This window comes from Coturnix japonica, chromosome 1 (genome assembly GCF_054131305.1).
Source record: "Coturnix japonica strain WE chromosome 1, WE-NBRP24, whole genome shotgun sequence".
Lineage (NCBI taxonomy): Eukaryota > Metazoa > Chordata > Aves > Galliformes > Phasianidae > Coturnix > Coturnix japonica.
The window spans coordinates 32,663,684-32,807,862 of NC_140663.1; the positions used below are offsets into that span (position 1 = coordinate 32,663,684).

General features: G+C 40.1%; 3 protein-coding genes across 5 annotated transcripts; all 3 read left to right on the forward strand.

The window, feature by feature from the left end:
- Positions 1-11,573: 11,573 nt before the first annotated feature.
- RAB21 (RAB21, member RAS oncogene family) lies at positions 11,574-25,033 on the forward strand. Its single transcript, XM_015855810.3, has 7 exons — positions 11,574-11,953; positions 19,614-19,673; positions 19,866-19,973; positions 21,091-21,154; positions 21,955-22,009; positions 22,418-22,506; positions 23,328-25,033. Exons 1-7 carry the CDS (start codon positions 11,804-11,806, stop codon positions 23,465-23,467), a joined length of 666 nt encoding a protein of 221 aa, XP_015711296.1. The 5' UTR covers positions 11,574-11,803; the 3' UTR covers positions 23,468-25,033.
- Positions 25,034-34,341: 9,308 nt separating this feature from the next.
- Positions 34,342-61,679, forward strand: TBC1D15 (TBC1 domain family member 15). Of its 3 annotated transcripts, XM_015855801.2 has the most exons (17): positions 34,342-34,395; positions 41,974-42,072; positions 42,299-42,373; positions 43,058-43,196; positions 45,163-45,373; positions 48,807-48,909; positions 49,813-50,010; positions 51,312-51,440; positions 53,082-53,185; positions 53,463-53,557; positions 55,017-55,133; positions 56,751-56,851; positions 57,551-57,650; positions 58,009-58,106; positions 58,961-59,077; positions 59,618-59,704; positions 60,337-61,679. In XM_015855801.2, exons 1-17 carry the CDS (start codon positions 34,372-34,374, stop codon positions 60,541-60,543), a joined length of 2,004 nt encoding a protein of 667 aa, XP_015711287.2. In that variant the 5' UTR covers positions 34,342-34,371; the 3' UTR covers positions 60,544-61,679. The 3 variants fall into 3 exon arrangements, 2 of the variants coding, with proteins under 2 accessions (XP_015711287.2, XP_085393038.1); XR_014942388.1 differs by lacking the exon at positions 57,551-57,650; XM_085536912.1 differs by lacking the exons at positions 34,342-34,395; positions 41,974-42,072; positions 42,299-42,373; ... (3 more) ...; positions 49,813-50,010; positions 51,312-51,440 and adding an exon at positions 52,546-52,687.
- A 6,557-nt stretch (positions 61,680-68,236) lies between these two features.
- TPH2 (tryptophan hydroxylase 2) lies at positions 68,237-115,398 on the forward strand. Its single transcript, XM_015855789.3, has 11 exons — positions 68,237-68,572; positions 71,584-71,736; positions 73,297-73,480; positions 73,584-73,684; positions 77,758-77,825; positions 82,857-83,053; positions 84,673-84,808; positions 90,280-90,406; positions 107,965-108,060; positions 114,193-114,326; positions 114,415-115,398. The coding sequence occupies exons 1-11, from the start codon at positions 68,474-68,476 to the stop codon at positions 114,587-114,589; spliced, it is 1,470 nt and encodes a 489-aa protein (XP_015711275.1). The 5' UTR covers positions 68,237-68,473; the 3' UTR covers positions 114,590-115,398.
- The last annotated feature ends 28,781 nt before the right edge of the window (positions 115,399-144,179 follow it).

Consider the following 144,179-nt stretch of genomic DNA (forward strand, 5'->3'; position numbering starts at 1 on the left):
GTCCAGGAGATGAGAACTCACAGCACTGGCAGCCCTGCTATACAGCATTGTAAAATTCTTATGCTTTCACCACCTGAAAGGCTAAGAAGATAACTGAACCAAGATGGATGCTCATCTCCCCATGGAGACTCACAGCATTCACCTTGCAGTTGTCCTCATGTGGTAAGGACAGCAGGTTAACTAAGTAAGTAGTGGATGCCCCATCCCTGGAGGCATTCAAGGCCAACTTGGCCCTGGGAAGCAGCCCTGAGCTATTGGGGGGGCAGCCCTGCCCATGGCAGGGAGTTGGAACTGGGTGGGCTTTAAGTTTCCTTCCAACTCAAGAACCATTCTATGATTCTGTGACAAAGTAGACAAGGAAGTCTTACTATTTAAACTCTCGAGAATAAAAGGTGACACAAGACTGGGCTGCATAGCACTGTGTGCACTCAGGAGCTGAAAGTGAGCAGTGTGGTCTGTCATTCTGTCCCTCCCTACTCACCTGGTGAATTCATCTTGGGCAGCTGCGCAAAACATTTCTGGATCAGATGGGTCAAAGCCCTACCAGAAAATGACACTGTGGACTTCTCTCTGCCATGGTCATCTGAAAACGAAAGCAAAAGTAGTGCAAGCAGAATTATCGCTCTAGATGACTTGGTTAAGCCTGAGGAGGTGAGGACAGAGGAGATTATCCATCATTAAGGAGCAGTTTGGCAAAGATTAAAGAAAAGGAAAGGACAGTTAGTGTGGACAGAGGCTATTTCCATTCAGTCTGAGCAGCACATCAAAGGTGCTAGGAAACATCTGAAGTATTGGGCTAGATGTAGTGGCATAAAGATAGTTATAGATCTATATTTAAATTAACATTGCCAGTTTCAGGATACAGAGCCTTTTTTTCCCCAATTCAATCATCACCTTTTGGCATATCTAAATCAGGAAATGTCTTCATTGAGTTACACTGTCCCTGTGGCAGTTACAATGTAGAGCTAAAGCAGTGTACTGTATTGGCACAATTACTCTGATGTATTATTTCCTAGCACAAAAGCTGGCATGGAGACAGATACAGAGGTGTCAAGTAGGGGAAGCACAGGGATCTTCTGAGTGAATTTATCCGGGGAAACCCGGATATCAGAGAGAGGTGAAAGATGAAATAACTCAGCGCTGCACCCTGGAAGCAACCCTGTCCAAGCTGACACTCTGAAAGTACAGGGTTCTTTGAGGGGGGCTGGAAGGGAGGAGACAGCAATGACCTCTGCAGAGGAGTAGGACAGCGTGAAGCCTTGGAACAGAGCAGGTGACTTTCACAGGTCAGTGCTCAATGCACCAAGTGCTCATGGGTTGTTTAGGGTTTATTGGAGCATGTACTGTTTAATAACCAGTGCATCCTGAACGTGCTCCACCCCTGTACCCGTGGAAAAAATGTATTGACCAAGAATGCAGTGATATTTCAAATCAAAGTGCTTGTAAGGACTGCTTGGAAAAATGGATTTCCCCCAGAGCTGTTTTTGGTTATTTGGTGTTTTTATTTTTTTGCTGGATCTTGGCTCTTCTAGTTGGCAAATGCTTTTGTTTGATAGAAATCTGTTAATACATCTGCTGTTTTTGTTTGTTGCTTTTAATGAATGCAACAATATGTCTTACAGCCACCAGTGTCTCCACAAGAGGAGAAAGGTTATGAAGAAAGGTTGAGGGAACTGGGCTTGTTTAGCTTGGAGAAGAGAAGGCTCTGGGGACACCTCATTGTGGCCTTCCAATGCTTGAAGGGAGTGCTTAAACAGGAGGGTGAATGGCTGTTTATGAGGGTGGATAGTGATAGGACAAGGGAGAATGGTTTTAAACTGAGACAGGAGGTTTATATTAGATATTAGGAGGAAGTTTTTCAGTCAGAAGGTGGTGACACGCTGGAACAGGTTGCCCAAGGAGGTTGTGGATGCCCCATCCCTGAAGGCATTCAAGGCCAGGCTGGATGTGGCTCTGGGCAGCCTGGTCATAGCACGGGGGTTGAAACTGCATGATCATTGTGGTCCTTTTCAACACCAGGCCATTCAATGATTCTGTGAGAAAAAGCCTACAATAACCGTGGATTCACTCATTAAGAAATGCAGTTCACAGGAGAACTGCTATCCTTGTAGCTTTCTCTGAAGTACCTACAATTAATGTCTCACATAAAGTAATTCACTCCACCATATAGATTCAGATAGGGCTTCAGAATATGTCACTGTGAGTGACATCTCCTGCACTAAGAAGTGCTGTCTGTGGCACCAGAGCTGTTCTCCGTGGTTTTAGTTCAGGCCTGAGCAGTCTGTTAAATCTCTCTCCAGTAGAGATGCCGTCCCAGGATACAAAGTCAAACTGTAATACACGCACCTGTATCTGCACACCACATGTGTACACGGCTGCGCTTGCTCTGCAGGGCTGTTTATCCCAGGCAACAGGCACTGCTGCAGTGCTTTTGCTCACGGACAGGCGGAGGATCTGTGCCAGAAGCGCAGTGCCTCTGCTGGCTCTGAGCAGCACTTGGTACAAGGCGGGCGTCAGAATCTTGTCATCCTGGTTTCTTGTTTCCCACAGAACTGAGGTGATGCAAACCCCCTTATCAGCTGCTTCAGGCCTGGGGAGAGGAGCCAGACCTGGGCACATTTTTAGGCAGAAACACAGAACCATGATTTCTATTGCTTCAGCTCTCCATTTCTAACCATGAGAGGGTTTGAGTTTTAAAAGGGACTACGGAACCAGTCAAAGCAGAAAGATGTGTGTTGGTCTTTTTTTTCGTTAATGGGATGTGTTCTTCTGACAGTAATTGTGTAATTGCCCTTTACAAATTACGCTCTTTTCTTCCTTATGTGCCCATGTGACTTTCTCTAAACCGGGTTAGGGAGTGTCATTGAAATATAAAGAGCTGGCTTTAAAATGGAAATTTCTAAAGAAATAAATAATAAGGGGAAGGAAAAGGCTGACTGATTCAGCTTTATTTGATTGGTTGGTAGAAATGAAAGCACTTTTTTTAAGGGTTTATATGACAGTAATCCCAATGCCCAGCCACTTGCCCTTTATAGAACACTTTAAATTGCAGGACCGAACAGGAGTCTTAGTGGAGCTCATGAGGAAGAACAGAGTATGACCTGTTCACTTCTTCATTACCAGTACCCGTACTGAAAAGCATTTTAAGGACCACTTAGCAAAGGGAAGGAGATGTAAAATTAAATGTATTTCAGAGTACAGCAATAAGTTTTGCATCGGTGGTAGTGAATGAATGATGCTATTAAACTGCTTTGTTGTTTTTTTCTTGTTTTGAAGTCTGCTTTAGGATGAACTGCTTCAATTTAAGCCATATAACGTAGTCCCGGGATTTCTCCAGTTATTCACATAAAGAATATGTTTAGAAAGCAATTTTTTTTCTCCAAATTGTAGAAGTCTTAGTTGAATGCACAACATTTTACTAAGATGTTATGCTCATTCAGGCCATCAATAATTCTGATTTTCTTTATTTCAGAAATAAATATGCCGAGTACAATACTGAAAAAATAATTTATATGTTTCATAGCTGGATGAGACCATTGGCATCCTGTGAGCTGTGGTGGCAGCCTGAAATGCAATCTGTATCTGGGCAGAGTTGTGCCAGCAAGCTCTCAGAGAGCTCGTGCAAAGCTGTCTGGAAATAAGGAATCACTTGCTAGTTTCTTACTGGTTTAAAAAGCTCATTTTGCACCTGTATTTGTCAGGTCTGGGTTCCCTCTCTGACTTCTTTCCTTGTGTTTGCTCCTGCTATATTATTGATCTCTGTCCTGTTCTCTGCCTTATTTTTAAGCTACGTGCCAAATTCCAGCATCATTCTTAGCAATTACATATACAGAGATAATTTTTCCTCCTGTATTTGTATCAAGGAATTGCCATCATCCTTTTACTGCAGGAATACACAGAGATGCCTGTCAGGCTTTGACACTCATACTCTATCTGTTGCCTAAGAGTTATCACTCTTACATTCCTTAGATCCTCATGCTTGTCATGCAGCTGACAGCCCAGTTCTTACCACTGCATGTACATCACACTGACAGCACATTACTTCACTCTTGATTAGGAACAATTTTATGCGTGCTTTCTAGACATTTTAGGAACCCCAAGGAACCCCCAAAGGAGACATCCATTTTCAAAGACAACTGCCCCACTGACAGCTGCTTTGAGTCACTTGGTCTGTTCTTGATGCACTGCATCTGTGCTTGTCACTTTATGAAGTAATTATTTTTCTGATCATTAACACATGGTGCTAAGTCAAGCAGCTTAAAAATTAGCACAACCATGTCATTATCTTCTCACAGCTGAATCTGTAACCTCACCACAGCTTTGTTTGACCAGACCTATTTTTATATTAGACATTGTTGACTGGCACAGATAACATCCCAATGCCTCATTTAATTGTTAGCCACTCTTTTACATCATTACTTCTCTCCTCATGGTCATCTGCTTCTGCCACAGCAGAAGATATGAATGCCATGCTGAGAAGGCATGAGACAAGGTCTGTGTGTACAAAGGCAGTGCAAGCCCATCCAATTTAGGCACTTGTCAGTACCTAGGAGCTGGTCTCCAAATGGGCTGGTCACTGTGATGCTGATGATGATTTGGATGAAGCAGTGTAGTTGATTTAGGGAGCTTCCAGCAGGCTGGTTTTCTCAGAGGAGTTCATTTATTTTCTCCCTGTGCAATTAGCACTGCCTGGCTGCAGCTGAGTAGTTCTGGAACAAGTGGGCTTTATAGGCTGTCCACAGGGAGTTCCATTAGCATCCGCCCTTCCTTGCCATGTTCCTGTTTCCTGGGTAGGATCCTTTGGAGGATGTACAAGCTGATCATCCATCCAGAAAACAGAAAACCTCTAGTTTATTGCAACCATTCTGCAGGCCTCACCATGGACCTTCTGCCACATCCCTTTTACTGGGAGCAGAGCACAAGGGAAGCTGAACTGCCCCTGACTTCCCCCATCTCTGCCACACATTGTGTCAGCCTGTGACTCTGCTGGAAGGTTCCATCCTTTATACACACCGAGAGGTAAATGTGGGCCTGCCAGCTGCTACACTGGCCTTCTGCATTTGCAAACATGGGCATGGTTGTTTCAGCAAGGCATGGTCTTTCCAGCAAGGTTTGCTAAGGACTGGCAGTGTTCTAGGTTGCTTATAATTACATGGGTCACATTTTCACCTTTTAAAAAGAATTACATTGACATAATCTTGCTTCTGCCTTCTTCTGGAATTTCCCTGGTCTAACAGTGTTTAGAATAAGCACTTCTGCTTTTTTTCTTTTCTTTTTTTCATTCTTAATGCTGTCATAGCCCATATCTTGTGAATGGACTTTTGGGGAAGGAGACATTTCCTTTTGTTCCTATGACATTTTTAAACCTACTGACTTTATAAACAGTGGGTTTCCTTTCTGCTTTGTCTGACCAGACCTGCTTTTCCATTAGACATTGTTGACTGGCACAGATAACATCCCAATGCCTCGGTTAATTGTTGGCCATCCTTTTACACCATTACTTCTCTCCTTGTGGTCATCTGCTCCTGCCACAGCTGAAGATATGAATGCTCTGTTCATGTTCTGCCTGTCATTATGACTATTAATTGCTTTCTACTTCTGCTGCCTTTCATGTCTTTTATAATAATAATAGTTATTATTATTATTATTTGTTTAATTTCTGCTCCAGCTCATCCATGTGGTGCATTTCGTATGTTACCTCTCTATCCTTCTCTTTTAAATCACGTAGTTTTGTTTTTTTTTTATAGCCGCTTATGCTCTTCTTAGAGCAGTTACAGTTATGATGTCCACTTTTCCAAGATTCATAAAATCATTAATGTTGGAAAAGACCACTAAGATCATATTGTCCAACTATCAACCCATCATCCCCATGCCCACTGACCATGTCCCCCAGTGCCACACCTACATATTTATATTTCTTGGCCATTTCCATGGATGGTGACTGTGGAGTCACCATTCCCTCAGCAGCCCATTCCAATGCCAGGCAGAAGACAGACATGTTTCTATGAAGAAATTTAATCTTATTTTCTAGTTTGTTTGGTGGCCTTTTATTGATTTCCAGCAATATCCCTTTATTGAGTTTTTCTGGTTGAAATGGTACATTAAAGGCTCTCTGTAGCTGAGTCGTTAATAATACTGACACATTATCGCATCTTCAAAACAAGTTATAGCGTCCCATGAGTAATTTTTCACTATCATTATGACTGTTAAATAGATTATAGCAGATTATTTTTATATTTCAGCCATTCAAAATGTCCACACAATCTTCAGAAACACTATTCACATCACGTTTTGTTAGTAATTTTTTTCCTCTTGCACATTTCCCAGGCTGCTAATATAAACATAATGCAATGTAGATGGACTTGTAACGTATTTATCCTCTCATTGCCCTCTTCTGACTCCCTCTTGGTTGCCAACCAGAAGGACCAACCCTCAAATGAAACCTCCAGACCACCTGCTGGTCTGAATACAAATTCCACACAGCCAAGAACTTGCATTTGCAGCAGCTGAGGATCCAACCATTTGGACGGAATATTTTCTGGTCTTTTGGAGTGCAACCTCCCCATAGAGCTGCCTGGAGACATCTCCCCAGAAGAAAGGGGCTGTCACCAGCTCCATACTGTTCCTGTACCCAACAGGGCTAAAGACTGGGGATGTGAGTTAACACTAAAAGAGATTATCAAATGATACCATCGGTCTGGTCTTCAGTTCTTTCAGAGTCTGTCTAGTTTCCATGGGATGCCAATCTGTTTGTTCCGTGAAATGTCCATATCCTACAGTCTTGATGAATCTTAGAAACAAAGAATCATTTAAACTGGAAGGGACCCTTAAAGGTCTTCTAGTCCAGATCTTCCTATTATATGCTGCTTTTCTGCCCTCTGCTCTAAAAGATTCTGTTTTTGTGTTCTTTGCTGCAAGTTCTGGATAATTAAAGCTTATGGGAAACAAAATGGTGTGTGAAAATAGTTACAGCCACATAACCTTGGGAATATCTGGGTTGAAGTTAAGCTTGTCTGACAACAAACATTCTTGTGGATGATAGTGCTTCTCTCATGTACAGGTTAGACCTTATATATTTAATTTCCCATAATAAACATAGTACATCCACACATCATTTTGAATATGTTTTATCCAGACTTCCAGCATCTCTTTTTCTCTGAGCTTGTTCTCAGCATCCTGATGCCCTCAGCTTTGCTCTTTCTGTCACCCAGATCATAGAATCATAGAATCACCAACGTTGGAAAAGACCTAAAAGATCATCCAGGCCAACCATCCACCTATTACCAATAGCCCCAAGATGTTCCTTTACTGCAGGATTTGAGGAGAGCCCACTCCAGGAACAGCAGGAGGAAAAGAAACCTTAGACAGAACACTTACAGCTTGAAAAGCGCCTTCATTCCTGCAAGTGAAGATGCCTGGAGGAGGTGATTAATGAGCAGTGGAGCAGCCTGCTGCTTGCTGTTCTCAGCATGTGCTTGTCAATGAGGAGTTCTAACAACCACATGGGGATGGAATTTGGCACAGCCTTGCATATCCCAGTATATGTGTGAAAAAGACAACACAAGTAAGCTTCAGAACTGCTTATCCTGGAAGGAATTGCACTTACAGACAATTACTCTTCAGTACTGAGAATTGAACTTTCAAAAAATAATCATCTTTTTCTCTATAAGAATGAAAAAAAGCTAACAGCCAAACAGCAGTCTCCTGTTGGAATTGTTTCTTAGCTAGAAATCAGTTTCCATGTTTCACTTGTTTCTACAAATTGGAAACAAATTTCATGCTGTGCAAAGTCTCCAAGCGCATTACTGAACCTGTCAAGCACATCACCATGGGTACACCGAGGCTATCAGTGCTGAGTGAGTGGGTGAGATATTGGTAAAGAAAGTTCCCCTGGGTCAAGGTTCTTCCTGATTTATTTGTTCTTTTCTGTTTATATTCACATGGTTTACATTTCTCCTTTATCTTTACTCTTAGATGCCTGAATAGTCTTTCTTTATGGAGCAGAATGCACCATTTTAACACGTGGATATTTCTTTCAATATGCTTACTGAATTATCATGATTTCAGCAACCAAAAGTATTTCTCTCACCCTAGATTAACACATCTACTATATTCTTGATAGACGCGTTGATATTACTCTTAATTGCCATTTGGTCAAACAGTGTTTCCTGTCTCTCTTCTATGCTGGATATGCTCATGTCAGTTATAATGGAAACACAAACACACAAATTTCACTCTGAACAACTCTCATCTCGATACTATTTTATTAACTTCATGATAAGCTGGGCTTTTTTAACCTGTTCTTATATCTTGATTTTATGGACATCTACACAGTTTCAAGGAGCCATTTGATTCTATAAAACTACATATTAATTGGGTAAGATTTCATGCTACTTTTATCTTCCAAGTAAATCACATAAAATATGAACATTTTAGCGCAACTATGACAAATTATGCTCATAAATGTTCCTCAAAGGAATAAAATGCCAATATAAGATTCACATCATCACATCATCTGCACAATAACTTCCACCTTTGTAATTTATGAGGGACTGATAATTGCCCAGAAACCATAGAATCACAGAATATAATCACAGAATCACCGGGGTTGAAAAAGACAAGGTTCAGTGCTGGGCACTGCACTTGGGTCATAACAACTCCATGCCCTGGTATGGGATTGGGGAAGAGCAGCTGGAAAGCCACTTCGCAGAGAAGGACCTGATGGTGCTAGTCAACAGCCACCTGAACATGAGCTAGAAGTGTGCCTAGGTGGCCAAGACAACCAACAGCATCCTGGCCTGCATCAGAAATAGTGCAGCCAGCGGGGCTGGAAAGTCATTCCCCCCCTTGTACACAGCACAGTTGAGAACTCATCTTGAGTACTACGCTCAGTTTTGGGCCCCTCACTACATGATGGACACTTAGTTGCCTGAATGCATGTGTAAACAGCAATAAATAAATAAATGGTGAGGTGAGTGGAAAACAAATCATTTGAGGAATGGCTGAGTGAATTGGAGGAGTCGTTTAGACTGGAGGAGGATGATGGGAGACCTCTCAGGAAGTTGCAGTGAGGAAGGTGCTGGTCTCTTTTCTAAACTGACGTGTGATAAGACATGAGGAAGTGGCTAGGGAGGTTTTCAGATTTTTCACAGAAAATGTTTTGTGTCAGGTTTTGGAACAGGGTGCCATGGGGAGGTGGTGGATTCCCTGTCCATGGAGATCTTTTAGAAATGTGGATACGGTGCTTAGGAACATGGCTTAATGGTGGACTTACAGGTCTAAGGGAATGATTGGACTCGATGATCTCAAATCTATTTCCCAACCTCAGTGATTCTATGATTCTATTGTGATTTCTTTACACAATAGAAAATACATTTTAAGTGACATTTTTCTTGCTGATGAAATCAGCAATACAGTTGACTTTTCCACTTTCCTTTCTGTCACAACTGTCATTGCACAGGTAAAACAGCTGTTCCACTGAAGCTGCAGGGAAAAACACATGCTGCCAAGTCAGCCGAGAATCCCTCTTCAAACAGATTGAAGAGAATTAACCTGACTCCATGCAGGTGTCCACAAGTTAGATGAAAAGAACTCCAACCCAAGGGGCTATCAGCTACACACTCACTGTGCAGGGCATTTGTACTCCTGGAGCTTGCACTACAAAAGCACTACTTTGTGTCAGACTCTGCTTCACTACAAAACCGCTATCACAGTGCTATCGCCTCAGGGCCAGTGAGCTACAAGCTCCACTTTCAAACTGACTGCCAGCCCTGTCTGCAGCAGCAGATATCCTGAATCTCAAGGGCAATGATGAAGAAACACGGGGCTGTAAGTTATCTACAAAATAGATTGCCTTGTAAAAATAGTGTTTGTTTTTTTTTTTCAAGAGTTTTGAAAAACGGTATGAAAACATCAATACGAAAGAAGAATTAAAGCAGAAGTGTTTTTAGGAAGCTAGGTAAAAAGGGGAAGCACACCCTATTCAGTCAAAAAAAGGCATTCTCAAATAGTCTGAAATAAATCCAGATTTAATTACCACTACTCAAATAAATCGATAACTATCACAGATATTTCAATTTGCAGATTTCAGTGTCACACACATCAGATTACAGTCAAATGTGATGCTTTTTATAGCTCATACAGAATTTTCTTTCTCAACCATATCAGCCTTTTAATTTCATTTAGTGCAGGTGGCTGAAGTTCTGGGTATTATAACTTTTGCCACACAAACACATCTGTAACCACAGGGTTCAGGTAAGACAGAGGAAAACAGGAATGATGGAACTGAGTAGTAACTTGAAAGTGCTTATTGTCAGTGGGAAGATGCATCTTCTGGCTGTGCACCGTGGCAGAGGACTGCTGGAGAAATGAACTCAGCCAGGACTGAGCTCCAGACAGTGTCTTATGCTTGGCTGTGCTCTGTTAGAAGAGCAGTGCTCATAGTTGTGGTCAGGAAAATCAGCTTGTGGACTTTGCAGTGACTCTCCCTGATGACTCTTCTGTACCTGTGCCAGCAGCTTGTGTTCTTGAGCATCGACTTCCACTGTCTCTGCAATCTTCATCCGTGCAGATCTCACTTCTTCATCCATTTGGCCTAGAAGACTTACTAAAGTTTTACTTTAGTAGTTTACTGCTCAGGCATGGAGGGCAGGATTGACAGCAGCCAGTATCACTTTCCAGCAAGACAGTATTTTTATCCTAACTTGCTGAAATAATTCACTTGCTGATGAAACTAGGAACGCATTTAAAGGAAGGATACCCTTGAAGAGTTTGACTGCATTGATTTTTCACCTTGTCCTGTTTCCTCTGCTTACATCTAGGGGGAAATAAAAACAAATCCATTTTCTATGTGAATGTAATGCTGCTCATTAATGAGGCTTCTTGCTCCAGGAAAGCTGATCTTTGTTCTCCTGGAAGCATTCTCTGTTCTTTCCTCCGTTCGTTCTCACACGACAGAGCATTAGTCTTATCTGACAAAGGAAATTGCACTGTGATGCCTTTTCATAAGCATTACTTTTATTACCGCTAAATGATCACTAGAGAGGAGTTACATTGCAGCAGTTCGGATTGCTACGTGCAGAATGCTTTTAATTTGGGAAGGATATTCAATTTGACAAGACAGTTACCCGGTTCTTGGATGGAGAAATACAGGGGTTGGAAGTGGATGAGCTTTAAGGTCCCTTCCAACACAAAGCATTCTCTGACTCCAGGAAGGAGCCCAGCCATCAAGGAGTTCTACAGAACAAGAAGTGAAGCGTGTTTTAAGTTGAAGGTGGGAAGATTTAGATTGGATATCAGGGGGAAGTTCTTTACTATGAGAGTGGTGAGGTGCTGCCACAGGCTGCCCAGAGAGGCTGTGGATGCCCCATCCCTGGAGGTGCTCAAGGCCAGGTTGGATGGGGCCATGGGCAGCCTGGTCTTGGGTAAATTAATCTGTTGGTAAACCTCGTGTGCTTCACTGCTCTTATTCACGAGGAACACCGAGCACACCCTCCCTCCATCACACCCTCACAGAACCCCACCAACAGATGGCGCCCAAACTCTCAATGCTCCCCGCCCCTCCCATTGCCGGCGCGTGACCGGGCGGTGCGTGACGTAGGAGGAAGAAGACGCCATTAGGGGCAGCGGGGCCGCTGGCTGTGTGGAGGTGTTTGCGGCTGTGTCTGCTTGTTGTCCCTCCAGCACTCCTTCCTCTATTCCTTCCTCCCGCCCCTTGCGCTCTTCATCCCTGCGTGCGGCGGCGTTCCGCGGCCGCAGAGCGGGGCGGTGGATGTGAGGCGGCCCGGCGGGCGGCGGGGCGCGGATGGCGGCGGGGGCCGGAGCGGCGGCGGCCGGAGGTCGCAGCTTCTCGTTCAAGGTGGTGCTTCTCGGGGAGGGCTGCGTAGGGAAAACCTCCCTGGTGCTGCGCTACTGCGAGAACAAGTTCAACGACAAGCACATCACCACGCTGCAGGTGCGGGCCGGCCGGGAGCGCGGGGGGGCGGCTGTGGTTCCCCTTTAGGGGTACAGCTGAGGGCTGATTTGGGCTTCAGTTCGCCCGAATGGTGCTTCGGGGTCTCACTCGGTTCTTGTTTGATCGATTTATTCCTTCGAGTCTTGGGATGCGGAAGCGCGGCTTGAAAGTAATGTGGCTGTTGTTGTAATGGTTGGTGGTGGGCTGATGACTAAGTGCTTCGAGTGCGTTGCGTCTCTGTTAATGACAGCCTGCATCTGGTTGGCAGACCCGGTGCCTGAGTTACCTCAGTGCAAGCAGTTAGAAAGAACAGCTTTCACAAGCTTAAGGCTTATGATTTAATTACTCACAAGATCCGTGAGGCCATCGTGTAGTCTCCCTGAATTTTAGCCTGAGTTGTCACCGAACTTATAAACATCTGAGCAGTGAAATTCCACTGGTGAAATTGTGATGGGTGTCTACTGGAAAGTGATATTTGTTGCTGCCTCCCGGTGCTGAGCGGTCTGCGTCCCACGCAGCAAAACGCACGTGTGTTCTATGTGGCCTTGGAAAATGTGTTTTGAGTTCCATGTTGTGGGTTGTACAATCAGCACGTGTCTTTTGAGCTCTCTCTGCATGTTTAGCTTCTTTACTTGCAGCTGCGCAGCATCTCTTCTGCCTATTGAGGGCATGTACGCGGAAACATGGTTTTAGCACTGCAATCTATGCTGTGTTCTTTGTGTTTTCTTGTAAATGAAGAAACAAACCCTGTCGCCATGTGGGTTCTGAACTGCTTTTGAAGGTTTGTTCAGCCTTTTGGGCTTGTTCAGCCTGGAGAAGAGAAGGTTGCGGGGTGACCTCATTGCAGCCTTTCAATACCTGAAGGGAACCTACACCCAGGAGGGGAGTGAACTCTTCTAAAGGGCTGATAATAGCAGGACACGGAGAAATTATTTTAAGTTAAAAGAGGGAAGATTTAGGTTGGATGTTAGGGGGAAGTTCTTCACTAGGAGAGTGGTTAGGCCCTGGAACAGGCTGCCCAGGGAGGTTGTGGATGCCCCGTCCTTGGAGGTGTTCAAGACCAGGTTGGACGGTGCCCTGGGCAACCTGATCTAGTAAAGGTGTATGTTTGGTGGCCCTGCCAGGCAGGGGGGTTGGAACTACGTGATCCTTGAGGTCCCTTCCAACCTGGGTCATTCTGTGATTCTGTCTGTGAAATACAGTATAAATGGTGGTGCCTCAGGGTAGCTGTGTGCTATTCATGCACACCAGGGGGAGAGATTCCAACTTTCCCTTAAAAGAAAGGAAACACTAGAGATGCATTGGAAACAGCACACTTAATATTTCATCAACAGGTATTGTTGCTCCGTATTTGTTTCAGGTAGCTAAAAATAATTTGAACTTCATCTGTCTGTGCTCATACTGGGCTGTTAGATGTACCTATTTGTTGGTTTACTGAGGGTGATGCTGGAGGCACGGCAAGCTAATGATAGATCTGATTGCCACAGAGGTAACCTGTTCTTGACATGCTATAGAAGCAATCAGTCGTTGGTAGGTATCAGAGCTGCAGTTGTAACTTCTGTTGCTACACAACCTGAAGGGTGGTGTTGAGCAAGCAGTCGTGTTTAGAAGTGCACTGCAGTGACTGCGTATAGCTGAATTCTGATATCCTGTGTAAAGAGAATAGCTTGTCACGTGGCGTAGCTCTGGTTTTGTTGTCTCTTAAATTCTACAGCGGAAAGTCTAAAATTAGAAGCCAAAAGGGAGCTGGGTCACAGACATCAGAAAATGGAAATTTAAATGGCCCCAAAACGTTGACAGTCAAATGTCTCTCTAGGTGCTACAGCCTGAGAGCTTTTGCTTGAGGCTGCCTATGGGGAATGGAAGCTGCTTGTGAAGGAAGGGGAGCACATGCTCACATGTGATGTTGAAGCTCTGCTTCTCTGCTGTGATTATAAATACCTGAGGTGTGGGAGCCATAGTGGCGAGGCTGGTCTCTTTTCAGTAATGTGTGGGGACAGGACTAGGGGTAATGGGATGAAAGTACAGCATAGGAAGTTCCGCACAAATGTGCGGAAGAACTTCTTTACAGTGAGGGTGACGGAGCACTGGAACAGGCTGCCCAGGGAGGTGGTGGAGTCTCCTTCTCTGGAGATATTCAAGACCCGACTGGACGCCTAACTGTGTGACATGGTGTAGGGAGCCTGCTTTGGCAGGGGGTTGGACTCGATCTCTAGAGGTCCCTTCCAACCCCTACGATTCTGTGATTCTGTGATTAGGTTTCTAGTTGCTCCCTGTATATTTTAACCAGTTGCAGTGTATCTTAACTCACCCCTCTTTGTTTTGTCTGAACCTCCTTAGTGCCGCGCATCTTATTGATTGTTGAATCTCACTGTGTGTGATGTTTGCTTGTGAATCGTCATTCTTGCTTTTCTATGCCTTGCAGTTGTGGAAGGAATTACCAAACCTAATGAAAACATTCATTTAAAAGAATAGATGGAGTGGCTAACAAAACAGTGACATTTTCATAAGATTTTATTTTCTTTTTTCTTATTAAAGGCTTAATTTGATAAAGTGACTTTGCCTTGTGGCATCAGTTCAAAGTATTGCAGTAAATAGGTTTCTGTTCCAACAAAGCCAAAATTAGATAAATATTGGATTCCTGTTTCAGCAAAGGAGCCACAGTGATGAGCCATGTGGAAAAGAATCGCTGGTCAGTGGGATGAGGGCCTCTCAGTGCACAGTAATCTGATTGAGCAGGGGGTGCTGTGGTGGAGTTGCTGCTGTACTTCATGCCAACCTTTTTGCAGCAAAAACATGGTGAGACTCTACAGCCTTCTGAAGTGCTGTAGGTGTTGGTTGGGGTCTCCTGCATCGTGGCCATATTGATGGGAGAGAGCACAGGAGGACCTTCAGCTGGTCAGTGTGTATGTTCTAGCACTGTGCAAGTCTGTACTTTCCAGTGTCACAGGATTGTAGGGGTTGGAAGGGACCTCTAGAGATCATCGAGTCCAACCCCCCTGCCAAAGCAGGCTCCCTACACCACGTCACACAGGTAGGCGTCCAGGCGGGTCTTGAGTATCTCCAGAGAAGGAGACTCCGCCACCTCCCTGGGCAGCCTGTCCTATGTGTGCAGGTTGGCTGTGCACTAACAGAGAGAGAAGTCACCTATTTGTAAGTAACAGAATGTTTTATTGAAAGGGAGCTCTCTCTCTCCCCTTCTCTATTTTTTCAGGTGCTGGTTAGAAGGTAATATTAAACTGGGGCTTGCTTATATTGAGACTGGGAGGCTGCAGGGCATGTTGTTCTGTTCGCTTGAAGTCATTTACATCAGATATCAGTGATATGCAAATTGAAATCAAGGCAGCTGTTGATCTGCTGAAGAAAAACATAGGGAAGGTAGCCTTGTTTTTGTTGTGGATTTCTTTCTTGACAATCCATAACCTCCTGATAGACCCGGTGGGATGATCAGAATTGGTTCCCATGGATCAAAATATGGAGGTCAGTATTTCCACCTTAAAAGGATTCTAAGCTGTAAAATGAAACCAAATGAAATATGCTGGAAATATTCTGGTAGGAAAACCTGTTTTGTTGTTTTTAAATGTGGATGGGTCCTATCTGTTAATTACTCAGGATAAATACAACACAGAATCACAGAATGATCCAGGTTGGAAGGGACCTCAAGGATCACGTAGTTCCAACCCCCCTGCCTGGCAGGGCCACCAAACATACACCTTTACTAGATCAGGTTGCCCAGGGCCCTGTCCAACCTGGTCTTGAACACCTCCAAGGACGGGGCATCCACAACCTCCCTGGGCAGCCTGTTCCAGAGCCTAACCACTCTCCTAGTGAAGAACTTCCCCCTAACATCCAACCTAAATCTTCCCTCTTTTAACTTAAAACCATTTCCTTTGTGCACTGAGCCACTGATGTGCTGCTAGTGATATATACTGATCCTCACTGCTTTGGTGGACTCGTGTAACCAGGAAAAGTCGTCTTGGATGTATAAAACAGCTTAGAAAAGGTAGTACATGGAAATCCAGTGCTGCATGTAGTGTTTTATGCCTGTTACAAAGCAGTGAAGGGGCAGATGCTGTAAACCTGCTATATTCTAATGACTTTCGAGTGTGTCTTTTTCCAGCTTCCTTGTGTTCTTGTCAGGTCCTTCTGTCAGCTCTCAACAGAGCCTTGTGCACGTGTGGAACTGAGCTCTTAAAAGACAATTAAAAGAACAAAAAGATTTTCTCCAGGCGCATAAAGGGGCTGGTATTCTAGTGCTTATAATTGCATTATCCTTTCCTTTTAAGTATGTGAGTGTTCTTCACACTAGTCATAAGGCACTGAAGTCAAAACACCAAGGTCAGTAGTTTACTTCAAAGAGCTGCTTGAGATTACTTATCTTGGAATAAGCTGTGGTCCTGTACGCTTGTTTTTTGGAAGTCAGTACTAAAGTGGACTGCCATAATAATGAAAGTAATGTGGAAAGGAGTTGCTGATTATAAATTAAGTCATGACTGACACTGAACTCCCTAGTACTCAGTTGTATAAATTCTCAGGAGATGAGAACACATGTTGATCCCCATCAGTGTGCGATCATCTAATGCTGTGTGGATGGCATTGCTTCCAAAGGCCTTCACACACTTGGCAGCTGGCCTCAGTGCTGTGTTGGGTAGGGAACTCACAACCAATGATGAAGACTTTAATTACTCATTAGACTCCTCAAGTTTCTAAAAACTAAGTCCTGCTGCTCCTTTGATTTTTAGCTTTTTGATTTCTAATTTCAGAGTGAATGGAGTGTAGTAACCTTGCTCTTCTTAAGACAAATGGAAGCGGGTGTGGGTATAACTTTCATATGTTAGGTATTAGCTGTTTTGTCTTTGGAGTGTATGGCACTCTTAACATTAAAATGCATTTAACTGATGGTAATTATGCAGACTTACCTGTACCTTTTAATTTTAGAGCAGGACCTGTGAACAGTATTCATATATATATACACACACACACACAATATTTACATATATATATACACCATATTTACACAATAGTACAATATATATTCACATATATAAATACATTAGAGGAATGAAATGTTTAAAGTGTAATATACTATTGAAAGTTTCTCACAGTACACTCTTAAAGCTTTCCGCTCGTTATTAACTATGACTACCTCATACAGTGTAACAGACATGTTAACAAGCAAATTTATGTATAAACTTCATTGTAATCAGGATATCTGATATAGGGTATCATCATTTGGGTTAAGAATCTAGGACTCTTTTGGACTATTACCTGAAACAGTACAAGTTCATCAAGTTTTGATGCAGTCTGCAAATGCAATGGTCAGTCCTAAATGCTTTTGCTCCTGTCTTATGTCACTTTTCTCAGTAGATACTAGAAGAGTTGCCTGACCATATATTGGCCTTCTAATATCTGCATGTATAGAAAAGGAAATGTTCTACTTTCAGTGTTAAAAGATAACGTTGGATCAAAAGCTATAGCGACTTGTGGGATGTGTTACTATAAAACTAAACAGGAAAAAGAAACCACAGCGCCTCGTCTGTGATGTGAAAACCTATTTTAATATTCGATATGTCAGACAACTAAATAGCCAGTATCCAAAGCCATGATGTCTTAACCTCATGAATATTGTTTTGTGGTCTTTAATGCAGATCCTCTTTTCAGAGCATTTTTTCTTCCCAAAGGTCCAGAAATGTAGTTTTAGAATGCTTTTTTTTTTTGCCAGTTTTGCATCAGCTGGGCAGATTTGAGCATTATTATAGTGACAAGCAAACAGTGCTTTGAACAGCTTTTCCCCTGAGATGTACAGTAGAGCATCAAATGTGTTAGTGCAGTAGATCAATAAGATGTTGGCAGGTAAGCTTGACTCACTATGGCTAAGCCATAACTTTTCTTAATATGATCCAGGTGTTGGTATATTAAAATGTCGGAGATTACAGCTTTTAAACTGATGCCGTGGAACAAATTATGAGACTAGACACTGCTTTTATGATCCTTTGGAACAGATGAGTGAAAGCTATAAAAGAACTAATGCAGAACGTATGATTTACTTGAAAATCCATTGGTGTTTCCTGGCATTTAAGACTTGCAGCTCTGCTGTTAAGCTGTTTGTTACAAGTTGATCAGTGTTTTAAATACTTCAATCTCGCTGTCTGGAACTCTTCCCAAAGTTGATTTCCACCAGCTTACAATAGACTGAAGGGCTATTAAACTTTAGGTGCATTCAACACAGTGGTCAAGATTAGTTCCTTTCTGCCTGCGCTTGGAAAGTCTCAGGGTGTTTTTCTTTCCTGTTGTCTGTCTTTCTGGATCTGCTCCATTTGTTGTCAGACTTTGCAGGGAGGGTACAACTTCTTTTAAAGCAGAGAGGGAAATTATTAACTCATCTTCAGTCATACACATGCCAGAATTGATGTAGATTAGTTTAGCATGGGAGGGACTCAAGGAAGACTTTTTTACCAGCAGTTTATGCTGGTGTAAATTGAACTAGTGTGGTCTGTGCCTGTATTAGTTGTTAAGCAGCTGACCTGGCTGATGATGTTTTCCCATTCTACATACACATGATTTTTAGTCAGCTCAGTGTCTGATTCATGCTCTCATACAGAGGGATTGAGAAGCTACAGGCCAGCCTAGAATGATCGGAGATGATTGTTTATTCACTGAGTACTTGAAATCCAAATGTGTGCTGAGGTGAAACTGAATGGGAACCAGCTAAACTTGGGAAACAGACTGAAGTTAATCTTGGAGACTGAGTTGTCTGATGTTAACTTGTTACTGCTGATCTTCAGAGTGGAGGTGCAGGTTCTTAATGTATTGACTACTTCAAAGCCTGTTTTAGTCTATTGAAGTAATATCAATTTTTAATACTTATTTTTGGCTGGTGAATTATCTAATGGGTAGCAGAAGGATAGCATTTGAAAACTGCATCATGCAAGCTCAAAGAACAGACATCTTCTTGAGTTACAGAAATCAGGCTAAGCTTACAATACACATTGGTCACATCAAGTGTTTTCAGAAAACAATGTAATAGAATACATAGAGCAGCATGTATGATTCTTCTGAAACTTTTCACCCTACCGCTTGCTTTCTTTTTGTGTGTGTGTACTGCTTCTCCTGCTTCCTCTGGTCCTGTTACCTGAGAAACATCAATACTAGGCTTTCAGGAATGGTATCTGAAATATTGGGGGAAGGAATAAAATGAGGAGAGCTGTGAGCTCATTTCTGTAGGGGAGAAAAATGCAGATGAAGGAAATTCTCGCAATTTTAGCTCTAAACTTGAATTATTTGTACTGTTTTGCTGGTGTTGAACTACTGTGCTAATACCTGCAGCCTTAAAATCCCCATAGCTTTGTGTACTCTTGTGTTTAAATTTCATCTTAGGCTTATCCTTATTCAGAATTCAACCTTATTTCTCCTAAGTCATTCAGAACAACAGCAAAAGGATGTAGGAGATGATTAGCTTAAGGCAGATTTATTTAGGACAGGCTTCTGGCAAACTGTAGTGAAATGACTAACTAGCTTAATATTGACCCAGCCTTCTGGCTCAGGGAGTATTTTGACTGAGAAATCTGTCTTCTGTTGATTCACATGTTTTTATTAGTAAATAAATCTGAAGTCAGACAGACATATTTGTTTGAAAACTGAACTCTGTTTTGCTTTCCAGGCATCTTTTCTAACGAAGAAGCTGAATATTGGTGGGAAAAGAGTTAACCTTGCAATATGGGTATGTTTACTTTCCTAAACTGTCCTCCCCACTATGCCTTCCCTCCCTACTTAAATAGGTTATTTTTCAGGAAAATGTTCCATTTGATAGAAATCAAATGTTAAGTTCTTTGTAATTAAGTTTGAAGTTATTGGAATCTCTCAAAGTACTGTTGCAGTCTTAGATACTAACAAGTGTGTTTTTTAAATGCAGGATACAGCTGGTCAAGAAAGATTTCATGCACTGGGGCCGATCTACTACAGAGACTCTAATGGTGCTATTCTAGTATATGATATAACAGACGAGGACTCTTTCCAGAAGGTATTGGACAGATTTTTACCTCTGTGCAAAGTCTATTCTGATTGAAAGGGAATCCATTATATGAGTGTGCTCATGGGGAATCTTATGCTTCAGGGATAGCACCTATGCTTAATTAGCCTGAATTATAAGATGAATACTTTATCATGTCACTTGCAGATAAAATTACATTTGCAGAATCAGGCCATGTAATGAAAGTGTACACCTTATTTTTTTTTGAAGCTTACTCTTAATAAAGATCTAGTGGAGTTATTCAAAGAACACTAGAGAATTTATATGTGACAAACTAATGAATATGAAATAAAAGTACTTTTGTGGTAATATAAGAGTACTGTTCTCTACTGTGTAAGTCAAATTGCTCAAATACATTAAGTGATACTAAGCTTCAGGTATGAACAATCTGCAATCACAATACACAGGAGTGTGAACATTGTATTCTTGGAGGTAATAGATATTTGAACTTCTGAGTCTTTGTTTAACCTGAAATTTGATCATTAGCTACTTTACAGCATTAGTTGATCAGGTTGAGACAGGTGGATGTTTTCCCAGTCATGTGTCATACTGGTGCTGTTGCAGCTAAAAACTGACGTGCTTTCCTGAGGAGTCTTGACCTGATGAGCTTGTGACAAAGAACAGTAGGGCTTCCTCTAGCAGAGTAGAAAATGGCATTGTGGGTCAGGCTTGAGTTAGTAATGGAGGCAGTATCAGGATATGGTTCTACAGTGGAATAAGCATTTTAAAGAAATAATCTTATGTCAGTAAAGTGCTTTGTGCGTTTCCACACACTTGTTACATTGACTCATCTGTTGATTCATCTTGTGCCTTTCCATGCACCTAAAGTGTCCAATATAGTGAACTTGCTCTTTGTAGAGGGGCTAATATGAATGTGAAGAGTTTGGTTTTGGAAGTAATTTAACATTTATACAAAGCACTTTGCTGTAGATTTCAACTACAAACAAGAGCCATGTGTAGCTGTGTAAAGAATATTTTCTAGGTCTCAGTTGCTCTAAACACATTTGTTTTAGACTTAAACAGTTAATGAAGGATATGGGCCAGTTCCACAATGCCTAAACTGGCAGTGTATCACGAGAAATGAAACTTACTTCTGTTCTTTATGCAGGTAAAAAACTGGGTTAAGGAATTAAGAAAAATGCTGGGCAATGAAATCTGTTTATGTATAGTAGGTAAGTACACTTTAACACGTGATTCTAGTGACTGAATTAGAAATGTTTCTTTTGATATTGCCTTCCAAACACTGCTGTAACAGCTTGTGCATATGAAGGGATAAATCTTAAGTGAATCTGGCAATTAAAAATGCATTTGGAGCTAGAAGTTTCAATGGATTACAATTAGGGAAAATGAGAGTTAACTTGGAAAGAGTTTAATGGTGTACTATGGCTGAAGTGTGTGGTTAAGACAAGTTGCAAAATTCATAGTTAAATGAAGAAATGTAAATCACAGATGTGTTAGATCCTTCTTGTTTTTTCTTTATCAACTATTTACAGTGTCATGAACTCAGTTCTTGTCTATTTTCAAAGTTAAGTGCTTGGGTGTAGAGAGTGGGGGAAATGAATTTAAAACTTGGACATTTCAATGAATTTTTACAAATAAATGTAAGTACTAGTTTAAAGTTGTAATCATTAGGTCAGATTTTAACACTTTCAGGAGGATAGGTATGTGAATATTCTATGAAAACTGCATTCTGAAGCACAGATTTTGCCTAATAAAAGTCACTACTTTTATAACTTACAAGGTATTCAGCTGTCCTGGTCTGGCTACAAAAGCTCATGGCTTCTAAACATTTGACTAAAAGGGGGCTTTTAAATGATGTTGTTGTGGTCTGAGTAGACTTGTGCGAGAATCTGTTTTTATTGAAGCAGCTTGTAGTGGGGGGGCGGGGGGGGAAAAGAGATGAGGTACAGTGATTATGTGACTTGTTAATTTTGGAGTACCAAGGCATGAAATACTAACTTGTTCTCTACAGGTAACAAAATAGACTTGGAAAAAGAGAGACATGTTTCAGTGCAAGAAGCAGAAATGTAAGTCGCACTAATTATAAATAGAAGCAATCATTGCAGAATTATGCTGGAGTAATAAATTTGTGACGCTGCTAACAACTGACAGGCATAACTAGCTGTGCCTGGCTAGCTTCTACTAAGTGTTCTGTTAGTTTCTTAATTTTGGAGCATCCTTAATGATCAAAGTGTAACTTGAGTTTTATATCATTTCTGGCAGAAGTCATCAATTGTAGCTCATGTTGTGTCTAGAAATGTAATTAAGCTAATATATTTTATATAAATCTTGATTTTAACCACAGTTCCCTTTGTTAAGTCAGCATGTATGAGTTAAGAATTAAGAATAGAAACCTCTTTCCACTTCATATAAAGTGGCTTAGAAAGACTGAGTTCTTCAGTGCAACTTACTTGTCTGTATCTGCATTCTAACAGGTATGCAGAGTCTGTTGGAGCAAAACATTATCATACGTCAGCTAAGCAGAATAAAGGAATTGAAGAACTGTTTCTTGACCTTTGTAAAAGTAGGTACCGTCTGGTTTTCTCATGAAGAGCATAGACACAACGGTTTTGAGAATGTTTCAAACCCTATTAATAACACCTTAATTTAAGTAATTGAAGAGAACTGTTTTCCTCTGAGTGTACTTCAGTCCACTTTTGTATTGGAGCAGCTATGTAAACTTGATGTGTGGATGGAAGTTCATCCTGTAGCTCAAGAATGTCTTTCTCGCTCTGTTGGAGTCCTGAGCATTTTGTTTCACTCAAACCTAAATAAGTAACTTCAGTTCAAGCTTAGTGTGATTGCTGTCACCGCTGTCTACTTCGTACTGTGTTTCAACATATTTCAAATACACTGTCAAGTTATGTCAATTACAGTTCATAAACTTGAAACTGTAATGAGCGGATGAAGCAGTTGATAAAGAATGCTGTATACAGGATAAAATGCCACACAGGGAAGTTATCCTATTTGTATTATTCTTGTTCTACAAGAAACTAGGCAGAACTTAACTTGCATGGTTGTGGGTTTTTTTTGGGGGGGGAAGGAGGGATGGCTTTAGTTCATCAAGTGTTTCCACTATGAGTGGGTCAGTCTAGTTTTTGAAGGTCACTAACAGCAGAACATTGGAGCATTGCAGTCAACAGGAAATTCTGAATGTTTTATGCTTTAGGAAAAAGGTTTAAGTATTTTCTTTTGATTATTCCTTGAGAGATTACTTGTGCTTAATCAAGTGAATTGGTCTTGCTGAACTTGGTGTACGTAACTCAAATAGATTAAGATCTTAAGCTCTTGTGTCATAATACACTGGAATGCTAATACATTTCATCTGATACACTATGTTTGCAGGAATGATAGAAACTGCTCAAGTGGATGAAAGAGCAAGAGGCAATGGATCCAGTCAGTCAGGAACAGCAAGGCGAGGTGTACAGATCATTGATGACGAACCACAAGTACAGAGCAGTGGAGGGTGCTGTTCTTCTGGATAGTGACAAAACTGTGCATCACTGCCCTCTCAATATGAAGACTGCCATATTCCAAGTCACGCGTTCTTTACCAATGGAGTAATAGAGTTAACAGTATTTAAAAATAATCACATATAACACTGCAGAGACCTTAAGTGCTAAACTAGTGGCGTCTGTGACCAGAGAATTGGCATTTTCTACAGTGGTTAACAAAGCAATTACCAATGGCCTTTTTACATATTTTTCTTTAATGAGGAATAATATGCATGTAGAAAAGACCTACTTAAAGGCTTCATTTATATTCTTTTAAATCAGATCATTATTTAATAACTTATATACGTTGTTGTTGGAATGGTATACATTTTTGCAGCTCTTTGTATTTTGTGCTAGATTGAATTGTATCACATCTAAAATGCACATTGATTTTTTTTTTTTTTTTAAATTAGCAGATATATGAAGTAATATTTTTGCAGGGCCTACACAAGCCTATAACAGTCAACTACTTTGATATATTCTGTTCATCCTGTATGCCAAGCTGGTAAAATACATTGTAAATTACCTATTAAATATTTTATCTGCTTTTACAAGTGCAGGTGCAGAAATATGTACATCAGTCTTGTCAGTGATTGTGAAGTGAATAAGTCAGTGAAAAGATGCGAGCTTTTCATGTGTACTGTTGAACTGTTCATTCTGTTTCCCATTCCTGGAAATTGAAAACAGCTTTTTGTTGTTGTTGTTGTAAACTCATAGCTACAGTATTTTTCTCTTATTTCAAGCTTTTCTCTGGCAAGCAGCAGTATTTAGAGTACCCCCTTAGTAGGAAGGGAATGCTTCCTTAGGCTGCTGTTAAACACTGAGGCGTTTGACTCCCAGTTGAAACAGCTGGAGTGTGCATTTATCTTGCCTCTCAGAATATCTCTGGAAAACTGGAGCAAATTTAGCCCTTGTCTATCTGGTAGCCACCTAAACCAGATGCATGGGGAAACTCTTAATCTGCATTAATACACGTGCACCAAGACAGCTTTATTAAAAAAAAGAAAAATTTAGCATAAGTTTTTCTTGTGTTGCAAGGCTTGTGTGGGGAAAAATGAATTGGCATTAATTAGAACTGCTTCTGACTTGGAATCATTATGTGGAAGGTAAGAAACTTGCCAGACACGATTGTAAATTTGGGAATAGTAGACAAAACTGAACTTACTCTTGACTTACTCTTTTACTTGTCATGCTTTTTGAAGCCCACTTAAGGTTCTGGGAGGAGGGATTTCAGAATTAGTGTATAAATTACTATCACAGAAGGAACACAAATGGTGGTAGTTAAAACTTCAAAGTGTTTTGTGCTTTTTTTTTTTTTTTTTACTTAAGTTGTCATGCTTGGAAAAACAGTAAAGGTGATGTCTATGACAAAATAGAGTATTTCTTGGCCTTCCTTTTTCTGAAGGGTAGTAGTATTAGTATTGCATATAAATGCAGTGAATGGTGTGAGTATGTTAAAGTGCACAACAGGAGTAGTACTAACTAATCAGTCTGACATGTGAGGAATGTCTTCATCTGATATCTATTTTCTCTGAAATAATAGATGACTTTGCTACACATTGGTCCTGATGCTTTTATTTCCCTTTTTTCTGCTTAAACTGGTTTATGAACTCTCTAAAGTTAACATCTGTGTGCTCTGCCCATCGTGCATTCAACCATGTCAGGAAATATGGGTGTCTTCTTTGCTAGTGAAGACAATACTGCATGAGTGCACAGAGCCTTGATCTGATCGTAAAATTCACAACTGTGTCAGTATAGCAACACTCAAGTAAACATTCTGACATGATATCCAACTTCAGTGAGCCTTGTCAAAGTCAAAAACAGGTCAGTTTTTTTAAATTTACCTTTAAATACATTCACAAGACAAGTAAGTCGTGTAGGTGATACAGTATTGATATGAGGAGTAAAATTGGACCCTCTTGTTCATGATAGGAATCTCACTGTAAGAGAAGTGAAGCTCCAGTTTTGTTTTTTATTCCAATTTCAGTCTTTACCAAGTGTCAAATAAAACCTTGACTAGACTTGGTAAGTTCTCCTGAGCTGTGCGCTTCCTTATCTATCCCAGAGTAGGTTTTCTCTTCAGAGCAGAGCATTCTCTGCTTTGTTGAAGTGGATGGCTGCACTAACACGGACTTGGATAAACACTGCATGAATTTGACCACTGTGAAGCAGTCTGCAGACATGCATTGCTGAGCTGCATGTGGAAAAGTGTTCTGTAGTAGGGATTTTGTGCGACTTCTGTTAAATACATAACTAAGCTATGCTGATGCCAACTCTTAATTCACTTGCAAAACTATTAGCCACTAAAGACTTTTGAGAGGGTAAGGAAGCTGGTTTCTTATACTTAAAATATTCAGCTGCTATTAGCAAAATACTTCTTTAAAAGAAATTCTCAGAAGTTAGTGTTCTTAGGTCCAATGAAGCTTCAACATGACAAAGCATGACTGGGAGCTTTGCTGTTTAAACTGCAGCTTGGCTGGACTTGAGTTGGAGAACAAGCCTGTTTAGCAAGATGATATATCTGATAATGAGTATGAACCTCAGTGTAGTTCTTAAAAGTGTTATTTCTGACATGCACATTACAACACATCTAACAACCTAATGTCTCAGGGGACTGTTATAAAATGTTAGAGACTGCAGTACAGATTTATATGGCAGTTGTTTATGAACACTCCTGCACTAAGACTGATACTTCCTTGAGAGGAAGGAAAGGATTGTCTCCAGTCACTGACTTTTCTTAGGAGCAGCAGTTTAATTGCATGAATAGTAAAACAGAAGTCACTTGAAAGCTTGTTTCCTTAATATTACCTACTGACCTGCAGTGTTATGTAGAATACTCGTGGTTTCTTGAAGTTTGAAAACACTTGATTGGACTATGCATCTAAAATAAAAGGCTGGAATGGTAGAAATTGAGAGTACATGTTCAGGTGGAGAATGAATTTATGGAAGCCAGCTTCCTAGATGAGTAAAGATAGTGAGATTGATTTACGTAAGACTTGAAGTATTCATTCTTGCCAGGCGAAGTACAACTGTTATGGAAGAATCACTTTTACTACTTACAGGTGATACCTGGACTTTACATGGTTTAAATGTGAGAGAATAACTTGTTCTTTCTACACTTGAGCAGGATCTTACTTGAGTGACTTAGTACTAATTCTGTGTGTCCTGAGCTTTTTAGAAGTTAAAAAATTGCCTTTGAAGTTTATCTAGATTGACTAGTTTGTATGTTCGTTGCGTGTATGAAGAGGGTTCAAGAGAGCAAGTAGACAAAGTACATCTGTTAATGAATAGTTAATACCAACCAGACTCCCAGTATGTATGTCAACTTTAAGAATGTTTGCAACCTTGAACATGCCTACTCAGTATAAATTTTGATAAGGATAGCACGTGGGACTTCTACTGTACAAATACTTTACTAAAGCTGCTCACAGTTTTGCTGTTACTATGAATACTTGAGATACCTGTGAAGTTTTATAATTCGCTTAAATAGCATCTAAGAAACCTAAGTCCAAAGACAGTGCAGTGATATGTATGTGTGTTAAGAATTGGGTTTTGGATGCTGTCTTATTGTATTACAGTTATGAACTATAAGCTATAGGTCAGAAGTTCTATGTGAGCAGGCAGGCAAGGAAACTATTAAATTATTTCTGGTGCTTAGAACTTGAAATTATATGTAAAGCTGTAAAGACTTGGGAGTGGTTCCTGGCTTTCAGTGGACTTGCAGAGAATTTGAAGACCTAATGACCAGATGAATTGCACTGACTAGACTCTTGAGACAGGTAAGTAACTGAGTATCACCTTGACTTAACACACAGTTCTCTGATAAGATTTACATACATACAGGCATACTTTTTGGTGTGGTAGTAAGCAGGAGTCCCCGAGCCTTTCTGTTCTTTTACTTCTATTTGTTCTAGCTATTTAACTTATCTATTTGACAGCTCTTGAAACCTCTAAAATTCCATTTCTGTTCTAGATTCAAAGCCAAATGAAAAAGTCCTGCAAAACGTTAGGCAGTCATAGAAGGTGGTTGGTGCCTCAGTGAAGTTCACAGAAAATGTTGGTGTCAGTTTACAGAAGGTAAGAGGAGAGTGGGAGACCTGCTGGAAAAGAAAATCTCCAGAAGCTGAAAGCAGATAAGTGGGATGAATGGTGAAGTAGGGCAACAAGGAAAGTGGAGCAAACTGCCTCCATTTTCTCTTGTGCTTTTTTTTTCTGTTGTGGAGGAAAAAGGAGAAGTAGGAAAAACTGAAGGTGCCTGTGCTAAGTTAGCCAGTTCTTGGTGGGGCTGTTAGCGTGCAAAGATTTCCAGCAATGCTACTCACTTAATCCAGAGCTCTTCTCAGGTGACTGACTTCCTAGGTTGATTTTGTTTCTTCTGTGAAATACAGTTTTTTACCTTGTTAAAGAGGTGAGTACAACTAACTTTGGGTTTTCAGGCACAGTGCTAGCCCATTTAAATCTTGAGCAAAATATATTCCTTTTAAAGGAGGTAGTTTTAGTTCTGTTAATCATCACACCAGAGGCTGGGATTTTCTTCCTGACTTGTCAGAATGCATCTTTCAATGAAGGTAATTGCTGTTGTGTCGAGGACCAACAGTGAAGACTAAGATCTTTGGCACCAGTTGTTGCACAATCTCAGCAGAGACAACCCCCAGAACAGCTCCCCATTAATTTAATGTGTTGCTCTTCCTTTTGTTTGAGGGGATTTTTATCAGCTCTGGCATTTTTGCTTTGTTCAGGATCAACCTGTTCCATCTCACTGTTGTAGCTATCTACTGAATTTAGGCTGTTTCTATGAGATATAATGCATGTTCTTTACATTCTTGTGTTCTTGGTGCTGTCATCAGCCACTGTGTGTAGAACAGAGTGAGACAATTCTGAGAACTCTGGAGAATCTGAAATGTTTCTTCTATCGAGCTGGATTTAAAAGAGAGAATGGAATTGTCGCCATTACTACAAAGAGGTGGAAAATATTTTGGCTTAGAAAAAAAACACACTGTAATCTGTTTCAAAATCTCTCTCTCTTTTTTTTTTTTTCCCAAACTATTTCTGCAATGAGAATTGATTTCAAGCTGATATATTTTGATTCATTTTTGTGAGACTACCAAGCTTACTAAACTTGACTAAAAATCCATCGATTGGCATGTTCTACAGCCATGTCTGAAATATCTGACTGCAGGGGGTAGCTGTGCACTCTCTTCTGTTGGACAGCTTGGAGGTTTGATTATTTAACCAATATGAGGATGCTGAAAGGTAGATGAGAAAAATAGCTTCTACTTTCCTCTGCTTTGTGCTTCCAGGTGTGCATCATGGCCTGATGCAGATGTAGAGTGGTCAGTAAGGGGGATTATGTTTCTTTCTGCTTGTTGGATACAGTTGTTTCATTAAGGAACAAATACACAGGAAACCTTCCTTGCCTGAGATCTCCTTGTACAGGAAAAGAGACACATACCCAGTGCTGTTTCATTGTACAGGCATTTTACTGGTTGTCTGACTGAATTTTTCTCATCCGATAAGCTCACTGAGTTTACCTGCTTTGATCAAATAGAATTACTTATTCTGAACCCAAAGAAAACTGTAGTAAGGCAGGAGCCAACCCTGAAAAAGACACAGCAGTTTAAACATCAGGTAACTTGACATTCCATTGTAGGAATGCTTTGTTTGGAATCTGCAGTTATGTGACTCTATGAAAAGGTATTAAGAAATAGAACACCAGTTGTGAATCTTCATTTTTCCCAGTGCGTTGCTGCAGCTGAAGTTTCCAAATAGGTGTCAGAATGCATTTTAAGGGAGATAGTTATGTAGTAAATTAATTCCGAGGGTCAAATAAGAACAGAAGAACTTTTTAGGCAGTGATAAAACACTCATGCTAAAAATGAGAAATCGAAGTGTGTGTTAGCAGGAACGGATCAACAGAAGACAAATGTGTGCTGAAAATCACTATAAGAAATCAGCTGGGAAGTATAAAAACCCTAAAAGTTAAAACTTCTTACTACTATATCTGAAAATTATTCTTCTGTATAATAAATCACATAATTTGAAACTTGATCAATCTGAAATAAAGGGCCCCTTGAAATTACTGGGGGGTGGGTGAGGAGTAGCCTGATTGTAAAGATTGAGGTTATATTTTTCTTCATATTACAACTTTTTGAACCCATCTGAGCATGATCTGCTGAAAGATGGCTTGAAGGTGCAAAGTCAGGTCCAGAAAGTCTGCTCTAAATTATGCCAAGATACACCCTGCAGTATGAGCGGGGGGACCCATGAAAATGCAGCTTTGGTTCTCCAACCTTGTCTTTTAGCAGCCTGCAATAACTGAGAAAGGAGAAGCAGCTGCTGTTGAACTGCAGTTGCCAGTTCTGTGAACACGGAACCAAGGCCCAAGAATGGGAGTTTACCAACAGCATTGTGTTCATATAATACTGATGTCCCTTCTCTATAATGAATGTTTGGTCTCGCTCCCTAGTGAAAGTTACTGTTCAGCTGATGTTAAGGATTCAGACTGGATGGATATTGTGAATGAAAATAACAAGCAAGAGGAAAGGAGGGTTTGCTCAGCTGCTGCCTTAGTTGTACTTAACTTCTTGATTTGCGCTTTCCAGAAGTCAATACTTACATCCTACTATCTCTGTGTCAGAGTGTATTTTCCATTTGAGATATTAATTGATCAAAGAAGTAAAATCTTAAGAGCTTTTAGGAGTAAATGTAGTTCTCCCATTGATTTATTCTTCCCATGCACAGTCAGTGCCTTACTAAAGGGGCTATGTTAAATGGTGATGAGCGGATGTGCTGCTTCTTGTAATGCCCTGTAGTGGGAGTCCTGTGGTAAATGTTTCAGAGATCAAGGAGCCAGTGCACTTCTCATGGCCAGCCTGCTCTCTTGGGGGATGTGTGACATTGCTTAGAGTAACCAGAAAACAATCCTTCAATATAAAATGTGCCCATTAGAAATACTGAAGTTTAAAATGCCATTAGATGATACTTTGCCTGGTACGTTATAATAATTCTGGCTGTCCTTCTAGTCTGTGAATGCCGCAGTGCTTGGCACTGTGAGACATTCATGTGTTTTCAGGACTCAGGAATTTCAGCTTGTATAGAAAACAGTGATCTCCAGAATGGGTTACAATGGCAAATTAGAAAAGGAAGGAAGCCTCGTGTTAATAACAGGCCCATCCCTAGCACTGCATTCTCAACAGTTAAGATGAAATACCCTCGTTTTAAAACCATTGTTCCATTAGTTTACTTCTCTTTCTGGGAGGTGTTGCTCTTTGATCATGTTATAATGCATGCCTAGAAGTGGGTTACTACTACTTGTTTTTGCCTTCTGGATTCCTAGCTTTGGCAATACTTGTCCGTGCCAACCAGCAAACAACAGATCAGTTTCTGTTTAGTCATCACTCTCGGATAGTTTCCAGCTACTCTCTCTGGAGGCTGATGCAATCACAAATCTCTCCTTGTATGGCAAATACAGAGCATATTTCATGTTGGTATGTTCTGCTTGTTTTATATTTGAAAGGTAAATTTTCTTGTCCCACGGAGCGAACAAAGTCATTGTAAGCTTGCCACAAGTCGTGTATGTTTTGGGTTGTATCATATTCTGGAATTCTGTTCATATTTGATATGCCTAGGTTAAAAACCATATCAGGTTCTCACACAGATTCACAGCTGTGGTCGTGTACAGGTAAAACATGACATGCTACAATTGCTTGAATAAAGCTCATGTAGTGTACTGCCTTCACGTTTTACATCTCCATGCCTTCACATCTGAATGCCAATAAATGTTAGCAGGGAAAGGGATTTCCTTCCTTGTGATTTCAGTGTGTGTCTTCCTAATTCCTTTGTCCTTGTCTGTCCTGGCAGCAAAAGGAAGCCAAGCATATCACATCACTGTACCTGCTTACTCTACTTGTACAGGTTAGGCACTGTATGTTTTCTTAGAGGAACAGGTGGGAAAGGTGGTTATCTCTTTGTTTCAGCACTCAGAGAAAGACTGAGTTAAGAGCTCCCAAAGGCTACATTTTATTGTTACTATATAAATTAGACCCAGGCACCAGCACTTCTGTCCTCAAGGGGAAATGGTCCAACTCTCATCCGCGTGCCTGGGCTGCATCTGTCAAAGCAGAGTCTGAAACATCCATTTTTCTATAAGCAAAAGCCAGAGGGAAAGACTTTTTTGGCTTTTTTCCCTGCTGCTGTAAGGTTTTTGCTTGTACAAATTCAGCTTGTACGATGGAAGGACTTGACAGAATGTGTACTTGTCCTGTGCAAGCCAGGATTTTGTGTAGTTGAGCACGTGGGCAGCTGACACTTCTGAATATGGGAACGGAGCCTGGAGCTCTGCTAAAATAGCAGTGTGAGCAACAATAGCAACTGCTGCAGCTCTTGGCATGGCTATAGTAGCTACAATTGCAGCTGTGACAGCTAGAACACACAGGAAAGCCAGGAATGCTTTATGCTCACTGACTACCTTTGTGCAACTCCTTATTAGAGCAGATGGCTAGTTAGAAGCATGGGCAACCACGGTGAGGATACCCTCCTCATCTGTTTCCCAACTGTGTGGTGTGTGAAGGGTTGGGCTCTAGCACAGATAGAAGTATGCCTTGGGCTTAATGGGCTTGCAGAGAGGAATCTCCCAACACTAGCAGCTCATGGGACTTGGTATTGTGTACAGTTCATGTTTGTAAATTAAAGTAGCGCAGCAACAGTCTGGAAAGCACCTTTGCAGATAGGAGTCGAATGTCCTGGTATATGACGGTAACTGTAAACTAGCAGTGTCCTCCTAGACTGTGTTCAGGGGACTTCTGAAGCATTGGGCTGCCCAGTACAAGGGAGAAATGGACATAGTGGAACAAGTTCTACTGAGGGTTGCCAAAGGCAATTAAAGGACCAGAGTTAGAGCTCTTCAGTTGTAATGAGAAGCTGAGAGCTGGGACTGCTCAGTCTTGAGAACGCTGCAGGGGATCTTACCAGTGTTGAAAAGCACCTTCTGAGAGGGAGCAAAGAGTACGGAACCAGACTCTTCTTGGGACGAAAAGAAACAGGTACAGATTGAAACACAAGCAGCATTTAAACACAAGAAGAATCTTAGTCACTGCAAGGGAGGTCAAACACTGGAACAGATTGATCAGGAAGGCTGTGGTGTCTCTATTATTGGAGATAACTCAGAACTCAACTGGATAAGGTGCTGAGCAGTCTGCTGTGAGCAGGAGGGTTTAGGTGGTCTCTAAAAGTCCCTGCCCACCTCCGCTGTTAAGTGATCCTGTAATACTGCAACCTAGTAGCAAAGAGTCATTTTGCTCTCCATCTTGACTAAGGACATGCTCCACGTTATGCAATGGTAGTTTGCAAAAGAACAAGGTACAAGGGCCCAAGGGGAATTTCCCAAACGTTGGTTCTTGGGTCAAATAAGAAAATGACTGCATTAAATTGGAGTGTTTTAGACAGAGAGTTAGAGAGTAGTCTTGTAACCTGCATGATTGTTCTTCATCCGATGATTTTACACACACACCCTGATAGGGTATATTCCTGTAATGTTTTCCAACAAAATGATATTAACTCTGGAAGTACAACTATTAGCTGATGTCCAGCAGTAATGCAAATGGGTTTTAATTCTTTACTTGACAGCTCCTTCAGGTTGTGCGGTGCTGTTCCCTGTCCTGGCTTTGTAACAGAAATAAAAGCTTAGAATTTCAGACTTGTTTCATGGCCCTTGAAGGCGGCCTTTTCCCTCTATTCTGGTGCTTCTTGGGGAATTCCCAAGGATCAAAGGTTTAAAATATTAAATAAGGACAAATATGGTTCTAGGATTCTCCTATCGGTATATGTTTCCCTATAAAGCTTTATTTTCAGAATTACTTAAATGTTGCTTTTGCAGTTTACATGTACATTGGCAAAATGTTGGCCCCATCCACATACAGTCTATTTGAAGATCGCAGAAGTTCCTTTTCATTCTAAGCTCTTCTTTCCTTTTGAATTGCATTCTCTAAGTAGGGCTGGGCACAGCACTGGATCCAAAGCTCAGGAGGGCTCTAAGGGTAGTGTTTTAGGTATGTCACTTTCTTCTCATGTGTTTTGTTCAAGAAATTGTAAGCAGAACACTGTGTTGGTACAGGCATTCAGGCTCTATTGAGCTTCAGGGATATCAACTGCTGGACAATGAGTTTTTTAAGACTGTATCTTTCTTGTAACCTTTGTCCTCCTCAAGTCTAGTTCCCCAAACCCCAGCTGTTGTCTTTCATAGGGAATAATGGCACACAGAATTGTCTTTTAATCAAGTTCTGAGTGGGCTGGATTGCTAACCACCACATCAGGTTGCCCAAGGCCACATCCAATCTGAATGCCTCCAAGGATAAAACATTCATAACTTCCCTGGGCAGCCTGTTCCAGTGCCTCTGAGTAAAACATTTCTTCCTAACATCTAGCCTAGTCTATCATCCTCTAGGTTAAAGCCAATATCCCATGTTTTTTCACTATCAGACCATGTAAAAATCAAACCCCCTCCTACTTGTAAGCTTCCTACAAATGGAAGGCTGCAATGGGATCACCCCAAAGACTCCTCCAAGCTAAACAAGCCCAACTTTCTTCACCAGAGCGGCGCTCCAGCCCTTTGATCATCTTCGTGATCCTCTGTACCTGCTCCAACAGCTCTGCATCCTTACTGTACTGGGGGCCAGGACCCCATACTCTGGATGGAGCCTCACCAGGGCAGGGTAGAGAGGTCTTTGGTCTCCATTAACATTCTATAAACCACCATCCCCCTCACACGCATGCGGGAAGGGCTGGGGCGTCTCCCCCCTTTTGCGCATGCACCGCCCGCCTTGGGGCCGCCGGGTGTTGTTGTGGGTCAGCGTGGAAGCACGTGAAGAGCGCAACGTCATCATAAACACTCCGACAACATGGCGGCGCCTCCGAGCGGCAAGGTAATGAGCGCTGCCGAGGGAATAAAGCCCCCTCCTCTATCAGAGGCCGAGGGGTGGTGGAGCTACAGGGTCTCTGTGTAGCTCCGGGGGCTTTTTGTCTCTGTGAGGCGTATTGGGTTCCTGTCACGGCCGCCTGGGCCTGGTGGTGCCGGGAGGCCGCGGGCTCTGCTCCGGGCGGGCCGCTGTGTGGCACTCGGGTTCTCCCGGCCTGTGTGTGCCCGCCCGCTTTGCTCACAGCGCCGTTCCGAAATGCAGAGAGGTTTGGGGATGAAGCCGAGGGCTGGGATGAGCTCGGGTGTCCTCTCTGCCCTTAAGTCCTCAGGGGAAGGCTTTGCCAGGGAAATGGGTGTCTTCCCCCTGCGGAAAGGTTGTTTGGTCGGGCAGCTTTACCGTATCCTCTCTTACAGCTCAGAAATCACCTTTACTGCTGTTAGGCATTCAAGTTCTAGTGTAGCTGATCTGGGATGACCTCCTGGCTGTTTCCTGATACACCAGTTTAGTGGGTTATGTGAAAGAATATGTACTGCTGTATTTCTTATCCACTCAATCCTGGAAGTGAAGTAGATAGTTTTCATTCATGGCTTTAATGCTGGGATCCTCATCTTATTTAAGAGCATCTTCCCCAAAAGTCTGAAAATTAAATCTTGAGATCATCCTAGTTGTTAAAATCCAGATTAAATGGTAGTTTATCTGATGCCTGCTGTCGTTTTGCATTGTTTTTCACATCAGTTTTTATCAAGAACTTAGCAAAGTTTGTTTCTAAAGGCAGCTCTATTATCACAGTTATCAGTAATATTGCTGGGGGGTTTGCTTGTGAATGTAGTGTGTATTTGTTGTTCATTTAACTCAAAGTCAGTTTGCCCAAATTTGTGCAGGTCTCTGTGTTGTTGCAGTTACTCCGTGCTTGTGGTTATATAGAATTACCTGGATGGGAAAAGACCTTGAAGATCATCAAGTCCAACCACAGCCTAACCATAGTACCCTAGCTCTAACAACCCTCTGCTAAATCATATCCCTGAGCACCACATGCAAACGGCTCCTAAACACAGCCAGGGATGGCGATTCAACCACCTCCCTGGGGAGCCTATTCCAGTACTTTAATACCCTTTCTGTAAAGAAGTGCTTCCTAATATCCAACCTAAACTTACCTTGGTGCAACTTGAGGCCATTTCCCCTCCTCCTGTCACCAGTGAGACCTGCCCCACTCTCACTGTAAGCACCTTTCAGGTACTGGAAGAGAGCAATAAGGTCTCCCCTCAGCCTCCTTTTCCCCAGACTAAACAGCCCCAGCTCCCTCAGCCTCTCCTCATAGGGTTGATTCTCCAAGCCCTTCACAAGCCTCGTTGCCCTTCTCTGGACCTGCTCCAGTACCTCCATGTCTTTCCTGTGCTGAGGTGCCCAAAAATGTTAACACCGCTTCTGATTCAGCTTTCTGCCTGTTCTTCATGCTGTTTAATTATGGTATCTCGCTAAAGTAAGAGCTCTTGAAACAGAGAACAAAATGACAGTTGTGTTTTCTAAAGCATCACAAAATAGTTGACATGTGCAGATTCATCCTTCTGGAGGCCTCGCCACCTGCGTGTTACACTTCTGCTTGCTTGGATGCTGTACTCCTTTGATCACTAAGTGATTTGGTTTAGAAAGATGGAAGAAAACACAAAGAAAGGTGCTGGGTTACTATTTCATTAGTTTATGGAAGGCACTGGGTCACAAGTTCCTTCTGCAGGTGGCAGCAGGATTCTAAATGGCCTCACAAACTCATTAAACTTCACTGCAGGTGGAATAAACGCTGTGTAACTTGGTATTCTCATGTAGGGCTTTCTGCATTTTGGTGTTTTTCTAAATGATGAGGGTCCTAAATTACTTCTGCTTTTCCTTCTGGCTGGGCAGTGTTTTAATGATGATACCTCAGGTGAGAGATGTTTGGGAGAGTAGCGGGTATGATCTTGTGGAGTGCTTTAGGTTCATTTGGCAGAGCTCCTTGCTCACTAACACAAAAGTAATGCATTTTATTGTGTAAATAATTTTATACACAGTGTATATTGTGATATACTAAAGAGCTGTGATAGCCTTGGCTCAGATTTCATGAATCACAGAATCACAGAATGGCCTGGGTTGAAAAGGACCACAGTGATCATTGAGTTTCAACCCCTGCTGTGTGCAGGGCTGCCAACCACCAGACCAGGCTGCCCAGAGCCACATCCAGCCTGGCCTTGAATGCCTCCAGGGATGGGGCATCCACAGCCTCCTTGGACAACCTGTTCCAATGTGTTACCACCCTCTGAGTGAAAAAACTCCTCCTAAAAGATATGAAATCTTCCCTCAGCAAATCATATCAGAATGAGGCTTTTATTTTTACCCCGTGTTCTTTCCCCTTCTGTCATGGCTTTTTCTTTTCTGTTAAATTTTGTATCCCAGATATTACTAATAGCAGTGGATTCACAACTTTATTTCATACTATCTCCTGTTTTTTGTTTGGTTGGTTTTTTGCAGTTCTCTGGTTTCTATTTCATACATGAATGTGGTATGATGTGTAGTTACCTCATGCAACTGTATGTACTGCTTTCCTTTAGATTCCTTTTTGCTCCTTCTTTTTTACCGTGGAGACTTTTTTAGTGTTTTTCTCAGTACAGTTAACACAGTTCCAGGAAACTTAATGCTGTTGAGTGTCAGTAAGGTCTTTCATTTTCTGAGCTTTTGGCTTTATTCATGAAAGCAGGTGCATCATCTCCTTTTGTTGCTTATTTTCCTGACTTAAGAGAGCTTTCTGGACCAACTCTCACCCCTATAATGGAAAATGGCTTCAGAAAATGAGGTAGAAAGTTGTTTGTGGGGAGAAGTACAAATGTAGCCTGTCAGCATATAGGCTATTATTTCAGCTGTTCTAAAGACAGTAATGATTTTTGGTTTATGTTCTAGGAGTTGAGTCTATCTTCAGCATATGGGCTGTTAGATCTTTCTCAAATTACCAGCTGACGCATGGGCTGTCAGAGAAGTTATTTGTCATTTGCTTGTGTCCTTGCTCTTCAAGTTAAAGCTTGATCTAAGCTCCGATATTTGCCCATGTTTTAGAAGTGTTAGAGTAGCAATGTAGGTATTACCAAACAGCAATGTAAATGCTGTACGGTGTGTATCTGATGTCATTGAGATCTTTTCATAGCAAGGATCAACAGAGATCTACTGCCCTGTCATGCTGTAAAGCAGGGTGCTTCTCTTATGATATATGGTTCCCATTGTTGCAAGCTTTCTCACATGAATATTTGTATTTTGCTTTCATTTCCCTGTTTGGAAACTGGTTGTAAGAGTTTTTTATATATCTAAGACTGGCAGGGTGAGAAATTTTACTGTCTTAGGAAACAGGTTGAGCCATAGACTTAGCAAACAAGATGTACAAGGAAAACTTTATCCACCTGGTAAACTCAGATATCTTCTTAGATATCTTCTTTGGAGCAAAAGATGATGTTGGTCAACTGACATGAGCTTAATGCTTTGCAGAGTACTCGGAGATGGTGGTGTCTGGTGACTGGCAGTGGACTGATGTTGCAGTGCCCAGCGATGTGCCTGTTGATGGCTGAGCAATATTAATAAGCCCTGGAGAAGGCTCAGCTGTTAAAAAGAGGGAGGTGGAAATTAAAGCAGTATGATGCAAATTTGTAAATTGAGATCTATTTTTTTCTAACTTAAAGACCAGCTCTGAACTATGGCATTAGATTTTATTGATAGAAGTTAGAACAGCTGCTGACTACATTGTATTTATTTTATTGGCTTGTGGTGACTTCCTTTCTGTGTTGCATCTTTTATTATTTCCCTTCTGTAAAAAGGTACCTTCTATAATAGCATCTGTAGAATAAGATGCTGATCAGCTGCTCTGTCTGTTGTTAATGCTTGCGGGCAGACCCATTTTTCCTTAATTTGTAGCCTGTAGAGCATTCAGACTTCTACTCAATGGCTTTCTTGTGAGCATGTTTGCTTGCTGCTTCAGCTGTTGAATCCATGATGAGATCTTTTACCTGATGTTATGAGGCAAAAAATAGAGAAAAGTTGTGGATTTGTGCAGTGCCACAATATCAGTGATCCGAGGTGGCTGGTTCACTCTGTAAGTGCCGTGTCTCTAATGAGCTGGATGATGCCTTGGAAGAGTGATTAAGGCCCTGCTTTGGAATTTCTGGCAGGAAAGGAAATTGTGTGTAAGGATATGGGAACAAAGTGTGAAGTACATAAAAGACAGAGCTAACAAGGTTGTGGCACAGCCTCTCCACTTTCTCAAACATCCTGTGTTGGACAAGTTGCTGGTGTATGACAGAGAGGTGAAAGAGGGAGTGTAAGGTGTCAGCAGCGAGTGCATGGTAGCATAGAGTCACAGAGTAGTTTGTGTTGGAAGGTGCCTTAAAAGACTATCCAGTTCCAACCTTGCCTGCCATGGGCAGGGCTGCCACCCACTGGATCAGGCTGCCCAGTTCCCCATCCAGCCTGGCCTTGAACACCTCCAGGGATGATGGGGCATCCACAGCTTCTCTGGGTAACCTGTGCCGATGGCTCACCACCTTCTGAGTGGTGAAAAGTTTTTGTGTACTTTGTGTACACACAAAGTAAAAACTTTTTCCTATATCTAACTTAAAAATATCCTCTTCTTGGTTAAAGCCAATATCCCTTGTCTTATCACTGCACTCCTTGCTAAAGTGTACCCCTTCGTCTTTCCTGTAAACCACCTTTAGGTGCTGGAGGGCTGCAATGAGGTCTCCCTTGAGATGTCTTCAAGCTGAACAAGCCATAGATGAGATGCTCCAGCCTTCTCATCATCTCTCATGGCTTCCTTCAGACTCACTGAGCAACTGTCTTTTTTGTTAAGGGAAACAATTCTTTCCCTCACCCTGCTGTTTGCCCCTCTTTTGATGCAGCCCAGAGTATGATCGGCTTCTGATCTGCAAATGCACACTGCTGGCTCATATCAATTAGTGTTGTCCAGCACAGACAGGATGGGTATTAATGGTTAAGACAGGCAGGACCACCTGTTCTGTTTAGCACTTCTGTTGCCTACACCTCTTTGGGTGCAGTGTTGTAAGTCTCTCACCAGCTGGTTGCACAGAACCATAAATTGTCATCAAATGAGCAGAGTTTAATCTAAAACATTTGTTTGTGGTCTAGCATGTATTGTAATTGTTGATATGTTATGGTGAAGGCCTTCTTATGTATATCTTTGACAGCAAAATGCAACAAGCATTACCTATTGACTCCTTCTGTTTTATAGGGCTGGTGGAAAACAGCCATTGTGCAGCTTGCCTGAGTTTTGTGCTGTGGTTGCCTTGTTTTTACAGCCCCTCTGTTAGTTTAGTTGGTAGAATGGCCACTGTCTCGGCATGGCACGGAGTTGATAATGACTGACTGGAATGAATGGTGAATGCCATATCTTTCTTCAAATTAGATACCTTGTTGTGTCTTCTGTGCTACCATATGTGCGAGACTCAAGCTTGTTTCTTCAGTGTTTTGTTGGATTATAAAAAAACAGCTTCTTAAGCTGGGATGTGTTCAGTATTTGATAACAGAAGTAGTAAATACAAGATTAGATTTGTCAGAATAAAGCCTGACAACTCAGCCTCAAGGTGTGGTGTTTTTTGATGGGGGGGGGTAATGGTAGGAATCAAGCAAACTGCACTGTGGGAAGGGCTCTGTTTTACAGACATCCTCTGAACTTCTGGGCAGGTTCCAAGTTCTTCGATTTCACTGTGTGTTATGCAGAGCAATGTAGAATCTTCCAGGTGTGTGATTACTGTCACGTCAGATGGTGTTAATGGATGAAAAAGAATGTGAACGTTAATAATTAAACTGGTAGCTGTAGGGTTGTTGTGATAGCATGGAATAACTAGTAAAATATGGAGGTGTCATTTATTATACTTAGTGAAATTACACAGAAATGCACATCTACCAGAATAACTCCAGAGCAGAGTTTTGTATGGAACAGCTGTCCCAGTGATTGATCTCTTTGGTTCATACTTCTAATTGCGGTGTCAGATCAGGTCCAAATACTGGAAGGTACAATTTAAATATCATCTAAAGTTCATAGAATCACAGAATGGCTTAGGTTGAAAAGGACCACAATGATCATCAAGTTTTAACCCCCCTGCTATGTGCAGGGTCACCAACCACCAGACCAGGCTGCCCAGAGCCACATCCAGCCTGGCCTTGAATGCCTCCAGGGATGGGGCATCCACAACCTCCTTGGGCAACCTGTGCCAGTGCTCTGTGTGAATAACTTCCTCCTAATATCTAACCTAAACCTCCCCTGTCTCAGTAGTGGTGTTTAAACAGAGACTGAATTTCAGAGCAGGTGTTTGTTAGAAATAGGAGGATCTTATTTGATTATTATTATTTAGTAGAAAAAAGGAAAACCTATAATAGAGGAAAGAAAAGAAGATTTCTAGTCTTTGGAAGTGAACTCAATAGTATTGCCATTAGTCCTTCAAGGAGTTTAGACTAAGTGACCTCATCAGCTCCTACGAGCAACATTTCTGTGATTAAATCTGACACTATCATTTTTCCTTCTGTAAAGTGAGGAGAAACTTGAGAAATAAGTATACAATGGAAAGAGCAAGTAAACAGAATTTTATTGCTATTTTTAAGCTCTGTATTTTGTAGCCAGCAAGTTTGCACACCTGAACTTTTGGCTTACTGGCCTGGCTGCAAATGTGATGGTTTTAAAACTCTGATGAATTAGTGTGTTCAGAAACAGATATCGATATTGTAGCACTAAAGAAACATACGTTCTCTCACTGAGTAGTTAAGAAATTATTTTATTTTGCCTTAAGGAATATGCATTTCTTAGGGCAGCATTTGCTGCTTAGTTTGAAAAAACAAATATAATCACAGGAAATTACTGCACAATCTTATCTTGGTGTATTAGGGACTTTTAGCTCTGGAAGACCTGTTTAAAAAGGGCTTGTTTACATTCTTTATAGAGCTCTGGTATGCAGTGTAGCTTAGAAGAACCTGCTGGATTTTGGTAGAGAAGAACTGTTGGTTTTTTATTTTTATTTTTTAAAAAGCATCATCAGAATTGTATGAGGGTTGTTGCCTGCGGATGTGAAGTTAGGTGGGCATTGCATCATCCTGTGCACCTCTCTTATCTGACCTGCGTATTCCAGCACTGAAATGGAACCTTTGCTACTCACCCTGAGTGTAGGGCTGTTTTTGGTTTAAGTTTAGGTTATCAGTTCAATGTGGCTAAATAGCAAATGGGGGAAAGGTGAGCCATGTAAGAAAGTCTTCTAATATTTTAAATGCTGTTTAGTGCTTTTATATGAACCTCTGTCTGCTAGTTTAAGAAATAAAAACAACTGGCTATTGAATGCATTCTTGTGACTTTCTGACAAAGTAATAATAGCTGCTCTATTGGTTAGAGAATAAATCTAATCAGTTCTAGTTTCTGTTGTTTCTTGATATATGTGAGAATCTTAGAAGGGGAGGAAAAAAAAAAAGATGAAAATGTAAGAAGCTTCAGGCGTTCACTTCAATTTCTGTAGGTGGATCAAAATGATAATGGATAATGATCTGTCTCCTATTCCATTCTATTCTTTGTTTTAGGTTTTATATGAGCAAGATGGAGTGTTCATTCATCCGTCCTGTGGAAAAAATGATGATCAGGATAACTACATATCAGGAGTACTACGTGTTATAGAGAAGGTATTTGTACAGTACAGCTGTAGAAGCCTCTTACATTGATTGGCCAAGCTATTGTGTTTGAGAAGTCTTAAATATTTTCTTCAGTATTGGATTTCATTAATGAATGAGCACTGCATTTTTTTGACATCTGCATCATTTATATGTAGTATAAGTTGTCCCTGAATCATACTTTGTGTAAATAGGGGGATGTGTAATTTGTTATACAGATTTATTGTTTGTATTGCAGGAAAATGAAGTTATTGTAGACTGGAGGCCACAGGATGATACTTTGGATACTTCTAATATCCTCTGTGCAGGAAAGGTATGTTTGTTAGTTACGAATGCTCTTCATTCTGTTTTTCTAGAGATTTGATTTTTGTGGGAACTTATGGGTTGGTGACCTCATAACTGGAGGTAAAATCTGTGTACATGACTGTCGTTGGTGTTAATAGCTATATGTTGGAATATCTGTGCAGACTATGGCCTGGTCTGGGTTGTGGGGGTGTGTGTTTTATGTGTATACATAAAATAAAGGCAGAACTGTCTGAGTAACAAAGACCAAATGAGCATAAGCAAATCACAGTCACCAATCTCCCTGCATCTATTTTGTTGGATGGTGGTGATTCATTCTCATAATTAGACTCTAAACAGAGAGACGCTGTTCTAATGTGAAATATTTGAAGTCTGTTGAAGTTCTAAGATCCAGTGGTTAAGCTGTGTTGAAAGGATGTGATAAAACAGGAAGATGAAAGTTTTATGTTTAAATCAAGTTTTGTGTTGGTGTAGTCTGTGAAAGAGGCTTGAATATTTTAGCACCATGTTGAATTTAAGTAAAACCTTTTTTCTTCTTAGTTCTTGTCATAAATAGAAATTTCCTGCGTTGTGTGTTACAAACTTAACACCAAAAATTCTTTTTATCTGTGAAAATGAAGTTTCTCTTTCTTCTGCTTGTTGAATCTGGGAATCTTCTCTTTTGCTTTTATTGATGGCTGCTCTCTTTGCTTAGGATTCCAGTTCTGTGGTAGAGTGGACTCCAGCTCCCAAAGAAAAGTCCTCCCGAGGAGCAGACCGTCCAAACAATTATGAAGCAGAATGGGACATGGTCACCACTGTCTCTTTTAAAAAGAAGCCCCATTCAAATGGAGGTACTTCAAAAATAAGTGAACTTTTTCTTTCTTCTGACTTGTAATTGAAGAATTGTCTTCATAATCCATTATAATGGATTTCAGTCGGAATTGAAAAGATGGGCTCATTTGTGGCAAGAGGTGAATTGAATGAGTGTGGAAATGCAATTCAGCAAGTAATACCTGCTTTCTGCTTCCAATCCAATTTCTTCTCTGAATTAGTAGAGAAGTATATAGAAAATAATTGGTAAATCTAACAGTGTGTGGTTAGGAAGTTTAAATGGTCTGACAGTTTTGTCTGCGTTGAACTCCTAGAATCACAGAATCATAGAACTGATGACCTTTAAGGTCTTTTTCAACCTGAGCAAGTCCAACCACATCCCAGTCATACAACCCTCTGCTAAATCATGTCCCTGAGCACCACATCTAAATGGTTTTTAAACGTATCTAGGGATGGTGACTCAACCACCTCCCTGGGGAGCCTATTCCAGTGCTTGACAACCCTTTCTGTAAAGAAGTTTTTCCTGATATCCAGCGTAAACGTACTTTGGCACAATTTGAGGCCATTTCCTCTCATCCTGTCACCATTGAGAAGAGACCAGCCCCGCTCTCACTGTAAGCACCTTTCAGGTACTGGAAGAGAGCAATAAGGTCTCCCCTCAGCCTCCTTTTACCCCAGACTAAGCAGCCCTTTTTCCTTCAGTCGCTCCTATGGGATTTGAACAAAATGTATTATTAGAGAGGAAAAAAAAAAAAAAAGTAGTTTACTATTCAAATGTTCTTCAGTGTTGGAACAGCAGGGGGGCATGGAACGGATAGTTATGTTGATACTTGAAAATGTTATGTTCATACTTAGAAAACCTATTTTGTCTAATGAATGTACTTTGGGAAAATAATTTCGTAGCTACATTATTGTTATCTCAGTAGGTATGTCATTTAAAAAAAAAATCATAGCTTTTTCCTCTGATTCATCACCATATTTTTCTTTATAATTCTTATTTCTTTGTGTTTATCGGCCTGGAACTGCAGACCTTTGTGGTTGTTTTTCCATTACTGTGGTAGTTTTAAATAGTGCTGGCTGTCATATGTATCATTTATGAGTATAGGGTTTGGACTTCAAACTGTGAACGTTTTGGGGTAAAGTGCAATCCTAGCTTATACAACTCTGTTTGAAAAGAGCTTCCAAGGTGATACAGGGCTAAATCTGTCAGGCATAGAATGTTTTATTATGCTGTTGGTTTGTATTGGTTTTTTTTTTCTTAATTTTTAAGAGGCAGAGTCCATCTTGATGCAAAGTAAGTGTCAGTGAGTCCTGTTGACTTAGATTATATATTTGTTATTACTTCTTTATTTCTGATGGCTGTTATTTGATGGTAGTGGGATGGAGTATGTGCCAGTGTCTCTATAGGCAGGCTGGCTCTTTCCAGTTTCCTAGTGGAATAACACTGAATCCCTTTGTTTTGAATGTGTTACCCTCTTGCACAGATTCATACAGTAAGGGAGGAAACAGCTTTTCAATTCCATCTCCCTTTTATTGGTTGCAGCCTGACATGGCATGTGCATAGTGTGCAGCATATGCTATGCAGTATATACAGTATTATACAGGATTATACGGTATTATTATGTATATTACATCTAGTTTGAATGAGCAGTGTTACCATATGAAGGTGCTGGTGGGATTTACAATGTTGCTTCAGTTTTGTATTACAGTTGTACATTACTCCTGGATCATTTTAATACACTGTTGGCAGATCTTAAAGGAAGCGGTCTGATGGAACTGGTTACTTCAGAAGTCTGTACAAGATGAGAAAACACTATGAGAAATGGCTGTAGTAGTTATAATACATGTATATTAATCAGAACTAATGCTGGGTTTTTGTTTACTGTGGGTTATTTGGCTTGTTTAGAGGAACAGGGACAGATAATAGATTTGTAGTTGCTAATACTGAAAGCCAAACTAAAATCACATGATAATTTTGTTTTTAAGGTGCTACAAATCACACTAATGGAGAAAGCACGTGGTCGTTCCTGTTCAGTTTGACAGATCTGAAATCAATCAAGCAAAACAAAGAAGGAATGGGATGGTCTTATTTGGTCTTTTGTCTGAAGGATGACGTGAAGCTTCCAGCTCTACACTTTCATCATGGAGACAGCAAGCTTTTTATTAAATGCCTTGAAAATCATGTGGTGCTGAGAGAGTAAGTATCAGACCATCTTATCCTGATTTAAAATTTGGATTGTTGGTTTACTTATTTGATTCTTCAGTGAGTTTCAGATTAATGCTTTTGGATGTATTTTATGATCCCTTTTTTTTGTTAGTACAATCAATTTGCAAGGTGTCTACAACTGTGATTTTATGTACTGAATATATGGGCTGAAGTTTTAAATTGCGAATTGTTTAATAAACCGCTTCAGAATTTGCTGAGGCTTCATCATGCCTCAGTAGCTCCCTCTAGTGGATTCAGAGGCTTCTCCTGAACATTCAGATGATGTAAAGTCTTTCGTGAGCAGCTACTTGGGATAACTTGTGTTTAAAATTTGAGACCTACTTCTACAAGGAAAATATCTGAATATTGCCATTGGTATGGGATCCAGTGAGCATATAAGATACAGTACTTTAAATCACTTGATATGTAAATATTTTGCCACAGAACTCAATTCTGTAATTTCTTTCTATGTGGGATATATATTACATTTGGTCTTTATTCTTCAAACTGGTTTTTGGAGTGTAAATGTAGTTAGACTTTATCATGATGTTAAATACTTGAGTTTTGTGCTATATTTATATAGTTTTATCTATAGGCTTTTTACCCAAATATAAGTCTTTCTGTTGGGCATGGCATAGATGTATAATAAAATGTTTTACTATCATCGTTTAATCACAAAGATAATATAAAAAGACAACAGGGTAAGTGAGACTAGGCAGAGCATTAAGAAACAAGACATTTCATCTATGTAATATACACTGTGTTTTATTAGCATTACTCACAACACGTTCTGATGAAAGACATGAAGGCAGATAATGAAATGGCTTTGAGAATCGTTATAGAGGGCCCTTCTCATGATGGGAACGTTGAGAATGTCAGAGTTGCATTCAGTGAGTCGGTAAAGCTGGGGCCTAAGTATTATTGTTATGCTAAGTGCAAGCCAATAGGAGATGAGTGTTGTATAGTCATTGAACTGATCTGCAAAAGGATGTGTGAGGATGTGGTGGCCAAGTTTGTGATAAGTAGTCAACTGCTTAGAGAAGGTAATATGGTCAGTGTTGGTAGCATTGTCTGCAAGCCTTTAAAGAAAGATATCTGTGAAGACCGAAGCAGGAGGGTGGTAGGGAGCCAAGGTGAAGAGATAGTTTAGAATATTCTTCATACACTTGGAAGCTAGGAAACCATGAGTGACAGCTTCAGTTAGTTCCAATTCTGTAGAGTCATGTGCAACAAATAATTGTAAGCCACATTGCTACATAAAATTGATGTATTGGTGAGTAATTGAATGGAGGTGAAACAGGTAAGGATTTTGGTTCCTATTTCAAACACTGTCTCTTTCAGATAGTCAGTGGTGAATAGTTGGCCACTTAACCGTTCTTGCTTTATTTCACCCAGTAGATGCTTAGTTCTTGTCCTTTGTAGCCTCTTGTCAGGTGGTGTGGATGTTCCTGCAGCAAGAGTACAAAACGTTTCCTCTCAGATTGGAGAGGAAACTGTGTGTATAGAGGCTTCCATGTCCTCAGATCTGTTCTTAAAAGGCTTGTGCAGTCTGATCCAGCAGCTGAATGCACAGGAGAGTTCAGGAGTGCTTAATAGATAGCGTTTCCTGGTATGGGAAGGTAGGGAAGCTTGAGGTGATATCTGAGCATTTGGAATGTGCAGAGCTGCACACTATTTCTGTGTGAGACTGTACTGTGTGATGCAGGCTGGAAAAGCAGATACTTTAGGAAATTAGTATGTAGTTTGAGAATTGTGATGAAGCTATGAAAATTAAATTTGCATGAAGTCAAGCATTGAGCTGAACAGGAACTTCCAGTTTTAGTTAGAATACTTCTATTTTCCTCTTCCTTTTAAGGTCTATTTTTGGCACCGAAGTCTTCTCTGTGGTCTATTCATGTATGACTTTTTTCTTTCTTTTGTAATAAAATAATACATTAAGTAACTTGTGGAGATGACAAACCATTCTTTGTACATATGTCAATCCAGCTACTTATGCTGGATAAATACATAGAGTATCTAAGCACACAGCCCCCCTCATAGGGAAAGATGTTTTCTGGATTGCTTAAGGAAGTAAGCAGCAACACAATTACTTGTTATTCCAACTTTTCTATCTATGTAGGTATCAGGTACGGAAGTGAAGACAGAATTAAGCTTTTTCCTAAAGTACTTTCCTGTCTTAATTGTTTTCTTCCTCTGCTTATGCTACCTCAAAGGTTTTTGCCTTTCATTGCCACTGTGCCTTTTAGAATGTTGTGACGTTGCTGAAATTGGAATGCGTGCGGGAGCTAAACCTGAACAAAATACCTGTAATCTGTCACTTTAAAGAGTTTTCTTTTAGTTTTTTTGCACCAGGCTAATACTGAGAAAATAGCACGCTGATGACACTTTCTAACTTTCAGTATTGTGAACAAATGTTTAATCAAGTTTCTAATTCATAAGTGTGTTTTAAGCATTAGCCAAGTAGCCGCCCATACTGAACAGGCTGTCCAGAGCAAATGTTTAATTACAATGGAAGCATCGTACAAAGATATTTGTTCTTTTAGTTAAGAAAAACATGGTATGTCACTCAGCCTTTGCCCCATGCAGCTTTTTTAGTAAAAGCCAGTTGAGCGTCATTAACTTTTTCTGCCTCAGATCTTTGGCTGTGGTGTCTGGTTGTTTCAAAATGAGATCTCTTGTTGGATTTCATATCCGACAGCGTTCTGTCATGTTGGAATTGAAGATAGATAAGGCTTATTAGAAAGTTCTTATCTTTGATTTTAATAACATGGTAGATGATGCAGGTATTAATAAAAATAAAAGTAATTTCTTTTTGAAAACTAGAAATAGTGAATTTAAACTTCGGGAAAGAGTGATATAGTAAGGTGTTTTATAAATGCAGGTCTGTGCAGTGGGTTAGGATTAGGCTGCAAAGAGCTTAGCATTCTCCAGCCTGGCTACTAACTCCAAGGCTTGAACATCGGGTTGGCTTCTGAACTGTTGTCGCTGCTTTAGTACATTGAGCTGTAAGTGACGTGAGTTCTTTTCACACACAGTTATGTTAAAGGTGTTGCAGTGTATGTGTTGAGTTTGACTATCTTCAAGGATTTCCTTTCCTGTCATCTTTTTTGGTCCACTCTCAAATATAGAAAATATTTACTCTGAAAGTTGGCATCCTCATGTAATTTCTCATTACAGCATAGTAATCTTTTGTAAAGGTACAGAATATAACTCGGGATGCATGATGTAATCTCATTTAAAAAAAAGAAAGTCCTGTTTTCTAAAGTGTTAGCATATGGAGTCTTGCCAATAGTGATCTTTCATCGTACTTGTTTTCCTTGCACAAAACCTGAAATGTGACTTTTAAAACCTGTAAATGTTCTAAAATGTTTTCAAGAAAAACAGGTGGTGCTCACAGAAACCCCGTGCTTTAATTTTATTGTAGATCTCCACAGGATAAACTCATTCTTCTTGTGAACTCTCAGAACAAGTCTCTGTCTCAATCATTTGAAAATCTCCTAGATGAACCATCATATGGCTTACTGCAGGTATGTATTGTTTGTTTGTTTGTATTTGGAAGGAGTTTATTAAAAGAAAAATGCCAGCCTTTCTACATCACAAAAATCTCCTTAGTCATTGCCATTCTAAGACCATTAATTGTATCCTAAAACACATGCTTACAGGTAAGCTGTTTAGTATGCTACTTGTTTCTTAATCTCCCTGTTTAAAACCTAAACCTATTCAAGTTACTTTTTCATGCAACCGTGTACATCTGGGTACAGATAGTTTTAGAAGTGGACAAGAAATTTCTGAACTTTCCTTGACCAAATATTCTCTTGTTTTCTGGTGGTTTCAAAGAGAGGCTGTAAATACAGCACAAAGAGTGCAGTATTGCTTAAAAGTTTTCCTTTTTTTCCTTAAAACTGTTTATCACTTGGTGGAGTTTATGGCCTTGTAAGGATCAGCAGCAAAATTTCTGGTGATTGAATGAGGCCAGAGTTCTGACCTACTGACTCATTTAATTTATGGAATCTTCAGAAGTGCATTAGTTTCTGGACTTAGTTGTCATATAAAAGTTTTCTATGAGATTGCTAGCAGAGTACTTGAACTTTCAAGGTACAATATGATGTAAAGGTAGACAAGCTTAGGCAGAAAAATGATATTTTGTGGCATTAATCACAGGAAAGTAAGCACCAAGTCTGATCTGATTGTATACGTAGGTCAGATTTACTCAGCATACTGCTATCTAATCTTTCAGTTCAATCAGTAGTATTATTTTAATACTTAGGTTCTCAATGTGTGATGAATGTACTGTGTGTAATTATACATGAAACTTCAATAACTTTGTGTCTTACTATGTTCTACTTGCTGTTTTTATCTCCTTTAAGCACGAGAATTCTAAATAAGGTGAGGCTTTTCATAATTTGCTTGTTTTCCTTGTTATAACACAGAAATGGAAGAAAGATCCATACACGGTAACAATGGGAAGGTTTTCCAAAGTCACAAACTATATTTTTGATAGCTTCCGATTAAGTGACCCTTCAACTCAAAGGCGACCACCCTCAGAAATGGCAGACTTCCTCAATGATGCTATTCCAGGGTTGAAGATAAATCAGCAGGAGGAACCAGGATTTGAAGTCATTACACGAGTGAGTGTAATTATGACACAGATGTATTGATTTATTTTTTTTTATGCATGTATTTAAGGGAATTGTAGGACTTGAAGTTTGGTGAGTTGTGCTGTTTACCCTTGGCAGCTGTGATGTGATATGTCTTGTCATTCATTGATGAGAGTAAAATCATCATGAGCCTCTTCTGGAATATGTCATGATTATGCCTGCAAATACAGATTTTTTCTCTTAAAACAAAAATGATCGTGATTGTTGAAGTGGGAATTATTTTTTTCATATGGAATATTGAAATTCCCTTCAAACTGAACTCTCATCTCATGCTTAATGTTTCCTCTATGGCTAGTTATTAAGTAAAATAGAGGTATGCGGACTAATAAATAACTTCTGTGGCTAATAACTGTTACGTTCCAGTTTGTTTTAAGAGGTTTAAGGAGATAGATTGTGAAGATTTAAAAAATATATATAAATTAAATTGGATAATCAGTGTTCACTGTCTGTAAGTGTATGGATTTATGTATCACTTGAACCAAAACTAGAATGAAGTTGTAGTTGAATCAGGATTCACTTTAGGCTTCTTTTGTCATCTTTTAGAGATGAGTGGAAAATACATCTTTGTAAATGCTTCTGATTACTATTAAAGGAGCTCATATGTTTTTAAACTATTCTGAATACTGTTTTTCCTTGAGGTAAGAATGTTCTTAATAGCTTAACAGTAGCTGTATGAACTATGCGGTTCTGAAGACTTATTGCCTAGCACTTAATTTATTAGTAGAAACAGCTACAATGATTTTTTTTTTAAGGGGTAGCTTACTTTAATTGATCTACTGCCATGCTGTTCAGTCTGGATTCAGATAACATCCTTGAACCTGAGTTTATTCTTCAATTCTCTCTTTAGATGCGCTAGTGCATGTCAAGAGTGAAGTGAAACTCCTTGTTGTCTTTGTTGGGTGCGCTTGCACCTACCTCAATAGTTGTTTAGAGGATTCGGTCCATGGGACTAACCTGAAAGTAGTTTGCAGGTGTTGGTAGAGATGGAAGGCTATGTCAAACACATCCTCTTCCAAAATCTGAAATACCAGCTTGGATAGTCAGGTCCTCAGCACGTTGCGTCTTGCCCTTTCTGCCTGTATCGCTCCATACGGCTCCCTAATGTAGACATACTAACTCTGAGGATCTAAGGCTAACGCAAATATGAGCATGAGAAAATATAGTTGGACTCAATATGAGGATCTAACAAGCTTAGTAGTATTTGTGTGATTGTTCAAAAAATGTTGAAGCATTTAATTGGGATTTGTATAACACCTTTATGTTTGTTACAGCTCGATCTAGGAGAACAGCCTGAAGTTAGTAGAAGAGAACCTGTGTCAGTTGAAGAATGGGCAAAAAATATGGATTCTGAAGGAAGAATTTTGAATGTAGACTACATAAAGCAGTCAATATTCAAAGGGGTAATCTGTTTTTCTAAAGTGCTTTTTCCCCCTTTCCAAACTATAGTTATGCTGGTTTTGTTATCCTTGTAATGCTTCATGCAGGACTTTGGGCGTGAGCTATTCAGTATTGTTGGAGTGCTAGACTATCAGGTTTATTCTTTTCTTCTTAAGGATGTTTTCTCATCCATCAAAAGCTTCCTTCTTTGCTGGGCATTTTACCTGGATTTGTCCCTTAGTACTAAACACTGGCCGATATTTATTATTTAGTTGCAAAATTGAGACCACTGAATGTGATTTCAGTCGCATCGATGCAAGTTTTATAAATTTTTATTATATGCTGTAACTATTCTACCTGATATTACTTCAGCATTGGATTGTTTTCCTTTTATTTTGTGGGAATCCTACTGCCTTAATTCTTTCTTTCTAAACTTGTTGATGCATGTTGATAAAAATGCAGTCTTCTGGGGGTTTAAGCGTGGGTAGAGAATGATAACATTGATATTACAGTTATTAAAAATACATACTGAAGAAGGTGGAGCAAGAATGAAAGATTTTTCAGTTTGTGTGCCTGTTCTTTAATATACTTGTGCCTGAGGTGTCCAGGTAAAGGACCCTTGTGCAGTCATGACAATTCCTATAAGCCTTTTTTCCCAGCCACTAATATTTCAATGTCACTTGTGTTTTCCATTGCCAGAGGAGCAAGCGTTCAATGTTATTTGTCTCAATAACAAATACTGGAGATCCATTAAATGGATTAATGGAGATCCGCTTTAAAGACAATGCTGCCCTTAAGTTGTTACATACTGGAAGAGTTCCAGTTACTGCTTGGCTGGAGCACCAAATTTCACTGGTTGATGTTAGTTACTGCATTATCTTCCTTGCCTTAATTCAATAGTAAATTAAATGGAAAAAATACAGCAAGGCATCAAGCAGTGAGACAGGAGTACGGCCTTGGACTGGTAAACTGTGGATTGGAGTCTTAGGAGTTGGAAAAGTCTCTTTTGATGTATGAGCTAGGATTCAGTTAGTACATTCTTCTCATATAGAAGTGATTACTTAGAAAGATGTCTGACAAATAGTGCCCTTCAGTGAACAGTGGTATTTTTGGTTGCTTAAAAGGCTCATCTGCATGTTGGCAGTGTCTTGTTAGATGAAACCATTTGTTTAGAAATGAAAGAAAATGGGAGGTTAGAACTCAAGATGAGTGTGTGGAGACAAAACTTGGCCAGTTGAATAGTATCATGTTCAAATGGAGAGATTTAAAGGTACTGTTTTTGTTTGTTTCTTAGTATCTGTTGTGCCCTTAAGGTGTTTAATTCAAGCAATGATGTAAAAATATTGCAAGAAATGTCATTTGAAAAGCTTTCTGTATTCTTAGGGAGGTATCCAATAGTGCTGCAGCTTAGAGCATATGTTTTTATTTCAGTCTTTTGATGAATCTAAGCAGTATTGCTGCTTAATCATGCTTAATCTCTGCCTCCTTTACCTTCAAATGTGTTACTTAGCAAATAAAGTTTGGCTGCAGTATAACAAAAAGGAGCTTATGAGTAAGTTTTGTTTGTCTTAAGCTGTTACCTTCAGAAACATTGTATTGCTGTAGGAGTGTTTCCTCACAAAACCCAGTTAATATTTTTGTTAACGTTTCCAATTTTTCCTCAGGGGCTTTGCCATACTCTAAGAAAAGAGGCGTGGAAATTTCTTTTGGGATATTTTCCTTGGAACAGCACTAAAGAAGAGAGAGCAAACTTGCAAAAGAGGAAAACGTGAGTCCAGTTTCAAGTTGCAAACCACATGAACTTGTTTGGTGGTTATTTTTAAGGTGTAACTTGAAAGGTAGCTGTTAAAGATAGTTCAGTGCAGTGAAGCGTTTGACAGATCTTCTTATAAAGATTATTACATTGAAGAGAAAACATTATATTGGCAGGTTGCTGTTACCCAATTCATTCCAGAGAACAAATAGAATACTTAAAATAAAATAAAAAGAAATGGAAATGCAGTGGTGGAAGTTGTTCTGGTTTCATAATGGTTTTTCTTCTTCAGGGATGAATATTTCAGGATGAAACTGCAGTGGAAGTCTGTCAGTGAGGAGCAGGAAAAACGAAATTCAAGATTAAGGGACTACAGGAGTCTCATAGGTAAATTTGATTTCAGAAACATGCAACTGTATGAACTGAAATCTTTGCAATTCAGCGTGAAATTGAAGAAATGTAAGCTTTTGAGTAGCCTACATGGGATGAGGCTCTAAATAACTAACATGTAGCTACTCTCAGAGATGCCTAAATTTTCTTATACACCTAAAACTTTTTCTGAATCAGAGTAAATTGGAGCTTTTACACCACAGTGCTGCAGAAGAGCTGGATTTTTTTTTGCTTCCCTTACTAAATGGAAATTCTTTTACTTTTTCCTTTGTATTTGAAAATGTCTTAAAATAATGGTAATACAGTAAGAATTTTATACTTGTGCTAAGGGTTAAGAAAGGTCTTGAGCTTTGTATAATGAGTGTGTACTTGTATACATCTTATTAACTGAAAATAACATTCAGTGTTCAAAAATGGCTGAAGTTCTGTTCTATGTATTTGAAACATAAGTGAGAATATTAAGCTTTTGTAAACTAGATCATAGAATCACAGAATGGCCAGGGTTGAAAAGGACCACAGTGATCATCCAGTTTCAACTCCCCTACTATGTGCAGGGCCACCAGACCAGGCTGCCCAGAGCCACATCCAGTCTGGCCTTGAATGCCTCCAGGGATGGGGAATCCATGACCTCCCTGGGCAACCTGTGCCAGTGCGTCACCACCCTGTGGATGAAAAACTTCCTCCTAATATCTAACCTAAACCTCCCCTGTATCAGTTTAAAACCATTTCCCCTTGTCCTAGCACTATCCACCCTCATAAACAGCCATTCCCCTTACTGTTTGTATGCTCCCTTCAAGTACTGGAGGGCCACAGTGAGATCTCCCTGGAGCCTTCTTTTCTCCACTAAAAGCTACGAAATGTCTATTTTAAGTGTTCTTTAAGTGTGCTTTAAGGATAAGAAAAAACAAAACAGACTTAAGATTTTTCATATTCTACTTTATTTAAGAACATGCTACATATTTGGTGTATTTGAGGCATCACCATTGTCTAGTGAGAGCAGTGGTTTCTGCTCAACATGAGCTATAAGAAATTGTTACAAAGAAGTTCTAATATAGTGAACTATGAGTGTCTTTTTGCTGATGGTGTGGTAACCTTCCTGCTGTGGTTTATGCTGCATCTCTTAAGTATTCGTGAATGATATTGCATAGCTAGCTTACATAGCATTGTTCTTAATCCCTGCAAGTGAAGAAAATTTCCACTGAATTATGATCAGGATTTTTTCCATTTAAAACAAACAAAAGCTTTCAAACTTTTTTTCTAATAAATAATCCTCTTATTTGAGAGATTTTCGTACTACTCAAGTATTCTTTGAGTCACACAACTGTTGTCTTCAAGACTTCAAAGCTTTGCAACATTGTTTGAGGGAATAAACTGCAGTTTAAAAAAAAATGCCTTATTAGATGCTGACTTTGTATAAAATGTTCTGAAAATGTTCTGAAATCTGGACTGTTTTTAGAGAAAGATGTAAACAGAACAGATAGAACAAATAAGTTCTATGAAGGTGAAGATAATCCAGGATTGATTTTACTCCATGATATTCTGATGACCTATTGCATGTATGACTTCGACTTAGGTAAGTTGTGCTCCTCTGAACCTAATGGCTGTTTTAGTTTTGATGTAAAGCTTTGCTTATGTTAAGATCTGCTAATACTGTTGATTTCATATTGCTTACAGTGCTTCCTTGAAATTCAAGGTTTGTATTTTAGTAATATAGGTAACTTTGCTTTTTCATTCTACTTCTCGCTTTCTCTTACCTTATCTCATATGTGTCTGAATTCATCAGCTGAGGTGGGATTGGGAATTAAGTGTCAGTTTACCTTCACTTTACCTTTACGGTTGTTTTCCTACAGTTGAGGCAGGTTTGCTTTTCAGAGTTTTTACTGGATTTAATAAAAAGGGATAAACCAGCAGCCACTGCCATAATTAAAACCTAACATGCTTAACCAGCTGTTTGTAAACATGACTGTATTTCTGAGTCCTTTAAAAGCTGGTTCTCAGGGTTTTTCCAAAACCATACTTGAGTGTATGCATCTTGCATAGATGGAAAAACACACAGTGCTGTTCTTAAGTCTCAGTATAGGTGAGATATTCCTATTGGGAGTGAATAGGTCTTTCCCGCTGTTTGTCACTTCTTCATCCCTAGCATGACATCTGGCTCTTCTGTGCTTATGGGTTACTGGTTCTTCTAAAGAAGAGTGTTGCGATTCTAAAATGTCTGTTTTGTGATGGATTCTGAAGGAAAAAATCAGAACAAATCTTTAATTGCTAATATGTTTGCTACAGAGATGTAGATCTTGTCAACTTTGTGCCTTCTGTCAAGTCTGTAAAAAGACTTAATCTTTGGCTTGAAAGAGAAAAGGAAAATTAAAACCAGAAAGTCTTCCTGAACCTGTTGTTGTTGTATGTCTTTCCATACTTCTACCTGCATTAACCTGCAGTAACAAGCATGAAATAAAAGCATGTTTACCACCTGGTCTATTAAAAACAGTTTTGGTGGCTTAGATTTGTACAGGGAAGGCGGCTTTTGTTTTACAAACAAGTAAGAATAGTGGAAATGCATCATGTGACATCATATGTCCAAGGGTTCTAAGCCACTTAAGTACTGATATAATTCTCATTTTAATATTTCAACAACAGCTACAGAGTCTGGTTAATGCCACAGATCCCCATATGGATAAAGGGGACAGATCAACTGTTCATATAACGTTTTATCAATGTATTTCTCAAGATAAATGATAATGAAACTAGTATTGATCTTTGAAAGACTTTTAAACTGTCTTGTACAGCAGCATTTTCTCTAGACTTATTTTTGCCTATAGTATTAAATGTGCAGTGGATAGATTTTTCTAACCTTTTTGAATTATTTACCTGTTTTCTGTTCTTTGTTCTATTTCACTTCTTGCACCTGCTCCCTATTTTCATGCTCACTAATTCCACTTCTTGTCAGTTGCTCGATTGTAATTACATTATTAAAAAATGTAACTGGCCACGCTTGAGTCTAAGTGAGAAATATATTAGACCAACTGCTGATGATAGACATGCACATAATTTAGGTTCCCCTTAGAGATGTTAGCAGTAGCAGTGAGACAACAGGTAAGTTGACTTGAACATCAATTGGTAACACTTGAAAAATGACTGCTTTACTGTTGAGTTTAACTAAATTCCTGCTCGTCTTTCTTTTTCTGTCAAGGTTATGTCCAAGGAATGAGTGACTTGCTTTCACCTGTCTTGTATGTTATGGAGAATGAAGTAGATGCCTTTTGGTGCTTTGTGTCATATATGGATCAAATGGTAAAAATAATTTGCTTTTTCTTGCCTACTTGTATTTAAAAAACAAAAGCTGTGGGTAGCATTTGGAGTTAAGTTTGTGAACTTGTTTGTTTAAAATACTTTTAAAGCAAGGATCCTCTGCTATATTTGAAGTCGATGTGTTTTGTCTCTGAAAGAAATTACAGTGGGTTGATAGTAATCTTTCTGTGTAATATGGATTGATTTGACTATTCAGAAATTCAGAGCTAGAATGCTCAGTTTTACATCTGTCAGGAGTTCTCTAGAAAGATTTTGTCCAGGAGTCTGGAGTTTAGATATCCCATAAACAGAAGCTTCTCTGATTTATGCATGTGGTGAAACAATGCATGACCATTACAACAGCAACAAAAGAAAAGCTGTCTTTTGTTTTGAGTACTGTGTTTCTGCTTGGCAGCACAGAGTGTAGGCTCATTTAAATTAAAATTATCATTTGTTACATAACAAAGTAAATGAGGGTGATGTTGGATAAGCATGGTTCACTGCTTAACTTCAACCTTTCTGTAAGAAGCAGACGATTCATTAATTACAGGTACTGTCCTTTAACTGCTCCACACGCTAAATACCTCAGTGATAAAAATCACTCGCTAGGATAAAACTTTGTTGTAATTAATCATATATGTAAATCTAAGTTGCCATTATGAGTTGATATAAATGACAGTGTGAATATTTTATTTCATCCAGCATCAGAATTTTGAAGAACAGATGCAGGGTATGAAGACACAACTAATTCAGCTGAGTACTTTGCTTCGTTTACTAGACAGTGGATTTTGCAGTTACTTAGGTAGGTGTGTTACTCATGCACAGTAACTAAAACAATTTACTATGTTCTGTATGCGCTGATATCCTGACCAGTCTTCAGACAAATTTCTAAGAGTAATATGATACAGCTACAGGACTTATTTAGAAGATTTCTAAATTAGAAACACCTTTAAGATTTCAGTAATGGCTTTGCATGTGTTGAAAAAGTGGCAGCTTGTTACTGACTTATGCCATTGTCCACCAAGTGTCATTGATTTTTGAAGAGGAGCTTCAGTTTTATCAATTGTATGGTTTTGTATTTTTAAAGTCTATTTTTCCCTATTTTTCTATTTGTCTTAACCAAATATGGTATTTATGCAATGTAATGCTCATATTCCTAGAATCTCAAGACTCAGGCTACCTTTATTTTTGCTTCCGATGGCTTCTCATCAGATTTAAAAGGGAATTTAGCTTTCAAGATATTCTTCGACTCTGGGAGGTAAGCAAGGATTTCATCACACCAAATCCAATGGTCTTTTTGGAGCCCTATGAAGTGTCCGTCCTTCTGTATGACAGCATAGATCATTCCACAAAGTGATCAATACTCTAATGGGCTAACTTAAAAATCTCTATTGGTGAAAGAGAAGACATATTAGCATATGTTATGTGTTTCTAGCCGTATCTTGAGATGTTAGGATGGGTTGAGTTGGCTTATTTTCATAAGGCTTGGACGGGACCTCTCAGATGAGACTCTGAAGTGAGAGTAGTAACTGGAGAGTATCAGTTTACCTTTTTGTTTGTGAAATACATCTTGTGCTGGGAGAAGTGGTATTGGTGTAACACTCATAAATATGGGACCCAGCATGTGCAAAACCAAAAGAATTCTCTTATTCTAAGGTATAAATATTCCATCTAACACACAGCAACAGCATGGAATGGGATATTGGTAGGAACATTCAACCTCTACTGCTGTACCAACACCATTGGCCTTTGAAGTTGTGGGTTGATGTCATAAAACAGGGTGCATTAATTTTAGAGCAACCCTTGTGTGTTTACTACAAGTATTCAGTGTCTTTGCTAGGAGATAGGGAATGGAGGTATATCTTGTTTTCCTTTTTTTTTTTCTGAAGGCTTTATGTTACCTTATAGTTGCCACTAACTTGAAGAGAAATTTCAAATGACTGTAGAAATAAGTAGTTTCCTCCAAAACCAGCTTGTTTTTTGTTAAACCTTTGTTAAAGGCTTTGTTAAGCCTTTTGTATTGAAGGTTTATTAAAACATTATTAACTAACATTTGCCTGTCTTTTCAGAGGAAGAGTGTAAACATTTCACAAGTTTCTCCTATTCTAACAGGTCATGTGGACAGGATTGCCGTGCCAGAATTTTCACCTTCTCCTCTGTTGTGCTATCTTAGAATCTGAAAAACAGCAAATCATGGAAAAGCAGTATGGCTTCAATGAAATATTAAAGGTACTGAGTTCTTGTGCGTTATTTAACTCCCTGGTGCTAATGCAGTGTCTGTTGTATTTCACGTGGGAGGGGGATGGGGAAGGTAAATACCGTCCTCTGAAGCATTACATTTGAACTGACTGTTTGCCATGCTTTCAGAATGATTTATTGGATGTCTGTGGTTAGTAAGATCATGAGCGTGGAAAATGATTCTCCCTGTTAAGCTGTTGCTTAGTATGTTTAATCTTAATTTTTGCTGTGTTTTTTATAATCTTATTTGATATCCCATAGACAGTATGATCTGGGGAGTAACCTGGGAGGGCTGGGTAGTTTGCCAGATATAGAAATATAATGGATTCCTCATACAGGTCTCAGTGATGGAAGCCAGGTATTGCATACATCTTTTAGTGTCCTTTGGTCAGTGCAAATAGGCAGTATGTTTAGCACTTCACATCTTAAGGGGCAGGCCCGTCAGATGATATTTATTCATGCAGTATATTTAACAGTGCAGCACTTTTTATGCAATTTGTTACATTTACTATTTGTGAATGTATTTTTTAGCATATCAATGAACTGTCCATGAAAATTGATGTGGAATATATACTCTGCAAAGCAGAAGCAATTTCTATGCAGATGATGGATTGCAAGGTAATGATATTTTGGACATATCTACTGTGAATAGTTGTGTTAAAACTAAGCAGTTGGCTCTGATTGTACAAGTTGTGAAATAACTTAATGTCTGGCTATGACAAAAGACATGTTGTGCCTGTATAGGCACCTGTATTCCAGAAGTCTTGTAAGCAAGGTTAGTTTTATAGGGAAATACAGTCCACTAATGGAAGGGTGAATCATGCCCTTTGAGTGTGATTTCTTAACTCACAGAATCACGGAATGGGTTGGGTTGGAAGGGACCTTTAAGATCATCTAGTTGCATAACCTCAGTACGAGTAAATTGATGAGCTTAAGGCAGATGAGGTGTAAGTTCCATTGAACTGAAGGAATACCAGATGAGCACCACAATTCACTAGGTAAAAATAATTTCAATAAGATGAAGTGTAATTTTAATAGTTGTATGGACTTTTATTTTGGGGATGAAGATGAATATCATTAATTGGTTACTAAGGCTTTCTTTTGGTGTCTGCTTGAGAAACAGATGCAGAAAATGGTACCATCGCTAAGAGATGTTTGTAATACAGCCAAATTCAGTTGATTGATTGCTTTGGGGAGGGGGAGCTTAAGAATAAAAAAAATAAAATCACTTTTCCCCTTTGCTCTTATAGGAATTGCCTCAAGCAGTCAGTGAGATCCTGGGGATAGAAAGCAGTTCTGTAACACCAGATTCAGATGCTGGTGAGGATGAAAGCGGAACTGTGCTGAGCTGTCCTACGTCATTGTATCAGAGTATCTCAACACCTGTAATTGCTGCCAATGGAACAAGAGACAGCACTCAGCAGATGTCTGAGATGCAGAGCTTGGCACCTGTGTAATTGCAGCTGATTAAGTTGAAGAAAGACTATACTGAGCACATTGTCTCCGAGCACTTGAGAGATGGATATTTAAAATTGGTGTCGATTAAGCTTTAAGGTTGGAAAGAAAATCTGTACTGTAATGCTCTTGCATTAAAGCTTTACAACATGACTCAACTTAACTATTTTTGTAGTTTCTTCTACCAAAATAGCCTTTTGTTTTCAATAACATTCCTTAATATTTTTGTAGCCAAGTGCATTTTCTTTTTTTCTGGTGAACTGGAAACGGATGGTGAGCAAAGAGGAATTGGGAAATGATGCTGAGCTTTCGCACGCATTGATCTGAGACGGTGCGAGCTCTTTGATTGGAGCAGATCCGCAGTTGTGCAGCTGAAACTGCGGTACAAAATTGACACGCTGAAGAGATGCCGATATGTTAAAGAGAATTTTGTAAATGAATGGGTTTTCCCTATTTCAAATGTTTACAAAAATACTTCGAAGTATTTGTTGCTGGTTGAATGTAGATTTGAAATGGACATTTTTACTTAGGCAGTTTAATGTCCAAATACTGAATTTTGTGTAACTGGGAGTGGATGAACGGTATATTTTTGCATTAACATATCTTCACTTTATATATGCATATATATATATATTTACACACATACACTATATACACAGATGTTTGTGAATACTAGAAGAGTAGTCATATTTTCAATATCTGAATAAACCCGACTGTTCATTCATATGAATTGGTCTGACCAAATTAATGCACAGCTCCAACTCGGGCTCTTTTTCAGAACTCTTTTCTAACTGAAGGTAACTCCTGTGAATACATTCAGTCTTACATTTGAGGTAATTTTGCGATGGTTTCTTGCAGACTTTACTAATGTTTTATCTTTGCTAATATATTAACTGATCAATTAACTACTTACACTGTTTTTATGCCAAGATTATTTGGAGAATTAATAAACAGGTTATTAAAAAGTAATCACAATTAACATTAATGCTTTTCTTTTTTGTATATGCAAAAGGCATTGTGAGTTTATTTCAGGCCGTGCTGATGTCTTTGACGTTATGTGAAATTTAACATAACTGATACAGTGTATTCATTTATTTGGTAACTACTGTACATATTATAAAATAAAAATCAAAGCTAATTTAGTGTTTTTAATTAAATCTTATTTAGAGAAAAATCTAGTTGTCTCTTTGATGGAAGAATGTGAGATAGAGGGGACAGCTCGCAACTCTTAGTCTATTCGCATTGTGCATTCTGTGTAGCTAAATGCAGTGGGAATATCTGCTTCTTACAGTGGTGCTTCCCTTTCATCTGGAGCCTCTTGATGGTGGGCATGAAGGAGCTTTCTTCTCTGCAGCGTTATTTGTACCATCTAAAGCAAATACAAGCAGTACAAAAGGGCTTTAATGGGTGAATAAAGTTGTTACAACTATCAGAGACCTGATTAAACTTCCCACACTGTTGTGAACAAGCACTGAAGAGCTGAATTGGTACAAGCTTTGTTTTTAATATTGCCCGCGTGCTATCTCTCATCAGTTAATAAGAGAACCTGGTGCGTTAAAAGTCAAGGATTCACAGCTCGGCGTATCCACGGCCTTTCATTTCCTGCTCAGGAAATTACTTGAAGCATCAGGCCTTTGTTCCTTGTGGAGCACTGTGCCTCTTGGCAGTTAATCTAAGGTAGCACAGAATGCATAGAGGCGTTAAAATTTATGTCATTGATACCATGGCTCACATACGCTGAGTTTCAGTATTTTTGGTGCACGGAATTCACTTTGAAGTGTATTTGTTAAAGATTGTTGTGAAAAATAGTTAAAATGGAACTAGGGAAGGGAAGGCTGAAACTGAGATGTCAATTAACTACGCACGCATCTTAGTTATTGAGGGTATGCAGTCATAACATGCAATGTATTAAAATCCTGAAGAAAATCATAATGGAATATTTAAGTGTTTAGGGAAAGAATGTTTCATCATAGAACAGTTGGGTTGGAAGGGGCCTCAAGGATCATGTTGCTCCCTGGTTTGCATAACTGGGCAACTTTATTGGTGTTAAAAGTAATTTGTTGCGGGTTTTTGCTTCTGTTTGACAGCAAGAAGTTATAACATAAAGGAGCATTTGCTGAAGTTTCACAGGAGTTTGGACTAATGTGAGCACTTTCAGATTTGATATTGGGAGGTCTGAAATTGTTATAGAAGGATGATGTATTTAGTTAGCCATTGTTATCATTCACACTTCAGTTATACTGCACTTGTTCATGCAGGAGGAATTCTCTGAGCTGCTCTATGGACGGTGTGCCTAAGGCAGGCATCACAACCCTTAGTTCTGCTCATGCGCTTACGCACCTGAACCTGATGCACGTACTGCACGTGAGCATCAATGAGACGCACGCCTAACCCAGCAGACAGAGTTCATATGCATGTGCAATTACATTTGATTTGAAGCTGCTTTCAGATGCTTTGTTCTAGTGGTGTTAGAAAACAAAATGAATTGTGCTTCGTGTTTAGTAGAACCTGATAATGTCTGCTATTCAATTAAGCGTTACAATGTTATGTCATAATGCATCGCAGGCCTCCTATAGATCCAGCTTTACTTTCATTTTTCATTTAAGTGGGGGTTTTAACCACAAGCATTTTGCAGAGATGTGTGCTATACTTTCATGTTAAACAGCTGTAACTTTGCACAAATTGAATTTCCTGAGGCATTCTAAAGAAACTAAATAAATAAATGAAGTGTAGGATGTCGCTTCTTACCTCATCCCAAATAAATGTCAAAATTGAGTCAGTATATATCTCACACTGCATGTAATTCAAATGAATTAAGTCTTCTAGATGGGTTATGTTTTGAATTGGATTACAGTGTAAGTAAGTGTTGATTATATAGGATTCATGCAGCCTACTGTAATGCTCATTCTTATGCCTTTCAGATATATTCCTCCTTCCTAACGAACTGTAGGGCCCCACTGTGTAGAAGCAAACTGTTTGCCCAGGTCAGGAGACCGCTGGCCTCTCTGTTCCTTTGTACGTGTGGCTGACCCCAGCAGAGTGCCCATCCAGCCGCTCTCTCAAGATGGGCATGGAGGAAGGTGGGAATACTCATGGATGGAGATGATGGCAGTTTAATAGGGAAAGCAAAAGGAGCTCCTGCAAGCCAAGCATTAAGAGGATTTCATTAGCTACATCCATAGGCAGTCAAATGTCCAGCTGCTGCATGGGAAGCAGGGCTTCAGCACATCTGGACAGATGACACCATGACTGCACGTGTCCCTGCTTCCTTCTTTCCTTGAGCTTCTCTGGCTGAGCACAGCGTTACATAGCAAGGGATGTCCCTTAGGTTGGATTGAGCCAGCTCCTGGCTGTGCATGCTCTTAACCTTGTGCCTGCCCCTTGGCTAAGAGGAGACAAAGCCTCAGTGCTGCGCACACCCCGCTCAGCCGGAGCCAGAACAGCAGTGTTATCAGCAGTGCACAGCTGCAACTCTATGACTACTGCTAGAGAAAGTGGCAGTCCCAATTCCTTCTTCTCTCCTTTGTACTGCTGGATTGCTTGTGCTGGCAGGATCCATTTGTGCAGGTGTGCAGTGGATCACGTAGAGGACCTGATACATTTCAGAGCTAAATACCTCTTGTCTCCAGATCAATCATACCGCACATTTTTTCACTGTGTGCATATACCTGAGTACGTGCATACATATATTTATTGAAATCGCAGATTTGCAATATTGGAAAGCACTTCTAAAAGCTCATGAACAATATGCTAGTGAGTATCTCCTGTTGGAAGGCGTATCTTACATCTGCGAGCTGCTTGTCTAATCTCTTCAAGTTAAGGGTGGTCACTACGTGGTCTGCTGCACAGTATAGGATTGGGGACAGGTACTTCAGGTACTTGTGCCAGTCCTGTTCCTCACACCCTGCCATTTAACAGCAAAGCTGCCCTGTTGTCTAATCTATTCGTTTCATCTGGACTTTTCCTTATCTGTCTTGTGAGAATGTTATGAGACTATGCCGAATGCTTCACTACCGCCAAGATTGATGACGTGAATTGTTTTGCCTCGATCCACAGGACTGTCATAGGAGGAAATGAGATTAGCTTGACTCAGTCTGTTCTCGGCAAATCCATCTTGACTGTTTAATCATCTGTTATCTTTTAGGCGCTTACAAATAATTTTGCTGTTTAATAATTTTTACTGTTTTTCTGAAAGAAAAAAGAGACCGATTTCTACGTCTCCAGCCCTTCCTCCTCCACGGATCTTTGGGAACATTTATGTCATTTTGGTCTTTTCTGTGTCTTGTGCCACCTCTCCATCCTCTAAGTTCTCAAAACAGTTATTGATGGCAGAGATGTAACAAGCCTCCTCTGTTAGTGTGGTATCTGTGCCGAGCCATTCATTATCATCACTTACCCAACCATTCTCCAATGTTGTTTTATCCTGTAAGAAGCAGAGCTTATCTCTCTGTCCTTGCTACTAAATATGATAGACCACCGGTCACAGTGGATCCTTTTAGCAAAGAATAATTAAAAAGACAAAAACCAACATACATTAAATGCTTAGGCCATTTTAGATTCTTTTCTGTCCTCATTTTCTTGTGTTCAGTTGATATTTCTTTTCTGACTGCTACTGTATTTATAGAAAACATCAAAGTCTTTTGAGGTCCTGCGATAATTACCGTGATTTTTGTACCACAGTTTTTATCTTACACATTAACGTGTTAAGCTGTTTATAGTTAGAAGCTCAGCCCTCATTTTCATCTCCTGTATCTGACCTTTTAGAATAGACAGCAATGAAACTAATGATTGACGATACTAGTAGCACAATAGTAGCAGTAGTACTAAAAATCTCATAGAAGACTGCACTTCCTCTTCAGTGAAAGAGTTTCCCAGTAGAACTTCTACATGTTTCCTTTAGTGAGTGCTGTAGGTTAGTCTGAGTGGGGAGCAAAGCCCCTCTGGAATGGGGAAGAGGGAAAAGTAAGAAAACTTATGGGTCGAGATAAAGTTTATTAGGTAAAGCAATAGGTGTGTACACAAATAAAGCAAACAAGGAATTCCTTCACTGCTTTGCACTGGCAGGCTCAGCTGTTTCCAGGAGAAGGGCCACAAAGATGATCAGAGGGCTGGAGTACCTCCATTACAACTACAGGCTGAGAGAGCTGGGGCTCTTCATCCTGGAGAAGAGAAGGCTCCAGGGGGACCATACAATGGCCTTCCAGTTCCTGAAGGGGTCTGCAGGAAATCCGGGAAGGGACTTTTTGAAGGGCATATAATGATGGGACAAGGTGAAAAGGCTTTAAACTGGAAGAGGGTAGATTCAGACTAGATACTGGGAAGAAATTCTTTACTGAGAGGGTGGTGAGACACTGAACAGGTTGCCCAGAGAGGTGGATGCCCCCTCCCTGGAAGCATTCAAGGAAAGGCTGGATGGGGCTGTGAGGAACCTGGTCTAGAGGGAGATGTCCCTGCCTATAGCAGGGGTTTGAAACCAAGTGATCTTAAAGGTCCCTTCCAACCCAAACCATTCTATGGTTCTACTGTGCACTGTGAATTTTATCCTCTCGCTAAAATCACATGGGAGGATTTAACATTGCCAGTGTATGTCATCAAACTATTGCAAAGTATTTTACAAGGAGGTTTAAGAAAAGCTATGCTGAAATGGACAGTCAGTATCTCTAAGAAGAAGAAAATGACTGAAACTTGAAAACAGCCCACAGATCTACTTCAATTTTAAAGCTAATTTTCCACTTGAATTCTGTATTTCTTACAAAGTATCCATCTTAGGAGTTCAGTCAACCGTGACTCTGTTCTCCCATAGCAGGAAGGAAAATGTGTGTAAACTAGAGATCTTAGAGTTACTTGACTTCCTATTATAGGGAATAAGGAGCCTTTTAGAAATGAAACCAAGCTTATCCCTCTGTGCTAGAAAGGTACCTTTATTTCTTACTATAAGCATTAAGTGCATCTTCTGAAGTAGGACTGCCATGTGGCACTCTGAAATAGGTTAAAGAAAAGGTATGTTAGAATAGCTACTTCAGTGAACCTCCAAAGTAAAGCGAGACTGTCATGTGGCACTCTGACATTTGTTGTATAGTAGATATTTTTGAATAGCTACTTCAATGAACTTCAAATATATATATATGTATATGTATATATATATATTCTCTGTCTCCATATATATTGTTTTGACCACCAATTTTAAGTTTTTACTTGGTTTATGTATATGGAACTGTGAACTACAGAGAAATGGACTGATCTCTAAGCCAACCCAATATCTTAGTGCTATTCCCAGAGCCATATATCAGCCCTGTTTAACTGTGACGTAGAACAAAGAAACAAACATTTTCAGTCTATAAACGTGTGCCCTCCAATCTAGCATTTGTATGGAAAAGTCCACCTACAAAATGAGTCACAAAATAATACTTTCTTGTCAATCTCTTTGTGGCAGTTTTGGGGAGTCAGTGTGGCTAAAACAGTAATTGAACCACGTGTCTTGTCCCTACCTGTTGCACAATTCATGCCAACACAACACACTGTTGTTTGCTTTGCATTCGCAAGTCATCCTGAGGAGGTTACAAGAGACAGAAAATCTTTGCCAGGATCCAGCCACCAGACAGAGCTGCGATCATTAGCAAGGCTGAGGGCAGCAGGGTCATCTCAGATTCGTGTGATGTTGAGCTGCAGAACTCACATCTAGCAGCAGATAAAATTGCGCTCTGTCATGATGATGGAGAAAAACCTGCTCAGTAGAGCTTGTTGTCATCACTGGAATGTTTGGAGCATGCTAAGCAATCTTGCTCCTGTACACTGTTCAATAGCAGGAATGATGTTTGGGTATCTCAGGCACAGCCAACAGGAATATCAAAATCCAAAGGCCTGAACTGTGTTCTTATGATTAAAAATAATGAGTAAACATGAAAGAGAGTATCTCTTGGTAACTTTGGGTATGAGACAGAACTAACACCAACCTTTCACATCCATCCTTTCTTCAACTGCAAAAAATAAAACAAACCTTTGTGGGTTCAGCTTCAGAGAATCTGATTTTGACTCTTTATTCTTGACCCACATGATCTTTGTATGCATATAGGAGTGAAGGCCCTGTGATGTCAGCTAGGGCTGCTGCAGGGAAGGCATCACTAGAGACTTCCAAGAGTAAGCAGTGACCATTTTACCTGCCTGGTGTTTCAGAATAGAAAAAAGTGAGCATGTAATTGAACAAACTGGAGACATAAGCAACTCAGAGACAGGTGAAGCTGCCCATTACAAAAACAGACCCGCAGGATCCATACAGGACTGTTTCACCTCCATAGATAACGAATTGCTTGATTGATATTGTGGTTATGATCAGAGCCTGGCCCTTATATAGCTGAGGTAGAAAACACAGCTGCTGCTGCCTCGGCTAAAAAGCTTTCTCCAATTAAGAATCCTTTTCTAGGGGAAGTACTCTTTTCATGTCATCAATCACGCTTTAATACAGAAGGTTTGTTAAGTCTTTCATTATAAGACAAATCTCCTACCCCTTAATGCTTCCTCTCTGAACCTCCCTACATTTTTCACTGAAAAAACTTCATAAAAAAAAAAATAAATAAAAAACGAGGAAAGATGAGTTTCTACATCAAAGAATCACTCACATTAAAGCCGACATGGAAATACCTCTGTGCAACTTTTCACTCCTTTTACTTATTTATCCTCGGGGCGCCTGCTGTCCCCGTGTCCACACATACTCCCCAGGCTCACCTGCATCCTGGCTGCCCAAATCCAGACACTTTGAGGTGTTTTGGGGCTCAAGGCGGGTCACCACGGTGGGCACTGAGGTGTGAGGAGGGTGGCTGAGGCTAAACCCCAGCCGGGCAGCCCCCCCTCGGCTGCTTTCCGTCAGCCCCCGTATAAAAGGCGGCGCGGTGAGCGAGGAGCAGAGCGTGGCGCTGCCCCGCCCGGCCGGTCCCCATGCAGCCCGCTATGATGATGTTCTCCAGCAAGTACTGGGCAAGGAGGGGCTTCTCGCTGGACTCGGCCCTACCGGAGGAGCGCCCCGGCGGCCTCACTGTAAGTGGCGGGGCTGGGAGAGAAGTGGGGATCCGGAGGTAGGGCAGCGAGCTGCCGCCCCGTGGGGTTAACTCTGCGGCTGCTGTGAGTCCAACGGGTGCTGCTTCCCAGCGCTGCCGCGAGGGTGTCCTCAAACAACAGCCAAAGTTTCGCCTGAAAGGTAAAGGCAGGCAGGGGGGATAACAGCGCTGTCAGAACACGGGAGCACAGTACAGGTGTTTCCGAGCGCTAAGACTGTGTTAGAGAGGTTATAGACCTCGCAGCGTGATGCTTCAAACCAGTTTGAGGGCAGCGAGCGGTGGTCGGAAAGGGGCTCGTGGGGGGCAGCCCGCACCGTGTTGTGGGTTTCGGCGTGTCCAAGCGGCTTCGAGTTGCCTTACGCTGTTTGTAACGGGTGCTGGTGGTCTCATCCATTCCTAACGGGGCGAATATTCCGGGTTTTTGAAACTTGGAGCCCATCAAGTTGTGTGTCAAATCTGCAGCGTGTGGAGGCTTTGATGATTTGAGTAGAACCCTCGGGATGTGCTTGTTTGTACCAGTTACCTTACAGGAAAGTGTGTAATGTCCTTGTTTGTATGTGCTTTATTTCTGTCAGAGATGTTTAACTAAATGGGGTCCGTCAGTGTTACAGTCTCTGTTTGAGTTCCTTTTGTGGCGTTATCCTGTAGTTCACTCCTTTGTCCCTGAGTACTTGCACTTGCTCCAGATAACTCGTTTTCGTGAGGATGGTTGATCTGCTCGCCGTTAAAACACTTCATAATTAAATAACATGCACGGCTGATAAGATTTGAGCTCTTGCAGTATCGCAGCCTCTTCAATTGGGCTCGTAATGATGAGCTAATGTGGTTTTCTTACACGCGAGAGAGGCTTTCAGTCATCACTTCAGATAATGCTGGTTATGAAGTAGTGCTGAACCTTGGGCAGTCCTGGGGGGTGCCAGGTGCCCTTGTTTCCCTGAAGAATCAGCGGTACTGACGTGCAGAGGATGATTGTGGTCCTCTGTGTGTAGCTTCCTGGAAACAGCATACAGTGAAGAAGCAGGGATGCTATATAAACAGCATCTGTGCACTTCATATAGATGAAAACTTGTCGGCCAAATCCCATTATTGAAGTTAAAGCCAAAGTGACCTTCTACTAGACTGTCTGTCCCTAAGCAAACCTCTCGGTGAGAAGATTCATATAAGCTCAATTACTAAAAAACAATGTGCTTGATTGTCTTCATGTGCCACTCCACAAGCTGAATTACTTTTTCCTAATGGTTTAAGTATGATCTGATAAGTGATGAGAAAAGACCAATGGAGACCTTTGAGTGTGTGCTGAAACTGGCTTGGGTAATTGAACCTGTGCTGTTTTAAGTTGTGACTTTTGGTAAGAAGATGCATTTCAACTAGTCATTCTTTTAATTCAGTGCATTCTTGTGCTTTTAATGTAAGTATTCTGAGGCATTTACACATGTATATCCAGTGGGAGCTGAATATCTAGTGCTCTTACACAGCAGAGGATTGTATTTCAAAGTAGACTGGCATCAGATAGAACAGGAAACCAATTTGACACGAGCCATGTGGCTATGCTGAGATGGATGTGATGCAAATACCTCGTCTCTGTCAGCAATATCTATCTTTAAGAAAACTAAACTAATCCAGTTTGGAAAAGGACTCAGACTAAACTTTACTAATTCCTTTATCCTGGGACAGAGAGCTCCTTATGAAACAAAGTGTTCTTTTGGAAGCCCATTGCCTTAGATATTCCACCCATTCTTGGGTTATTTTCTACAGTTTACCAAAGAACTGTTAGTAGTTGTAGAATTGTTGTATACGTCTCTCTGTTCTGTGTTTTCTGTGTTCAACATTACACAGCAACATTAACTGTACTACAATAGGTAACAAACCTTATATTTCAAATCTAATGAGCATGGCTGATCAATAAACCCCAGCAATGGAAGATGGCTCTGTAGTGATGTGCAGGAGATGTGCCTGCGGAGCTCAGGGAATAAGGCTGAATGGGACTGAGCACAGATGCTGCAAAAAGCTCATCTTAGCTTAGTTCAAGGTACCAGGGAGCGGCCTTTACTATAGATGCCATCAGTTACATATATCAACTGTTGATATAAATGTTGCTCCCAGAGTTCCTTAGAGCATGAATGTCTCCTTAAGTTAGCCTGACCAGCATGGTGGAAGTGAATACATGGCTCAGCCCAATATGGGTGTGAAAACTACATCACTAACAGGATAACTGCAAGGAGATCAGTGGCCTTAATCCATGTATTCCTTGGTGTTGACAGCAAATTTGCTGATGTTGCACTTGATCCCACTATGCCCTTGATGAAGGTGTTGGTCCCAGTACTGACCCCTGAGGGAAACCACTTGTCACTGATCTGTGTCCTCACATGGAGCCATTGGCCACCACTCAATGTGATCGTGCAACTAGTAATAAACAGACCAATAATTAAAATAACATTGATGTTGTGATTGGACTGTTTACTGAGACTGCAGTTTTTTTGCTAAGTATAACTTGCATTTGTAGTCTGTTTTCAGTGTGTTAAGTATCGCTCTGCTAACTCAGAATTCCTGTGTAACATCACACACCCTCAATTAAGTACAATTCATACTAAGCATTACATGACCCACTTGTGGAACATCTAAAAGTAGCTGGTCAGAGAGAATTGGACTCTTGACAGTAGAAAATACAGACCAGTAAAAATCATCTCAGACTGACTTACAGATAGAGAATAGCATCACTGCAATTTGTGTTCTTGTGGTAATTCAGACCATCATCTCCGTTTGTTTTCTTTATTACTCTTGATAACATTGCACTAAAAAAAATAAATCAATGTATTTCTATGTATGTATGTATATCTGTGATTCTGGTTTCAGGTAAATAAATTAATGTTTAAGTCTGGATGGGTTCAGTTCAGCTATTTTCCAACAAAAATTTCTCTTAATGTAATATGTTTTACTTTTGGGAAATATCCTTTTGCAGCTGAATCAGTGCTGTTCTTTATCCATTTATAGATAAACAGATCAAACTCTGGGAAAAATGAGGAGAAAAAAGGCAATAAGGGAAATGGGAAAGGTGAGTCAGTTTCTGAAGGTGGAAAGACAGCTGTGGTGTTCTCCTTGAAGAATGAAGTTGGTGGACTGGTGAAAGCTCTCCGGCTCTTCCAGGTAAAGCTTATGTAACGTTGTGCTGATTAGATGAGGAAGGATACTGAGGTCAGGCTCTTTGTTGGTATAAATTAACGCACCATGGAGTGCAGTTACTTCTAGTGAATCTGCAGAGTTTAACTTCAGGCTTTATGGGTCATTCAGCAAAGCATTTAAGACTCTCAGAGAATTTTCCAGAACTGAGTTTAACTGTGATGTTGATATTCACACTATTCACTTTAGATTTCCAAAGTGTGATTCTCAGCACTGTAAATTAGGTTTGAAGTTCTCTGTACAGACCATGATGAAAGGAAGCAGTTTCAGAGAGCAGTTCAGAGTCTGAGAGCAGCTCAAAGTCAGATGGCAATGACAGCCTTGTTGCAGGACAATGTTTGGTTGTAAATTTAAGTGCAACTTTAAGTGCTTACAAGGTCAGAGCTTTCTGTCTAACTAGAACTTAAATTGTGAAGGACTGGTTTCCATATAGATCCCCATTCAATTGGTGGTTTTCAGTCAGATTGCTGGTACTCTCTGTAAACTGCTTACCTTATTAACACATTGAAGAGGACTTGAAGGCATCTCTGAGGACAATTCAGGCAAAGCACCAAGATGAAAGCCTTAGGCTGCTCAGTCTGCACAGTGAAGAAAATGCTAAGAGGTGATTTGGAAGCTATCTCTTCATGCTTAACCATCAGAGGGGTATAACTGTGGGAGCACAGGGTGTTACCAATCCTAAATTACAGGAGCTGGCTCTGGTAGCAGGTTCCCAAGGCTGATACAGATACCTGGTCTGCCCAGATATTGAAAGCGGAGTGAGCTGAGCCTCTGGGAGGGAGATTACCTGAAACCAAGTTGTAGAACAGGAGAAGGCTAAGTGAGCTGATAGGAACTGCAGGAAGAGACGTGTTTTCAATACATCTTCTCTCCAAAGTATTAACTGCAGCTCTGGCTTAAATTCTTCAGTGGGTTCAGGCCTGAAATCCTGAATATACATGTCAGCTCTGCCTTCTTGAGAACAACTTGCTTGCAGTTCATTCAGCCTTCTAAAATGTGTTTGGAAGATGCTGCAGAGAAATCAACTGCATTCACATAGTTGCCGAGCAGTTTGAGCATGGGATGGGTACGATTATGTTGTTTTTTAAATCTAGGTTAAATCAAAGCAACTTTCTCTACTTCAGAAGAGAATGTCTGAAACCAGTATCCCTCTGTCAGTTGAAAAGGAGTTCTGTGGCCTGGGTTATTCAGGAAGAGATCATCAAAATGATCCTGCTGGGCTTTTGTAATCTGCTGGTCTACAAATAGGTTCAAAGCCATCAGCAAATGGGGTCTTTTCCTTCCGTGTATTTGTTGCATGAATATGTTAGCTAAGGAGATGCACAGTGTACATACTTCATAGAGTGTGCCAGTGCAATTGTTACCTACTGTGTGGATTCACATGTGGAAAATCAGGAACTGCTGCTTGTCTGTACCAGAGGGATCTTTCATTTAAAACTTGGAAAAGCTTTCTTGAGGAGTATGCCATCAATACTGCAATCCTAACTGATATGTCTGTATTTAATCCATTGTTTGTTCTTTCTGCAGGAGAAACATGTGAGTATGGTTCATATTGAATCACGAAAATCGAAGAGAAGGAACTCAGAGGTAGAAATTTTTGTGGACTGTGACTGCAGTAAGAAGGAATTTAATGAACTAATCCAGTTGCTAAAGTTTCAAACTAATATCGTGTCTCTGAATCCACCAGAAAACATCTGGACTGATGAAGAAGGCAAGGCTACTTCTGTATCATTGGTTTACAGACTCACAAATGTTTTGCACAGTTATAGCCATTATGTTATATTCAGTACATTTAACTCTTCTGTCTTCTGCAGATCTCGACTGTGTCCCTTGGTTTCCTCGGAAGATATCTGAATTAGACAAATGTTCACAAAGAGTTTTGATGTATGGATCTGAGCTGGACGCAGATCACCCTGTAAGTGTAACATACAATTATACTGCAGATAATTTGTTCATGCTGTTTGCCAGTTAAATAAAAATCCTGTTGACAGCTGGTTTTGAGTGCTTTTCTGAGCATGGCTAGTATTTAGTTATGTTCAGTGTTTTCAGTGAATTAATTATCCTTTTCTGTAGCTGGACATGAAAGAAGGAAGTCCTCCATAAAGCTTTCTCTTGAGCAACTTTGTCCTCTTTTATTTATTTATTTTTGCTGTTTTCATTTATTTATTTTTTATATAGCTGGTTGTTAAAAGTTTCACAGAATCACAGAATTGTAGGGGTTGGAAGGGATCTTTAGAAATCATTGAGTCCAACCCCCCTGCCAAAGCAGGCTCCCTACACCACGTCACACAGGTAGGCATCCAGGCGGGTCTTGAATATCTCCAGAGAAGGAGACTCCACCACCTCCCTGGGCAGCCTGTTCCAGTGCTCCGTCACCCTCACTGTAAAGAAGTTCTTCCGCACATTCGTGCGGAACTTCCTATGCTGTAGTTTCATCCCATTACCCCTAGTCCTATCCCCACGAACTACTGAAAAGAGACCAGACTCACCACTATGGCCCCCACACCTCAGGTATTTATAAACCTGGATCAAATCCCCTCTCAGTCTTCTTTTCTCAAGGCTAAACAGACCCAGTTTTCTTAGTCTCTCCTCACAGGGGAGATGCTCCAGGCCCTTCACCATCTTAGTGGCCCTCTGCTGGACTCTTTCCAAGAGATCCCTGTCTTTTTCCAGACAAACAGAAGAGTTTCGATCAATGTGATGTTAGGTTCTATCACAAGAGGCTCTTAGATAAGAATAGATATTAGCTTAGTTGTCAGAGGAAAAAAGAATTGTGGAAAAAGACTTCCTGGCAACTCAGGAGATAATTGCAAAATAAAACAGTAACATGTTCCTGTTTCTGTGTGCAGAAAGGAATGCAACAGATGGGAAGGTGTCTCACATTGATTCCTGACTTTAGTGACAGGAGTCAAGCTCACATTTCACATAAGTGATACCTGTAGTGCTGCCAAATGCTCAGTGTAAAAGACAAAAAAAAAAAAAAAAAAAAGGTTTGTTTTATTACATATGGCTCAAGTCCATACATGCTAAACATCTAATTCTTTAGATGGCACATGACTGCAAGCATTTGTGTTAAGGGATTTTCTCTTGCTTCAAATTGAAGTTTCTACCTTTGGATCCCTTGGTTGAGCAACACTAATGGCAACTAATTATGTATTATTCCTACTCTGAAAGCTGAATTCAACTGGTATTATAGGAAGCTTCGAGCTGAAAGGAAGGAATGAACTGAAGTACCTGAATGTGATCCTTTCCTGCAGAGTGGGCCTGTAGCTGGGAAGCATGTTCCTGGGTCCTGATATCTGCCACATGCAGATATTAATGACAAGCGAGGATTTACCTACTATTTTCTCAGAATGGAAAAATCTGTTGATTACCTTCAACCATTAACAGTGATTTGGTTCAAACAGAGGCCTTAATGGCAACTCATTCTAGCCTTGAGTTGATGATTGTGATGAGCCATTTGATACTGTTTTATGTTCTGAGCTGGTGCCTTCATTAAATAGTTGAGTGCTTTACTGAAAATCTGCCTTCAGTTTTACAGACAATGAAAAAAGACATTTGCATTATATGAATATATATTTTACACTTGAGAGAACTCTTATGAACATAATTTACACCCCATTTGTTAGCGTATGCAGCACGCTAGATATTAGAGATGGGGAAAAAAAACTATAAAATCTGTGATTGGCCTTTCAAATGCCAGTTCTGGTGCCCGCTCTGTTCCTTCACAGTAGTGTGTAGATGCCAGACCAAAGAGAATTACTCCATTATGGAATCAGTATAGCACTAGTTTAGATTCTAACCCATTTCATACTGGCTAATGGTTTCAGTCTTGATTTCACTGCATGTGTTGGACATTCAAGTTGTCTATGCTGTCATCCATCCCATTTTGTCTGTTACATGTTACAGCTGAATAACATAATGCTAATGCAAAAGGTATTATGTAGATAGTCATATGCTCCAAAATTTCACAAGGTTTTGCCTGTCAAAAAGCTTCTCTATATGAGCAATGTTGATTGTTTGTAACATAATTCTTGAGTGGTCTGTAGTATTTCACAGGAGGTTGTTATGCTCCATTGAAAGCAGACCACAAAAGTGTGGGATTAGGGAGGCAGGCAGTAGTTTGAGGTCATGAAGTAACTGATCTCACAATGGATATGCACATGAAGTCAATAACCAAATCAATAGCATGTTTAATAAATAAATCACATAATCATAGAATGGCTTGGGTAGGAAGGGACCCCAAGGATTGTCAAGTTCTATCCCCTCTACCATAGACAATAGACCAGACTGCCCAGGGCCCCATTCAGCCTGGCATTATGTACTTCCAGGGTTGGGACATCCACAACCTCTCTGGGCAATCTGTTCCAGCACCTCACCATTCTCTCAGTAAGGAAGTCCCCCCGACATCTAATCTAAATCTACCTTCTTTTAGATTTCTCATTATCCTATTGTCTGCCCCTGTAAAAAGTTGGTTTCCCTCATGTTAATAAGCTCTCTCTAAACACTGGAAGTCTCTTTTCCAGGCTGAACAAATTCAGTTCCTTTAGCCTGTCTTCATAGGAGAAGTGCTCTAGCCCTTGAATTGTCCTTGTGGCCTTCTCTGGACTCTCTCTGACAGCTCCAGATCCTTTCTGTGTTGGAGGCCTCAGACCTGGACACAGTACATCAAATGGGGCCTCACAAGGGCAGAATAGAGAAGGGAATTCACCTCTCTCACTCTGCTGGCCACCCCTCTTCTGATAGAACCCAGGACGCTATTGGCCTTCTGGGCTGCAAGCGCACACTGCTGGCTCACATTAAGTTTTTCATTAGTCAGAACTCTTAAGCCTTCTCAGCAGGGCAACTCTCAAGGAGTTCTTCCAGCTCGTATATGCTGGATTGCTCAGTACATGAAGGGTGTTGTGTAAGGCCTTTGCTGTCCTGCATGAGAGTGGAGGCTTGAATTCTGAAGACAATCCTCTGACATTTTCCCTAGTGGCACAGATTTGGTTATGGGACCATAAAATACCTTTTGAGTTTTCTCATGCAAGCTCATAAACATTTCAAATAAAAATATATTGTGTTTTCATTCCCTTTGCTGATCTGCATATATGAGTGCTAAGGAAAAAAATGTGCTTAACTTTTCAGCTGTGAGTAGGTGATGGGAGCAGCCCATCACCCCCCAAGTCATGGCACTTGAGTAAATCTAAATGCACTTTCTGAGTTACTACTTGTGGCACTTAGATAACTTCACTCTTTTTCCATCTTCAACAGATTACAAGTCCTGCTTTGAAAGCAGGTATCTCTTTTGTAGTCTAGACCTGAATTGTCTAAATTTTTTCTGTACATATAGAAGATATAGATATATCTATATATATAGATATAAAAGAGAGTGTTTTGATTTTGAATAGCTTGAAGGGCTGTTGCTGACTAGTCTGTATGTGTAGTACTGCTCTTTTGCACTTAATACGCAAAAAGCAAGAACCTGCTGTTGCCTAATATGTAGGGAGTTTGATCTGCAGCTCAAATCGCAGCAATGTGTGTGTTTACTATTGGAGGCTGTTGGCTCAGTCTCTAATGCGTTGGTTAAAATGGCAACTGCTGAAGTAGCATCTTCAAAATGAGTTACTTGTGAACTCTCGGCACCTTCTGTCTTCTAGTGATGACAGATGTATCAAGAAAAGGTCAGTTATTCTGCTTTATGCCTGCCTGTGGATCTCCATACAGATTAAGGAAAACCTGCATGAGATGAAATGACAGGAATACAGTTGCGCTTTTTCATTGCCTTGGAAAAATGACTACCTATGCACAAACCTATCTTAAAAACACCCCAGTGGGACTTTGGTGGGGGAAAAAGGCAAAAGATATTTTTCTCTTGCAATCCATAAGATGGTGTTAATCAAAATACAATATAATTTGGTACTGTGTAAACACTTTAATGATTTATAATTCTCACAGCTAATTTTCTGTCTTTGTTATAAATTGCTTTCTTCTTCCTTGCTTAAGGGATTTAAAGACAATGTCTATCGACAGAGAAGAAAATACTTTGTGGATGTTGCCATGAGCTATAAATAGTAAGTACTGGTATAATTCTTCCCTGGGCTGCTGACTAGTTAGAATTCATGCTCTACTTAATTCTGTAGCAGGAAGTTTTGCAGTAGACAAAGTCATCCTTTAAACTAGCACTGGTGCAGCCTGTGCAAACCTGATGCTTGAAATCCTGTTACATTTTCAGAACAGATACAGGCAAGGAAAGAAAGCGTTTGAAATGTAAGCACTACCTTTTGAGAGTTTTATTAATAGCAGATTAAACTTAAGGAACTGTTATTAATGAAAAACTGATTTACTGCTGAATTGTATGTAGCCAGTGTCTCTTTGCAGTTGCTGTATGCCAAATCATTATTTACTATTTAAACCATAGAACGTTGTGCTTCTTGTGAGGAGAACTGTTAGACATACCTGGAATAGTACACATAGGAAAGTGCTTCACACAAGGGCCATGTTTGTCATAACCGTTCAATTCCTACCATTGTAACAGGATGAATTATCAGAATTAGTCACAATTATGATGAAAAATGAAAATGAATGACATCTCTACCTTCAGGTACAGGGTAAGTGTCAGGTCCTGAGGATCCCAAGATTTGGTCCAAATCTGGGAAGGCTGTAGTTAACAGTTAACTTACAGCTAGCTGTAGCTTATTGAAAAAGGCAATAATAGGGAATGATTCTTTTCTTTTCATGCTCTTAACATGCTGGATGCTGCAAAATGCCTTTTATGAATGTTGCTACCACAGCTATAAACTTCCTAGAATTCAGTAAGTGGATTATTTCCCTGTAGTTTATGGTGCTGGTGTCTGTGTATAAATATGCTGTTTGCAGTTCCACCTTCTGATCTCTTTCCATGTCAAGTCAGTATTTGCTGCCATTCCTGGAAGTTAGGAAACTTTCTGTGCTTCCTACAAACACCTACTGTGTTGCGATTTTCTTCTCAAGTAAGGATTCAGCTAATTCTAATTAGGCTCTGTTCTGTTTGCCCTCACTCTCAGCAGAAAGAACATACTAATTTCATGTTCCTTTCTGTATTACCATACATTTTCAGATTTTTGCTTTTCCTTTTCTCTTTTGAGATTTCAAAGGATATTGTTTAAAGAATGCAGAGCACAGCAGTGATTTTCTCCCTTCACGAAAGGCAAATCCTATCAGGAAGCAATTCAGAAATCATTTTAGAAGTTTGTTTGGTTCTGCTTTCTTTGTTCTTACTGTAAAGTTAATTCATGAGCTGTAGAAGACTGGAGATTGGGAAAGGAAGACTAAGTGTACTTTGTGACCATATAATCCTAATTGTATTTCTCCCTTACTTTTGTTCCATTCATGTCGTTATGCTGTTACCAATACAGTAAATATCCAAGCACCAGCTTTTGGTTTCCCTTTCTCCAGCCCACGGTGGCATTAGTTCGTCTGGGTGCCCATAGCACTCATCCAGCACAGTGAGCTTCTGCATGTTGGAACAGGGTGGTGGGTGGAGAAGCTTCCCAGGCTCTGTGTTTTGATCCCTTTGTCAGCCTAAGTCCTAAGCTTAGCCAGTTTTCAGATTAAAGTCGAGGCAAGTTTTCTGTTTGTTTACAGCTGATTGATTTTATTTCCCAGTCTCATGCTTGCTGCAGAGTTAGTTATTCTTACCTAACGTTTGCTGCAGTGTGAAATGTCAAGCAGATGCCTGTGGATGAGGGCATACTGTGTGCTTCTAGATCTCTGTTGGTAAACTAGGACAGTTCTCCATTTATTACTAAGGAAAACAGTAGTGTCCTGCACCTCACAGCTGCTAAGCTGTTGGCAATATCTTCCTCTTTTCTCCCTGTCTAAGCTGCCTGAGTGCTGGAAAGGTCCTGCTGGCTCACTGAGTAGTGGTTGGTATTCTGCTAGAAGGATTTTTTTTCCCATGAAACTGGCAAGAAGCATCCTTTCAGAAAAGTCTTGCACATACTTAGAAAAAGAGATAAAAGGAAGGAAAATGCTTTTCAAACAATTTGAAACAGAGGTTGGTTATTTGGGGGCAAATCTGCTCAGAAACACTCCCTCATCTCAGTGATATTTTCAAACATTATGAGAGAGCTCCCGCTCTTCACGGGAGCAGCAGGAGCAGGAAAATGAGATTCTACAAATGTTTTTAGCCAGGAACTAAAAAATGGCTTAGAGGTCGCTGATCCGCACAGTTACCTAACATGTGGCAAAAACTCATTCATACTCCTCAGATCTGCCAACATGACTTTTTTCACCCCTCGGGCATGCCATATCCACAGGGCTGTACAGTCAGTCTGTCTCTGGATACATCTGCTCTCAGAGACAGTTCAGGGAGGAGGAGATCAGCTCCAGGAGGATGCTGTGCTATTACAGCTGAACTATTTTTACTACCCATGCTGGTGTATTCAGAATTAGTGTAGGTGTCTTGACACTACATTGCAGTCTCAACGCACCCTCTTTTGTGGTCTGGAGGTTACTTATTATTTATACAAAAAGAATAGGTCTGTTAGGAAATGTTGGGAGAGCTTCATGATAATGTGAAATACGATTTTGGTATAAGGACTTTTCTTAGAGGCAAATTTAGAGCATTGTCACTAACCTCTCAGCATTTCTTCCTCAGTGAAAGCTCAGGTTGATGCATTTCTAATTTTCATCCTCTGGTGTTTAAAAAAACCCACAAACTTAGTTCCTAAAGAAAAGTAATGAAGAGATTTGGCCACAAAATAATTGGCTCAAAGAAATGACTGTCAAAACTCGTTGAGTTGAAAATCCCTGACTGACATTTCCTTTATGAATTGCTGTTCTGTAGCAGTAGATGTCCTTCTTTGATAGAACATAAAGAGGCCTCAGCTGGGGACAGAGAGAAAAACACTAAGATGTGAACCTAGAGGAGCCAGATCCTTGCTGGTGCTAGGTGTTAAAGGGAAAGATGTGTTAATAGAGCACATCAATGAAGATCAGCTCTGTGAAATAAGTGGACTAAAAAATAAATATTCCTCCCTCCTTCACTGAGCTTATATCCTAAAGATAGTGAAAATGTGTTAAACTTGCTAATTAGCCCTTTGAGACTGATTAGAGATTGCAAAAATGTTGAGAAAATTAGATCTGGAAGAAAAATGCAAGAAAAATCCAAGAGGGAATTCATAATGTGAGCTGATAGCTCATGACCATGGCAAAATGGAAAGACCCCGTTTTAATAAGGGGAAATAAAAATTCAGGTTAGGTTAGCCTTTAATGGACTAGGCTATCCTTTGGTGTGATTTATTGGGTGATGAAAGCAAGGTGGGGATTGCTTGTGAGAGGGTGAGAAAAGAGAATGGTGCAGTCTTCCCTTGAGTCTGGCTACGTCCATCCTCTCAATAAAGAAAGCACTCTTAATGAAGAGAGCAGTATCACCATCATCTTAAAATAAGATCAGTGCTCCTAGGCATAAATTCTAATAAGGAATTAATGTTCAGTGAACCATATTTCAGTGCTAATGAATTAATTGAAACAATTACTATATTATAAACCTCCTAGTGAACAGTGAACAAGCTTCAGGACCCTGATTTTCTTTATACATCTCTAGTAACATGCTAAATAGAATCTTAATTTTTTTTTCCACTGGTGCTCAGATTTCTTCTGCATTGCTGGGCCAGTGCTGACCTTTAATGGCAGTATCCATAGTAGAGGTTGCATCTAGGGAAAAGGGATGAGGCTCCTGCACAGCTCTGGCAGCCCCAGGTGGGTGGAGTAACAGTGTAGTTGTACCTTGTGGGTATGATACGATTTAGAGTAGCTCTGTTATGCTTCCCACGAGCTGGCAGGCAGCTTAAGATTGATGGGCTGTGCAGGTGAAGATAGATACTGGTTCTGAAGGATTGACTCCCACAGCATGACAGGCATGGACCCAGTGCAGCTTCTGCTGGTGAGCAATGCTTTACTACATGCATTGTAATTCTTGTCGTGTCTGCAAAAGAGTGGCTGAAGGGGAACTAGCAGATTTAATGTATTGGATGTTCAGCGCGCCTTTGACAAGTGTGAGTGCCTCATACAAAGTATCCTTTGACTGACAGGTACTGCTATGGATCAAAATACTTTGATACAGTGAAAGGCAAGGGGATTAAATAGTAAGTTTTCAATAAAGATAAGGGGACAACCACATATGAATGTAGGGCAGAGGCTCTTCTCTTTGTGCATGGAGAGACTGCTTAACAGCAGTTGCATGCGACAAGAGGGCTCATTCCTTGTTACCTGGAATGGTGAAGACAGGATTATAAAACAGGTGAGAGCCAGGAGGGAAACTCAACTGCCCTAGCAAATATACTGCTAGGGCAGTACATATACACATACATTGTAGTTCTCCTGCTGCAGTGGGATTTCCTTGTGCACCCTGTTGGTGGGCCAGCCAAGGCTGCTGTCTGGGACTGCAGAGAATGCTGCAGCACTGATCTGGGAGTACTCATGGTGTTGGCATTATGGCGGGGCTGTGGGAGGTAGGGACATGGAATCCCTCTGCCTGATAAGTGCTCCTCAACAGTCTGAGAGAAGAGAAGGATACCTGAGGAGATGGCAGATTTCATAGTTGCTCGCAGTAGATTGTGTACGTTAAATCCAGAGAAAGATTATAAAGTTTCTAGAGGGAAGTCATAATGAAAGATGAAGACTATGCCATAGGAAATTCCTTAAAGCTAAATACAGGGCAGCACAAATTGGAAGGAGCCCCTCACACTCTGTGTTGTCATTCAGTTTTGAATTAGCTGTAACCACTGGAGGCAAATCTTGGATGTCAGAGACAGATCAGCAAGCTCCCTGGGAGGCTCCTGCTCTGCAATTTCTCTGCATCTATCTAAGGCGGAGGAGGCAGAGAAATTGTGCAGAAGAAAAATACTGAGAGATGTATTTAAAGTCTTAGTTTCACTTTTTTCTGGGCTGTTGGCTCTGAGGTGGGCTTCCTCATCATGCATTCCTGAATGAATGTGGGGTTCCAAATGCACGTATGCAATGGTCTAAATAATAAACATATGTATTTTGTAAATATACAATCTGATTGTATTCAAATATACTCTCTCCCCCTTTTTTATCCCTTTTTTTTCCCCCAACAGTGGTCAACCCATTCCCAGAGTGGAGTACACAGCTGAAGAAATTAAAACATGGGGGGTGGTGTTCAGGGAACTCAGTAAACTCTATCCTACCCATGCTTGTCGTGAATATTTAAAGAACTTTCCTCTGCTGACCAAGTACTGTGGATATAGAGAGGATAATGTGCCTCAGCTGGAAGACGTTTCTGTTTTTCTTAAAGGTAAGGTTCATGTTTGATTTATCAGTAGTTAATGCTTCTTGAAAACACTCCTTTTTGCTATAATGTAATGCAAAGCATATTGAATGGAAAGGCTCCCAGTACTATCAGGCAACTGGTTTATACTCTTCATGGAAGAGGATTTGCTGAGTGAGGACGGTTGTGTGTGTTTTCAGGTATGATGCTGAAATGAGTGAAATGAATAGTCACATGCTGCATTGGTTTGGTCCTACACAGGGAGAAATGTTCTTCTATGTGATGAAAAAGAGCTGAGTTAGCTCTGCTGTTCTGATTACAGAGGGTGGGTGTCCTGGTAACCACAGTGTGTGTTCCCACCGTATCTAGGCAATTAATGAAAAAGGAAAATAGGAGGCTCTCCTGAATGCTTAAAACCTCATGAAGCTCACATTGATGTACAGAGAAAGCTCAGTGGGGTTCCATGGATGATCTACAACTTCTATGGTATTTAAAAAAAATCAGGATATTACACATTAAAGTTTGAAAATAGTCAGCTTTCCCACCTGTGATGGAAATATATCCCATGTGGAAGGAGAAGCAGTGTACAAGAAGAACCTGTTGGTTTTTAACTCTGCAGCTGCCAAAGTGTTCAAGTTAAAGTTTTCTCCCAGGGGTTCCTTCAGACACACATGCTTATTTGTAAATCCTCCTCAGGAGCTCAGGAATTCAAATACTTTAAAGACGTGTTTAGGAAATAATGTTATCGGCTATGAAGTGTTACGGAGGGAAAAAAAAGGCTAAGTGTGGTCTCCCAAGCATGCAAATTATTAACTAAAAGGAATTTGAAATTGATAACGAGAGGCTTACTTTGCCCAGTCCCTGCTTCATCCTTAACTCTTGTTTGCCAATAGTTGAATTTACTGATAGTTGATTCATTTTGATGTGTCCTTCTGGGATTCTCATAGACTGCACTATGATCCCTAAGGAAACAGGCTCATTTTTTCTTCACTAGAAACTCAAAAATCAGCATTTTTTTTTCACAAATCTGTTTTTAGACTGAATGGAACACAGTAATACCTATTGAAGACATGCTTGGAACAATCTCTTGTAAACACTTGCAAGGAATTAAGAACGAGTTTGGGAAAGAAATGTGCTTTTCAAAGTTACTCAATCTGAAATGATTCTCCACTGGGACTAATCTGTCAACTGAACACTTTGTTAAACATTTAAATGAGGATTTCAGGTTTGAAATTCAGTATTTTACTGTCACAGAGCAGTATTTGTCTGTAAAAACAAGGGCAGCTTTGGTTTTATCCTATTTTATTCTGTTTGTTTTCAGTACCTTTTGCAGAAGTCATCCTCTGTTTTGGGTAACTTCCTCCTACTTTGCTACCAGATGTAAAAATCAGATGCTTTGTGATTTGAGAACATCCCTTACCTTCCTTTCTGTACAGCTATTCTAACAAACTTTGAAGTACCTCAAGCTGTTTTCATTAAACATATGCTTGCAATGCAAAACAATTCTTGTACTTCATAGATGAGGATGATGTATGGTGATCTTCAGCCAAGACTCTCCATACCATGTTTCTGGTAATTAACTGCAGACTGTTGTCTATCCTTAAAAATTGATATGTTTTTTTTTTTTGTTATTTCATTCACTTCAGAAAGGTCTGGCTTCACAGTGAGACCAGTTGCTGGATATCTCTCTCCCCGAGACTTCTTAGCTGGCTTAGCATACAGAGTTTTTCACTGTACTCAGTATGTACGACATGGCTCGGATCCTCTCTATACCCCAGAACCGTAAGTTGCTTTATTTACTTCAGTGGTAAAAAAATGTGCTTGTAGGATTCTTAAAGACCCAAGTGAACTGGCCAAAGTTGAATAGAGGAACCGTGCCACCAATGTAGTTACCCTGTCAGTGATAAAACCCTCATTCTTATGAATCTGAATTTAATTAGCAGTTTTCTCATGGACTTTTTAAAAAGGTCTTAAATAGCTGTGTTGTTTATATGGTGGATCAAAAAAATCTACCTGTATTATTTTGCAGTGGAAGATGGAGCTTTCAGTTATGTATTTTGAAAGAGTGACTATAGTTTGTTTTTTTCTGAGGGACAACTAAGGAAAGAAGCTTGAAAAGGAAGCCTTGAATCTCTTGAAAAAGCTTGCTTTTGGAATTATAGTTTGGTCTTCTTGTATCTCTGTTTATCTGTTTGGGGCCAGACTCCACAGCTGAACTTTGTAGTTTGTACTGTTGATCTCTTGATGAAAAGTTGGAGGGGAAAAAAGATTGAAGTGATTTTAAACCTTGTGTTTTATATGCTGTGCTCTGTACAGTAGTAATGTGCCAGCTAGTATGGAGGTAGTTTCACCAAAAGCATCCACTAATCTTGCGAACCCCAGGATTGGCATTTATGCAATCAATCACTTACCAGAAAGCCAGCATGAAATTGCAGCACTGATCATTCAGCTTATACTACTTTCTGTAAAATTTGGCAAAAATAAAGAGTTCATATGAATGTATTCAGCTTCAGTCATGTAAACATTTGGACCCATGCCTAACTTTGATTTCCCGAATAGAGTGCTGAAACCATGCAATAGTATTTTTTGGATATAAAAGGATTAATGGAACTGCATATAAGCTGCATCTAAAAATGTTCTAACATTATTCTGGACAGAGTCAGCAGGTGGTGCTGTACCACGCATATCTACTGATCTTTTCCTCAGCATGTGAACAGAGCAGAGTATCTGCTGAGGTACTGTGAGGCTAGTTTTGCATTCATGTTGTACTGGTGCTGGTCGCTGAATTAATGCACTCCTGTGATCTCTGTAATTAGGAGGTTAATTTTTGCAAGTTTTAGGGTAATTGCTACAACGTAAAACACAGAAAGAGGAGCCTTTACGTGTGGTGCTGGACCTTCTCTGGTCTATCTGAGAACATCTGCAGATATTTCAAAAAAGAAATTACATTTAGGAAATACTAGGCATTGCACCAAATATTTCCTTTGGTGTTTGCAACACCTGCCAAAACTCAGCAGTACTCAGATTTTTATTAACTTAATACAAAATTAGGAGTGTGTTTTCATCTACTGATAGGGGATTCAGGTATGTAACTCCAAGTGGAACATTTTCCAGGAAACAAGTAAGTGTGCCTGTATTTTTGCTAATGTTCTCCAGTTCACTGATTTGGATATTTGTGACCTGTATAGTTTTCAGGATACTGCTTGCTTTCAGAATCACACCATGTATCATACTAAAATCTTAATAATTACAGTGATTTTCTGTATCCTTTCTGGTCGTGGCATCTGGAAAGTCACTACCTGGTAACACTTGTTGAAATAGAATGAGTATTTTTGTTCCCTTTTTGGGCTGAGCTTAAAAATTCAGGTTTTGGTCTTAACAGCTCTAAATATGGCAAACAGAGGAACAAAGTTGTCATGCCCTAATTATGTTGCTTTCTTTCTGCAGACCTGCTTGTTCTGAAACTATTTAAAATGTGCATTGACTAGGACAAGCTCCATAGGAAGATCTTAAAAATCCCTCTCAAATTGCTTGTGATTTCTTTTCAGAAAATAGAGAACATAGTAATTGTTATTTGGAAATGTAGAGTGGAATTCTGGCTTTGTTGAAATCAATGGCAAAACTAAACTGACTTGAGCAGCGACAGCTCTTCATCTTCTGCAGCAGCTGCAGTGCTCTGAGATGTACATGTTCATATATGGGACCATAATGAGGTTTGCTGCAGGCCCATGGCTTGGTGGATGCTACATTTCAGTGATATAAACCCGCTGAAAAGACTCCTTTTGACTTCAGTGGGCTTTCCATCAGATTTAACACCCAGGCTATAGAGCAAGATACAAATTAGAGAGATCATTTGGTTTGATCTGTATCACTACTATGTGCATTTAAAAACATTTCTTCCTGAGTTTCATTATGTTCCTACTACATTCACAGAGTTATATAGATTTCCTCTACTCTGCTAACTAATTTACTTCAAGAAAAATGTTTTGCTGTGAAAAGTGCTTTACAAAAATCTTATTTTCTCTGAGCAATGTGTGGGAATAAATTAAAGGAACTTAATTATTTTCTGAATAAAACAAAACAAAAGAATCAAGCCTTGGTAGTTAAGCAAAGAATTATGTTGTTTAGACTATCTATAAAGGACCAGACTGGCAGGGAAATCTAAGGGACTCCAATGACAATCTCAAATGCAGGTTCATGGTTCTTCCTGGAAAGTGCTGGGTTTTGTGGTGTCTTTCTGTTATTGTTTTGTTGTTTGGTTTTCCCCGTGTTCTTTGTGTCTCAAGCTTCCTTCTTTATAACTACTCAATTAAAACAATAGTTTTAATGGAAAAATCTACAAGCTAAAGGCATAAGAGAAGTACTTTCTGCTTCTGCATTCTCCTCTTACTATGAGAAAGACAAGTTTATAGAGCTAGGCTAGCCTTTGTCTGTTCTCATTTTGTGTGCAAGGCTGGAAGCGACGTAAAGAAACTGTGCCCCAGTGCAGAACTAGGAATAACATGTCTTTACTCATTTGTTTCTGGGACCTGCAACTTCTGCATAGGAAAATAGAGATGAAGACACTCATTCAGGTACCACAAGCAGAATCCTTCCTGGAGCCAAGAACTTGAAGCCAGTCCTACTTCATTTTCTTTGTTCTCCCTATTTGAACTACTAGTATGAAGTTACCCTAAATAGATCTAACTGGTGAAGTGTTCAGCGATCTGTGTTGATTTCTTCAGTGTGGATGGCAAGTGGAGTTAGGAGCTCTGGACTTCCAGAGAATGCATTTGTGGTCTCTTTCTGCATTGGAGGAAAATCAGATTCCTCCAGTGAATTGTTTGGCGCTGGTAATTCTCGCAGTGTATCCATCATACAGCAAACTCCATTTTCCTGCAGTTCTTTGTGTTATTAGTGAGCTAAACCTTGCAGGAGATGACAAGAAATTGTTGTGACTGGAACTGAATTAATAAAAAAGGGTCATTACCCTCTGATGATTATCCACTCAAGTGGTGCAAACCATCACCTGAACAAAGAGATGATGCCATGCAGAGCAAGCCAATTTTTCAGTCCTGAACTCTAATGAGGAAAGGAGTACTATCTAAGCTACAGGTCTTGTGGTAAGAAACTTTGATCATATTTCATGTTTCAGAGCACCACCAAGCAAAAGGGTGTGGAGGCAAGAAAAGAAAAGCCTTCTTGTCAGCTGTTTTTGAAGAAAAACAGATAGAGAAAGCAGGAGTCTCCTGTACTTTAAAGGGACATGCTGTGATGTAGAAAAAAGGGAGAAAAGGTTTTACTTTCAGGAAGACAAAGTTTGCTGGGGAAAGAGGTAGAAAAAAATAAGTAAACAATTTTCTTTATTTAAGTAACTAAGTCTGATACTGTTCCTGGACAACTGTACATATCGAACATGTTCCTTAGCTGTTGAATAGAAAGATAAGAACACAATAAAGTTAAGCATACAATCTTAGAAGATCCCGAGTTGGAGGGCACCCATAAGGATCATTGAAAGCAACTCCTGGCTGCACACAGGATCATCCAAAAATCAAATCCTATGTCAGTAGTGTTGTCCAAATGCTTCTTGCACTCTGTTAGCTTGGTGCTGTGACCACTGCCCTGCGCAGCCTGTTCCAGGGCCTGACCACCCTCTATTGGGATTCTCCTAATCCCCAGCCTGACCCTCCCCTGACATAGGTCAGATCCCCTCGCTGTCACCAGAGAGCAGAGCTCAGTGCTGCCCTTCTGCTTCCCTGAAGAGGAACTGTAGGCCACCATGAGGCCTTCCCTCAGACTTCTCTTTTTTTAGGCAGTGCACTCAGTCAGTGCAACTGAATCTCTAGTTAATGTCTATGGAACATGTGCTCATGTGTCATGAGCATCTACTTCTGTCCCCCGCATCTTTTGGAAGTACTTATGCCAAGGAAAGAAGAGAAATGAGATTTGGTAATCATTCTAGATGATCGAGTGAATTACTCAAATGTGAACTTAATTCCAACTTGTCACACACAACTTCAGAGCTGTATGCATCTCACCAAAAAGTGTGAATGTAACATGAGCAAATGTTGGTAAGCATATGTCAGTGAGACCATCTGAGCTGAGAAGATGGCCTACAATACCCTAACTGCATTTCTGATAGGCTATTCCTGAGGTGAGCTAGGAATGCCAGAAGTGCTGTGGTAATGTTGGTTTGCACACATTCAGAAGATACTATCTAGGCGTAGTTGGCACAGACTTTATGGTAAGGAATAGTGAATAAGAATAGGAAACTCTAAATTATATATAGCGTTGTTTTTCTGTTTATGATTTATCTGAAGTGTCAGGTTCTGTGTCTTTTAGAACAAAAATAGTTCATAAAAGACAAATTGGATGATTTTTTGATAGAAAGCAAAAAACTTGGTGTTTTTTCCCTGCCTTTAAAACATTTGTTTACAGCTTAAAAGAAAAAAAAAAACAAACAACACACCAAGAGAAATGTCTTTGAAGAGACAAAAGCAAAGGAGATGTCAGATCCGATTTTTAAAGTGAACTTTACTACCAAGTCCATTATTTTCTGTGAACAAATGCACCAAAACTTTCAGAATTGTTTGAGAGCTTTTGTAGATGATGCATGTGCACTTTTGTTTGGTTAGCAGTTTTTTGTAGACTTGTATTTGCACTGTGTTGTGACTAATAATGCACTTACAGGTAAAGACAGTAGTTCTTCCTTGAAACAAGACAGGTTATCTGTATTTTTCTGAAACTTGCTTGGTGAGAACTGGACTTCATAAGAAAAGTAACCACTGATTACAGTAGGAAGTCAAGGCAAAATGTAAAATCAGACATAGCAGATACCTTTGTAATTATTGCGCCACGTTTCTACAGAGAAGTTGCAAAACGTTTGGTTGTAGAGCTGTACCTGAATGTGGAAGGGGGAATGGAGAAAAGGAAGAATTTGTGTTGGATTTTGAGCTTGATTTATATGTATATAATTGCTGTAAACGTTTAAGACAACTAAGCCTGGAAGACAACACTGAATGTTCTTTCTCAGTTAGTCTGTAAACAATGGGGAAATCATGGAAAAAGTGGCTTTAATACATTTAATAGAAATAAACCCATGTCTTTCTGTAGAACTGTGCATAGGAAAGAACCATAATGTAAAAAATGTGTTTTGTGGTAAGAGGTTTTGAGTAGAGGTCTGACCCATGTGAAATGGTTTATGTTAAATTAATTATGGAATTAATACAGCATTTATTCCTGTAATGGCTCTCTTCTCATTTCCATTCCTCTAGGGATACATGCCATGAACTTTTGGGACATGTGCCTCTACTTGCTGATCCTAAGTTTGCCCAGTTTTCACAAGAGATAGGACTTGCTTCATTGGGAGCATCTGATGAAGATGTACAGAAATTAGCCACTGTGAGTTATATTGTTTTGTAGCATGCTCTCTCTTATCTGTTATCCTTTTTGGTGGATGAAGTGACATGCATTCTTTTACCAGATCTGGTTCAAATTATAAATGACTGTGCTGTGACAATCACAGAGCTTCTGGTCTTTTTCCATTGTTTTTATTAGGAGCAAAGCTAAACACACTAATCCTCGGGTAATCAGTTTTATTATTTCTATGGAATAACAATTTGGTTTCAAGGGTTCATCGAGATGGATTTCATCTGCTTTAATGTACTGAAAGCAACTACGTGTGGTAATTTTTTTGGGGGGAAAAAATAGAAGAAGAAAATATTTTGGTGCATGCTCTCAGCTCTGCTTTGTTAGTTCCTCCACAGGTGGCCACTTTAGCTCTTAGAATTGCTGTACCTGCATTCACTTATCAATCTTGCAGATGCTCACTGCATTGTGGTGTGTGATGGATTTTAAAATGATTTTATAGCCTTCCTACTGCTCCTGTTGGAGAATATTTAGTTACTAAGCCAAGACTGAGCAGCAGTAGATCTAGGCTATGGTCAACTGCCTCAGCCAGTGGCTGCGAGCTGAATTTTGTATTTCATCAATGTAACTGGACACTGTTAAAAGCAGATTCAAAAAAAGCTCCATTAAGCTATCGTAGCTTTGATACACTGGCTTAGCAGTGTCTTAGAGTCTGCTGCTGAAAAAGGAGTTTGTACCTGTTTTGTTTTTTTTTTTTGCTTTCATTTTTCTTTTTCTCCTGTAGCCTTCCAGAATAGGCTGGGAAATTTATATAATCAGACAGCTCCACTCTCTGCTTAGACAGGCTTGAGGTTTTGTTCCTGTCCTCTTCCTCTCGTGTGCTTCAGGATGTGTTCTTTGCTTTTCTAATGGCTATCTGCTGAGGAGAAACTGTTGTTTGTAGGGAGTACTCAAGAAGGTTGTGTGTCTATTTGCAAATTTGATAGGAATGGACTTGGTGGTAAGCAGACCTACCTTATAATGACCTGCAGCCTCAAGAGAAACTAGCTAACTGGCTATTTCTGTGGGTATTCTGAGGAAAATTGTATGTCCAAGTCTTTCACCCCTTAATGACTTTAGATGACAAAGGCATGGGCCTGTTGGCAACAAACAAGGTTGGGACTAATCTTTTCGAGAGAGATATTAATATAAAATGACCTCTGAATATTACATAAATGCTTTTACTCTTCCCCCTCACAGAAATTCAGTTATGACTGACTATGTCATCTGAACAATGAACTGCTCCCGAATCACAAAGCCAAAAATAAAAGAAGACAGTTGAATCACTTTTCCTTATCATACTGAGAATTTGATATCTGAGTCAAAGTTGATTTCTCCTCCCATGCTGGAAATAGCTCTTTCAGGTGGAAGACACATTTAGAAGAGAGCCTTATGGTAACCCAGGTGTTGTTATTTTTTTGTAGATGCACAATGAAGAGCTATTCTCCCCTGAGGCAGGAGCTTGACAAATACAGAGATGTAACTTGCCCTAAAATTTGCAATGTAAACAAAGTCAGTTTGAGAGCAAGTAGAAAGAACATCTCTCAGTGGAGAGGGTGAGGAGGCCAAGAAATGCATTCAGTCGGGCACCAAATGTCACTTGCTGTGCTATTAACTGACTTTTGCAATATTCTGTCCCATTTCCAACCTAGATTTAAAAAAAAAAGAGAAAAGAAAAAAAGCCCCAACACAGGATCAACAAAAACCAGATGCAGCAAGCTGAAAAATGCCAGCCAAGAGTCTTAATGCAGAAAAGCAATGCAGGTTCCAGCTAGGCAACTTCAAAGTAAATAGAGAAATGAATGAATGGAGAGAGAACATGCATATTAATGAGCTTGAAGCAGTATGCCCAAAACAAGCTTGCCATTATCATGACCTGTTTCAAAAGATAGTGACATTAACATCTGAGCCCTTACAGGGAGGACAACGGCTCTGGAAGAGAAGAAAATGCCTCTTAGGAATTCAGACTAGAAAGGGAAGAATTATTACAGGTGATTTCCTAATCTTCCGCTCCATTCTGCTCTGAAAAGCCACTGTGTATCTGCCTTCATAGATCTGCTCTTTGTGTATGATCAGTCTTGAGCTACAAAGGAAATGTGTGGGTGGCTTTGTAGATCTGGCATGGTGCATGCAGAGCAATCAGGAGCCTGGTCCCTGGGCAGGCCAGAACAATTTGGTAAGTGGCAATTAGTCACCTCTGTGCAGTGTCACTGAGGGCAGGGATTAAATGGGAGAGCATTGCAGAGGTGCTGTTCAGCTGGAGGTGGGACATCTGCAGGGGAAGAGGGATGAAAAGAGAGGGGTTTGAGTGTACCCCATCCTCTTGTTTAAGTCTGTCGGTCAGATTGGAGCAAGGTCAGATTGCCAACTTAAGCTCTCTTGCCTTGAAAAATGGAATAGTGGAAGATCTTAAAGACTACAAAAGCAGTAGTTTTTGAGAGATGCTGTTCCACTTACAGTGTTATGGGGGAGTAAGAAAAAAACAAGTGATTGAGAGACAGATTACTGAAACAAGGCAAAATATTTCTACAATCCACTTTTTTTTTTTCTCTTTTCCTGTGGTACAATGCAGTTACTAGCAGAGGAAATATAATATTGACTGAGTACATCTGGGTGCTAATTACTATCATCATAACTAATGTCTTGTGCTATTCTGTGTGACATTCTAAGAAATGGTTTTGAGTTTGATTTTTCAAGTGTGTCTGGTCTTTCTGTTTATTTTAGTACCGTGTGAAAACAGTCTGTCTTTTCTCCTAGCTCTCAAACTGTAAGCTGAAGGGGGGGACTCGACATGAAGTGTTTCAACTAATTCATATAATATGTAATTGACAACACATTTAACAGTACATGACATAAGGTTTTGCCGAGAAAATGATACAAAAAATATTCCTCAGTTTATATTCTGACATAACCTTGTAATTTGTGGACTTGGGAGCTGGAAAGCAGATGTCTGTGTAAAGCTGCATGTTGATAAGCGGGATTCTTTCTTTCTTACTGATGGCAGGAATGACTCCCAACTCCTGTTGGGTTCTTTCAGCACAGCTTAAGTTGCCTTTTGCAAGGTAGTAAGGAGAGGATGTGTATGTAAAAATCAATTGCCATCAGTCAGTTTGCTCCACTCAGAAAAGAAGCGGTTAGCACAGTGTCTGTGGTTCATATGCAGTTTATCACCAAATCTTTCCATCCAAGAATTTGACAATCAGGGACCAATTAGTCCCAGCTAATTTTTTCCAATAATTTCTTGCTGATAGACCTCAAAGGTCTACATTGTTTAGTTCTCTTGTCTTCATTCTAGTTCTTCTCCCATGCTGAACAACTGGCACATGATTCAGGACAATTACACGCTGTTTACTGAGGTACAACCAGAATGGAAGAAACTAGAACATTGAAGACAAAGGGTGTGTTGCATGTGGCAACTTTGAGTAGATATCCTATTGGAGAGGATAAATTGTGATCTCATCTTCAAAACAACAGATAATATTTCCCAGAGGTACTATCAACAGTGCTAGGCCATAAGTACAGCTTGTGAGTTGGGTAACTGTCTTCCTCCATAAAGAAGTAAATGGAGCAGAGAAGAAAACTACAAAAATGCTTCAGATTTTGAATATTCCTAATGTGAATCTGAAAATATAGGGTTTCTTGAATATTCCTCATTTATAGCAAAATGGCAGACAACAATCTAACCACTGTTCTCAGTCTGCAGACAGCTCCCCTGCTGAAGCCTTCTGCCACATAAAAATAATGTACTGCCCACCTAAAACCTATTCTCATAGCTGAAGAGCTGTGGCATTCACTGAACATTCTGAGCTTAAACATTCAAACATTTCTCTGTATCCCAAATGTTATGCCATGTTGTGTGATGAGTGCCAGGTGTGAGCAGAGCGTGGAACCTAAGTCCAGTGGTAACATAATGGAGTTTCTTATAAAGGAGATGCTTCCATCTGTGCCTGTAGTTTATTAATAAAAGAGCTTCAGCATGAATTACTGAAGGTGAATATGATGTAAAAACTCCTTGAGTAAATTTTGACAGACTTAAGTGAGTCATGAAATGAATCTTGGCTGGGTTGCATGTCACTTAGGGAAGATGAACCAGTTCCCAGTGTAAAAGGTAGGAATGTATATAAAATATATATATGAAGGAACCAGACATTGTCCTAACAGATAGCATGAGACTGGAAATATTGACATCCATATTATTTGTCATTTGGGAATTAAAGGCACATGGCTAGGGCTGTGTCTGCTCCTGATTTTCACTAGGCAAAGATACCTATATATATATGTTGGAAATTGCCTGAAAGCAAGATCTGAAGTGATACAAGAAACAGAGAACAAGGGTGATGGAACACTGTAGTCTTCTCAGTTGTTGCAAAGTCATACAAGTCTGTTCTGTTTTGAATCAGGAGAATTGGATTGCTTTTCTTTGATAGGTGAGGTGTTGCCGAGCACACAGACTGCAGCTCTTACCATGCTCTAATCTCTGGTTTTGCTCTGGATAATATTAATAAATAACAGATAATGGTCCCCAAATTTTAAGGAACCATTCTTGATAAAATAACTTAAGTGCTGATGTCAGGTCTGTCCTCCAGCATGTGTAACTATAGAGGTGAGCAGAAAGGTGAGCAAAAAAGATAGTACAGTACATATATCACTGAACCATATTAAAGGAGGGAAAAAACTGTAGATTCCAAGGATCAGTATTTTAGAGTAGTGCAGTGTTCTCTTGCAGTGCATTTTCATTGTCATCACACTGGCAATTCATGGTGCAAGAACAAAATCTCAGCAGCAATGCCTAACTAGCTTTGTATCTCAAAAACAAATGACTGTACTACATAAAAATAAGCCAGCACTTCAGAGAAGTTACTACAGGGAGAATGTGAAGAGTTCTGTTGATAAAACGGAAGCAGGCACTGGATGTCTTCTGTGGGGACTGTGTTTGTGGAAGTCTTTGTTCAGGGTCTAGACAGCCCTTGTTCTTTATTTGAAGAGAGAATAATCAGTCATAGCTATACTCTTTTTCTGTGCCCCATTGACTTCACAAAATTGCATCATTCATTGTCTCCTTTTCTAGATTGAAAAGCACTGGTTTATGTAGTTACTCATCACAAGGAAGATGCTCTGTAACTTTGTGCATGCATTTCTTCCCTGAGCTTTTTCCACTTTCCAACTGGAACTGGAAAAGAAAAAAGAAAGAGAGAGGATATCTGTACTGTCAGACTGGGGAACAGGGCAAATGAGCAGTTCCAACTCTAATGTGACTTTTAGTTAAGAGTAACACTGCAGAGCTGAGCTAGTTTTGAACGTGCTCCCTGCAAAAGTGGGAGTCTGAGTATTTCAAAGACTTTTTGTATGTCAGGAAAAGTGGTCCTGATGCTGTATAGCTGGCATGGTCTACTGCTTGAGGAGGGGACAAATGAGCTGTATCCAGGTGCAGGAGGGGAGCAGGATTCAATAGATCCATCTCTATCAACCAGCATCACTGTTCGAGTGTGTGAGTTCCTGCAGTTTCTGATCAGCAGAAGGTACAAGAAGGCGATTCTGCTGCTGTACATTCTGTGAGGGAGTGGGAGAAGTAATTTAGGTGGTGGTGAAATCATATTCCCAGCCAGAGCTGCAAAGGCAGGGAGCTGATTTGCTGCTTATGAAATTGTTCTTTCTTTTGTTTGTTTTTAATTTGTGAAGGGTGGTATAAAATATTGGCTTGCAAAACATTAAATACCAAAAGTTCTGTTTTTTATCTAGTTTCTAGGCAAAGCAGGTCATCATGGGATGAGTTGCATCTGGAAATGAAACATTTCATTCTTCTTATGAGGCCACTCAAAATTAAGAACACCAAGGAGAGTTCATCTCCTTTCAGGAGGTGATACAGAATGCATTCTAGCAGTTGCTTGGATCGATGAGCTCTTTGTGTGAGGATTTCAGGTTGCCCTACCAGACCAAATTTTGCACCCACAAGTAACTGGAAATGATGTTGTTTAATAATATGTTTGTATGTTTGTGTACTTGGGCCCAACCCTGTACTGAGGAAGCTAGATGGAAGAGAGGACCAATTTGACTTAATTGCGAGTGGGGAAGCAATTAAAAATTGTTGTGGAAATAATATGACTCCTTGAAGATAGGATGCAGTTTATGAAGATTAAGCCCTAAGCAGTTAAAAGTGCTGAAGAGAAAACCTCTAATAAAATAACAAACTACAACAAGGCACTGGATTTGTTTTTATTTCTTGTAAGATTATGTTTCCAAAGTGGTTAGATCATGATCTGCGAGGTTACTAAACTGCAAATACAAATTTACATGCACACAAGTAATACGTTTTGACATATAGGTTAACAAGAGAATGGTGCAAATTTCACACAGCAGTGGCTTGCTAATTACATTTGTTTATTTTCAGAAGCAACTTCATTTTCATTAAGAAAATGCAGATTCTGCAATAGTAATCTTTGCTGGTAGTTCAGCAGCTCACAGAGAATGTGTGCTCTGCTACAACAGTAATGAAAGTGGTCCTTGACTAAACAGCTCAGGAAGAATTTGCAGAATTTAGGAATGCACACAAATAGCAGCCATTTACCATTTCAGTGTTGCATCCACTTGAGATCAGTTGAGGAATAGGTGGAAGCAATCTATGAATTTTGATAAGGTTTTTTGCATATTTTTCTCTTTTGACCTCGAGTTGGAAATATATTAACAAAAGGGCATAAAGAGTCTTTTATAGACCATATATAACTGGGACAAATTGTTGCTTCCAGTGAGCAACAGTTGCACAAGTGTTTTGGGTAATAACTACTAACAAAGCGCATAACTTACAGGAATAAATATTTAAAGAAAATGGAGAAAAAACAACAAACGTTAGAGGAAAAAGGTTCAGAGTATGTTGCTGCTCTCCCTGTGCCTTCACCTATATTTTGAAGGAAAGAGATAAACCTGGAATGTGTGTAGTTGTCTTTCATCCTGACATGGCTATGCTGATTTTTCTCTGCTTCTAGCACATAAACATGGTAGACTCATTTGTAAAAATGCATTCCTGTTCAGTTCAGAGCTGTGAAGGTTTCATGCTAGTAAGGCTTTATTTGTATACCATACTGCTTGCTTCCCATAATACATCAGAAAGTATTTCCAGAGGCGTATATAGCTGTCAGAGCAAATTAACAAAGTAAATTTTACAATGCTTCGTGTTTTTTCTATCGCATGTTTCCATACTTAAATCTGTAAGGTTCTGTAGCAGTGTGGTTGGCACATGAGTCATCTGCACTGGAGATCCTCCAACTGGAGGGTCCTCCCACAGCAGCACATAGGTTTGTGGAGAAGTGAAGGAGTCCAGCACATGGCAAGTCATTTTGCCAGTGTCAAGGTGTCACTTAGGGCTGAGGGAATGTCTGCTGAAAGTGCACAGGCACAGGGAGTTAGTGTTACCCTCTGTTTCCATGGTGCCCAGGCAGCTGGAGGGCACCATGGAAAAACATTCAGGTGTCTGCATGTGGGATGGCCCTACTGACTTGTACATGAGAGCAGCTAGCTGTTTATCTGGCTATGATGTGTAACGCTGCTGGGGTGAGCCAGCACCAGGTTTCCTTAGCTCAAGCATCATAGCACCCTGCTGCGCTGCAGAGTGGAACCATCACTGCAGCCCTGCACACCCAGCCCTCCTCTTGTGGGTTGGTGGGAACACCCAGAGAAGAAAGCCAGCAGGTTCTGCTTTCAAGCAGAAACCAGACTGATTACATGTAATGAGCAGTGTCCTCAAACTGTACACTTGTCTTCTGCTTGTCTGGGATATTTCAGTGAATGGTTTTGCTTCCAGAAGGAAAATTATATTTGTTATCTACTATGTATACCCGAAATGCCATCATCTTATGGAAAGTCTAAAAATGTTTGTTCATGCAGAGCTGAAAAGATCCCGCTTTAATATTCACAAATGTGCTAATCTGAATTGTTTTAAATGCAGGCTCAAGGACTGAGCATATGACGTGCATTCAGTCTAGTTCTCTCACCCAGCATTTTCCTGAGTATTTTCTTTGTATGCTTAGATAAAAGTATGGAAGTAAGATAAAATACGTCTGGTATCCATAAAGAGCTAAGTCTGCCTAGGGCTCAATTACTTAGTGCTACAGCTTTTGAAGTGGTTCTTATGTCTGTTGTCATCTTTCTATCAAATGCCATCAGAATGCTGCATTGAATATGGTTTCATAAATCTTTCATTGAGATATTTTTGGGTGATCTGCCATTATGTTTCTGTAAGTACGGCTGAATTATATATTTATAGGGCCAATCCTGACACCACAGAAAGCCCAGGGTACATTTGCCATTACTTTCAAACTGTTTAGGTCTGTGGGCTACCTTCACTTCCATGTGTATGTTCCCCTAAAATTCAGCATGAGTACATTCACGTGAATTAAGTCGGAATTTGTTGGTGTTAAACTATGTTAATAATTTGCTAGTCAAAAACTGCTATTTAGAACTATCATTTTCTGTGGGGAAAGATTTGATTCCAGAGAGCCTTTGATTTTGCAGTCGTGCCCATCTGTGTCAAAATCAAATGCAAGTAGTAATGCACGCCACAGTCTCCCTTAGCTGCTTTTTAGGGCTGGGGTAATTATTGTGTAAAGGGATTCCCTGCCCCAATATATCTGTTTCTTAGGTTTGACCTTGTCTTCAAATTTTGCTTGGATTAGTTTTTGACGAGATGACTTTGCTTCAGTTTCCATCCGTAAGCTTTGTATTTTCTGTGTATTACAGAGAACTTTCTGCCGATTGTGGCATTGATTGAATATGATACCTGCTAGCAGTGCTAGGTAAAACAGTTTGATCACAGAGCTTTCTAAAGAGATGTTGAAAAGAGTGGATGCTTCTAGATTATCTCCCCTCCCCCCAAAAAACCCCATACTGCTCTTTATCTAAAGGATTTTCTTCCTTCCCTTGAATAAGTAGGCCATAATTGTTACAAATATATAATTTCTATCCATTTTCATACAGTAAACTATTAGTCTAACAGCACATTTAACATTTCTAGTATGTAAAAAGTTTTATAGGATTACTTTTTCTACTCTCGAGAAACATATTAACTTATGAGCAGATCTATGTAATAATATATCTGCAATGAGTTTAGGACCTACACGAGAACAGAAATTATGCCTATCAGTGATCATTTCTAGAGTGAGCTTTACATCTGTTAAGTCATTTCAAGACTAAGCCACTGTAAATTGCTTGGACTTTCGTCTGTGCAGGGAAAAGCTGCTATCTGTGCTCACAAATGTTTGCTTAATATACCTTTTTTTCCACCCTACCAAATACATATTCATATAATTTGCTATGTGTTTACAGACTTCTGGCAGGTAACCCAGTATTGACTCACTCGACTAATCTGTAGTTATGACAAATTCTTTCTATATGCCCTCACTGCCAAAAATTCAGTGAGAGACAAGGCGATGCTCAGCTGTACTTGACAAAGATTTTGTTTGAGTCTGTGAAAGCCATCTTCAGTTTGGATATATTTTTAGTGGCAAAATTAATAGATACTTAAAATTCCCTGAGTTATTTCTCTTCTTTGATCTGTCTGTCAGCTTGACATGAATAGAACTTGCACCACTTTTGTGCTGATGCCTACTATCTTTTTTTTTTCTTTTCTTTTTCCTTTTTGCAAGGCAGGTTAAGCAAATGCATTAAGAGCCAAAAAAGCTTTTGGGAGTCCCCTTGCATTTATGTGATGAAAAGAACATTGAGTTTAAATGCAGTGTTGCTGTTAGAAACTGTGATGTTTGAAAACAAGTCTTAGCTATCTGGTTATTGAATCGGTTTTCAGAAATGGATGCAAGAGTTTAAATATTTATTTTAAGCATAGAAAATTAGTGTGGGTGCTGTTACTTTTGGAATGAAGTCCTGTTTTTTTTTTTTATTCTCTCCTTAAAAACAAACATTTAAGGGGATATGACTGCTAAGAAATAGTGCATTTTTTTCCTTGAAATGAAGATATGGAAAGAGCATTGCCAGTTGTCACTGCCTCTTCAGCACCTTTCTGCGCTCATGGTTTCAGAGCTTGCACAGGTTCTGAGATCCCTCTGGAGATGTGATTTCTCCTTGTTAGCAGATACTTCAGGACTTTTGCTGCTGACCTCATACCCCTCCTCAGCTGAAATGTCTGAGAAGGCTTTCTTTAAGCAGCATCACAACTCTAGGCCTTCTCTGCTGAGTCTCTTTCTCAGCAGGAATCCTAGGGAGTGAAATATTCTATTTTTGGAGAGAGTGGAACAATGCTGGACCAGTGCTAAGGTTCACAAGTTAGTCGTGAGCAACAAGCCTTAGGGTCTGTGCTAGGCTTTTATGCAGATATTTTCTCTGACTGTTAGATGAGGAAGTGTGTCTGAAGGTGTTCTTGTCTCTCCTCTGGATTTTTTTCTTAGCAATGAAGCTCAGAATTGAAGCAACAGTCCTAGAGTAACTCTTCATAAAATGATCACAGAATCACAGAATTGTAGGGGTTGGAAGGGACCTCTAGAGATCATCGAGTCCAACCCCCCTGCCAAAGCAGGTTCCCTACACTAGGTTGCACAGGTAGGCGTCCAAGTGGGACTTGAATATCTCCAGAGAAGGAGACTCCACAAGCCTCTTAAGCAGCCTGTTCCGGTGATGATATTAGTGGGTGAAGGACAGCTCAACAACTTCTTGTATGTGTACCTGTTCCAAATAGTGCTCTTACTTGGGTCATGCTTTTTGAGTTCCTTGCACTTTCGCTAAAGGAGTGGTACAGTACAAGGTGCAGTATAAGCCAGAATGCTGAGGGAACACTTCCCTTCTGCCAGCCCTGCTGTATTGCGCATGCAAGTAATATCCTTACCTTAGTAGGTTTTGTTAATGCATAGTATTCATTAGAAAGAGTAGATCTGGAGATCAGGAAGATCAGGGTGTAACAACAGGCTCTGTTTACAGACTGTGAATCCTGAGAGATCATGGCGGATTAGGTGTGTCACATGAAACGGCACAGGTTGAAGACTGTGGGTGGACAGCTGTGAGATATGTTTACCTAGCTTTTTTCCTCCCCCTTTTCTTTGTAATTTGACATTCAGAGGACCTTATCTCTTGGAGTCCCAGCAACAAGTCAAATGGCCTCTTGAGCTAACTGTGTGAAAGGGCTAGAAAGCTGAAATTTGGAGCAACAGCTTGAAAAGAAATGAGAAAATACACAGTTCAGCTAGTGTAGGGAGCACTCAACATGAATTCATGTTATACATTGTAAAATAAATTGGAAAGGAAATGGTTCATTATTGCACATCATTTGTTCTTAATAACTCCGTATGAGATTAATAAACCTTAAAACTCCAGGTTTTAGAAGTTCTTCACGATGAGAGTTAAATGAAAGGAAATGGGAAATAGGAAGGGTAAAGCATTAGGGCTTCAATGCTTTATGTTTAACCAATGATCTCAGCAACAGTTCATAGTTTCAGTGGTTTCATCTCCTTAGCTGCATATTAAGCTTCAGCACTATTGGTTAATACATTGGAATAAATGAGGAATTCTTCTGACAGTATTAAGCAAGTTGAAGTAAGTGTTTTTGTGAGAATGACTTTTCTCCCATCTCTGTGACCACTACAAGGTTTTCAACTGAGATAATGTGAGAGAAGTAGACAAAAACTGAAGTGCAGAGCAAGCCTAAGCACAGATTACTTAGGAGCAATTCACACATGGAGTAAGATATCCAGTGACTCTAGTTCTGTGGGCGCTAACTTTTGGAGTAGCAGCAGCAGAAGGATTCCAGAAGTGTTTCACCCTCTGCCCACCTTTCAGAGCAGCAAGAAGGACCTCTCCATGACAGCAGGACGCGTTCTCTCGAGGGACACAAGGGTGTTAGGAAAGTCCTCCAGATCTTACTACAGAAAATGGATTGCCTCTGCAGTCATATACATTTTCTTGTCTTAGATGAGTTCTCCAGTGTTGGACCTTACTGAGTTCCCTTCCTGGCACTGTAGTATTGTCTTAGTTGAGTGACAGTTTCTTCTTCTTAAGAAACTCAGGATGATCATTTTATTTTGGTTGCCATTATGAGATTTTTCTCCAGAAATTTCTTTAGAAAGAAACGTGTTGTTTCAAAGTACTCAGAGAGTGTAAAGACCTGCATTGCTGCCTATAGCACGTGCTTTCTCTGAACGTTTCAAGCCACTGTGTTAGAGGAATTTGCATTAAGTGATGCTGTATGTGATGGCTGTCAACAGAAATGCGAAGGCTGGTGTACTTCTAATACAGAGTGCTATAATGAGCAGCACCACATCTACTCAAACTTCTGTTTAGAAAAAGATTATTCCAAACATTCACCCTTACTGAAAGGTCTGAATGCAAAGTAGTCAGATGAGGGGAAAAAGGAGAGTATTGTTAGAAATATATACACTTGGAAATCTCCAGAGAAAACCTCATTTTGGTGAGCCTAAGTACATTTCAAAGTGGCAGACTAAACAAAAAGCTTCAAGAAGGTGACTCTGGAAAATTAAACTCTATTTTCTTATTTAGAAATGCTCTTGGCTGTGAATAAGGTCACTCCCTTCGTTGGAGGTGGGTGAATCATCTATAAAGAAAGACTTACCCACTGAATTTGTCTTCTTTTCTGCTTTTGATCTATTCACATGCTCATCATGAGATTTATTTGTTGTTCAAAAATCTCCCTGCTTTTTTATGCAATAATGTTCTCACATGAATAGCTGTCAAATAGCTGATACTGCTTGCTGCTTGGATGCCGGCATTGGACTCTACTGGCTAGTTGCCTGGGTTACCTGTGTTACCTATATCTGTTTCTTGTCCTAGGATATTCTTGATTCTACTCAACAGACTGTGAATTTTGAATAACTCAGTCAAATGTGAAATGCTAGCTGTGTTTTTGGTGACAGTTGATAAATTAAATATTGAAAAATAAGCATCTACTCACAAATTTATTTGCACCAGATCTGAATGAAGAAAGCAAGCACAAACCAGAGTCATAGACTTTGAGTTACCATTTATGTGCTATTTGAGCAACTTTCATGGGAAGGGTGTAGGGAGGAGAAAACAACTGTATTTCATTCATTCTCAGGATTAATTTCTAACAGGGATTTTTGAAAGTATTTTAGTTATATACAACTTTCTTCCTACAAGGTAATTACAACTATATGAGAAATTTAATCTCTTGATGAGAGATTTAATCTCTAGATGTCTAATTTTAAAGCTCAAATGTCCCAGTAGGAGTTCTTGAAGTGGTGAATACTCTTGTCCACATGGTGTGGTTGCAGTCATGCAGTTCCTCAGTCCCTTCTTTTTGTCCCTTGTGAGAGAGAGTGCCAATCAATCAGCTCTTGACAATGGTCAGTCTTCTCAAGACTCATTCTGAGAATGTCTTTTTAGAGTTCAGAAAAGACAAAATCCCATTATTATCTTACTGAAAATTGCCCAGTGAAGGCAAATATCAGCCTCTCAGCTGTACCATAAGAAGGCTATATGAAATTGAATGGCTTGAGTGGTGTTTTTCTGGAAGAGGCAGATTTTGAAGTACTGAGTCTGTGACATCAGCATCCAGAGTTCTAGGAGAGAAATTCTCAAATGCAAAATGATATGAGGAGTGATTTTCGAAGTCTTCAGAACCTTGAGATTACCAGACCTCTTTCCCGACTGTGAAAATTTTTAAATATAATTGAATGACATTATCTTTTTTTTAATTAACTGTATGACTCTCGTGGAACTTTGTCTTTTTTTTCTTTTCAGTAGTCCATTTCTTTAATGCAGTCTGGTGTGTGAAGAATAGACAGTGTTTACGCCAGAGTACAAGTCTGGAGTTTGCCAAGGCTTGATCTATTCTATACCTTTCCAATTAACTGTAGATGTCTGGAGAACAGTGTAGACCTAAAGCCATACAGTGGTGGTCACTGCTTCAGTTGACAGTGACCATCGATTCAGGGATTCTGAAGGAAGATATCTACTGTAGTAGTATATAATAGCACTTAAAAGCACTTTTTCTTCCATGAAACTATTTACTCATTTTTGAACCCATGTAGACAATGCTTCATGAACATGACTATAATTATCATTCATATATTTCAGTTAAACAAGAGAAAAAAATTAAAATAACACTACATACTATTACAAATAACATTGGTCTTGTTGATCTCAGCATGCTTAAGAAGACTTGTTTCTGTGCTGGCTGAGAGCTACTGTGGAGTGTTGAGCAGTGCCATACTCACTGCTGCTCTAGATGTATACAGTAAGACTTATGAATGGAAGCAGAAAGTTTTTGTTCTCCTATAAATGAGTAATCTTCTTCTAATGAAGGAGGGACTACCTGAAAGAGACTACAGTGGAAAAAAGCTGACATCATCTGTCATATTTAGCATAATTTGGAAGCTTCTTAGTGGTCATCTAATGTATTTCTCTTTACATAGTCTAACATGTCTAAACAGGAGCAAGAGACTTAAGGTTATTGGGGAGTTGCAGTTTTGGAGGGATTTGGTGGAGAAGACATGTAGAGGAAGGAGGAGTCTGAAGGGATCACGAGGACAGTCGAGATGTCTTGGTACTGGCCTCATGAGAACTCGAGGAGCCTACCTGTAAGATGTAGTAAAGCCATAATTCGCTCCAAAGATGAAGTGGAAGTAGTGGGAAAGGATAGAATATTGCTGTTGCTGGTAGTGGAACCAAGTGTTCGGGGCTGCAGGGTGGGCAGAAATCTGTAATTTCAATATTTTGACTATGCTAGAGAGATGTCAAAGATTTAAATCTGAACGTGAAAGCCTGCGTGCCCCAATTTGTGCTTACGTTCACCAGCCTACACATAATGATGATTAAATTATCATCTATTTACCTTCAGGGAAAGCTTTTAAAATTTTATTAATCTAAACAGCAGTCTCTTCATTTAGTCACTCTAACTGCAGTAGCAGTTTTCTATACATTATATATGGATATAATAGCAACTGGAGTTACTGTAGTTTACCACACAAAGAGAGACACATGCTAAGTGTCTGTGCATCTAGTCTATAAAAGGTACCTGTATATAGTTAATATTTAATCTCCTTCTCAGTATGCTTCTGTGTTTTTAGGCTTTGTGAGCAAGGCTTTCTAAAGCCTGCTGAGCCTTGTTACGCACCAGACCTTCTTTAGGGGTGTGTGTGAGTGGGAGGGTGGGGGGATTGTGTGTTACTGAGCAATAGGCTGAAGATGGCAGCATTGGGTGAGCTATCTCATTTTCTTAGCTAAGCAGAGCTCTCTTAAAATACAGTAATTGTATCTGTTGTGTATGGCAAACTTATAAAAAAAAAAAAATTACCTTTTCATTTAAAGGTCTTTTTTAAATACTACAGCTTAATACCACAAGTTAGTACAAGGTAGGTGTCTTATCATCAGTCCTCCCAAGTGAGGACAAAGTTATAGCCACTCTGACAGATCTGTAATAGACAAACACCAGACTCCCCCTTTTTAGCTGTTGTTTGCTTTCGAACTGAAAATTACTGTGATCACTGTGCTTTATGAGCAGCCCAGTCCTGCTGTATATCTGTCAGGATGTTCGTGTTCACCACACTGGTTCTTTTAAGAGAGCTAAGGGGGCTAATTCAAAGACTCTCGTGGGGTTTAAGTGTGAAGCTGAGCAGTTCATTGCTGACGGTGACAGCATGTATAGAATCAGGACTGCAGCCCCCAGAAGGTTTTTCTGGCAAAAACTCAGTTAATATGCTTTGTGATGACAGGCATCTCAGTTTCACTCAGTGATGCCTGTGTTGTTTTGTGCATCTGGTTGTTTGTTCCTGAGACGTCTTTTTCTGAATACCAGTTGTTTTGACATCAGCTAATTGTACTTAATGAACAATTAGATGCCAGCTTGGCTTACGTAAGTCAATAACAAAGTCAGAAGTGGAACTTCGGTTTCTTGTTTGACAGTGTTGTGCTTTCACCTTCTTTTGTGGATATCTGTGCTTTCACTGCTTTACTGGAACCTAACTTAAGGCATCTTAAGTCACTACAATCTTTCCTTCTTCATAGATGACTGTGCAGGTTTAGATCAGACACAGGGCTCATGTTTTTATTCTTTTTTATCATGTTTTTCTCCATAGTGCCATGCTGGCTCTACAGGAACTTCTATAAGACGCAGAGAAATGAATCATATCACAATTTCTAAACATTCATTGAATTTAAAAGAGCTGCTAATTACTGCTCTTTTACATTTAGGATGGAGGCAGTCTAGAAGAATGGGGTTTGTGAGAAAAGTAGGAAGTGGCACAACAAAAATCATCTGGTTAGGATTTGTCTTTAAGATATGCAGAAAATGCTAAGATTTAGTATCAAATGCTGAGTTGAAACTTATCTTGAAAAGAAACATAAGCTTCACCTGTTACATAGTCAGTTGAAACTGCAGTGTAAATTCGTATTTCATGCAAGACTACGTGAAGCTCTTGGTTTCAGTGGAGCTGTATTTCTATGCACAGATACTGAAATTGTCAGATAATATAATAAACATTTACATATGTGCACACAAATGGTATGTATGTGTATATATGCATGCAGAATTTTTGTAGAAGTTGATTTGTAATTTCCTGAAACCTTTATATGTAGGAATAGTTACTAACAATCTCGTCTGTTTCATCTGACATCTGACAATCTTGCTGCATCATAGTCACACCAAACGAAAGCCCAGTCCCATAGGAGCAGATGCGATTGTTGTCTTCTGGTTGGATGCTGAACTGTCTGTACTGTTTACGGTCCGCCTAATGTTTCACTTTGTTAGGTGAACGCAGCAAAATTAGATGCATTACTGTTTATGCTGATTTAACTAATGTCTTTCACAACTTCTCATCAGCTCAGATATGTCAGCTGCCTTCTGGTTACGTAGGTTGAATATAGACCTAAAGAACAGTTGTAATGGATGAGCCAACTGAATTTGCTATACTGACTGTAATTTTCTTTCTGTCATTTAAGATGCCAAGTGGCACATTAGTTTTTCGTTTCTGATGAAGTAAAATTCAGTGAGGAGCATGACATTGATTCGGGAAGTTCATTCTAACACAAGACAGCTCTTAGATACAAACTTGTGTGCTCTGAACTAGATCTTGGAGATCTTCAGAGGTTCTTGGAGGATTTTCTTTTAAAGCTGTTCTCTTATTTCAGAAGGTGTCAGAAGTTCCTGCAGATTTATGTGTGCCTTTGATAGCTAAATCATCATGGAATCACAGAATGGCTTGGGTTCAAGGGACCTCAAGGATCATGAAGCCCCAAACCCCTGCCGCAGGCAGGGCCTCCAACTTCCATATCTAATAGTAGACCAAGCTGCCCAGGACTCCATCCACCCTGGCTGTTCTTATCTGTCTGTTCCTAACTGGCCATTCCTGTGAACTGTCTGGGTGCACAGAAAAAAAACAATCTCGTATCTTTGTGCAAAGCTCCATTACTGCAGAAAATGCTGTGTAAAATATTTTATCTGAATTTATATTAAAGACATGAAATTCTGAAAAAGTGGAGCAACTAAGTAAATATGGCACCAGTTGTAATGGCTGAAATGCTTTTTATTTATTTATTGTTTTAAATCTACACTGTATATAACTGTATACCTATATATTTTACAGTGCTATTTTTTTACAATTGAATTTGGTCTTTGCAAGCAAGAAGGACAGCTGCGTGCTTATGGAGCAGGACTTCTGTCTTCTATTGGAGAACTAAAGGTACGTTGGTTGATAAGCTCTTAAAGCAGAATCAAGTTTCTTTTAATCATAATAAAATTATAATTGGATGCAAATATTTTGACTTGAAAATAACAGTTAAACTTATCAAGATGAAAAGCTTCCTTTTAAATGTGATACTGAGCTGAAAAATTCATTTGACGTATCAGCTGGCACCTGAAGCATGAAATGGATTTGTAAGGACTGCAGTACCGAAGTAACAGTAAGATACAAAACTTATTTCTGTTTGAAATTTAAGAAATAAACAGCATGTGAGATGCTTGTATTCTGGGTAAATGGAGGCTCAGTTAAGTGTATATTGGCTCTGAAAGCTTTACTTAGAAGAAAAGCATATGTTTTTTTGTAGGCGAAAAAAACTGTTTTGAAATCAGACACAATTCTGTTGGAAGTAATGCAAAATATTTCAGTGAATTTGTTCCTGATATTGAAAGAACATTTATTAAGGTCTTGATTCAGTAGATTGTTTTTTAACTTAAGGAATGCATATAAGCTCATACTAGACTTAAAGTATATGCTTGTGTTGCAATACAGAGACTTATAAGGACAAAAATCTTTTACCTTTCATGGTGTGAGTAACTGCAGTAGATCAGCTATTACCTATTTTTAGGCATAGAGAGCAGGCAAAAGGTATTTTGTCAGGAGTTTAATATTTTGAGATATAATACACCTCCCTGTTAGCACAGGACACATATGGACTCTTGATGGCTTTTGTTTAAAAACTTGGTTTCAAGAAGCATATGTAGAATAGTGTTTACACATTGCTTTGCAATATATCTGCTGTTTATTTGCATTTGAACATCTTTCCAGCCATTTTCAGTGAAGAACCTGGCATTTTAATAGAATTATCTCAGTTGCTTTTTACTGTTTTACCTGTAATTGAGAATATTAATGGTGGAGCTCGGTAGTCGGATTGCTATTCTTTTATTAAAAAGCCTGTGTAAGGGGGTTAAAGAAAGACACAGAAAAAAGGTCAGAGAAAATTATTTTCTCCAGTACATATATATTTTTAATTTGATTTCATTATAGTCGTTCGCAGTTCAGTGCATACTTCTGCCACGGAAGCATTCAGTATCAGCATGGAACTGTTGTATCTCCACAGTGCAAAAAATGATTAAACACAAAGAACTGAAAGTATCCCACTTGTTTTCCCCTCACCCAACAATGTTCAGTGTGATCTCCAAACTGTGCAGGTTTCTGCAGAGAATCAGGGCTTTTATTTAAATTCACAGTTACAGCTGTTAAGCGATGACCCTGAAAATACCTGTCACATCATTTACAAAATCTAAAGGCATAAAAGCAAGGAAATAAATAGTCAAGAACATAATAAATCTTGTACCATCAATGTCATAAACAAACACATTATTCTTATGGTGTGTGTATATTCTGTTACCACACAGAAATCGTAACTGTGATCTCAGTTCTCTGTTCCTCACTCAGCAGTAGTCTCAGAGTATAAATGCAAAGAATAATCCTTTGAAAAGCAACAGTAAAAATTAAATAAGGTGTACATTAATGGAGTATACTGATTGGCTTCAAATGTCAGGGCATGCATCATAATAATTTTGCCATATATCAAAAATACTATACAATTTTCTATTACATTACATTTATATTTCATAGATCTTAAGCCAGAAGGGACTATTAGATCATCTGGTTTGACCTCTGGTGTATCATAAGCTGTTAAGTTTCATCCATATCTTGAACGCACTGCACACAGGGACTGCAGTTAGACTGAAACATTTCAGTTATTGAGACTGAGCACTTGTGTGCTGCAGGCACAGAACACCACCATACCACAAATACCCACAGTGTCCATAAAGGGACCAATAAGGTGAAAAACATCCAGTTTTTGTGAAATTGTACTCTAGGGCAGAAATGAAAGTAAGAGGAGAAGGGGAAGGTAAAAAACAAGGCAAAAAACTAAGATTTCTGCTAATCTGACAAAAGGAGGAGCTCTTTCTAGGCCAGAAATCTGGTGCTGAATATGCTTCTTGTCAATGAGGTATATCAGACAGCCACTTAGGAAAAAGAATTTCTGGGCACCTCGTAGCTCTGTTGCAGAGCCTTGCATCAAGCCATCAAGCCATTGCTGGTCTCTGACTTTTCACCAGAAAGCAACCTCTTCAGACAGCAGTGCTTTTGACCCCACCGTTCCCTCTATGAAGAAGTTAGAATGCTTGTTTATCCTTGTCACTTGAATGGTATATCTTGCCATGGGGTTGAATTTTGCTCCCTTGACTTTACAGGCACTTGATACAAATACGCTTCTGTCAGCAAGAAGTAAAACCACTCTCTAGCCGCCCTCCCTATAGTTATTTTTTTAATGCAGCGGTATTTACAGGAAACAAAGTGGCAGAGAATTTTACAAACAGCACCTAGCAATTTCTATGGCCAACTATACTTGGAACTTTCCCATGAGTGAAATATTTGTTCAGTCATCCTGACTTCTATGTTACACTGTTCTGCTGTGCGAATTCTGGTCAATAGCTTTAGGAAAAGAGAACTAAAAGCTAGAGAAATGTGGGTATCATCCTGTCAATATAGGATTTCCTTCAGTTGTTTTTTTTCCCTGCTCAGACATCAAATTTCACATATTGAGAAGTGCACCACCTGAAGAAGTGTGTGCTGAAGAAGCATCAAGCAGAAATTTTAGGAAGCACAACAAAATAAGGTGAAAGAAAAGATTAAAAATGAAGCCTAGGTGGGGAGGAATAATACCGTAAGTTGTTACAAATACTCTGCCTAATAGTCAGGTTAACACCACCTAGTGCTTTTACACTGTATGTGTTTGGGACTTAAAGAGAAGGCAAAAAAATAACATTTCATTTATTGAAACTATTTCTAAAAGGCAGTTGAAATGTCTTTGGAAATTTTAATCCATTTACATTATAGGATGGTCTCGTGAATTCTTTGATTAAAAGAATGATCCTATCAGCTTCAGTTGGCTGTACATCAAGTCATTTATCCCCATTGTATGCTTCTGTATTTACCAGAGAGGTGGCCTTCAAATCTTTCTGTACAGATTTTTAAGTCAAATACAATATCCATTCATGTTTCCTTTTAATGATAGTTTATTATAACCAGAAAGATTCAAATACAAGCTTTGGTTCTGTTTACTGAAGAGGATTAAGATGACGGAGATTTCCATTCCAGATGGCCATTATAGTGCTTTTTAAAAATAAAGATTATTTTCATAATTTGTCTAAACATTATATAAAATTATACTGATAACAAAAATAGAAACCTCTGATGAAATCATATCATAAATCTGGAAGTGTCCTATGCTGAAAATCACAAGCAGAATAATGCAGAATAGTATTTAGGAGCAGGTTTTCTAAAATTATATTTTCTCACAGAACAACAAGGTGATAAAATCAGTACTGGCACACAGACAACTTCTCACCAGTGTTCTTGTTCTGCCCTCTTGAAATCCTTAGACAGTGCAGTATTTATAACTCAACTCAACTTTACCCCTCACTAGTTAAAGCTTTTTTCTTTTTCCTTTTCTTTCTTCTTCTCTCTCCTTTTTTTTTTTTTTTTTCTTCGTGTGTGTGTGTGTGTGTGAAACTGAAAATCTCCAAGTTGTTACAGTCCATTTTTAATGCTTAAAGGATTTAAGCACAGACAAAATTCATTTACTACGTGTCAGTGATAGTTATCACTTAGGAAATGAGTGATTGTTGCTCCATGAAAATGCCTGGCACCATCTGAGATGCCCCAGTATATTTAATTAGCTCTCTATCTGGAGGTCCTATTCAATAGCTTCCATCCCTGTACAGATACCTCAGACATTCTAGACCCTAGAGGTTATGTACCTGAATCTTTTGTTTTTTGCCTTTGGTCTAGTGGAACTTGAAGCTTTTCTGTAGTGCTACTCTTATTTCCTAGAAAAGCAGTTTTCTAATTCTGGAGGTGTTCCATTGTTTCTTGGGAAAGAATTGCAATCTGTTTGCAAGTTTCACTTTGAACTCCTGTTGTTTAAACCCAAGGAGAATCACCAACAACTCTATTAGTGTATGCCAAGTTCAGCTTTGGAGTCAGCCTTGTTCCAACCATCCTAGTTCATGTTAGACATTTTATGATCTTCACAAAGGTTTGTTTGCAGCCCCTGCTCAGCTGCTGAGTGGTAGCATTGCTGGTGTCAGCACATCAAGTCAGTAGTAGGCTTTTCAGGCACCAGGCTGCAGAGCTTCAAAGCACTGTCTGCAATATTGGAGGTACTTTCCATTGCTCTGGTCATCATGACAATGCCCAGCTGATCCAAGAGCCAGAAAGCTGTATCTTAGAAGAGATCTCAGTTGGGAATTCAGCAGAATCTAGACACTTCATTCCCAAACAGCGATGAAGAATAATTAATCAGATGTCAGCTAACTTGGAAGTCATATCTGAATTTACTCTCTCTTTCCCAGTTGCATGGGAACTGGGATGCATGCACATCCCAGTTGCTTTATGAAGCAGCAGCTGTTCATGCACACACTAAGCTGGGATCCACAAAGTAGGAGTTATTTCATATAGATGATCTGAGGAGAATAACCTCAGAGAGATTATTTTTTCTCAGAAGACATCTACTCTGATAAAGAATTAGCATTTACTTCCCTTTAAACTCTCCTCTTATATAATTAAGAGTTCAGTGTCAGTGATGTTGCTGAATCTTTTCTCACCTTTGACAGCTTTGATACTCTATTTCTGTACAAAGAGTGTATATGCCTCAGCAGATACCATTAGTGAGGAGAGTCATAGAATCACAGAATAGCTCATGTAACCGTTGGCTGGCTTGAAACAGCAAACTTTGTGAAAAGGAAATGATACACGTTCTAAAGAAAGTTAATTCCCAGACATTTTAAGATATCATACATTAATTTTTCATGTATTTATTTCTGGAGAAAGAGAAGGTGGGAGGAAGAGGTTCTTGTTCCAATTTTATGTCCTGTTATTTGGCAACAGCAGGTTGAGAACTAAGTAGTGTGATATTTTCAGAGCCTTTCACAGGGGTTTAGGAATGTGTATAAGTGAGAAGAGCTCAAGTAAACAGCATGGTTAATACCTTACTCTGCTGTAAGGAACGTCTATGCAGGAATATAATAAAGAAATAAGAGACTCCTTCATACTTCAGAGATCTGCACTCTCCATGTCATTTCTCGGTGCTTTTTGTGCATGTTTTCCCTGTGGATATATAGTAAGGGACAAAAGAAAGTTGACCTACATATGCTTTCCTTCCTCACCTTGTGTATCTGTACAGGGTACTGAGGATGAAAATACATGTACCTTAAGAGTTAAAGTAGGTCCAAAAACTAACCGCAAGTATCCAAGGGGAAAGAAGAGGTAGAAATAAATTTTGTTGTAAAATGTCTCAGTACCAGATTTTCAGATTTGAAACCTCTGTATTGAAATCTTTCCAGTGACTTTTGCCAGTCGTGTAAAGAGAGCAACTAATCTGGAATCTCTTCTTTAAGCAACATAATTTGATGTCTCATCTTTATACTGTCTATTCTGTGCCTATCTGTGCCTGTATTTTTGGCACTTTTCCCCTTACAGTATTAAAATGATGATCATAACTCATGTATGTGGTGGAAGGGCAATGCATCTCATCAGCACACAATACACAAGCAGTATTTAGTGTTTTTTCAGATACATAGTTTCACTTTTAAACTCACCGTCAGGAAAGTAATATGTGAATTTGGTCTGAAAATGTAATGCAAAGGTTCTATGAGTGATTTGGTCAGACTCAGTTCACCTACCACGTTGATGATCAGTTCTGCCTGTGAACTGACATTTGTGGACATACATGTTTATAGCAGTAGATAATTTTCCAGCAATGGTTTTTTTATGACTTTCTCATTTCTATCTGAAGATTTATGCCTACACAGCAGGTAGATTTCTAATCTGCTCTTTAGTATTTATTAATTAGGTGAAAAAATGACTCATGAATATTTTCTAAGTAACAAATTATTTATTCTGTTCACACTGGGAGATTACTCTGTGTAAAACAAGAGAGTCTACCAAATGACTGAAGAAATACAGCACAGTGATACAAAAGTTGAATATGTAAACTGTTTTATAGATACAAAGCAGTATCAAAATACAGTTTAACAGAGCCAGTGGTCTATTTTGCAGCACGCTCTTTCTGACAAGGCCAAGGTGAAAACATTTGATCCGAAGACAACCTGTTTGCAAGAATGCCTTATCACCACTTTTCAGGAAGCTTACTTCGTTTCAGAAAGTTTTGAAGAAGCCAAGGAAAAGATGAGGTAAACTATTTCCCTTGACTCTAAAATCTAATTTCTCTTCTTCAGTGGTAGATGAAAAAAGAGGTGTTAATTTTCTTTTTTCTTTCAGGGACTTTGCTAAATCAATCAATCGTCCCTTCTCTGTGTATTTCAATCCATATACACAAAGCATTGAGATTCTGAAGGATACCAGGAGTATAGAAAATGTCGTCCAGGACCTCCGCAGTGATCTAAACACTGTATGTGATGCGTTAAGCAAAATGAACAGATATTTAGGGATTTGATATATGTCCCTCTGTGATTTTCTGTCAGCTGCTTATACTGTAGCTATTCAAGTGACGTCACATGACACGGCTAACTTTTAAAACTCATCATTTTGCTCTTCTGAGCTTGACCTGTGGCTTGCATCATTGTGTAGCTTTGTTTAATTGTAAAGTGCAGACAAAACAAGGTAGTGCTAATTCATGTCTTCATGGAGTGTGGCAGCATATAACCAGCAATTCCTTGACACAGCGTCGTGTACAAGTACACCAGTAGAAGCTTGCCTGGCAATGAGCTTTTTTCTTTAAGATTATTCACTTTGATGTGTAAGAAGTGGTGTTCCTGATTTCTTTAAGTCTGAGATTATTTCTGTGTAATCCCTTTCCAACTGTAAGAATCCAGAAAAAAAATATTTGCAACGTTTTCCATTTTCCTTCTAAGAGAATGTATATTTGGTGGCGATGACAGTGTTTTGCCCATATATTTGTAACAGAACTGAGTGTCTCTTGTGACTGAGCAGTACAATTTATGTATGTACCAATACAGAGATCAGGAAGGCTACGTATTGGTACTAAAAGATCTGTGAGGATTATGAGAAAGCACTACTGACAAATGTTCAATGTGGCTAAAGTAATTGCAAAACAGAAACGGTAATAAGAAGAAAAATAAAACCTCTGACAGTTCATGCATAGAGGTACTGATAGTTCCATACATGTATTGTCTGTGACAATCCTGAGCATACTTCCACTGCAGGGATTACCTGGAAACAAGAGTGGAAGCACCTTTGTTAATTCCAGGTTGTTAGATGTGAATATAAAGCCATTCTACATCACTGTGTGCCTTCTGCATTCCCTCGTCTTTTGAACATAGACCTCTTGCATTTCATGCATAATTTGCCTTTCCTCATTATGCCACGTTCAACCTTGACATGGGCATGCATGACTGAGTCTACATCGTATCAGTATCAGTAGATATGAAAAGGTGAATATGGAAGTTGTTATTTAATTATAGCCAGGACAATTATCAGTTAGCAGATTACTTGTGGGGTGCTTAAATCATACAGACACCTAAGCTGCCTAGCTTGTACCAGATGGATGCAGGTAATGCCTGAGTTAATGAACTCTATGTTAGCAAGCTCTGACAGAAGTACAAGCTCTGTCTGGGGAGCACAGTGTGGAAATATTTGAGCCGGCTCTTATCTGGAAGCAATAATTATGCATGTCTTTCCTTTATCTGAGTTATTCTATTCTCCTATTAGCCAGAATAATGGAGAGTTGACCATATTGTATGGACCCCTAGTAATGGAAACTGCATGGCTTATGCAGATCATGTCAGTACAGGTGAAGGTTCATGGCCTGTCTACTTACGTGGAAAATAGATATCTATTGAAGCTGCTCTCTCAACTGAGAGGCTCATGCAGATACTCTTAAATGTTGCTAGCAATTTCAGCATGAAGAGAGGACCACTTGATAGTATCAGCACATCCTTAAATAAGAGGCAATCTATAAGGATAATTTTCATAGGGAAATCTGCCACCTCCTCAAAGATAACCACGAGATAACAGAAAGCGCTCTATTCTCTGGATGGTCCCTGCTGCATTCTAATGCTGCTGTTAATAGGGTGTGGAAAAATCTAGTTTTAGATCTAACCGTGACTGCCACTGGTATAAATGAAGAGCTGTTGAATTATCCCATGGGGATCAGCATGCTGGAGGAGTTTTTTAACTTTCTAACATTAGTGCTGACTCCATTAACTTGCACTTATCGTAGAGGAGTCACCAGTAGGCTTTGCATAGAAGTTTCTTCCTCTTTCTTTGGATAGAATCTGATGAACCCCTTGTAATCCTTTCTGAAGAAAATGGACTGAACTGATACTTACTTTAAATGATCTGGAAAATCATTGCACAAGGAACAGTAGTTCTTAGTTCAAGACCTGACGAAGTATTGTTGCTTGCTTAAGTGAAATAAAGGAGCAATGAGTTAAGAGATATGGGGTTTGCAGAATTATTGAGTTTTTTCCTTTGAATCAAAATTATACAGGAAAGCTTTAAATACTTAAAATATCTGGATTTATTCTTGACTTGTATGAACAGCATAAAACAAGGATTGCACAGAAGTAAAACAACAGAAGCATATCTTTGTTTTGTTTTGTACTGTTAACAAGTAAATCTTATTATGGATTAGGGAGAAACCCTTGAAATCCAATAGTCATTTTAAGGCTAATGATGGCGAGGAAACTGTCTACAATGAAGATATAATGTCAATGAAACAGAACATTGTCAACGGATAATGGGCTCCTGCTGCTAGATATATGCTTAATCCAATGATTTTATTTCTATTATACAACATGATTAAAAATAAATTAAATATAATGAGCTGAGGAATAATAGTGATTTAGAGAGAGAATTGCTCATTGTTCTTACATAGAAAAGCTGCGTTCTTACAGGCTACAGGGCAAACTTGCTTTGGGATTCAGCCAGTCAGCAGTCAGGAATTGGAAAGAAGGCTTTAAAAAGTGCACTATTGCACTTTTATGAATCAAATAGTTCCAGCTTAGCTGACATCCTTCTCTGCAGTTTTTATTAGCAAATTAAGATCAGCCATGCAGCAATCTCCTTGGATGACAAGCTCATTTAGGCATAATGAGGGAATTATTGACAGTTATCAAATTACACTAACGTTTCATTTAAAATAGACCATATTTATCTAAGGTGCTTGTTTAACTTTAGTGAGCTGGACTCTGGAAATTGGACTTCTTGCTTAGGCTCATTTATTTCCTGTGTAATTCTGAACTAATGCTTTATGGGTCCAAGATATATGTTCTTGCTTTGCCTGCATAGAGTAAATGGGCCTGAGCTTAATGAATGTAAAACATTGCAGTGTTTACTACCATGCAAAGTCTGAAATGAAAAACAGCACTCTGAGACATTGCAGCAAATACAAATACCAAGTTTCATTTGCAAGCCAAGACATGGTTCATGCATTTCATTTCATTTATTTGGTGGAGGGAATGGAGTGGGGAAGGTGTTAACACGATATATTGTGTTTTCTGTTGTGTTTTTCTCTCTACCCTTCAAGATCTGTTTAGAAGCCTGCTTTAAGTTTAGGCCTTCAATACACTTTCATGACATAGGATGTCCTCCTTTCTTCTTGCAATGATTTCCTAAAGTTATGGAGAAAACTCCAGAAACATACTGTACTGAAATGTGTATTTACTGTAATGGATTATAGAAGATTTCATGTCTTTGAGAGGATAGCCTGGCTCTGTGAGCCAAAGCTGGTGAAGGCTTTCTCCTACGGGCTGCTGGTACTAATCCAGCCCAGTCAGCAGCTACTGGGAGCTATCACCACCACCAGCAGCAGCCTGGCTTCTGTGTGATGAGCTTGGAAGCTGAGATAGTTTCGTTTTGAGTAGAGGAGACTAAGGAGACACGTGATCACCTTTTTCAAACGCATAGAAATAGCTGCAAAAATAGAAGGAAAAAACTTCTCCAGCCTTAAGAACTAATGGACTTAAATTGCAGGACAGGAGCATTAAGTTCTGTAACAGTGAGAACAGTGAAACCTGGAGGACAAATTACACAGGGAAACAGCAGGACACCCATCATTTTTTAAAGAGAACAGTTTAGACAACTCTCTCTCAGGACTGCTATTGGCACAGGTGGTCCTGCCTTGAGAGCAGGAAACAAGCTGCATGGTGTCTTGAAGTCCCTTACAGCAGCTGCATGGAAGAGGGTCATTGAGAGGCTCCACATGACTCTCAACAACAGTAATGATCATCAGCCATCACTGTGGAGTTTCTGAGCAGCACTTGGACCCCTGCACATTCCTTCCATCTCAGACCAACTCTGAAGAGTGGTTCTTCATCCTTCCTTCTTCCTCGGGGAACAAATAGGATCCATAATCTGAGTGAAGTCTCCAGTGGTGACCGTGCTGCTGAATTTTAGTTCATAGGCCATTTGAGAGAGCTCTGTGAGTGAGCTGCCTGCTTCTTATGGCTACCCAGAGGCAGAAGACAGATTGTCAGCAATCGCCATTTGTGCTTTTTGTAAACAAGGTTTAAAGCTGCTCAATTTTATAAGCAAAAAATAGAAATGCCTATTTCACCGTAGCCGTGCCTGTGTTTGGGCTGTCAGGAAGACTATGCCCACAGGGTGGGCTGCTCTCCATAGCCCCTGATTTCCAGGGAAGAAAAACCCACTGGTGTGCTCCATTAGGGAGCTTTGGTTCCACCCCCTGACACAGCTCACTGGGTAAGGGTGGATGACGCGCTCTTTAATTGAGGAAATCAGCATTCTGCCCCAACCTGGTAACTTCCATTCTTGTTACAGCAGGATGGTCTGTGCCATTTTAGGAATATGGCAGGTTCCCTTCTATCTCATGAAGAGCCATTATCATATTTCCTAATAATTTGTAAAACGAATGATTCCAGTATTGCTATATAATGGCAATATTTTTTGGTATCGGTGCCACTTAATCTCCACAGACGATGTGATATCCATTCAGAACATTTTGCAACAACAGAGTTTAGTTTTATAAGCTCCTTTTACACCTTGCAATAGGAATTCATGTTTTTCTGCCAACACTTGAGATGTTAGCATGGACTGAGAAATAGGTGCTGGCATCTTACTTGGATTTGGCTCAGGGTGGACTGTTCAGGTGGAGTAAATGTGAAATGGGTTATGTAGGCACATGCTTTAAAATGCAAGTGGGTAATGAGTATTTACGTCGACTTCTTTTTAAAGAACTCATAAATTTCAAATGTCCAGAAAGAGAAAAGAGAAGAAGCTGCTGTTTTTATACTCCACCTTTGGAGGAAAAGAGTTTGCAGAGCAGCAGGAGGTAGATTTCAGTCCTTGTTAAACTGCCACATGGCCTGGAATATGAACTGCATGACACCTACCTCGCCAGCTTTTACATGACATCCAGCGTGAATACAATTCTGATAACAAAATAACAGAGCAACAATAAAGCACTTCAGAGCCAAACAGCCTGGCTTCCCCATAGGAGACAAAGTGGGTGATTTGAGACCAGCATGGCACAAATCAAATCACTTTTATTTCCTATGAAATCAATTCTGTTTTCTCTTTCTTTTACAAAAGACCTTTTGAATTGCGTTACCATTTTATTTTTCCATGATGATTTTAAAGAGATATAAAAATTATGGAATGGCTGAAGTAACCAGCACCTCCTGCCTCAAGCTTTTCTTGTTGGCACCAAACTCTGCACTGACTCTTGCCATTTTACAAGGAAGTGGAGTAATGCTGAAGACGTGATGCTGTTGTTTCTCAGGAGTTGACAATTGATGGGTACACTGAATTCTACCCTCCCTCACCATCCATCCCTGTTGGGACTGCTGGCGTCAGAGATGCTAATAAGACCAGTTAATAGTAAATGAGTTTGAGGCTATGCACACAGTGGACTTGCTACTCTAGAAGTATTTATCGGGAGGCTCGGTTTGGTTGAATTTCCTTTTGCCAATTACCCTTGATAGATGATCATAAGTAAAGTTATGAAAAAGCAGGCGTCTCACATCAGATGGGGACCAGGGAGTCAAAAATCTCCACTGCTGCAAAAACAGCACACTTTCCAAGAGGTGTCGTGCTGCCAGTGCCCGTCAGTTTAATTAGACCTAGCTCAAAATAGATTTCATAGTTGCTGGATTAAAAGGCTAAATTTTACTCCGAGGTCTCAGCCCAGCATCTGTTTTCAGAGATATATCTCTGTCTGCAAGCGCAGGAGCTAGAGCTGCCAGTCAGGCATACAAGGCCTGTTTCTTATTTCATTTGCAGGTATTTTTTAAAAGCCTCATTTGCAATGTTATCTCCAGAGTAGGAATGCAGTGCATAGAAGATGCAGAGGCATCAGGGTCTGATCTTTTCTGAGCTCTCGTTGCTTCCTGCCAGTGCCAGGCAGCACAGTGAGTGCAGCCAAGGGAGAACTCCTCGGGCCTGTGCTCAGTGCTGCGGGCAGGAGTTAAGAAGCCATCTGAGCCCCACAAAAGAGCTCCTACTCCTGTCTGCTCCGTGGCCTCAAAAAAACACCCCTGCATTCATCTGCCTTCTGTGACTTGCTTTTACAAAGCACCTCCTCAGGATTTGTCTGGGGGTGTTTGTGTGGTGGGATGAATTAATATATGCTGACGTATATGCAGGAAAGGTAGTAGAGGTAGGAAAGCATAAAAAAAAAAGTAATAATTTCATAGCTCTTGTTTTATATCTTTCCTGCTAGTATCTGGTTTTGGCTTGAGAAAAGGCATGATGGAGGCCTACCAGCATGATCCCTGTGAGCACCAGGCAGAGATGATGCAGTCAGCTTTTTGCAAGCCCCTCCTGCTTGCAAAGTCCACTGCATGCACTTGGCCATTCTCAGTCATCCAGCGCAACCCCCTCCTTTCTGAGGTCAATAACAGCTAACGTGCAGCTGACCTGATGTGCATGTTCACTTGTGTGCTCTGCTCACCCACGGTGATTTCCCCACAGCACACTGATGTGCAGAGGTGGGAGCCCATTGAAGGCCTCAGGATGTGTATGGTGTGGTAGGACACAGTTCTTCCTGCCCCAGTGCTGGAGTGCAGCCCCGCAGCATACACAGGGCTCTCAGCTGTAGCAATGCTGCCTGTTTCAGAGCCAGCGTGCCTTTAAATTCCTTGCTTAGCAAGCTAATACTTGAGGACTTTTAAAAACATCAACAGATCCCACAGTCTTAAAAACATGAGGAAAGGGCATGAGCAAGCATGTGGTAACTGTCAGCAAGTATTGATTTTCTCACCACAATCTGAGCACACAATCAGGCATACTGAGGACGTGGCATTCCTATGAATTCAGTTTTGATACACCGTTTCTCAAATAGGTTCAGAGAAGCAAAACTAGGACTCTTTGCAGCTGAATAGGCACAGAGTCCTGTGTAATTCTCTGTGTTTTCTTGCCATTACCTTATTTCCAAAGGAGAGGAAGAGCGCTGTGTTCATGAATGCGATGTAAAAGCTGTTCACGGAGCAATAGCTTGGTTTGCTTGAGTTGGGAATGAAAACCTGGTCAGAGGGAGGGAATTAAATCTCCAGTGTAATGCTTCTGATTTGCAGAAGGGAAAGGGGAAGTGCTAAGTGAATGTAGGAAATTGCAGCATTATGCGTTGTGAGAGCAATTCTTTCCATCCTTGTAGCTAATGGACTGAACAGAAAGTGAACAATTTGTTTCATACGGTGATTCACCAACACTCTGACAGCGTTTCCAATTCTGAGCTCAGTTTCATATTCAGTTCCCTGTTTACTAGTGAAATAGTACAATTATCTGTCTACCTCTTACATCTCACAAGCAGGCAAGGATGCAGTATCTGGAAGGAATAAAAATAATGGTATAAATCCTGTCTGTTTAAGGCCGGAGGGAGGGGAAATGAAGCAAGTGTTATCTTTCCAATGGTTTATTGGAACTCTTGTCTAGAAATGAAGTTAAATTTCCTGGGAAAATAGGTGCAAAGGAAAAACTGCCTTGGAAAAAATGGAACTCAGTTTTCAATTTCTATTTAATGTTTTCTTCATTCAGGTTTGTGAAAGGAAATCACAAAACATTTCCTGTTTGAGTTTCCTCATCAAATTGTCAATAGTAAAGTGGCCAGAACTGTTACAGCTGAATTGGCCACATAAAGCTGTAGTGAAAACGGGATGTCCCTCCCAGAGGCACTTGGTGAATGTGCTAAACTGCTTTACAAGGCAGGATGACATTTTTCTGCCTTTAACCCCAGTTTTATTTTGAACAGAAATCACTTGCTCTATAAGGAGTTCCAGTTTTAAATCTGGAAATGTTTGCTAGCCTGCCCTGGCTGCATATATTTCGTGCCGGTGTGATCAGTGTTTGAATGAAGGAAAATCTTGAAGCATCTTCCCAGAAGAGTGTAATTAGTCACTTGTTAATATTGACTATTTATGATTCATTAGAGCTCATCAGGGCTATTTCCCAAGAGATTCTGGAAAAATATATTGTAAAGTGCCTTTCCCCAAGCACATACTGTATAAATTCAGTAGAGCTGTTAAAATTCAGTGGGTTGAATGGAAGAAGGAGATGGCTATAAAGATAGCGATGAAAGCTATTAATAAGGGCAGCGGTCTGTGTAGCTGAGGATTTAGGAGTCTTATTTCAAATTACATAGATAAAATACGCAAAAGGTAGAAGTCATTGGTGGCAATTACCTGATGCAGCCCCTTCTTATGGTGATGAGGCTGATAGTGCATGGGAGTATCTGAGTCAACCCCTAGTGCCCACCATAAACAACAAAGATAAAGCTGTTGCTAAAAAATGCTTCTAGCCTGAGAGACATTTAAATTGGTGGCAGCAATCAGTGTAGGTGCTGAAATACAGGATCCTGCTGGTGAGGTGTGATGGGCAGCAGAGGTGCCAGTCTGTCTGGGAATGGCACCTATCACAACCACAGCTTGAATTTCATCTCAGCCAATTTACACATTGTTCCTGGTGACTTAAGGGGGAACTCTTGTAGTATAACCTGGGAGAGATTTCCTTGATAAAGTTAACATTGGGTCGTTAGTGTGTATGTAGTGACCTGCATTATTAGGTGACTCCATTTGATCTGATGAATTTCACACCTCATCCTTCTGACTGCACCAAGTTCCAGGCAGATCTGGGCACTGGCTTGAAACTGAGTCCTGCCATTTTCTTAGACTCTGGAATAAATGATGTTTTGAAGAGAAGGAAGAATTTCCCAAAGAACTTCCATGCTGTGATGACCCTTTGCAGCCAGTTAGGAAGCTTTATGCTAAGAGAAGAGATCATGATGGAACCAGGGCAGCATCAAAGTCAGTCTGGGCTGAATTTACACAAAGACATTTCAGTCACTGGGGAGCTTACAGTAGATTTCCCTGGTTTCCTTTATGTGCCTGGGCATAGGAAGAGGAAAATAAACCACAAACTGGAAAGGAAAAAAAATAGTTTTCCCTCTGCTGGTGGGCAAGCAGTGCAAAGAGGAGTCTCCTGTTTCCAGCACCACCAAGTTTGGGAGAGTGATTGAGAGGAGGTTTAGGTTAGATGTTAGGAAGGAATTCTTCACGCAGAGGGTGCCTAGAGAAGCTGTGGATGCCTCATTCCTGGAGGCATTCAAGGCCAGCCTTGTTGGGTTTGGGTTCAGTCTGATCTAATGGTTGGCAACACAGTCCATGGCAAGGGATTGGAACTAGATGATCTTGGAGTTCCCTTCCAACCAAAGCCATTCTATGATTTTGTGATTCTATGACTGCTCCTCATTCAGCCCTCCTGGATTCTCAGTCCCAGAAGCTGTCTCAGACAGCTTTCATTTCTTGTGGTTCCCTCTAGCAGCCTTATTTTCAGTTGCCTGGGGCACTAAAGCATGGTGAAAGGTGACTCATGTTTCTCTTTCAGAATATGACTTCATCTTTGCTACTGCAGAAAGGATCTTTATTGCTTGCCGATTTCTGAAGAATGTTTAGTGATGAGATGACAGACAGTACACCTACTTTCACACGTTTGCCTAAGTGCAAGCAGCTTGCACACATCCTTCACTGTTGGACATTTCCCAGCACAGGGATGTGTAATGCCTCAAGCAAGCCCTAACATCTACTTTTTTTTTTTCTTCCTTTTTTTTTTTTTTTTTTTTTTAAGATTAAAGCAGACAATTAAACTGATATTTTTTTTTTTTGCCCTTCTTCTCTTCTGCGTTTAAGTAGCCATTTCCCCTAATTAATCCTCTGTCTGGCTCCTCAGACGATAGTTCTGACCTTTTATTTTTCAGTGTGTACGTATGTACATGTAAACAAACAGGAGAGCAGATTATTTTCAGGACAGATTTCTCCATGCTCTCCTACGTTGTGACTGTTGTCCAGGGTTCTGCAAAGTTGCACATGTGGTTCTCGTGCAGAAAGCAGAGCAAACATTACATAACTAACACATATTGCCCACCAGATGCCTCAAAGTGTCCAAGACTTGTAGGAAATTTCTGTTTTCTTAGGTCTGCATCCACCCTGACTTCTGATGTTCTCCCTCTGATGCACTGTGACCTTGTTGCGGATGCGGTGCCTTCTGCTCAGTGCTTTGTGGACAGATGGACAGTGGTGCCAGCAAGAGACTGCAATATTCAGCCCATTAGACTCTCGCTTGTCATTCCTCAGATGGATGACAACTGATTAGCTAAAGCTAATGGTTTCAGACAAGTGCTTAACTAGACTTAAAGAAATACTGTCTCTGTGAAACAACAGTCTTTTGATGGATATTTAAAACTTCACTTCTCTGCCAGATGGATGTATTAGTAACTGTAGTTCACCAGCTGATCACGTCTCATAATTACAATTACTTGTCCTAGCCCAGGGAAAAGCTCAGTTCATTTGTCCAAGTATTGATTAACTGGTGTAGTCAGGATCACTTTACTTCACAGAGGATGGATAGCCATTAATAATGTTATAATTACAGCACAGAAAATATGCTGATGAGGGGCTAGATTGGAACTTCAGTAGGTAAGGAGACAGGCACTGTTTTTATAATCCTGAAAAAAAATTAAAGCTGTTATATAAAAGGGGGGTTGTTAACCCAGGGAGCCTACTGGCAACAATGAACCATTTGTGTTCCCCTCTGCACAGAGGGGTAACCTGGACCAAGTTCCTGGGGCAAGGCCGGGAAAACATTTGGGCTAAAGGGTGCGTAGGAGCGTGGGTAGGCAGTGCTGTACTTTGGTATCACAAAACCATCATGAATTGTCAAACTCAGTCATACCCAAGTAAAGGAAGAGTAGCACTAGTTCCTGCTCTGGTGAAGCAGGGGGGAAGGAGCACGGGATCTGGTCCTCATGGAAGGTGCAGAAGTGCAGGGTGGCACAAGCCCTTCCCTCTCCTGTTTTACCTTGTGTGGATACCCAGCGCAGATGTGAACCTCCTGGCACTCACTGATCCCCATTAGGTTGATGCTGTCATGGACTGGGACTGGGCAGTCTCCAGGTGTCCACTTCAGTCTTGGCCATTTGGTGACACCAAGCCCAGGACATTTCACAGATGCTGCTAATACATTATAATAATGGTGCCACCAGAAGCTTCACCATCTTTCTAAACCAATGTAACATAATGTAAATTTCATCTAACTTTCGTGATAGGATCCACAGCACTGTCTGCTGTTTTCTTCTATGAAGCATTTTCCATGCTTTTACTTGAGATATTTATCACTGATCATTAGTCAGTAAGCTCTGTTCCCGGCAGAGTGGGATCTCTTCTGATCTCCCACGAATGGTTTGAAGCAAAACAGAAAATATATTTTGTCCTCCTTATGCAGTTCGGAGGGATGCAGTTTTGCAAAAGAAGACAGCAGTTTGAGGCTTGTGTGGTTTTTAAGTTTATTCCTATCAATCAGAGCTGATAATGCATTGCACACTCCATCTCTGCAGCTTCAAAGCCAGAGTCTGACAGCTCCTACAACTCAGCGAAGAAGTCCTGTAAAAATCCTCCCAGTGTGGACAAAGATCAGAACGATTTTCTTAGTGCTTTAGGTGTCAAAATCCAAAGTATACAGAGTAAGGCACTTTGTCCTGCTACAAGGGTGATGGAAGTCTTTTGAGTTAGGGATGCTTCAGGAGGGTCACGCATGATACCTTGTTCTCTTGAATTTCTGGGGGAGGTAAGAAGTAGAACATGCACCAAAGATGTAGCTTTGTGGAAGGGGTAAAAAGGAATAAAATTGTCTTAGACTTGACATGTTCTCAAGGATCTGTTCTGAAATTATTGTTGAAACACAGTCAGTTAATCTGATGTTCATCCCTCACACAGAACAAACGTGACCATTCCTATAGGACAAGTAATTGCCTGTGGATAGTGTGTGTGCTTTTATGCCCTAGACAGCCTGTTCTTCCACACAGGATCATATTTTTCACAATTTTTTATGTAAATTCATACTTATCTCAGTCTGTGTACACGTGAGCACATTTCACTCTGCTGATAAGGATCAAGGGATGCATCCCTTGCTACATACTTTATATTCAAACAAGCTAGGGGTTAATTTGATGCCAGGAGAACAGCTTTTAATTCTTCCTCTCACAGCATTAAACAACCAACATTAAGTTGCTTTGCTAGCTCTTGGTGTCTACAAGGAGATGGTGTGAGCAAATTTGATAGCAGGTATATTGGCATGTGAATGTAAATCAGGTAAAGAGTTGTGTGAAAAAGAAATCTCAAGCTAAGGTGGTATGTCATGTTTTCCAAAGGAAAAAATGAAACAAATTAAGTTCAGGCTGGTTTGTTGTTGTTGTTGATAGGGTTGATAGTTCCACACTGTAGTGATATTTTGGAAATAGTAGGTCAGGAATTCTTTTATTAATGAAAACACGGAGCTCTCCTTTGTCCCACTCTGAAATATAAAATCTCTTTGCCAGTGCAAGTCTTTGTTGCTATTCATTAATTTCTACCAAAAACTGATATTCCCTTCACCCCCCACTCCCCTTAGAGTTCTCCAGAAAAATACATTCCCTCCTTTTTCCCTATTTGGATGCATACTCCTATAACATACTTTTCATTTACAAACTAAGTTCTGGGAAGCAAAATGTAGACAAATGATCTGACTCACAAACACTGATTGCACGCCTCCCTCTTTACCACAGCCATCATCACTACAAAATTTTTATTGGATTTTATATGGTGCTTGCAAAAGTTAAGAAGTTCCAGGGAATTTTATTTTCCTATTAAAGCTAAGAAACGTATCTCAAAGCTTGGAGCCTTCTTTAGCAAATCCACTGCAAGTAGGTCTTTCTTAAATTGGCAAAGTGACAGCATGAGCACATTTGCTGAGTGCCACCGTGGCAATCTGATCACCTGGAGAGAGAAGTGTCTCTTCGACGGATACCAAACCATTTTGATAATTACAGGTGAAAACTAATAGCTTGCCTTGAGGTCCTTGAGTGGCCAGGGCATGTACTTTCAGTAGGAGCTTCCACAGTACAACAGCTGCATTTGGTGATTCTGCTCTCTGGGGTGCTCCAATGGGCTCTCTGGGTAGAGGGCATTATAAACAGAACAGTCAGGAAGTAATAAATGGAATGAACAGCAATTCTGAAAGCTCCTGACCAGCTGGAGTTGAAAGACCCCATGCCAGCTACTGCTGCTACGGGATGATCAGGTGTGGGCTGGGCACCTAACTAAACCTTCTGGTTTCAAACTAAAGTGATGCTCCGTCTATTCAAAAGTTGTTTATAAAACTCCATGATTGCTTCTCGCAGTAACATTTTCCACCCTCATATTTTTGTCTGTTCTCTGACCTTCACTAGGCACTGAATCAGAGTATCACTATAGGTTGGAGAGGTGATGTTATAGTCACCTGCATTAACATCAGAGGTGATGTCAGGTTGTCAATTTTCTGTCCTCATAAGAGTTAGTTAATGCAGTGGCCAATCGGTGAGACAATATCATGGCTTCAACAGGTCTTTCCCCGAATGTAGGTGTTAGGTCCAAAAAACAGGCTCTGAAATTTAGATAAAGTGTAGATAGCTAAGTTCAAAACCATGGAAATTGCCAGCTCCTTTCCTGCTTTCCTTTAAGGACAATCAGTTCTGACTCTTGCATTCACTGATGCCTAAATCTTAGGAAAACCCATGAGTACCTTCTTTGGGGCCAGGTGTCTGCCTAAGTCTGAAGGTGAAAATCAAGTTGGAATCAGGAGGACTAATTTCACAAAATGAGGTGTGCATGATCTTTCCTGTTCAAAGTTCAAGCAGGGAAATTAATCTCCCTCCTCCCCAAAATACCAGCTGGAAGCAGAACTGACCAAAGCCATATGATGATTTTGGTCTTCTGCCTGAAAGAAGAGAGCCCAGCACCTCTCACTTGGGCAGGACATCCCAGCCACCACTGGGCACTTGCATCTCTCTCAAGAGCTGTGACTCTGTGTGTCAGTAAGTAGAGGGGGCAAAATGTAGCTGGACTGTTAGGATGTAGTTATCTGAATTTTACTTTTTCTCCCTTAGCTTAGCAACCACTGCTTTGAGCGACTTCCCACAAGAGGTACAGCAGGGACCTAAATTAATGTCACTGCTGTCTTACCCTGATAAGATAATCCTCAGACTAGAACTACTCTTAAAAGAGTACTAAAGTGTAAAAACAAGAGCATGGATCAGATCTGTCCAGAAAAGTTCCTTTACTTAGAGAGAGACTGCAGTTATTCTCTGTAATTGTATGTAAAATAACTTCCTCGTGTCCAGGTATCAGGTTATGTGATGTGTTAACAAGGCTGTTGTGACAGAGTCAAGGAGCACCAAATCTAAGCTTCTGTTAAAACAAGCGCATTTCTAACCATTTTGTTTGCCAAGAAAACCTTCCCACAACCTAATTAATGTAATGTTGTCTGTCTGAGCCTGCAGACAGCCATAACAGAAAAGCATGAACCTTTCCACCCCATTCATCTCAGTGAAGCGGCAACTTCACACTCCTCAGCTTCACTCATTGTCAGTGCTACTTGTTTTATTGCTGAGTGTTTTATCAGAAGGTTTGGAAGGGGCAGGTGTGCTGGGACATGCTGGGAAGGATAAGCACAAAAAAAGATCCAAAAGAGAGAAGGAGAGAAAGAAAGAAAGAAAGAAAGAAAGAAAGAAAGAAAGAAAGAAAGAAAGAAAGAAAGAAAGAAAGAAAGAAAGAAAGAAAGAAAGAAAGAAAGAAAGAAAGAAAGAAAGAAAGAAAGAAAGAAAGAAAGAGAGAAAGAGAGAAAGAGAGAAAGAGAGAAAGAGAGAAAGAGAGAAAGAAAGAAAGAAAGAAAGAAAGAAAGAAAGAAAGAAAGAAAGAAAGAAAGAAAGAAAGAAAGAAAGAAAGAAAGAAAGAAAGAAAGAAAGAAAGAAAGAAAGAAAGAAAGAAAGAAAGAAAGAAAGAAAGAAAGAAAGAAAGAAAGAAAGAAAGAAAGAAAGAAAGAAAGAAAGAAAGAAAGAAAGAAAGAAAGAAAGAAGGAGAGAAAGAAAGAAAGAAAGGAAGAAAGGAAGAAAGAAAGGAAGAAAGAAATTGAAAAGTAAAGCACACTGATTGTAAAGGGAAATGTTTTCTCTACTTTCTGTGTAGTTTGGGAGACGTTTCATAGAACTTCTTAGCATAGACTTCTGACAGTCAGGGCTGGGACAGTGGGAGGAAGACCAACCGCAGATCATCTCTGCTCCTGAGGAAGTACAGTGGTTGCAACTCTAGTTGCAAATACCTTTCTTGAGACATTTGTATGACTTCCCCCTCCTTGATTTGGCTTCTGCCTCCTGCTGTGCTTGTGCCTGAACTCTGACTGCTGCTGCATTATGCCGTGGTTGAGCACTAAACCTGTTCAAGGCATCAAACGTCCTCTGCATCTGGGTGATGGACTGAGACTTCCAGTGACTGCAGAGCAAATGGGAGCCTTCATGTGTTGCACTACTACTGAAGGTGGAACAGCTGTAACTGTCAGTCCTACAAAGCAGTCTAGCTGCTACTTGTCCATCTGCCTTGTCCCACTTTCTGCTGCACCAGCCTGAGTTGTCATGGAGAGCAGCGTGAGTCGGTCTGTGCAAGTATCCAGAGTGCTACTAATTGGAGGTGTTGATGTTGGCACTGACTTCTGTCCTGTATCCAAAATGCACCAGTCTGTTTCTGGCTTAATCTCCATCGCAGTGGCACCCTCCCTGTGCAGTTCTCTTGCAGAAGGTCTCCCTTACCCCTCTCTTCCACTCAGTGGGTTTTCAAGACACTGCAATCTACTGCTTTCCTCCACACTTGGATGAGACTATCTACTCTTAGTCCCATGTATTCTAAGTCCTGCTTACAGTTCACAGCTGGTGTGAAACAGACCTGGCAGCTTTGGGGGCTGTGACTTGTGAAACGCTTCTACTCCATGGCCTCTAGCACAGATGCTGCAGCTTTGTGCGTGCTTGAGCTTCATTACTTTTGTAATGAATGCCTGTAATGTTCCTCCTCAAGGAGGAAAAATTCAGGAGTCACGAAGTGGGGTTCCACTTCCTTAGAGAAGAGGTGGTTGAGAAGGCACAGGCTGTGAAGGGGAGATGTGCCTAGGAGAGAGTGCTGCTTCACTGAGCCAGGCTGAGCCTAGCTGGGGGAAAAGGGCATGGGAGAATGCAGGGAGAGATGGGGCCTGGAGGAACCGTGAGGGGAGGCTGCCCAGTCTGCCCTTCATCACCTGGATAAACAACCTGCATACCAATGACAAGAAATAGTTTTGTGAGGACCTAGATCAGTTTTTAAGGGAGAAAATGGTAGGAGATTTAACTGCAAATTGAAGAGGAAAGCAGCTGAGATGGGTTTCCCTGTTGCCGTCTGTCCTTTATTTGGCAGCAGCTCGTTTGTGAGGTGGGAAAAAAAAAAAAGCAATCAAGAGTAGTTTATGATGCTAAGACATTTCAATGACTTGCACTCAGTGAAAATCATCGATGCTCCCACTTTAGCTAGATTTTGCTACTTGCAGTTGAAAGCATTTCACTGCCTGAACTCCTATTTCACTAAACCTGGCAATGAGTAAAATCACCAGTTCCCAAAGAGAACACTCTGGGGTTGAAAGAGAACATGTTCATTGCCTCCCTTGCAGTTAGCAGGAAGGCTGCACCTTGAAGGGGCACCCCATCCCTTCTGGTCCCCTCCCCACAGCTCTCTCATCACCAAGTGCTGTACCTCATCACCACGTGCCAGTCATGTTTGTAGATTGCTGCTGTTTACTGCATTTTGTGGATAGCACTGATTATGTGTCACCATGAAACACTTTGAGAGGCAGGCCATAAATATTTCCATCAACCTGTCTCTCCACTGTCCCCAGCACTCCACTCCATGCTACTCAGCTTATCCCTCAAAATACAGTTTGTGTTTTGATTTCTGTGGAGCTGACCCATATGCAAAGGAAATGTTACCTTGGGAACAAGGTTAAACGATACGCTTACAGACTTACTTTCTTTCCCCCCCTCCATTTTATGATGGAAATGTAAGATGTTGTGAATGGTTCATCATAACATATGCCAACAGAAGCATGCCAAAAATAACAATCTGAAGCAGCACACGGTATGTAACGCTTGCATACTTCTCCCAGAGTTAGAGAGATCATTGAAACAACACATGTCAGATGCTATTACTGTCATATTGTTGGGGCCATCTGTTGGGGCCCAAGATCAAGACCTGCTGCTTTCCCTGGAACAGCAGCTCCACAGAGGACTGTGACAAATTAAACTAAATCTGCTCAGGCCTGGAGAGTTCATCTGAGGGGTTTGCTTGTTTTATTTCAAGATTTCATCAGGGGTGAAACCAACGGTGTATTTTGGATATTGCTCCAGGGAAGTCTGGGAAAAAAAAGGCTTTTTAAATTTTATTTATTTATGTTAAGTGAGAATAAGCAATAGGTACAAGATGAGGACTGAACTGTCAGGATGGAAAATGTACATTTGCAGCCAGAGATGTACTTCTTATGAAAATGTGATTGCAAATAGTATTCGTATTAATGTGCGCGTGCAATTGTGATAAATATCGAAACATGATAATTCGATAGCAAGCTGCTGTTGTAAATTATGACTGACTAATTTTGGTGACTACATGCACACAGATTTTCAAAGGAAGTTTCTGAAATTGTGGAATTCAGATGTCAGCTCTTCCTGGTGGTCTCCAGATTCTCAGCAAGAAAACCTATAAACCTCTTTATTATACATAAAATACATTTCTATGTAATTTTGGATTCACAAGGAGATTTACTACTGTGGGCTGGATTTCACATATATGCTTGCTGTATTGTTACAGTTACACATACGCAGACACAGCATGCACAGATATGTGTGTGATCTATCTGCTCTCAGTAGAGCCAACATAATGGAGCAGCTTTTAGTTCCACAGTATCCATATATGCTTATGTAATGGACATATGTTTTACTGATGTGTTTCATAACAATTTTAAACAATGTCCTTACTGACACCAGAACTCTGAATAATTAAATGCGTTGATGTGGAAGGGGGAAAATCTGTGTTATGAAGACAGATATGATTCAAATGCCACAAAGTGGGAGTATTTTTCAGATATGGGTAAGTGACATCATAGATCTGGAATATTTCTGTGGAGGTTTAGTTATGCCTCATGTTGGTGAAAGACTTGGACCATCTCCTACTCATCCTGCACTTTGCAGTTAGTGGGGGAATCTTTCACCACAGATCACTTCTAAACTTTGGTTCAGCTCTGGTGCAGGACAAGCTTCTGCTTTGAAATCTCAGTCTCTGCTGCAGCATATGGATACTTCTCCCATGGACTCAGGATGCACATGCTCAATGTGAGAGCCTCTTTCTGCCATCTGGAGGCGTTCAGCATGAGGGGTGCAGGAGAACACTGGGGAGGTGGAGGATCAAAGCTAGTGCAGAAATGAGGGGGAGGCAGCAGAGTGATGCCCTGTGGGTCTGTGGTGGAGAAGGAAGATATATCAAGAGAGGACTGCTGGGGATTCAGTGCTGGTGGCATCTCCTTGTATTACCTCCCACTGTGTCTCTGTTTAACCTACTGGTGGTTGAATGTGAATGGTCCTTAGAGCTGAGGAAGGATGCAGAGTCCTAGTTTCCAGGAGAGCATCCCTATCAGTGAGACAGTGACTGGAAGATTATTAACTGTGCCATCAGGTTCAGGGGAGAGAGATTTTACTTGTGGAGGTCAGACTCTGGGGAGAGGACAGGAACTTCTTAGATTTGGTAATCTACTATTGTTCTTTCCTTTGGGTTTCTTGCAGGAACCTGGAGTGAACAAGATGCTGCTGGGGGTGATGAAGAATGATCCCAGATGCAGCATCCTCTAAACATGTAGCTATATCTGGGGATACTAACTCTGTGAACTGATTATACAGTGCAGAAGAATCTAACAACCTTCTGTTTATTTCTGTTGCAGGAGAAAATCCCAAAGCAGATCTCTGTCACTCCTCCCATCCACTCTTACTCATTGCAGTCTTCAATGGGAAGTGTTTGAAATAATTATTTGAATCTCTGTTTAATTGAAATGCTTTGTTTCCAAACTAACTCAAAAGAGCCCAAACTCTTTTTTTTTTTTTTTTTTTTTTTTTTTTTTTTTTGTGATGGGCTGCAAAACTCTGGAGTCCTTGGAGGGAAGAAGTCAGGTGGAACTGAGAGATGATGAGGTAGCTGTGGGGCCAGGCAGAGGGCATGCTGTTGGACCGCAGGTACCGTGGAGTCATTTGTCACCCTCAGGAAGAGCTAGCCTAAAAGAAAAAAGCTTCCATAACATGAAATAGCCCCCCCCCCCCCTTCCTCCCTCTGTCTCCAGGTTTGATCTCACTGTTATTTGGGGTGGAAAGTATTTTTCTGGTTTTGAAATTTCTGCCAAATGACAAGCTCCTAGGACTGGGCATTTCAGCGCAGTGAGACTGATGCTCTTGTCACTTTTACTGCTACCTCCAGCACAAACCGACAGAGATGCCAATTTCCCTGAGCAGCTGCTGGCGCCTGCCACCAAATGGGACTCTGGGGGCACCCACCAGTGAATTGGCCCACAGCTTCCAGCATCTCCAGCCTGGGGCAGGTGTGCCAGCAGTCAGGATGACCAGTCTCAGAGGACTGTCTTGGATTAAGAGGAAGATGCTTTGACTGGAAAATTTCAGGCTTCACAGTGTGGTGTTTTCTGACTAATCTGTATTTTGACAGTGCTATCAACCATTTGTGCAATAACTCTCAAGAATTCTCACAATCTATGGTCTCACGTTCCCTCTTTGCTTGCACATCAGATGGACTCTCTGATTGCATACAGCATCCACCCAGCACGTTAGCAGAAAAGCTCTTGAAAATAGCTCCACTTTTAGGTCATGGAGAAAGAACAGTCAAATCTGACCAGAGCTAAGGCAATTCTTCTACTTTTCATACTATATGAAAATAAATAATAATAAAAAATCTTTCATAGAGGTGTAAGGGAAACTGTTGATCATAGCCTGAACATCTGATTAACCATCTGAGACAAGCGACGAATCAGCTGCAGGAGCACAGGTGAAGGTAATTCAGCTGTGCTCCTGGAAGGGGTGGAGCTTGACTCCACCTCTCCTAGATCCCATTTAAGGGCTGACCACCACTAAGGTAGCATCTCTTTCTGGAGATTGCTCCTTTGTGGAGTTTCTGTGGTGAGCCTTGATATTGGCAAGCATCCATCTTGAGTGGAAACCTCAGCACTGGCGAGTCTTTTCTTAGATACCCACTGGCTATGTATTTACTCTGTAATTACAACTATACACTTGTATTATTCTGGCTATACAAGGGGAAATCCCAAACTGCTCTGTCCTTCAAACACGAAAACTGCCTGCCCATGGTCTGCAGGAGTTCAAACTTAAGATGGGTCAACATGAGATCTGTGTTCAGCCTAAGCTTTTGTTAGTCCTACTGCCAGGCACCCAGCAATCTCATACTGGAAGAGGTTTGTGCTGTCTTAGGAGGGAAACAGGCAGCCATGTAGTAGAGGCTATCCAGTTATGAGGAGTTTTTCAGGAAACACTGTAAACATGTTTTCCTTCAGGAACCATTTATTGAGCCGTGTATCTCTAGAAATACAATTATTCTGTATGACTTTTTCTGCTGTTTAGAGATGTGGCAGGTTTAAAAATCTGGTGACTAAAAGATGAAGAAGTATAGAGTAGAATGATGTTTTGTTTCTTTGCTGTTCTTCTGTTTGATTTTTTCCTTAATGAGGAATGGTCTTTTGATGACGAATTTAACTAAACATTTCCATACTGCAGAACTCAAATGTGTTTTCCAGTGCTGAGAAATACAGGCCTCCTTGTCTACGCTGGGAATACAATTTAATGAAGACAATCCTCAAAGTAATAATATGTATGGGGGAGGTTGGGGCTGGAGATATTTCTCCTTAGGGAATTGTGAATTAATATGTGTTCCTCTCTTTTCCTGTCTTATGTTGTTAGTGAAAAGTATATCCATACTGTAGATTTAGTCTGTGTAGTTTAACATCCTAGAATGGTTTCCCTTGGGACCTAGGGGAAGCAGGGAGGAGTATGCTTAGAAAATGAGATGATTTGTCAAGAATTAAAGAGCATTTTGATCAAAACAAGATTCTTGAAATAGATTTGGTATGGATGGTTTCGAATCTGCTGGTTAGAGCTGCAGTTCAATGATGATTTATTGCACTCTTTGGCTCCTGGAGTCAAAGGCAAGAAATAAATAAAGTCAATCTTAATAATTCATGGTGTTCCAAGAAGGAAAGAGCACCAAACATTCTGCCCACGACAATCCTTGGGGAGAGAATACAAGAAACAGGGCAAGCCCTGAGGAATCCTTGCCATTGTTCAGTGCTGATGGCTCTGCTTCTGCTGAGAGAGGTAGGCCTGCCTGTGGGGCTGCTGTCCTTCAGTGGGCACACATTGTCCTTTGTTGTCCTTCCTTGTCCTTCACTGACCTCCCTTTCTTTTGCCAGTGTGGGGTCTCAGCCCAGTAACCTTTTTTGTGAACCTCTGGAAGGATGGGGCCAAGAGAGGAGATCTTGAGATGTAATAAGGCTGTCCAAGAAACGAGCCCCTATTTGGCATGAATGCGACATGATCAAAATCAGAAGAGGACAGCCTTCTGCGGTGTCAGAGCCCTATTTCTAGGAAGCATGTAGCTGTTTAATAGTCTTCTCTTTGTGAGGGGTGCCATTCATTTTATCTGCATTATTTCCTTGGGAAACTAGTCCAAAGCCTGATGTGGCATCAGGAAAATCTAAAGGGGTACCGACAGTTCTCATTGTGCAGGTTCTCAAATGAATCCAGTTCCCACTGTTGCTGGTAAAGTCTCTTTAATATGCATCTACTGAAGTTTTATTGATATATTTATGGACTAATAAAAGAAGAAAGGGAAAAAAATATACTCAGGAAGAGCAGTTTTCAGCAGCTGAAATGTTTTAACAATTGTTTTGTATCTGACTTGTATTATTTTTGGTCTTTGGAGAAAGAGACTGTGGAAAATTCAAAATCAGTAATGAAATGGTCTCTGCCCTCTGCCTTTTAAACCATTTTATGTGGTGTTTTCTCATTTTCTGCTGCTGCTCGTTCACATTTCACATCCTTCATTTTTAATGTCTGTGGGCAGCTGGCTACTATGTGTTGTACCTTCTTTCCACAAACTCATTTATCTGCTATCATATTTTCCTATTCTCTTACCACTGGGAAAACAGCATGTTGACATACCATCTTATGATTTATGCTTTTAAATACCCACCTGGTCCAGCCTTATTATGTCCTCAATTGTTGACTTCAGAGCAAATTAAAGTAGAGACTTTAGCATCTGTTTTGAAATTGCAGAGATTAGCCGAAAAATTTTGTAATGATCCTGATGAGCATCTGTCAGGTTTTTCTTTGTGGGGCACTGGTAAGAGCTTGTCAGTGGTATCTACCTTCCAGTTCATCATGCCTGCTGGCTTATGGTCTAAGCACTTCCAGAGCCTGGGATCTACTCTGTGATTTGTGCTCTTTTGCTTGGGTACAGTTCTAGTGTTAGTAACAGATAATGTGTAACTTTTTCATGCATGTATTATTTATTCTATAAACTCATAAAAAGAGACTGATTGAGAGCTATTCCTTTTCAGTTCACTTATGAGAGTTGTCCAACTGCTATATCCAGCTCAGTTAGCATCCAAATTTGGTTTCATGGAGGAAAGGTTATTGGCTCTATCTCAGAGGTCACATAGAACTTAGAAAATAAAGGTCACATATCTTCAATTCAGAATACACAGATGCTATATGGAGATAAAAACGTGAAACCCAAAAGGAAGAGCAAGAAGTATTTGCAACTATTCTATGTATATGTAAATGGAAAACAGATAATTTAGTGCTGGAGAAGTGTGGTTTCCTTTTTCTCTTTTAACAAAATGATGCTATAAAAATACATAAACAAGGAAAAAACAAAATGGACAAATGAATTACAACAGATACTCAATCACTCTTAAGTAGGAGACTGGGGGAGTAGATACTAGTTTCTTAGGATATGGCCAGTGAATATATAGACCCTTAGTGGCAAATCTAGCTTCTCAGAACATCAGTTCCTATATCACCGATGGAAATAAGGATATAAACATCAAAAATGAAGAAGAGAAACAATACATATACCCTTGAGATCTCTGTAGGAGAGTTTAAGAATACTTTATGCACTGAAGGTATGCAGCTTTCCATCAGAGAAATAAAATAGATATATCTACTATGTATCAGGGCCAGTCTTATTTCCTTTATTTCAAGATCATATTTCTTCTTCCTTCTATGATGTGATTTCATAGTTGCCGTGCTTTCTCCTTTGAAATTCTCCATTCCTAGCTCAGATGTAGCTATAGGCACATTTCAGAGAAGAAACTCTTGGCTCAGTTTTCTCCTGTGTTGTAATCTTATCCTCTTTTACATTTCTAGTCATCTTCTATGGTGAGACATTCTCAGTGCCTTCACAAGCACTGCGTCCTGTGAAGCAATTGCCTTTTAAATCTATTTGTCTAGAAATCACTGTGACTATCGCAGACACATTTATCTATCTGCCTGTTTATATTTATTCTCAGCTATCTTCAGGAGTGTGGCTGTAATGGCTTATGTATTTAGATAAGTGCTACATCTAGATATGGACAGTTTTACTATTTGCTTCATTTGTCTTCTGAGAAGCAGAGCCACTGGATACCAATGTCTTCTGTGGGGTTTGTGCTTGGAGATCTGGGGCTCCTCAGCTGTGCTGTGACTGCTGTAGACAGACTCACAGAGCACATGGATTTACCTGAGAGCTAAGGCTGCCCAATTATATTCCTCAAAAAAATCACAAATCCTGGAGGGTGAAAAGAATGTGAAAGGAAGGCAGGTGCTGGAGGCACCTCCAAGCATTAGCCAGCTGCTGCAGCAGCCTGAATACATGTCCCACTGCTGACCGCTGAGCCCACTCACTCCTTATAAAGCAGTGCTGGTGCTGTGCATAGTCAAGAAAGGAAAAAAAGATGTGTAGATTTAACCTTCTGGTACTAGGTTAGGCACTAATGCCTTAAAATCATAAAGTTTACCATTCAAGAAGAAGGCATGCTGATTGTGCTTGCATATCCTGCTATACCTAAAATGTTTGTCTAGTACTAATATATTTTGTTGAATATATTGTGGTTTTTAAAGTAGCGGATGCTTCACTGTTAACTGAAACCCCATACAAACTCATACTGAAATCTGCACATTCCCTATTTCTTGTTTATATTCATAATATACACAGTGCTTTAGTGGCTGCAGTCTCCAGGTGTCAGTGTGGGATGCTGAGTTCTGTCTGACAAATAGAAAACCTAAGCACAGGCAGAGTAAATGAGTTCCCTGAGGTCGCATGTGATCTTTGCAATAGGAACAGAAGCTGCACTGAACTTCTCTGGTAGATCATTAAATGCAAGACTTTCCTATCCATGTATTTGCCAGAGCAGCCCAGCAAGCAACAAGGGCCAAACAGAGGGATGCTTGTGGTTTAGTACATGTTTGATTGAAGGCTGGTTTATGACATGATAATCCAATGTGCTTATGAAAACCATTAATGATTTTCATAGGATCATGAGAGCACTGGAGCAGACAAACAGCGGTGTGTTTGCAAGGAGGCTGTAGTGGTTCTGAAGCAAACACTGTGGGACTTAGATCCCACATGGTGCCTTGCCCCAGTCTCAAATACAGATTGGCATAACTTTAAAGCAAGGTGTTTGATGTCTCTTTAAGTACCTTCAGCAAAACCCTTGCACGCTTGTAGAAGAACACCTTTTGCAATGTGATGTATGCTCTGCCTCAGTCACAGGTTGATTATATTTTCTGTGGGGGGAAAAAATCAGTGCTAAACAGAACTGATTTTTTTTTCTGGCCTTTATTTTATAAAATGCATTCTGGTTCTTGACATGGAGAAATAGATAAAGCAGAACAAAACACAAATATAATTTACCAGCATAGATTAGAAGCCCATATACAGTAGAAGGAAGTAAGTCAGTTGTCACCTCTAAAAGCCTCTGGAATTGATTTGTTTATCTTAATAGTATAAATATTCTTAGAGCTATTCCAAGGGTGATTTTAAATGATGGATTCATATACTAACAGACTCTGCAGTATACATGCAAAAAATTTCCTCAGTGTATGGTGCATTTCTCACAAGGCTGAAAACACAGTGGTTTTAACACAGTTAAAATCATAGTGCAAACTTTCAAATTGATCTCTTCTGTTGTCAGCTAAATTCTATATTGCTTATTACTTTGCTTAAATAATTAGTGACCTGGTAGTGCTCCTAGTACCTTCTATCAGTGAGACTAATGATGTCTTCCATTATTGATGTTTCAAATGTCTCTCAGACTGTATCAGAGGGCAGAGCACCTTTCATTTAATGCGATACTTCCATGATAACCCTCCCTAGATTTCCACAGGATTGATCATTACACTGGGAAAAAATACTATTTTTTTTTTTAATGTGTGTTATTTAGTATGTTTTAGTATTTCTAATTATTTTAATTATTTTAGTATTTATGTATAGGAGTGTATAGCAACTGTTTGAGTCATTGCTGTGCATGTAGTAATTTAATTCAGTCTTCAGTTTGTCTGTTTTAAGCAAAAAAAAAAAAAAAAAATCTTACCTAATTTTTATAAGTGTTTCCTATTTAGCATTGGTTTTTGTAGGGATTACTGGGGAGTCAGCAGAGGCCATTTTGTTCTCTTTAACCATGAAGAGGAATTATACTGTAGCACTTTAGGAAAGAAGGATAACAGTGCAAGAAAGCTCGACTTGAATCAACTCCTAGCTGCTTAACTTCACCTTTATCCTCAGAAAGCTACCATTAAAAGTGAAGCGTCATGTTTATCAAATCTTTGGCTTCAAGCTTAAAATTGCCATAAGGGGTCTTCAGCCTTGATGTTGCAGCTGTTTGTGAAGCTGACTTCAAGCCACTCTCTCAGAAGGCAAAGGAAAAACTTGGCTTGTCTGATGGCAGTGTTTGAAACAGGAACTTAACTGACTGCCTGAAGGGAAAGAGTTTTGTATTTGCTTATGGACTGGGCCACTTGATTTAATAAAACCCACCTGTTACTCATAGTAAATACCAAACTGCTTTGGATCTGAACTCATCTATCTGAGGAAGCTAAACCTTCGTCTCTGCCCCGTCCTCCTCCATGCTGGTCTTGGCACTCTTCTATCTGCACCAGGGGTTCCACTGCTGGAGCCAGTGAACCACAGCTCACTGCTCCCTCTAAGTATTCCTGCTATAGAGACACCATCTAACATTTACAGTGCAATTCTCAAATAGTAAATCTGTCTTTACCTTTAGTACACTGTGGTATCTGTAAACATTTTCTGCTTTCCCCTGTGAGTTCAGAATAATACAAGGGTATGTACAGGGGGACTTGGGGCAGGAACCACCAAAAATCCCTGCTCGTATTAGGAGCTCTTTCCTGTTTTTACAGTTTCTTCCAAAGGAATCTTTGGATTCCTGCTTCTTGTGACTCATCTCAAAAATCTCCCTCAGGTTCTCTGTGATGCCTCTAAAATTCGTCCATAAAGAATGTAAGTTCAGCATTTCAGGCATATTCCTATAGAGACTGCAGGGCCATTCCAGGAAGCGTGTCCCCTGGATCTGCTGTCTAATAACTCCTGATCTGTACTAGAACTTAACATAGCCATTACTGAATGAATAAATTGCTCTCAGTCACCTACTGGTGGAAATTTCTCCTCACAGCATCACTTTAAAAAGAAAGCAGTTCCCCTAAAATACTAAATTGATGTTCCAGCTGAGAAAAATAACAGTAACTTTTGAAAGAGGATTTGATTTTTATACTTTTCTGGTTTAATAAGCAGCAACCTTGGGTATCTACAAATATATCCTGAATGCATAATCAGCCAGCGCTGAAACCAGCACAGACTTCATGTATCTCTTGTAAATACAGCTCTTGAGATAGATACATGCTCTATGGCAGCATACAGAAATCACTGCATGAATTTACAGTGTGCTCTGAGAGTGTACCTTACAGGGTTGTGCTTTCAGGTATATGACATGCCTTGGTTTTGCAGTCTGTTATGTGGAGAAAAGCCTGATTTACCAGCTGGGAGAGGGTCACAAAGTTCAGTTGTTGCAAAAGTTTGAATTTCCAGTTCTTGGGATTGGAAAGCAAAATACAGCCTGGTCCCTGTCTCTGGAGGCATTCAAGGCCAAGCTGAATGTGGCTCTGGGCAGCCTGTTCTGATGATTGATGACCCTGCACATAGCAGGGGGGTTGAAACTTATATGATCATTGTGATCCTTTTCAACCCAGCTCATTTGATGATTCTGTGATTCTAGCTTTGTGGCAGAATTGACAAACACTGAAAGATGTGTCAAATCAAAATCCATTTGTATTAGCAAAGAAGGTTACATAAAATGACATGGAAAGTCCTCTGCCAGTGTTCTTGATTCTACACTTTGATCTTTTATTTTTTAAATCCCTGTTGTGTACATGGTAAATAATATGGAGTGGTAGAATATGAAGGTTTCTACTTGCTTCCTCCCATGAACTCATAGTACTTTATGTCAAAGCTGAAAATACACTGAGGGTCATGGAAAGAAAATATTTGCTAGTTCTCAGATAGTTTTGGGTGGAGCAAAGGACTGCATGCAGCAGGTGAACATATTGCAACCCTTCCACCCTAGCCTGCAAACTTCACTGACATGAAAGCATTTGAAGAGGTGTCTAACTAGGAACACATTTCCTCTTCTCTTCTGGAAGAAGAGAAATAACTCTGTTTCCTGCTTGGGGATTTTATTTCTCCTCAACAAGTTTTCAGCTCTGGCTGTTGTCAACCAGCACAGCTGCAGCTGTACCATTGGTGGTACTGGTGGTGAGCACTCTTCTGCTGTAGGGACATGTTGTGTTTCTATGGGAGCTAAGCCACTGAAATCCTTTGAGGTGTGCAAGAAGTGGAGGGTTAAGGGAGATCCTGATTAAAGTTCCATTTACTGATGCTCTTCACCAATTTATATCCAAGTGCTACTTCACTAATTAATGTCTGCTCATGAAATGCCATGTGTCAGCAATGAATCACTTACTTTTGTTGCACTTCAGTAGTATATTGTTAATGAGCAAGGACAACTCTTATAATTAAAGCCTAAAATAGCCCTGTCTGTAGGACACCATCAAGTGTTTATGTCTTGCTGTAGTGGGTGGACCAGTTTATATCACTCTCCTGTATTTGTCTGTGCTAGTTTTGTAAGAAAAAAATAAAAAGAAGGAGGGGGGGGGGACTGGAAAACTGTGGGGCAGCAAATTGTTGTTGGTTGTTTTTATTTTCTTTTTTTACTGTAATAGGGGTAGTGGTTTAATTGCTTTTTGAAAGAAAGAAAAACCCACCAGTTACCCTTATCTGGAGCAACCTTAAATTGAGACTCTCTTAGGTTATTGCTTCTAATGAGTGTCACCGAAGCTCAAAACTAATTAAAAAGAAAAACATAAGAGGGAGAATCAGCTTGTTTAGAGCAGAGGGCAGTTTGGTGCAATCACTGTTAAATCAGTAATTCTGTGTTCCTCAGCTGCAGGTAGCTGTGAAAACTGGGGAACAGAGTCAAGCCCTCTGCGAATGTACATAGGCAGCTGTTCATACTTTTGAGCAACATTATGAAAAATGTGCAACTGAACCAGTAAAGCAGTAAATAACATTTCTCCTGCTTGACCTGATCAGTGCTGGCACAGCTGGAATGTTGCATTTCTTTCACGGGAAGCGAGACCGAGTCTTTGGAGAACATTTGTTCAGTCCATGCATCCTGCATTCCTTTCTCCACTATGTTATTTTACACTGTAGCTTGAACCGCTGGTGCAGTCCAATGGTTTCTTCACAAGAGGAAATAATGAATATTTTTTTAGGAGAGCATATATCTACTGTCAGCCAAATTGCCACTTAGTAGTAGCGATGTGCACAAGTGACTGTTTCCCAAAACTGGCAGTGGGAGAACTGAATCCCACCTTCCCTGCCATGGGGTAAATCTGTCTATTGTGGGTCCACTCTTTCTACCAGGCATCAGGAGGGAAGAAGGAGAGGGATCTATGTAGTGTATACTGAGAAGATTAGACAAAAAAAAGAGGCATTCCTAAAGGATGGGCTTCAGTAATTAAGTGGAAGAATGGATTTTTAATTTTAATGGTCAAGAAAAAAAATACACAATTTAAGGATTTAATTTTGTACAGAAAAACTATTTTATAGAAATATACAATATTTCACCCCTCAGCAGCCCTCACTTCTACACCAGCTTATGTGCAAGCTCAAGCTTCTGTGAAGGATCAAATATTTTCTGAAAGCTAAATCCACCACTCCTGCTGGAGAAAGTTGTTTTTCCAGGAAAAGAACAATAAAGACAAACATCTGTTTCCCCTGGAATGGTTTCTGAATACTTTCCCACTGTGGCCAGACCCAGTCCTGTGGCTCTGCAGTCAGAGCAGCAAAAGCTCTCCCATTTTTGCTAGCACGACAGCTCAGCACTTGTAGCAAGCAACATGTAGACCCTTTGTATTGGCCTCCTACAGAGATTTAGGAAAAAAAAGCATGAAATGAAGATCTTTTCTGAAATGACTTCTACAGCTTTTCAGAAAAGCTTTGTGAGTGCCTGACAAAGCCCTCGTGCTGGTATATAAAGCACAGTGGGATTGCCAGCTGTGTGTGTTCCCAGTCTTGCTGAGG

Excerpts from the sequence above, each read along its gene's own strand:
- TBC1D15 (XM_015855801.2), top strand. The coding sequence starts at position 34,372 with ATGGCGGCGCCTCCGAGCGGCAAG. Across the intron at positions 42,073-42,298 it reads TACTACGTGTTATAGAGAAG|GAAAATGAAGTTATTGTAGA; the intron begins GTATTTGTACAG and ends TTTGTATTGCAG. Across the intron at positions 53,186-53,462 it reads AACTTGCAAAAGAGGAAAAC|GGATGAATATTTCAGGATGA; the intron begins GTGAGTCCAGTT and ends TTTCTTCTTCAG.
- TPH2 (XM_015855789.3), top strand. The coding sequence starts at position 68,474 with ATGCAGCCCGCTATGATGATGTTCTCCAGCAAGTACTGGGCAAGGAGG. Across the intron at positions 83,054-84,672 it reads CGTTTCTGTTTTTCTTAAAG|AAAGGTCTGGCTTCACAGTG; the intron begins GTAAGGTTCATG and ends CATTCACTTCAG. Across the intron at positions 84,809-90,279 it reads CCTCTCTATACCCCAGAACC|GGATACATGCCATGAACTTT; the intron begins GTAAGTTGCTTT and ends CCATTCCTCTAG.
- RAB21 (XM_015855810.3), top strand. The coding sequence starts at position 11,804 with ATGGCGGCGGGGGCCGGAGCGGCGGCGGCCGGAGGTCGCAGCTTCTCG. Across the intron at positions 19,974-21,090 it reads ACGAGGACTCTTTCCAGAAG|GTAAAAAACTGGGTTAAGGA; the intron begins GTATTGGACAGA and ends TTCTTTATGCAG. Across the intron at positions 21,155-21,954 it reads AATCTGTTTATGTATAGTAG|GTAACAAAATAGACTTGGAA; the intron begins GTAAGTACACTT and ends TGTTCTCTACAG.